Genomic DNA, 134,779 nt, shown 5'->3' with positions numbered 1-134,779 from the left:
AAACAAAAGTTCTACTATTTGACTTGACTAAACAAAATATATCACTATATAACGATCATAAGACTCTTCTATAATAAAAACTCAAGTAGTTGTAAGAAAATCCTAGGTACAAATAATGATGTGAAATTTAGGGTTTGGGTGCATTGAATGATTGTTTACACATCGGTCATCCCAAAGGTACCCCTCAAGAAATTCAAACATTGAAAAGATAATCAAAAGGGCCGGGAAGTCTGACCAATTTTGGAACAATCTGGCAGAGTTTCTTATTATGTCCACAAGATAGCAATGCTCTCATGAATTATATATTTCTTTCTTTCTTTCCATGTGAGTGTGGTCTTCCAGTATTGCTGCTTGCATGCATGAAAGAGAGGGTTGCATTCGGGGAACGCGGACACAAGTGGTGCGGGCCGTCGTCAGTGTAGAGTTAAGTTCCGCGACGAGTGCAACTCTTCGTGTTTAGACCCGGCCGTTAAGCGACTCAATTTCCTTAGTCCTTTTTCTGTGAAACAAAGCCAACCTTTTCCCACCTTCCATCCTGCGTTTCCTTGCTTGAGACTGCTTTTTATTAGCCGAGTCATGAATAACCCCGGTGGGAGCCATGGTTTACCCGGCAGAGCTTCATATATATCTCCTTGCTCTTTGTCTAATCTTAGACTAAAGGTACCAAACCGGGCTACCTTGAACTACATTCAGTCCCGGAAAACTAGAATGTTGAGCTATAGTCGGAGTACAACATCGAATAACCGTGTCATGATACAACGACTACTTTGCAGAGTTTTCTAAACATGCAAGAATGAAAGCCTTGTTCTTTGCTTTACAAAGTTCCCACTATAAGTGAGTTTCCAAACTCATCTCGTGTTACTTGTCGTGGAGTTTGTTTAATTCATGCCCCATGTGTTGTAGATAACAACGTGTTATCCGAAGGTACAAGACTAAGGACACTACAGACACGTCCACATGGCACTTCATCATGTGAGATCTTACGATGGCGCACTTAGTTGATTACTAAGGCGTCGTCCTGATGAGCCTACGAAACCCACAAGAACAATATGTGGTTTCTAATGGTATATCTGCAGATATTCACCATATCTATAAACCCCTAATGGCGCCACATGCACAAATTAACCACGACTGTGTCCAGAAGATACATAAGTGATCATCATGACCGAGAGCACCACCCCCATCCAAAGAAAGTCCTTCGGTGCCAGAACTTATTTGTTTCTAATGAATTTGTTTGAACAACAGATCCTTGTCCGTGAGTGGAAGTAAGAGAGTTGTAGTTGGATGAACTCCTTTGAGCCTTTGGTCGCACCTTGACATCTTTCATCGTTTCTAGGTAAGCTAGGTCGATCATAACTTTCTTGACTGACCTCTTTAATTGGGTTGCGCTATCAAGAAGCTTTTTCCTACAACAGTAGTTCTCCCCGTCTTCGGGCCAATAATCCCACGATCGAGGTTTCTAGATTAAGCTCTAGTTGAAAGATCACTGGAGAAGCTGGCCATGGAATAGAAGTTTGCGAGTACGTCCTTAACCCTTTTCATATCCTAAATACTGATGATAAAAAAAATTATTTGTAATATGATATGATATTTTGAGCTACTCTATTATGTTAAAGTGGATTCATATTTGGACTCAAGAGATCGGATACATTACTTTAATCAACTTACCTAATACACATATGCATTGAGACTAATAAATTTAACAGTACAATATAAGACCAAGGACCAATAGGAGGCTTTCATGAATTAAGGTTAAGGTTAGTGTCAAAAACCATTAATACCAAAGGGAGTACATACTGATTCCAAATTGAGCTAAAAGTTGACGATTGAAGAGCATTTATCTCCACATTCGAGTTCCATATTTGGATTCACCTTTCTTATTAAGGAAAACTAATAAAAATGGCTTGAAAACTTTAAGTTTTAACCAAAAATCATGTAATAACTTTATTTAATGGTTAGGACAAAGCTCAATACTAAATCAGTCTAATTAAAATAGCCCAAATATTGAGGTTACAATTTTATCCCTAAAGGCAAGCTTTTGTCCGTTAATCTCTCTTCATTATGGATCTCTCCCATATTCTCTCCCCCATTTTTTCCTAACATTCAAAACCTTCCATTTTTCTTTCTAATCTCGCATAGCATCTCCATTTCTATCACTATGTAAAAACCACAGCTTCAACCCCAAACCTAATTTTGAGCCGTCTCCATCTTTGTGAAAATCGGAAACGATCTCTTACAAGCAAAATGGTATGATTTTGTCACTCTCTCTCTCCCTCCCTCCCAAAATTTCTCACTCTCTCTCTTCTCTGTAAAGATGAGCAAGGGATTTGCACTTTCACCAACATTGGCAAAAAAGCCAAAGGTGAATTTTTGCCCTTCCCTCCTCATTCATCTGATTATTAACCTTTCAATTTGATGAAGAAGAAAAGAAGAATTCGAGGTATTGTTTTTCAATTTTTCATAGTGTATTCGAGGTACTGTTTTTCAATTTTTCTTCTTCAGTGGAGTTCATCGTTTGTTTCTCCAAAAAATAAATTTGAGATTTGTTAGCTTTTTGTTCAGTTTTTTTTTTTAGATGCAATGTATTTTTTTTTTTTTCCAGAAACAGTGTTATTTTTTTGTTTTCCAAAAACAATGTTATATTTTGGGTTTTTTCAGATACAATGTTTGTTTGTACACAAACAAAACAAATGCTGTATCAGATTATTTTTCCTAAAACAATGTTATGTTTTTGTTTTTCCAAAAACAGTTTTATGTTTTGGTTCTTTTTTTCCAGAGACAATGTTAGTTTTTTGAAAAAACAATGTTATTTTTTTGTTTTTCCAGAAACAGATTTATATTTTGGTTCTTTTTTTTTTCTAGAGACAGTGTTAGTTTTTTCCAGAAACAGTTTTATATTTTGGTTTTTTTTTTTTTTTTTTTTTTCCAGAGATAGTGTTGGTTTTTTTTTTCAAAAACAATGTTAGTTTTTCGTCGGTTTGTTGCGACGGTAGTTCTAATTTTTTTTTCCATAAACAGTTTTAGTTTTCCAGAAACAGTGTTAGTTTTTACACAAACATTGTATCTGATTTTTTTTTCCAAAAACAATGTTATTTTTTTATTTCCATAAACAGTGTTATGTTTTTTCAAAAACAGTTTTATGTTTTGGTTTTTTTTTTTTTTTTCCAGAGACAGTGTTAGTTTTTTTTTTCCAAAAACAGTGTTAGTTTTTCTTTGATTTGTTTTGACGATGGTTCTGGTGCGTTTTGCACTTCTTTTTCTCTAGTTTGTTCACATGGAGGTTCTAGTATGTTTTCCACATCTTTTTCGCTGGTTTGTTCCGACGGAGGTTCTAGTACATTTTGCACCGCTTTTTTGCCGGTTTGTTTCGACGAAGTTTCTGCCATTGAACTTGTTTCGGTGGCTTTGTTCCGATGAATGCTTCATTTTTCAACTTTGATTTGGTGGTTTTTGAAATGGGAGAATTCGATTTGATAGGAAGACAAAGAGTTATTATGGCGGTTTCTTGTTGGTTTGAGATTGGTGAAGAGTCAGGACAATATCGAATCACTTAGGGGTATTTACGGAAATGCAGATTTGTAGTGGGTTGGGCTTGTAAGTTTGGACCGTGGACAATAGTTTTGGATGGTTTTTTATTAAACTTTGAGTCATTTTGGTTAAATAACATTTGGGGATAGCTTGTAGTTAAATATTTGTTGGTCCAAGCCCTTTTCATTAAAGCTCCGTTCTTATTATAATTTTTTTTTTTTTTTTTGTAACAAATATTATGATTGTTTTAACTAATCAGCAATTCCTTAGAATTTGAGTGAGCAATTATGCGTGGAATCTTGGTCAAAAACTCACTGAAGATTCCAGAAGTGATTTTTGTTTCGTGATCATATCTACAAGACGTAGCTGAACTTAGTCCATATGCTGTTCAAAACTACGTTGCCAAACGAGGCCTAATCGCAAGCGCATATAGGTCTTACCCTCCTTTTAATATCCACTGGGATGAGCATACTAAGGCCCATCTCTCACACTCTCCCTTTCTAGTTCGTTAGGCCCACTCATTCATTATCCCTAACAAACTTCCATCCCTCATTTAACGAACTGTCGGTGAATTATTCAATATTACTTAATTTCTTCCAAAATAACCACTGTGGAGTGTCAATATCAATCCTTTCACGAAATTATTGTAATAGAAATTTTGAATTTTGATGATAGCTTGGCCGTACAAATGATTAATACCTTATAGGCAAGTATAATTAAAACATCTTTCTCGATATAAACTATGGTTAAGTAACAGCAATTTATTTAATCATTCAATGAAATGGGAAGAAAATTCAGATTTAAGTCTATAAATCTCATTGATAAAAAAAATAATAATAAAAATAAAACAAAAAAAAATAGTGTTATCCACACAATTATATTTACCTCTCACAAACCATTTTAATTTCTGACCGTTGAATTGAATGAATTGAAGAAGATCAATGGAAAAAAAAATTAACAAACATGTGTAAAAAAAAAAAAAAGTGTGCAAAAGCGGTAAAAACCATAATCTCAATGTGGTTTAGTGGCCTAGTTTGAATATGATTTAAAGAATTTCATAACCCTGGCATAATTATAGGCGGCCCACTTTGATATTTGATATCCATAGAAGCAGTCCACTGTAAAAAAGACAATGTGCAAATAGCACTATTCTAAATTTATTTTGGTTGAATAGTATTAGTAAATGAATAGAATTAGACATGATATGATAAATTTGTGAATGAGTTTAGCATAATCTCATAAGACATAAGGACACTTCGCAAATTTACTATTTGATGCAAGCAAATGCTATCGACCCAAATAAGTGGACCTAAACGCATATCTTGATATTGCGACTAATAGATATATTGTGGCTAAACACATTTCCGATAAACATATGAGCATGTGGTCCAATATCCTAATAGAGAGGGTGATGGGTTTCTATCCATGCATCTTGGGTTTGAAGCTCCTCCTCCTAGTAGTAGTAAATTTTTGTCTAAAAAAATGTCCTGTAAATGGGTGATATATGGCCCGACATGCAAGATTTACGAATTAGTTTAGATTGGTACATTTTGGGCATAATCTCACACCAAATAAAAATGATACAATACGAACAAGTTGAAACATGACAAGTTACCAGGACTAGTATTTGATGCAGTTGAATGTTAAACAACACAAATAAGTGGTCCGAAATCGCATGTATTGGTAATAGGAATTTAAGTTGAGCATGATCTCGCAGGACATAAAATAACGCTATTGAAACACATTAAAACACGACAGGCTGCCACCTCTATTATTTTCAAATATTGGACGCAAATGGAATGTAAAAACGACAAAACTAAGTGGACCTAAAACAGATGGCAGTTAGCAAGCAATTCAAATTGGCAAACCTAATGGATGCATCACTGCCCCACGTTGGCGAGAAATTTTTAGTTGTGATTGGAATACGGATGGTACATCACGATTAAGTAACAACAATTTATTTAATCATTCAATGAAATGGGAAGAAAATTCAGATTTAAGTCTATAAATCTCATTGACAAAAAAAAAGGATGATGTTATCCACACATCTATATTTACCTCTCACAAACCATTTTAATTTCCAACCATTGAATCGAATGAATTGAAGAAAATTAGTGAAAAAAGAATTAACAAACATGTGCCAAAAAAAAAAAAAAAAAAAAAAAAAGAGGTGTGAAAAGCGGTAAAAACCATAATCTCAATGTGGTTTAGTGGCCTAGTTTGAATATGATTTGAAGAATTTCATACCCCTGGCATAATTATAGGCGGCCCACTTTGAAATTTGATATCCATAGAAGCAGTCTACTGTAAAAAATACAGTGTGCGAATAGCATTATTCTAAATTTATTATAGCTTAATAGTATAAGTAAATGGATAGAATTAGACATGATACGAAAAATTTGTGAATGAGTTTAGCATAATCTTATACGACATAAGGACACTTCACAAATTTACTATTTGATACAATCAAATGCTATTGACCCGAATAAATGGACCTAAACGCATATCTTGATATTGCGACTAATAGATATATTGTGGCTAAACGCATTTCTGATAAACAGATGAGTATGTGGTCCAATATCCTAATAGATAGAGTGATAGGTTTCTATCCATGCGTCTTGAGTTTGAAGCTCCTCCTCCTCGTAGTTGTGAATTTTTGTCTAAAAAAAACGTCCTGTAAATGGGTGATATATGACCCGACATGCAAGATTTACGAATTAGTTTAGATTGGTACATTTTGGGCATAATCTCACACCAAATAAAAATGATACAATACGAACAAGTTGAAACATGACAAGTTGCCAGGACTAGTATTTGATGCAGCCGAATGTTAAACAACACAAATAATTGGTCCTAAATCGCATGTATTGGTAATAGGAATTTAAGTTGAGCATTATCTCACAGGACATAAAATAACGTTATCGAAACACATTAAACACACGACAGGCTGCCACCTCTATTATTTTCAAATATTGGACGCAAATTGAATGTAAAAACGACAAAACTAAGTGGACCTAAAACAGATGGCAGTTAGCAAGCAATTCAAATCGACAAACCTAATGGATGCATCACTGCCCCACGTTGGCAAGAAATTTTTAGTTGTGATTGGAATACGGATGATACATCATGTGTTTTTATGCAAGTTGTGAGAAATTTTATTTTTTAAGTTATTAACTTTTTAACACACATATCTCACAATTTGTATAACGATATATGGTGTACCACCTCGTATGATGGTCACACTGAAAAATCTGCCCACGAAAGTTGGGTTGGGTGGCCAAATGGTGACCGAGACCTCCATACCAACATTATCACCACACTAACACATTTTGGGATGCACATTCACCCACTGATCTTTGTGTCCACCACAATCTAATTTCATCATTACAAAGTTACAAACCCTTTCGGTTGAGGATTATATAAGATTCTTGGATCTAAAGTTAATAGAGATCTGACATATAATCAGTTATATATTTTTTGTTACAATCTTTCTCGTCACGTGTTATATATAAATTAGTGTGTCGAGAATACGGTTCGGTATACGAAGTGTAATAGTACAATTGGTGCATCAAACCATGTTTCCGACATCTTGATGTTAAAGGTAGAACAACTATTTTGTTGTACCAAAATAAGAATCAATTTGATTTGGACATTGTGGTTAGTGATGCAAGAAGTTTATTGGTTTGGCCAACAGCTTTTGATTAGAGATTGGTAATGACAATTAATGTTGAATATGATGTTTCGTGATTGAAAATAATCAAACCAATGTTGTCACTTGTGCATTTCAATGGGAAATTGGATGGGTATAGGTGAACCATTTGACAGGACTTTGGTGAATTGAGGTTGGTGGGACGATAACTTCTGGATTGAAACATACGTAGATTGGCAGAAAAATAGGACAGGTAAGTGGACATAGTACGAGAAAAAGGTATTTCTTCTTATCGTAATTTAACACTAGTCGATGACAATTTCATTTCATTTTTTATTTTTTTATTAAGGAACGTGATTAATTTATAAAAGTTTAAAAAGAGTATGAAAAAAATGATGGTGAGACAATTTCTCTTAATAAGTGCATATTTTATCTTAATATTACATAAAAATTTTAAAAAGAGTATGAAAAAATGATGGTGTGATAATTTCTCTTAATAAGTACATATTTTATCTTGATATTACATAATTACTGTTTTATCCTCCTTATGTAAATATTGTATATCAAAAGTAAGGGTAAAATAGGAAAAATAGAGATATGATTGTCATTTTGTCAAAAGGTACAAAATTACTATTTTGCCCTCCTTTTTGTCAATAGTTTGAATCCAAAGTGAGGGCAAAAGAGGAAAAAAAGGGGGAAAATTTGATAAGGAGGGTTCTCTTAATAATAGTATAGACAAGTAAATTTTTCATTTTGTAATTTTACCGAGATATTTGTCTATATGTGTCAAACTGCAATTTCTTGATAATGAGTTGAGCAATGTTTCATTTCTTGTTCCCTCTATCTTCTTATTGTTGAAATCATTGATTTAGGATGTGCTATCCACACACTATTTTTTACTTCTCACACATTCTTTTAATTTTCGGCCGTCGGATCGAATGAATTGAAGAAAATCAAATGATATAAATTAACAAATAATGTGTGAAAAATGAAAAAGAGTGTGTGGATTACGCTTGACTGGCTTCAAATGTATACTGTTATGTTCATTCAAATGTATCAGGACTTCACCAAACGCAATAAATAGAGCTTGACTGGCTGTTTGGACTGGTAAAAGCACTTATGATAAAAGCTCATATTTGTGTGACCAAGTTGGCTTAAAACAGACCCGCCGTGAAATAATTGTCGGCCATACAGGATGGACGCCCTCCTTCCCAAAAGCACTTATTACAGCACTTCCATCCCTAAGAGCCTCCTTGGGTCATAGGCAGCTCAATAGCCTCAAGTGAATAGCCTAAGTGCATTTTCATTTATAAAGTGGATAGCCCGAGTTATTGGGACTAAAATATTATCATTATTTTTTAATAAAATAATGAAAAATATTTTTATTTTTAATTTCGAATATGATTTTAAGCATGGTTAGGTATTTATAGGAAATTTTTTTTTAATGTTTTTTAAGGTTTTTGTATAAAATTATTAATAATAATTTAAATTATAGTTGACGTCAACTTTACGTCATATAGCTCAGGTCTGGGCCGTGGATTCCTGCCAAATCGGGCTCCCCCTTGGAGCCCAGTGGCCTAAGTTTTGTTTGTTATGCTAACAATTTGGGAAAGTTATGATGAGCTTAATTGGCCACTTGAATTTTTACTAAATATTAGTTTTAAAAATATTTTCACCTAAAACATTTTCAATCATTTTAAAAGCATTTCCAAACGAACCCTATATTTGTTACTATCATCTATAATAACTTATAGTTTGGTTTAAACTAAAATCCATACAACATAATATGATTCGATCATGGAATTTTCTAAAAAATTTCAACGCACATCCAGCCGTTAGAAATTTCTGGCATCATTACTACCTCTTATATTTCACATCTAATTTCATCTATCTAAGTTCACAAGCGTTAATTATACAGTAACAAAATGGCAGAGAAGGAGAATGACCTAATCTCTGAACTTCAGAAGACAAGAAGGCACAAAAGTAAGCAACAGAAGAGGAAAATAGATATTCTGTTTAGTGACTTGTCTGCCTGCATCTCCTGCCTCCTGAGCCTTGGACTACTACTTCCCGTTCGGTGATACGAATTCGGATACGCATATAAGCTCTCTGAGTTTCCGAACACCCTTGCATAAACCATTTCTCCAAATACACCAGCCGCCGGATGGTGGATACCTGCCATTGCAGTGCCTCCGGCGTCAAGGAGTGGCGAGGAAGGATGTTCCCCAAAACTGCCGTATGATTGGGGGTTATATTGTTGGTTCTGATAAGGGTTACGATATGGAAGTTGCTGGACGGTCTGAGAGGTGCTAGATATGAGAGCTTGCACATCACATGCTGATGGTCTGGGCGGTATTACCATTCCCCTGTAGAGTGTCATCTTTCCTTCAAGCTCAGGTTCAGAAGTTGTTTGGCCCCGGCCGTAAAGTGGGACCACGGTGGTGTGCGATATATCAGCCTTGCAAACAGGGCACTGAGGGCACTCATCGGAGGCAAGGGAGGCACTCTGAACGTGAAGCCATTTGTAGATGCACGGCCAGCAAAACAGATGGCCGCAGAAGGTGACCACTGGCTCGTGCGCAAATTCTAAGCAGATGTTGCAGTCATAGCCACCTTTGGAATTTTCTGAATCTGTTGTTGCCCCCGATACGGATCTGCATTCGTGTGCAAAGTATTGCTGCAAGGCCATTTTTTCGGTTTTTTTAATTTTTTTTTTTTTTTCACCAGTACTGCATAAGATAAGATAAATGAAACCAGTTCAGTACCATGAGTTTTTTGAAGGTCCCTCATCTGATGACCTTGCAAAACAATCAGACTGAAAATTAGCAAATGGAAGACAAGACAAATGCTTGCGAGAGAGGAAAAAGTTAAACTAATATAGCAGTGCACCACCACCTTGTGAGAGGCAAATGAAACCAATTTAGATACAACGGTCATAGCACCTGGGAGTTTCAATCCATTCATATAGGTTCACATAACATACATGGCTGCAGATTAAAGGAAACATGGAAAAAAGTTTCACTTAATAAATCCGAGTGATCCAAAAATCTGCATCGGATCAAGAATGCTACCCTCTTTTGTCACCGGAAACTGTTATACACGCACATCTCTCAACCAAGTTCACACTCACCATTCTACCTCACACAGACAGTTATGTTTGAGTTGACATCCAACCAAATTGATTAGCTGCAAGAATTCCTCAGCTTAATGAAGGACATAGAGGAATCTAAATTGCTGTAGAACAGTGAAGGAAAAAATGCCTACTGACGAGGAAACTGAACCGATCCCGAACCCTCCATCAAGCACAACACAAAATTAAACAACAACGTTTTCCGGATATTCTACCACCCCGGCTCTATAGCAGACACAGGTATGAAATGAGGGATTAAACCGACCTCATTTCGATATAACACTTAGCTGATCAGCCTTGTTTGGGGGTATACATCTCACCACACCCTCAAATTGTGGGGAAACCCTCCAGCTACAACAATCAGAGAAAATCATAATAGAATACGGGTAGAACCACACACTATAAACTTCGAAAACACGAAGATGCACATCTACATGCCCCTAAACAGGTAAAACCAAGTTTCATCAAGCTCAACATGCACTTAGAAACCACTTCTCACAAAACTATCATAAAATTGAACAGGATTGACTCACAGAAAACCCCATAAACCTCACATATCTCTTGGCTTACAACATAGTGTCAGATTAATGTAAACCAAGCATTCAATCTTCTGGCACCATATCCACACCCCCACAAAAAAAAAAAAAAACCACCCCTTTGTTGTGTTGGAGAAAGGCAAATGCTTGAGAATTGTTTCCCAAAGAAACAAACTTCCCAAGCATTTCCATTTTGTCTTCCCCCAAACCAGTTTCCCAGCAACCAAACAAACCCAAAAATCCAAACAGTGATGAAACCGAAAGCAGAAACAAAGCTAGATCTGCGGCTCAACAAACCAAAACACACCACCATCCCCACAAAACCCAAAACCCACAAATTTCACACGGATTTCAACGTCCCCTTCAAGTTTTTTCATCTTAACAGAAAAAAATCAAGGTGCAGTTCAGGAACAAATGCAGCTAAAAAAGGAAAATTTTCTTGACAAACGTACCGTGAATAGAAACTCAGAAGATCGGCACAGCAATCGTTTTCAATCCTTGAGAGCTTCCTTCCACCAAAGCTTCAATCTTTCTTTCTGGGTATCTTCGAGAATTTGCAATTCGAGCTTTAATGGCGATTTTTAGCAGAGAGAGCTTTGATCAGGAGGAGGGGGTAGCCAGTTCGTTCGTCCTGCTTTTATAGACAAATCCAGTAATTGCTGTGCATCTCAATTCTCAAGTTCCGTTTTCCACTGCTTGGTGCGCGCGTGAGTTTAGATTTTTGTAGGTATATACGGATTTTGTCTTCGGATAATAATTTGGTAAATGCAGTATTTTCGGGGTCAGGATTCGGTAAATGTAAACTGGTCAAAAGTTGGACTCTTTTTTTTTTTTTTTTTTTTTTTTGATAAGAAGTTGGCAAAATATAGACAGGTAGATATTCTTGTGTTGTATGTAGTGCAACCATGTGTGTGTTATAAAAATAAAACTAAATTAAAAGATTTTATATATATAGTTTTTACTAAACGGATATAGGTTTTTTTCTCAAAGACAATACCTAAGGTAACGATGAATTAGGTAGTAGAGAAATTTCGAGGTCAAGTCATTGTACAATCATAGTTGCCTACACTTCATTTGCAATTTCGCATAATCAAAATGAAAGAACCTAGTCCTAAATAGAGAACTCCTATCCATTTAAACACCAATGACACCCAAAATTTATTAGAGAAAACTAAAGTACAACAAAGGAGACATGAAGACAAACTAAATGAAAATAATACAAAATAGAAAGAAAAAAAAAACGAAGGAGAGCGAAATGAGAGCAGTTCAATCTATGAAAGGGTTGTGGGAGACTAATACAAGCAAGTACAAAATAAATTCAAGTACTAATTGCAAGACGTATCAAACGGTCCCCCCTGCCAAGGGTTGCTTGTGGCTTGGTAATTGTCTATGGTACCTCAAGTTTCTCCATTTTTGCCAACTTAATGACAATAAGTGCTTAAGAAAGCTCTATGCTAGCTTACACTAATTAATGGCGGATTTAGAAATTTGTTTTCAACAAAATAACTATACTCGCAGATAACAAAAAAAATGATTATTCTTGAGTAAGAATATATAGTTGGTTGATATGATTGAATACACTAAAGAAATTTTCAATTGTCATATAGCTACACTAAAGAGGAGGGGGAAAGATAGCCTTGCAATGGGCTATCAATAATGTGATTCAAATTTATCTTTAATAAAAATTGAATCTAAAATCTCTTACTTACAAATTAAAAAAAAATTATCACCAAATCATGATACTAAATTATTTCAATTGCCCTAATTAACACATCGAGTATCTGGGAAGTAGTGTACGAAGGCCCTTTGTCCTACTCCTTGACCATATAACCGAATCCCACACCTCTGCCCAATTTATTCAATAATAATGATGAAATTGACATAAAGTAAAAAGAAAATAGTAATGTACACATATAATAAAGGCGGCTTTAAGTAAAAACAAATATAATCAAGGGTGCCGGTCCCCATGTTTCTAACTTTTCTTTTAGAGCTTTACAAACGGAGTGAGATTTTTTACCCCCTTATTTTCATTCCTTTTCCTCCTTTTCTCTTACAAAATATTTTTTGTTTTTTTTCTGATTATTAAAAAATTAACACAAAAGGTTAACGTAACTTAACCGTAATCATTTAAATAGGAGGGGAGGAAAGGCGATGGAGACTAGGAGGGTAGAGAATTCTACTCCTTTACAAACAAGTCACATGGTAATATTTTTGCTATCCCACGCATAAAGTAATGGTAATGTTCGCCACTCTGATTTTAAATGCTATAAAATAATCGTTGTATCATAACACGGTTGTTCGATGTTGTACTCCCACTTAAGCCTTAGAAGATCTTTATAGTATCAATTCATTTCAAAATCTATGAAGTGGACATACACAAATAAGTGAGGTGGTGAGTATTACCTTCACTTGAGGACGGAGAGCAAACATTCACCCTGATTCAATAAACGTTATAGGGACCCACCCTTTGTTGCATTATGGTGCATTTTTGCTTACCATCTTCAAGTGATGGTAATGATCATCATTTTATTTTGAGTTTAAATTTCAAGATTTGTGTAATGAATATACACAAATTTAAAAGAATTTAAACTTATCTCAAGAGAATAAATATGATGGCAAGCAAAATTGAACCGTAAACATATTTGCTTTGTAATTTAGCCAATCACACGAGGACAAGTAAGTAACATGACCCGATGGATTATTAAACGAAATTACTGTCCGAAGACGGCACTAAAGTCACAAATTCACATGACTCACAACAGAGTTTACTAAAGTAATGCCGTTGAAGTGATAAATAATTGTCCCTTTTTAATTCTTTGTTCAATAAATTATTGTCTGATTAGCGAATAAAAAATTAAATAACAACAAAGATAAATAATATTTAATAATTAAACTAAGTCGAACAATTTCCTCACTGTGTTACTTTTGTCATCTGCTTTCCCCATCGTCACCGTCCCCTTCTAGAAGCCGGAAGGGAGCCGCAGCTTGTGAAAGATCCATCTCTCACGTATGAAATTGTTTTTTTTCTTTCTTTGGGTTCACATATTTATAGACAGCCTACAACTATACATAACATCATTTGCGAAGACAATGAAGCTCTGACGTTGAAGAAACATGAGTGGTTTATTTTAATAATGCATTATGAATACCATAGTAAATGCTTATGACAATCGTTCATGTGAATAACTAACACATGTAGATAGGATGACGAAACTACCAGATTAAGCTCGAGAGGCAGTGGTAGATGTATCAAAATTTTCTTTTTTGCGGGGTGGGGTCAATGAGAATAGCGTTGTGCACAAATTTTTTACTAAGCAAATTGGCATTTCATAGAGTTTTGGTAGGTTTGAAGTCATTTGTCAAGTCATATTGCATGTCTGTCGACATATGCCAATAGCCTTTGAGCAAACATGTTGACTGATGTCAATAGGTGTTGGGCGAGCATGCCGACAAATGTCAACATATGCCGAGTGAGTATATCGAAAGATGCCCATAGCAACACATAAGGCATGAGGCTAGCAGCTAGTCTGCTTAGTGTCCATAGGGGCAATTTGTCGAGCAGTTAACGGACAACTTTTAAGGACATCTCAGTTTTTCAAGGAGTAACACCCAACTCTTCCGTATAAACTTTTTTAGTTATGAGGGGTCAGTTGACCCACCTTGCCTCAAGGTAGATCCACCCCTGTCGAGAGGGACATTTGCCCCCAGTAGAAAAATCTATGTGGGAGCTAGTGTATAATGTAGTTGACTCCAACCCCTTGTTACACAAGGGGTCCAAATCTTCCTATGAGATTTTCCTTGAGCACGGATATCATATAGCAGGAAGATAAAAAATGCCTCAAAGAAGTAGGGGCAGCGTACGTAGGTGCCCAAGGGCAATTGTCTGGTTCATCTTGCTCTCGAGAGGAAATTTTCCTGAATCCGCCCCTACGTGACAAATGCAAAATGATTGGTTCATTTTATCGGGAAAAAAAAAATTTATGAATCACTGTACATGTAGCTGGCACGAAGGAGCACAATAAAGTAGTGGAGTCATGTTAGTTAGCCCATGCCCCCTTGAAAAAACCAGTGATGTGAGAAAGGGAAGTGGACATTAAATTGTATTGGTGAGATTAAAGTACGCAACGAGAACATATATATATATAAGAAACCTTTAAGTGAATGAACTTTTATTTATTTTTTTTAAATAGAGATTAGTTATAGAGTTCACACCACATCAAACTTTAACGATCAAAATTATCTATTTTTCAAGTTGCATCTTATAGATCACCTTTGCAAAGTATTAGCCAAATCGGAAATGTAAAAAATATCTAATTGAGTTCAAAGAAATTAACGAATAATTTTGTTATATAAAAAACAATGAAATTTTATCTTAATAATTAAATAGGCAAATGATTTCAGATTGAATTGAATTTTTGTAAGCATGATCCAGGAAACGGGACTTATAAAATAAAATGTTCGGTTCGTTGAAGTTCGATGTGAAGTAGGTCCCACACCTAATCCCCAATTTTCCCAAAAAAAAAAAAAAAAATTCCTTTGCATAAAGGGCATATATATATATATATATGAGACTGCAGAGAAAGCATGAATTGCATGGGATGAAAGCTCCCTACCCGGCTCTCCTTCTAGAAGACTTAGCCGATGAATTGCAATGGATGAAAGCTCCCCTGGCCCTCCTTCTAGAAGACATCCCGACTTTGTGATAAGGAGAGTAATTGTAGAGCAAAATAGTGCACATGGCGCAACCAGACATTTTTGCGTTGTCAAACTCATGCCTATAACGGCAATTATAATACTTCGGTACTCGGTAATGTTAGGAATATTAAATTTATAGATCAAATTCTGTAATTCGAATGACATAAAATTTAATGATGGTAAGTGTTAATTAACATATTTAATTTATTTTTTATTTGCGAGAATCATTTTGTTTCCAAATTTAGTTTACGAATTTAATCTACCTAACATTACTCTAGATACTCATTGGTGAGTATCTTTGACAAAAAAAAAAAAAAAAAAAAAAAAAGTATCCCCTATGGGAATATTTTTGCTCATCATCTTTAAGTGGTGGTAATACTCATTATCCAATTTATCACCGTTAGATGAATTTAAATTTTGAGATTTGTGTTCATACATTACATATATATCAAAATTTAAACTCATATATAAATAAGGTATTAAGCATTACTACCACTTGAAGGTGGTGATCTAAAATGCACCCTATCTCATATACGTACTTTTTTATTATGGCCTAATGAATTTTAACAATTGTTAATCGCTTTAAAGAATAATAGACATATTATTTAATTTTCTTAAACCTTAAAAAACGAAGAAACATGTGACATATTTTGATTTGGCTAAATTAAAAAGTAAGTGTACAAGTAGTACCTAAGTACTATTTTGCAGATAATGCATGTTGCATGCATCATCACCCGAATACATTCATAATCAAAATATTTTCTTTTTAAATAAGTAAAGAGATATTTAAATTCGAGTACAAAGAAAAAAACATATTGATCTAGCCAATTTATCTAAGTTAGTATCTACTATAATTTAAATACTTATTAAAAAAAAAAAATGGCAAACTATAGAATATTTATAAAATTCAATTAAGACCACAGAGCAGAAACAAAGTTATCTCATGCACAACAACGATTAGGCATCAATCTCCTTACAAGTAGCATGTCTTCAACATTTGAAACATCATCCGAGAATGAAGACAATTTATTTTTAAAAAAAATACTTGATTAATTTTTAGACTAGTACTTGTTGATTTTTGTTCTTTTGGTATGTGCACACATACAATTCTCATGCCCATGCCTCAACAAATGGTGGAGAATTGTCCTTCCATCAATGTGGGATTCATTCTCTACACTCTTTTGTGTGTGGTGAATTTTCAAGTCTAACACGTGGACAACACATTGGGATGATGTGAAGCGTGTGTAGTCGTTTGACTTCACACGTGGGATAACCTGCTCTGATACCATGAAGAAAGTTGAAGTTTCACCATAAAACTAATTGGTAATATGAAGAGTAGCCTATACTTATAAGTTCATTCAAAGCCGCTCATCCTATTAATATTAGATTCATTCTCAACAAATGACAAAATATTTACAAAGTTCTACAATAAATTTATCACATTCGCGATAGTCTAACGATAACGGTTAGGCATCAAGCTCTTTATAAGTAAAACGTCTCCTGATATTCACGCAAGTCGCACTTGAAACATCATTTGATAGTGAAAACAAATACAAATGTTATTAAAAAAAAAAAGACTATAATTGAAATACTTGATTAATTTTTAGACTAGTACTCGTCTTTTCCATATCTTTCGTCTCTAAAAGGTTCTCTCGCGAGCCTAACCTAATAGGAAGGTTGCTGAGTCAAGTCAAATACAGGAATGTTGATCTTTTTGTTCTTTTGGTGTATGCGCACATAGAATTCTCATGCACATGCCTCACCTGGTGGTGGAGAATTGTCCTTCCACATGAATCATAGCTTATTTTGTTCTTGGTCTCTCATCCCCTTTTTTTCCTCGTGGTGGACAGAAATCCACGAGAAAGGTGAAGTACTTGAGTCACACACGCAGAGTTCCCTAGCTAGCAAAAGTTTGAAACATTAAAAGTCAAGTGCACTTCTTCTATCTTGGACACATCTGCAAACAATGTGTGCGTTTGTCGCGAGCCTTTGTTTTTTTCTAACCTCCAAGCATGCATGCACATGCCAACTTGCAACACTTATATAAATTCAACTATGTTCTTAAGTCTCGTGTGGAAGTGTTTTCAAAATGATTGAAAACGTTTTTGATAACAACGTTTTTGGAACTAATCCTTAATAAAAATGCAAGTGAATTCTGAAAAAATACTTGAAATGCTTTTAGAACCAAAAGTGGAATTGAAAGTTAGAACATCGCAATTCAAGTAATTACTAAAAGATGGTATATAACCGGTTTTCGCACCTCGTGGTTTGGAGGACTTGTAAACACTCCCCCTGACTGCCTATCTAGCCATTAGGAGTGCATGTAAGTTTGGCAGAATAATGTATGAAAATTCAGACTCGGATCCTCTCTAGACTTTTCTGTCCAAATTCGACGGATCAACTGATTCTGGCCATTAGATGTATATCCTACGGTGATGAATTAATTTTTCTTTTTTAATGGGTTTCTCTCCTCTCTCTTTCACGAGACTGAAACTACTAAAACTCGATCAAAAAATGTATCTAGTCTGAATAAACCATTTGCAGTACCTACCTACTACATATATTATGTGTCGTAATATAAGTTGTATGAATTTTTTGGGTTTAGGATCCCTTTCCACCTAATCCACCAAGTTCAGGATCCGGACCGTTGAAATTTGATTCAACATCTACAGTTATTATAACTTTTAAAAGGGGTTCCCTGTTTGTAGCTGTTAGATCAAATTTCAAGTGTTCGGATTCCAAATTTAGTGAATTAGGTGGAAAGGAATCCGGAGAGGATCCCTTCTGAATTTTTGCTTAGAATTGATGAATTTAATAAGAGGGATTTGGTGATGAAGAATTAGTTTTATAATGAACTTCTTGATTAGAAAAGGTTAGAAAATCTAGAGCTTTAAAAGGTCAGAATGGTTAAATTGTTGGAGAAGATTAGTAACCAACAAGGTGATGGCTGACGGATTTGGATCCTCTCCTGAGCTCAAGGTGAGGATCCTCCTGATCAAGGAGTGTGGATCGTTAGATGAAAATCCAACAGCTAAATTTATTATAACTTCAAAGGGACCCCCTGTTTGTAGTCGTTGAATTTTCATCCAACGGTCCATATTTCTTGATCAGAAAGATCCTCACCTTGGGCTCACGAGAGGATCCAAATCCATGGCTGACAACCAGCCAAATGAATTGGTGCATATACACATCAAAAAGCATATCAAAGAAATATCAATCAGGGTTTCTTAGTTGGGAAAATCTAACAATTGTAGGTGAGAATTACAGTGACTGAATAATAGTATAATTTCTTAATTATTCAGTGCCTCTATAATTATTTTATTGTGTATGAAATCCCGCCGCAAGTTCCGTAGCTATACCGGCTTTTAATGGACGATGCTTGTGAAGTTTTAGAATTGATTTTTATTTTCTTTTTAAATACAACCAAAATTTATACTAAATTTAAAAAAGAGCGATCAGAGTTTCACATAGAACGCAGTGAGTTGAAATAAAAGATAATACTTTGATACTCACTATGAGTACCTAATTTTTACTGACCACTGATGTGGCCCAATGTAACACCTATAAATTAAATATTCTCTCAAACTCTCACTATTGTTGTAATCAAACACTTAATTTCTTCCATCATAAAACTAATTGGTAATACCAATTAACAATATGGGAAGTAATCCAACTTCTTACATGTGGCCGTTTGGGGTTCACACATATGCTAATCTGCTCTGATAATATGAAGAAATTTAAGGTTTCACCATAAAACTAATTGACAATATGAGAAATACCCAAACTTCTTATAAGTTCTTGCATGGTTTGGTCCCTCAATAATTGAGACTTTGTCCTCACATTCTCACATTGGAAAAACACATTTTTTTTGTTAAAATATTTGTAGCCAACTTTTGTTACTATCTAACCACCGCAGGATGACTCAATGGTTGGGAACGAATTCTCAGTCATATTTCACAAGACACGTCATGCGTTCGATTCTTGGTACTGGTGAATCACACGATGGTAGCCTGAGAAATGCTGAAATGCGTATATGACTCTTTTTGACTCCAAGAGAATAAACTGTCGTGACGAAATCACCAACTGATTCATTTGAAAAAAAAAAAAAAAAAGAGTTTCGTGACGATCTTTGTAAAAACGAGAGAAAGATAAATTATTACACAGGGGGTACAAATAAATAATTTCTCAAGTCACCACACAGCACATACGGCCAAAGAAATATTGAAAGAAAATTAGCCACCGTATGTTTATACGAAATGACTGCCCGCCCCAAGGCAAAGGTCAGCAGAGAGCTTCATAGATGTCCCACTATTTGGGCAATGCGACGGAAATTGAACAACCACAACTGTCATTTTATGGAATTATTCTAGAGATGATGTTAACGAGTCGATGAGCTTTTTATCATGAATGTCTGTCATATAATATTATTCATTTATTATTATAAAAAATGTATGAATTTACTGTTTGTGTTTTATCAATCTTATCATCCACGCCTATACGGAATACAGTAACAAATAAAGTAATAATATTTTGTTGGTATAGTCATCTGTAACGATTACGCTTAAAAATCTATCTAAAAAGTCTTTGAACAACAAGTTCTCTCTCGATTGTCTTTAATAGGAATGCATGATGAACTTTTAGGGTTTAGACTAAATTGAAAATCAGCAACGAACTAATAACTTTCGATTTAGTCCTTGAAGAAGTTTTAGAATAGGCTTTTTAGCCAAATTAGTCTTTGAAATTAACATAACTCCTCATTTGGGTCTTTGAGATTTAAAATTAATATAAGTGATCCTAATATTATTCACCGTCAATCATTTTGGTTATTTCGTAAAAAATCTCCATTAAATTGAGAGTGTTTTTGTCAAATCAACCCCTCCACTTGAACTAGTGGTTTCTTCAATTCAATGGAAAATTTTCACAGAATGACCAAAATGATTGATGGTGAACAATCGCAGAAACCACTTCTATCAGTTTTAAATCTTAATTACCAAAATAAAAAGTTATGACAATCTCATGACCATTTTGGCTAAAAAAACCTTTAGAATCTAATCAACTTGGGACCAAATAATACATTATAGATTGATGCATTATCCAACATTATGATTCTTAATTAAGTTTTCTACAATATGTTATTGATTTAAGTTACTGTTACAATGTTATTTCGAGTACCGACAATTCTCTTTAATACACAAGCAGGGGGGTGGGGGCTGGAGGGTGGGAGGAGGGATTTACGAGAGTCTATAGACTTTAGATCAAAGGTGGACCAGACTAGATACCAAATCTACAATTTAAAATCGGATTCCTTTTTGCTTTTCATATTTTTTAGCTAAATTGACTACCGATGGTTTATATATAGGGACTAGGATGCTAATTCGCTTGGACATCGGGACCCATGACTCTAAGAGTGAGTTATTGACTTGCCGATATCGACCATTCCAAGTCCTCATATTCACAACGTTTAATATTTAACATAAATAATTAATCGACACTCAAGAATTAATCAATTAGTAAGTTATTTTTTTGGTAAAAATCAATTAGTAAGTTAATACAACAATAATCATTCTTTTGGATATTTCATGTTTTAGGTACTCAACAAAGTATCATACATGCATTCAAATTAAGAAGAGTATTCACGATAATTGAATAAATCAACTTACAATTTATGACGTGCGTAAATTTTTGCAAACAAATGATTGTAGCAAGCGTCATTTCCCTCATGGGTTCGTGCTTGCTTGTCTCGCTCCTAATGTAGGCCGACTCACATCATTTTTGTAAGTAAAATATGGAATTGGAAGAACTTATTTTCAATGGCTCGATCGTCCTTGCACTATGATCTTAAATAAATCTTTCGGTTATTAACAAATGACTGAACGATTCTGATTTAAGTGAAATTCTGTAAGAATGACTCGAAAGTAAAAACGTAGAATCGATTCATATTACGAGGTTGCTTCATGTAATAGGTAGTTAGGACAATATTAACTCACTAAATGTTTAATGCTTAAATGCTACTATACAGACATTTTCAAAGGGAAAAAAAAAAGGAAAATTAATGAAAATAATTTGAAAATTTTGAGTTTTAACGATAAGGACAAAATAAAGGATAAAGTGAATAGTACCAGGATTGACTTTTTAGTGTAAAAATATGGTTTTTCGTTAAAGTAAATAGTACCGGAAATTTTTCGTTAAAATTCCCAAAAAAATTTGTTTTCTTATTATTTGGCCCACTTATTATAGCCCAAAAGTGAGTTAAGGCCTGGCCCACTTATCAGTCGGAACTCGCGAGTGTAAAGAGCACCAAATTTGAATGCGCGGGAGAATCTCACCCAGTGACTCAAACGACCTTCATCAACCTCCGAACCAAAATCCTCAAGCTCCAAACGCTGACAACCATGTTGACCGCCAAAGCGAGCAACAAGAAGAGCAGGACCGAGCCGTGGATAGCGAATTCTGATCACTTCGATCTCGACCTCGACCTCTCCAAGTACGATTTTCCGATTCATCGATTCTTCTTCTTTCAATTTTTTCACATCAATGGTTTCTTCGCAACAAGTGAACTAATCGGGTACATTTTGTTTTCTTTACTTGTCAGGCAAAGTTTCGCTAAATCCCTTTCGAAGAGCTGTGGAAAAAACGACGGGTGATCCGGCACGAAATTTTTGAATATGTAGTTGTTATGTTGGAAGGCATTGTGTAATGCCCTAATTTATTGTTCTGATTAATTTGATTTTATGCATGCAGTGTGAGAACTGCTTGAAGACTGAAGCTATCAAGTTCCAAGCAGTTTATGAAAAGTTTTGAAAGGATCAAGCAAACCATCTGTAGGCCTTGAAAGGTAGTCCTAAACCCTAATAGGTCAGTTCTTGGCATACAGTATATGATCCAATCAGCATCACTCCTTGCATCGGTTTTGTCTTCGTAGTTCGTAGTATAAAAATTCAAGTCGATATAATCTGGTCACAGTAACTGAGAGAAAGGTAGTGCGACTAGGTTAACTATCAGAAACTGACTTATGTTTCTGCATACTTTTTGGTTCGTGGATAGGAGGTTTACTTTACATGTAGTTCTGTGGTCTCTCTCCGTTTTCCTGTACAACAAAACGCCTTATCTCACTAATTGGAGCCGGCTATATGAATTCTAGAACGCCATTACGCTCGGTTTTGCGCCAAGTTTTCCGTTAGCTCCAAGTACTCAATGTTTTTTCTTAGTCTCTTTCCAAGTCCTCCTAGGTCTTTCTCTACCCCCTTTGCCTTGAGTCTCAGTCTTATAATCGCATCTTTTAACAGGAGCATTGGTAGGTCTTCAGTTCACATGTCCAAACCATCTTATCCGATTTTCTCTTATCTTATCTTCAACATCCACTCCTACTCTACCTCGGAAATTCTCATTCTTAATCTTGTCATATCTCATATGGACATACATTCAGCGAAGCATTCTCATCTCCTTTTTCCTGTAAAAGTGAAATTAAAGATCATACCCGAACCGCAGTATAGGTCTTGCAATCATATAATCATGAATCTATGTGTAGACCCTTGATGTTGTTGGGCATTATTGTTCGGTTTTGGCAAAGGAAATGCTTCTGTTGAGCTATATCCAAAACGTAGGGAGAGAGAACAATGCAAATGACTGCTGTTGGTCTTTGTTGATTACTAACCGTGGAAGTTGTTAGACAGGAATTATTTCGAAGTACGAAGAAGAGAAGGAAAGGCTCTGCGCACGATATGAACAATTGAGTAAGCAAAAGAAAACTCTCTCTCCTTACCGTGAAGTAGGAATCGGATATTGCTAATGTTCCGGCGGGTTGATGTCAGGGAAGAGAGAAAGGAGTTTGATTTCTGAGCATGAGAAAGGTTGCGCTGATAAAATTGCCAAACTGGAAGAGTCACTGAAAAAGAAGAAGCAGGTACCTCTCTCTCTCTCTCTCTCTCTCTCTCTCTCTCTCTCTCTCTGCAAACATGTCTCAAAACAAGATTTGTTCTTCTGTTTGCAATCACAGGACGACAGAACTTTCAGCGTTCTGAGAAAGACTCTTGGTTCGTTTTTGGACAATGGTTCCGACGAGGACATCCCGGCTGATGATTGAAGATCACTTCAGAGTTCAAAAGGCCAGTGCGACAAATATTCAGCCGTTAAATCTCCGTTAACCCGAAGTGTTACGTTTGTTATTACTTTCAATATGATATAGTACATGGTTCTGCGTAGTTTTCTCAGTTTCGCTATGGTAGTGAACCGAAATTGATGTTAATGTCCGTTAGTACCGTTGTACTATAATTTCCCATGACTTTCGAGAATGCTTCTCTCTTCGTCATGGGAATTGCTTGCACCCTAAGCATAGTAAAATTTTAGAGATCAGTGATCTTTGTTGGTTGTCACACAACATATCATTTCTCTCAAATAGTTTAGCTAACATAATGTCAAATCCGTCTCATTACATTTTCGTCCGAAACAGCTTATTATGGCTCAACAGTTTAACTTCATATACAGTCGCAAATTAAATTTGGAGAAGAGTTGTTCATTGTCGATCGTACCAAGAAGATCCTTTCCTGCGAAGATCAAATCAACCAGTTCTGGTGTAAGCCCTTCGTTCTTCCCCAATCCATGCAACGGCAATATAAGGCAGAGTACTGCCAAGCTTCGGATGCTGGTTACAATTTCTGGACTGCCTCACTCGCATGAGCAGTTTAGTGAGCAGGATTAGGAGGAGCTGGTGATTGCCCCTGTTGGACGGACCATGGCGGGCGCTTGTTGTGTTCCTACAAAGAAACATTTCACATCCACTCACACAAATGAAACAAAAGCAATTGCATTCTAATCTACTTGCAATAACTATACAAATGACAGACAACTTATCTCAAAAGTGCTTTTCTTCTTATTCTCCCTTGTAATGATACTATATTGACTACTACCAACGAAACAACTCCATGAAAGTACAACCGCCACTATATGCTCACTGATTAAAAATATAACTTTCCTCATCGCATCATACCTATTGTGAAGTCTACAAAACCAAAACTTATACTTAGGGAAACATGCGAGAAGTATAACGACATAACTTAGTGATTATCCCGGAATATTGTTCTGAATGCTACCTCTTACAAATGGATTACAATCACAACATACATAAATGAATGGCTCCGATATGTCTAGAACACATACGTAACTATTTTACTTTTTCAAGTAAATTGTTTACTTACTCCAACTTCTGTCACAAAATTGCAAGAGGAACACCTGACGGACGCCGCTCCATATGGGTACATCAGCAACACTGCACAACTACCACATTTAACTTGTCCAACCTGATGAGCTGATAAAAGAAGAATCCATTAGAAACTAGAACATACATTTGCAGAAGAGAAAATGACACATTACTACGCAGACAATAGGCTCGAAGGCTCTGGTAACTGAAATCTATCAATCTACAAGAGAAGCAATAGAATTATAAATTACTCGCAATTCAGTGATGAGGAGTGTACGGGGCGAAAGACAAATTTTGTTCTCATAAGCATATTGCACTTGAAGCCAACTTCAACAACTTAAGTCCATGACTCAATTTTAAGTCCATCGGAATTTTTGGCGTAGAACCCAAGTATTGCACATTGCGTATGGACTGTGGAAATCACATTGAGTGAGGCACTGGAGGGCTCAATCAACTCAAAAGATCCGATCATCCGATCATATCCGTTAAGAGTATTATTGCGAAATTTTGCTTTTTGAGGTTAGTTTAGGTCGCGCTTTAGCTTCACGTATGGCTTATTTGCAGGAATTTCAATGCCACCGCAACCTCTCTTTCCCTTTTTGCATTGCCGCCATATGTTTTAGCGCAAGATATAGAAAATCATCATAAATTATCGAAAACTAAGAACAAAAGGAGAGAACAAAACACATATAGAAGCGTAACTTATTAGCCACTTAGTAAGTGAAGGAAGAGAGAAGAACCTTCTAAAACAAAGTTGACTGTCTGACAGCACGAGCATTCGACATGTCTGGCTCCTCGTGGATACTTAAGCAGGCGGCGGCATGAGCCACAAACCATTTGAGCTATTTCTACATCACAATCACACACCATGTGAGAAAACCTTGCACTATTTATTAATCCCGCAATGAAATGAAAGGCTTTAAAGAATATTCTTCCAAATCCCCCTCCCCTCCAATCCCTTCTTATTTGAAGGGTCACAATTAAATCACGTCAACGTCCGGACGGGAGGGGATTTGGAGGGAAGGAATCCAGTTCCATTGAAATTTATGCATTGTAACCCAAATTATTCACTTTCCATTCCTACAATAGAAACTTTTGCGACAAAGCAAGTGGGTAACTTTTTTTGGTCGATACAAGCGATATTCTACCTTAAATCTAAACTATTGGGGAAGGATTCGAACTCGGTTGCATAAAGAAAGCACATAAGCTCTAGCCAACCTGGCTACACATATATGCGCCTAATTGGGTAACCTTTAAAATTAAAAGTGAACCCAACCCAGTTGCGGTTGCTAAATGCTAATCATAATCATATACAATACAACGAAGAATCCAAAAACCTTTTCCCTTTTCCAAGAAGAAGAAAAACCCAATTGATACGAATCTAAAACGGAAAGAGGCTGACTGACTCACCCGAAGGCGGTGATGGCTGTGCGGCGGTGGATTGGAGCTCCGGCTGTGGCGCTTCGTCTACCTCCACTTTGCTATCCATCCTTCTCCTATGTGCCTCTCTCTTGCTGTTGCTTGGCACAAACGGCGGGTTGCAGAAAACGACGTGTCATGATACGATGTCGTTCTGGCGGCCAACATTTAACTTAAATTCTGACCTTAAATTAAGAGGTAGATTTGTTGCCGTATTTTGATCGTACTGGATTTATACATTATTTTTCTCACTGTTATTTTTTCTCTGATAAATTATTTTACTTTCTACACGTCTATTTTGTTTCAATCTATCCCAAACTCATCCGTTATGTCTCACATTACCTCACTCCGTTAACTAGACTGAAAGGGACATTAGTTTCGCTGACGTTAAGATTTGCCGCTCAAATTCAAAGTTTTATTTCCTTTACCAATTTTAGATGAAAATTTATAGTAAAATCTCGTTTGTATCAAAACATATATATCACATTCAAGGAAACATACAAGCCTATCGTCCTTATTCACCTAAAACATCTTAATGATAGAGGAATTCCGACCATAGAGAGTAAAAATCGTTGAAAAGGACTGACAAAAGATTATCAAGAAAAATTATAGGGCTAGGTTTGGATCGAGTTCAGTTCTTTCGGGTATTTTTTCCAGTCCTAGCTTAATGATCATGTCGCACACCTTGGGAAAATACACATTTACTCGCACAAAATGTTCAAGTATTTATATATATGATTTCATGTGATGGAACTACAGAAAAATTACAATTAGGAGGTTCCAACTCTCCACTTAAAACGACACCTAAACAATACGGTTTGAACCGATTCCAAACACAAAGCCATTCGAATCCGATGAAAATACATCTACTGATTCTGATTAATGTCTTCCAATCCGCCCGAGGCAGAAACCAATGAACCTTCTGAGTCGCCTTCGACCTCTTGAAACTCCGGCGTGTATCTATTATTATGGTGGTAAAGCCTCTAATCATCAACTCCATGCTTGTTTAGACGAAGACTCGGAAAACAAAGGACGTATCTGTTTTCGCAATCAACTTCAACTATATCAGCCTCCTTTCTTCTTTTGGTTTTTGGCCGGCTTTATGTCCTTTGTGAGCATTCTTGGCGCTATGGCCATCGACATGAGCTCTTGGAATAGCAGCTTGCAGGCATAAGGAATGTAAACCTACAGGAACATAAGACAAGCAACAGATAGCATTAACCTCTTACCGTAAGAACGGGATCAGAGCAATATTATAACTGTAGGCATGAATTCATGTATCGTATGAGAGAGAGATTGATGTACCTGAACAATGTCAGTTTTGTTCTTGCAACCCCTGCACTCAAACGAATTCTTCTTGAGATTTGCAATAGCTATTAACCCACAACGCTCGCAGACATGAACCCTATATGCATCACTCTGGTCGAACAATCTTTCTTTCAGAAAGTGAGCAGCACCATGGGCAATCATGCAATCTCGTTCCATTTCTCCAAATCGTAGACCACCATCACGAGACCGTCCCTCAGCAGGCTGCCTTGTGAGGATCTGCACTGGGCCCCGTCCACGTGAATGGATCTTGTCGTCGACCATGTGCTTCAGTCTTTGGTAATATGTGGGGCCAAGGAATATCATAGCACTGAGCCGCCTGCCCGTGTGACCATTATACATGGTCTCGAATCCACGCATTTGATAACCACAACTGTGAAGAGCTTTACTGATATTGTCCACCTAACAAAGAAAATAATAAGACGTGAGAATTTCCAGGGAAAACAAAAGAAGCAACTAAAGAAACGTTTCAATTCACGAGAAAGTGCAACTCACCGTCACATCTGTAAAAGGAGTAGCATCTCCTTCCTTTCCCATGTGAGCTGCAACCTTCCCCATGATACACTCGATCAGCTGACCAATTGTCATGCGAGACGGAATAGCGTGTGGGTTCACGATTATATCGGGTGTGACCCCTTCCACAGTCCATGGCATGTCTTCCTGCGTATAAGTCATGCCCACTGTCCCTTTCTGTCCATGTCTGCTACTGAATTTGTCACCAATCTGTGGTATTCTGACAGACCTCACCCTTACTTTGACAAACCGCAACCCATCGGCATTGGTCGTCAGTAGAACCTACAAACACAAAGTAAATGCCAGTCTTGTGATAAGAAGGCAGTAGAGCTGCAAGCAGAGGGGAGAGGGAACTGAAATGAAAATTAACCTGATCAACTATGCCGGTTTCACTGTGGCGCAAGCTTATGCTGTGGTCACGCCGCGTGTAACGTGAACTCGCTTGCCCTGGAGCCTCGTCCTGAGCCATGGGTGTGGTCTTTCCTATGATGACATCCTCACCTGAAACCCTAGTTCCCTAAGGTATCAAAAAGAACTTAATTATTTCATCTTTATTTCAGGGTATAGTCTGACAAAAAATCGTAGTAATAGAAATATACATATACTTACAGGAGGAGCAAGACCATCATCATCCAATTTGTCATAAGAACCATGTCGCATACCCTGTAAACTCAAACCTTAGCATAGTGTCCAACATGAGCAGCACCATTGGAAATATAAGCTAAAAATTGAAATTCTCACCATAGTATTTGCTCTGTCAGGACGCCCAAAATCCTCTTTGACAAGGGTCCCCATCTTTTTCTCCTCGTCCCTGTGATGGGAAAAAGTTATTGATGCAACATTGTAGGAAAATAAATGATTGTATTCAAAATAGCTGTTACAGATAAACTGACCTATAAGATCGGAAGAATAGTGACCGGAAGAATCCACGGTCCACAGAGGATTGATTCATAATGACAGAATCTTCCTGGTTATAACCGGAATAACAAGAAATGGCAACAATAGCATTCTGATGTGGAATGGAAGACAAAGAAAACATTCATCATCAGACTTTAGTTAGAAAAGTGAAAAGAGAGGAATAGTAAAACAAAAGTTAAATACTTACGATGCCAGCGGGAAGCTGCCGGAAGTGGAGATGCTCCATGGCTCGTGTGGTGACAAGCGGTTTCTGAGGGTAGTATAAAACATACGCCAATGTATCCTGAGTGAAGCAACAAGAAGTTTCTCATTAATCAACTGTAACGCTCAACAATACAATAGAAGAAAAAATAATTAGTTACACGTGGGAACCAAATCATACCATCCGGAACTGATAATTGGTGACGTAAATCCCCATAGCTTGCTTCCCCATAGCAGATTGATACGTATTACGTGGAGACTGATCACAACAATAGCTAATAAATATATGAAATAATAACTTAATAACATATCAAGCTCATTAAATTCACCTGTACAACAAAATCACCTGATTATGATCAGGAAATGGTATAATAGAAGCACAAACACCCAAAATAAGTGATGGGTGGATTTCACAATGTGTATAAGTGTCCGAATATGCCTCCTCAGGATTGAGTCTTGCTTGGACAAGATCCTGCGCACAAGTTTTTCCAAATTGAATCATGAATCCCTACAGCTTCTACATGTCTCTTTATAATCCAAATAAAACCCAGATGAATTTTTCCAGAAAGAACTACTAACATTAATTGTCATGGAAATCATTGTAGTCTCCTCTTCTTCAGTGTCAATATATTCAATATATCCCTTCGCTACAAGGTCATGCCAACCAGCATCTTCAGGGCTTTCCTGAAAGAATATAAGGGTAGATTGATGTAAACATTGGAAGTCCAAAAGAAATTAAATAGAAGATTTCTGCTAGCTCACCCTCTGCTGCAATGCATGAATATCTCTCTTCTTTATGAGAAGCCTCTGTTTGTCCACAATGAATAATGGACGACTGCAACGGCCATAGTCAGTATATATCCGCAATTCTTTCAGACGGATATCCCTCACAACCCCAACTTCAGTGTTGACATCAACCTGCACAAGTACAAAGTAATCAGCATCTGTAACATTTATTGTGACAATTGAACGTGGAAAGTTACTAGTCAGAATGGTTATAAGCACGTGCTATAAGATTGGGCAGGTAAGACCAAAGCACAAGGTGAAAAGGAAAAGAGGAAGAAAAGAATGGGGAAAATTAACCAAACATAGACTCTGATTAAAAAGCCAATGTTTTGAATGTTACAGATTGAGCATTGTTCTTTTGGCACATATCTACCCAAATTTACAATTTTAAAGAAATAAATAAAAGAGATACTCACCCGTCGCCTTAGCTTTCTTAATGTTCTCACCAACATTTCAGGATCACGATGGATTCCAACCCAACAGCCGTTCACAAAAATTTTTGTAGCTTGGGGTATAACCGCAGGAGAAATTTCCTACAGCCAAGATAAAGATGCTTGTTAAACTAAAGAAATAAAGAAAGCATAGATCAGAATCCATTACAACTAATAGAACAAACCTCAAAGTTTTCTGTACCCCATTCTTCCAAAAATTCCAAGATTGGATATGCAGCTGATCCTACCGTTATGTATACCATCAATGCAAGATTCTTGACAAGCCCGCACGCCTGGTTTAACAGACAAACTAAGATTTAAGTGCCATGTACAGAAAGAAAGGGTTTCTCAAGGTAACTTGCAGACTTAGAACTTTTAAAATGTGATACTCACTTGGCCTTCGGGTGTTTCAGCTGGGCACATCATTCCCCATTGCGAATTATGCAGCTGACGTGGTTTAGCCAATTTCCCTGATAAAAGAAACCTTTAGTTCAAGGGAAGGAGGGGACCACAGACAGCAGTAGCAATAAAATGATTTGGAAAAAATAGACGCTACAGGTTTTGACCTTACACCACAGATGAGGCTTATAACTGCAATCCAAAGACCTTATAACCATAGGGACCCTGAGATGTGAGAGGACGCTACAAAGTTTAGGTCGGAGTGGTGTGAGGGATGGAGTGATGAAGGAGGAGGATGTAAGCTAATTGCATATGGGGATGGAGTGATGAAGGAGGAGGATGTAAGCTAATTGCATATGGGGCTGGAAGACGAGGATGCCCTAGCGCTGGGCTAGCAAACAGGTTGACTGGACCGGCATTAGGAAGGTTGATTCAGTCATTTGAGTGGGAGAGGATTGGTGAAGAGAGGGTTGATCCAAAGTCCTTACATTTGAAACATAACAGTGCAAAACACAGCAGAAGCCAGAAAGCAGAAAGTGGTTTTACCTTCACGCCCTATTGGAGAATTCAGTCTTCTCAAGTGTGAGAGGGTGGATGCGTATGTCAAACGATTTAACACCTGCGACACGCCAGCCCTTGTACCAGCTGCATTTGCTTGTCCCCAGTTTCCAGTGGCAAGTGAATATTTGAGGCCACTCGTGATGGTTTTAGCTTTGATGGCAAATTGCAGATTAAGATCCTTTCCATTGTCAACACACTGCAACATGCATTAAATAGGTAAGTAAAAACCCAAATAAAATAGAAATCTAATAAATTCAGGGTTCATGTAAATAACCTTCTGTGCATAAGCTCTCACATCCTTAGTCAACTTCCTGAATAGCTGCGATTACATAAACAGTTCCATGGTCAACAACATAATGGTAAAAAATTCATACAACCTCTAATTTCCACTAAAAACACATACATTTCTAAACAAGCCTCCAAGTAAGGGACCAGCAAGATCAAGCCGCTTGTTACCATAATGATCCCTGTCATCCTCTGGCCTCCGACCAAGTGCACAGAGTAGAAGCCTGTGAACGATATATCTGGAACAAGCGCAAATGCATATTTAGTTAACAATTCAAAATCCAACTGGATGCTAATGCATATCCTAAAAACCTACCCAAAATAGTAAGCTTTCTTTGTCTCACAAAATTCTCCAACACCAACGTGTGGAAGCATTTCCTTTTGTAGAATCTCTTTCGCATACTTGATTCTCTTGTCTCTACTCACACCAACATTTGCACCTCTCTTTCCAATATAATCTAGTGCAACCTGTAGCAGAAAATAGAATAATAAGTCACATGCTAAAAAGAATTTGAGAAACTTGTAGACATCAAACCATGAAATAGATGAAACACCTGTTGATTCTGAATCACAAATGCTTCTTCCAAAGAAGGTCTGAGCAACTCCATCATTTGAGTATCAGAAAAGTCATAACATATGTGCTCGAGGATGTCTTTATCGGCAACAAACCCAAGAGCCCGGAAAACGATAATAATAGGAATTTCCCCTTTAATATAAGGAAGTGTAGCTTTGATATACTGTCCCGAAGAACCCTGCAATAATACAAATGCAAACAAACAAAATGAAAACAAAAAGCAGACACTACATGGACGAAAATAAACAATACTGCCACAATCAGTTTCATTACCCCTTTAGAACTAGTCCGGGCAAGCATCCGAACAAACATGGTACTGGGCGGCCTGTTTTGAGACTCCGCCATAGACCGAACTTCAGCCACATAGGCGTACTTGTTCGGCTGCCTCTTCTTGAACACATAGACATGATTGGTACTCATCTTCTCTTGAGCAATAAGAACCTTTTCACTCCCATTTATAATAAAATATCCACCTTGATCGTATGGACACTCTCCCAGCTCAGTTAAATCTTTCTCTGAATTCTGGTACAGTGTGCAATAACTAGACCGAAGCATTATAGGAACCTGATAATATGCAACAAAACAAATTCAACCAAGTTGTTGACTAGCAGTGTTAAACTCATCCATCGTTATTGAAATAATCACATTACACACCTTCCCAATGAATACTTTGGTGAAATCCTGGGTCTCGGTGAGTTCTTCGCCATCGTGTCCTTTCTTTATCATCCTCTTTGAGACATCCACATACAAGGGTGCTGAGTACGTCAGATTTCTCAGCCTTGCAGCTTTGGGAAATAAGGTTGCAGTTTCTCCATCAGATTCGGTCATCATGGGCTTACTCAAATAAATCTGACCAAAGCTAATCTTGCATACAGTCTGTAATCCAACCCAACAGTGTTAAAGCTCCAAACAACATAACCATGACAAATGCTCCAAATTCTACTTCCATTTTGTACTAAATAATTGACTGGAATAAAGATATCCTAGCTCCCAATTGCTTATCCAATTTTAGATTTTTGCACCAACTATTACCCTTAAATTCATCGAAACTACAAAGCTCGGATTATTTAATGACGATACCATTTGCTTGAATACAACAGTATTAAAGCTCCAAAGAATGCTCCAAATTCTCCTTTCGTTTCATAACGAAGAAATCAACTGTGACTCTGTGAGAATAAAACCCTAGCTCCCAATTGCTTATAAGTTTGTGGTTTTGTGCACCAAGTATAACCCCTAAAACTACAAAAATTAGGAAGCTTGAATTCGTTAACAACAATACCATTTAATAGAAGTTCTACCATTGGCAAAACCAGCCCTAAAACCCCTGTTTGTTTCACTAGAGAAAACGCAGGCAATTTCCCACCCATAATTTCCCGGGAGGAAACCCTACCTCGGCGAAATCGGGCTGGTGCCCCGGGTTGTGCTGCGACTCAGGCCGAATCTCAATATCCGCAGACTCGTCGACAATCTCCTGCATTGTGTTCTGAATGAACTCGTCGAACGAGTCGAGCTGCTGGCGCACCAAGCCCTTCTCCTCGAAGTAGGCGGAGATGACGGCCCACGCGTCCTCCTGCGTGATTTCGTCTTCGTCGTCGTCCTCCATGTACTGCTGATCGTCGTACTCGTGCTCCTCCTCCATGATCTACGGTGGCGGATTGGGATTCGAAACCCTAGGTCTAAGTCCGGTTTGGTTCTCTGCGTCCGATTGAACGGGGTCGTTTGATAGTGCTAGCGAAACCCTAGCGGAGCTTCTTCGCCATTGGGGTTCGGAGGAGACTTTCCGGGGAGGATTGCAGAGTTGGAAATGTCGAGTGAAGTGAGCTTTTATTTGGTTTATGCGTTTTGGACAAGGAGGTAGAGTGGTGGTTCGGTTGGATAAAAAACGACATAAAGATTAAGGCGGTTTCGGTCGTAAGATGGAAAAACGACGTTGACTCTCGTAGTGGAATAAATGCTAGAAACATTTATTTTTACTTTTTATATATTTTTGTTAATTTTTTTATTGTTCTTCCTCAATTCATCTAATTCGACGATTGAAATAAAATACACTAAGAGGGAAGTATTCTGATATTTGACGTGTGATCCTAATTTCAAACTTAGTATTTAGAGATGGATGCGGCCTTGATGGTTCATCTAGTCACTGATATGACTAATACAAGTTTTCACCCTCTTGGTAACATATTGATTACTACAGACAATTTATGAGACGTATTGGAGGTTGTGAACCGATTCATGTGTATTAGGAGAAAAATATGGTTGCAAATAACTTTGCTAATTGAAGCTATATTATGAATCTTGGATATTAATATTTTGAGAATCCGCCTAAATAAATTGAGATTCGTTTATTTGATGATATGTTAAGAGTCACTAGGACTCGCCTTATCTGTAATAATATATTTTTGAGCTAACTTTCACCCCCGTTCATTACCAAACTTGAATCTTACTTCGTCTATTGATCTAAATTCTAGTTTTTGATGAATTTTATTACAATTTGGTAAAAAAAAATATATATATTATATTAGAGGGATAAGACAATGGGATCGAAACATCAGCAGTTAAAAAAAATAAGAGGTAAAAACAGTAAAATGAGAGCAAAACCGTCAAAACACTATTGAATGACTAGTATTTTTATTGCCTTTTAGCATATATAGAATTTCCTTCTCATTATACTCTCATTTTGTTCACTTGTCTTTTGATATAAGCAATGATGAGAAGGATAAGCAAAGTAAAGATAAATATTCTTACTTAACCAATTTATAGGTTCCTTTACAAATTTCCTTCACTTTTACTATTTCAATTCTTTAGGCTTTGAAGACTCGTGTAGATTAGGACAAAAGTAAAACCAACCCTAGTAAACTAGACATTGGTCAATCACGTTCAATTGTAAACATCACTCTTGGCACGCCTCAATCCCGACATCTCTTTAATACCAGGATGTCACATGTTGGCCGACATCCGAGGGTGACGAAGCCATTTAAAACATGCATGAGAATTAAAATATGTGATTAGAAAAGGATATGCTAATGCAGGGTCGTGTTCAGAGCATACAACTAATTAAGAATAATGGGAAAGGATAATTATAAAAAGGTACGAACCAAGAAATCGGTACCACATAGAGAAGACTTGAAGATCCCTACGTGGAATTGCCCTAACTCCGGGATTGTGTGCCACGATTATAACTCATGAGGGGGTGCAAAAACAGAAAAGATGAGTGGACCAAAGTTTATAATAATACTAATAATAAGAGAATCATTTTCTTTATGAACATACTAACCCCTTGTTTTGAAAACATATATATAATACTACATAATAAGTTTTCTAAAAACTCTAGCATGCCGTGAAAACATTTGTAAAACATGTATACGTAAAACAATGCTCATAGATGGTAGTAAAAACCATCCGAAAGCAAATATGTAAATCTCATCCATATTTTACACTCTAGGGGTATCATAATCGCTTGAAGGCAATACATGTCCATCACCTGAAGATGAAGCTGAATAACATGTCCATCACCCAAAGGTGAAGTTGAATAAAATAGCATACATACACACCGGCATTAGCCGTGACTAGTGAAGTTGTCCGACACTGCTTTCGGCAGTGAAGCTGAAGGTATATCATAAATATCTCAATACTCCTCCATTGTGTCCTATGACCATAGACATCATACCTGTGGTGTGTGTATGTGTCGTATAATAACCCGCTAGATAGTTGGTGTAGATTAAAATAAAAGTAAAAGCAACACTAGATGTAGCTAGACTTTGGTTAATCACGTTTAATGGTAAACGTCACTTCTGATCATGGGCCCCTTTGATACAATTTATGTAAGAAGTGCTTGTGCTCGTACATATTTTTCTTCAACCGTTTTACTAGAACCATGTACAAATTTTTATTAAAAAGCCAAATGCTATTTGACCTTGTGGCCGATTCATATCACGAAACATAATCAAAATGAGAACAATCGATCATGTGGAGTGCATGCATGCAATCACATAATATAAATGGATCATGCTATGATCCCTTAATTTACACACAAATTCTTCATCAAAACTTTGCTTGTAGAAAGAAACCACGTGCCAAACTCTGAACGGACCCAAAACGGGTTTAGTCGGGCCGGGGCCCGTGTTGCTGTGTAAAAGTTTAATTGGCTGGTGTTGCAGCAATCTTCACGCTCTTGTACAATTTGCAGGTAACCAAACCCTTGTTGGTGTGAAGAAATACAAAGAAGACAAGTGCCCTCCCTCCCACCTCCTATCTGTCCTCCTAATACACTCTCTACATCTACCCTCTTCTGCTCTAAATATACCCCTCAGCATTTCGATCTTCCCTAGCTTAGTTCTTCGTTTCGTCGTAAAACTGTGTCGTTTAGGTTAACTTCTCCATGACTCAGACCAGGAGGATCTTCACCTTTGTGCTGAGGCTGCTGGCCTTGGCTGCTACTGTTTCTGCCACCATAGTTATGGTCACCAGCCACGACTCTACCAGGGTCTTGAACTTGACCTTCAAGGCCAAATTCAGCGATTCCCCGACTTTCATGTAAGTTTACTCTTCAAGTTTCTCCAAGTTTGTAACAAATTCGCAAACGTGAATTAGGTCAGTTTGTTAAACGCAATATGCATCCGAGTTCGGTAGACCGTCGACCTCTCTCTCTAGATAGTCCATTTTCCTCGCAATTAATCATCTTCTTAATGCTTTTATATAACTTTTTCTTGTCATTTTGTATAACTTTTTCTTTGTTTTAAAACATGTAAAAAGGTACTTTGTGATTGTGGAGGCAATTGTAAGTGGATACAACCTTATAATCCTGCTTCTTTCTTCGAAGGGTTCACTGTGGCGCATTGTTATCATCCTAGATGTGGTAAAAACACCATGTTATTCCTTTATTTAATTTCATAGTTTAAGTGAATTCTTCCTTTTTTATCTGAAATAATGACTTGTTTACCAACATGAAATCGGTGTAAGAAGAAGTCAGACTGAGGATAACGACTTGCATGAAACAGAAACGCTAAAGTGATTGTGTTCCGAACCAATCATGCAATGTCATGTAAAAAAGTTAAAACACATGGCGACACGTGATAGACATGCACGGGCCGTAAACCACCACTTTAGTGTTCTTGTTTCATGTAAGTCTCTTTTCCAGCTCGAGAACCGTCATTCTAATTTCCAACTTAATGGGAACTGAGGGATTGAAACTGTTGCAGGTTGCAGCTCTTCTTCTTACTTCAAGCATGTCAGCGGCCCTGGCGATAGGTCAAGTGGGGAAGAAAGGGAACACTCACGCTGGTTGGCTGCCAATTTGTGGACAAGTGTCCAAGTTTTGCAACCATGTCAATGGGGCTCTTGTTGCTGGCATCCTTGCAGCAATATTTTACTATGTGCTTAATCTATTTACTCTTTACAATGCTCTTAATCCTCTCTTCGTGGTAAAACCTAGTTAATTACCATCAAATTCTGTTGGGTTAATTTTCCTTTCGATATTTCCCAGCATTTTTGCTTTTTCCACCGTAAAAATTTGAATGTAATATTGTACTTGAATGGCTGTTAATTTGGAATTTATGAAAAAGTCCTTTTTATATATTTTTTTTCGAAAATGTCCTTATGAAATTTTTTTCTTCTCTTTCATACTATATATATGAGTATGACGAACTTTGAGATTCTAGAATTTTTAATTGTTAGGTGACTTGTCCCAGGGTTAAGTGTGATTTTGATGTGTGAAAATTAACATTTTCCCTAATAGTTGGCAATGTCCTATTGCCTTTTAATAAGACGTATATTGATGTTAATTAACAGCATCATCGGGATATATCTCTATTTTTTTTTTTTAACAAAAGATATTATTTATACTAATGAGAATGAGTGGACTTAATCTCATAATGGGCTAGCAATAACGTGATTTGATTGCATAACTTGGTTACAAAACCATTAGCTACAATTTTTGGACAAATATTACCATTTTGGTGGTGTTTCATCGTCTTTTTTTTTTTTTTATTCGTATTGTTTTAGGGTTATTTCTCAAAGTTCTATTTCATATTAAAAAGAAAATAATTAAAAGTTAAAAATAACATTTTGAAAAAAAGGCATGTACTCAAATGTTAATATGACATAGAGTTGATATAGGTGATGTTATTGTTCGATAATTTGATTCTTCCAAATGTTTCTTCTTAACATTAACAGATGTCACAAGTTTCTCGTTAATAGCAACCTAGGTAAGGAAAACTACACTAATTCAATAGTAAACCAGCAGATTTTGTCTACTTCAAAGATCAATTCAGGCTAATATATCCAATAGATAAAGGAATCTCAAGCATATCCAAGATAACATTGTACACTATGATCCAACGATCAGGATAGCCTAAAGATGTATGTGATTGAACACAAAACTAAAATTTCTCCATATGCCACTGAAAGTCGGGATTCTGGAACCAACAAACACAACCTACATGGCCACATGGCCTTAGCTCATGGAATGATGAAAGTAGAGTTCAGGTTAGTTATTAGCTATCTTCAGTTGATTGCTTCATCTACTTATTTAGGGTAACCTCTTGACATCTGTTAATATTAGCGAGCAACACTTCATTTTGGCAATGAAAAAGTTAACAAAGAACAACATGAACATGCTTTGAGCCTTTGACTGCTGGACTTACCGAGTTGGTCCAACGTTGTAGCAAGGTTTGCTCTTTCCCAAGTGCTCTCCAAGAAACAACGAAAATATTTTTTAATGAGACGATGTTATAAATTACTCTAATTTATAAGAAAGAAACTTTGAATTCGGATGTAAGGCAGCAAACACAATGCTCTACCTGACTAATCTAATCCGCATCTACCTTTTAATTATTTTTACCTTACTTTCGAAATATAGCCACTCAAAACCTCCTCAAGCCTCGAACCAAGGCTTGAGTTTTTTGTATGGCAGCGGTATAAAGCAGCATACACAAACACCGAGGATCTCATATTTTTGTGAGACGGTCAGTTTGTCCGAACCATAGACAGACTATGTAATGTTGGTCCGACAGTCGTACACGAGCAGTCCCTGGCCTAGTCATGAAAGGCCACTGCTGTCGGAGACGGGGTGATGAGGAGGAAAAGGAAACCCCTCATGGAAGTTAAAACGCTGCGCTTTGCACTGAGAGTTTGCTCGCGCGAACTGCAAATTAATTTGTACTGCGTGTTAAAACTTAAAACGCTGCGTTTGGAACAACTCATACAATTTCCCTTCTCTTTTCATGGAAGCCAAACAGCTCCGGCACGATCTCGGAGTCGCCGGTTCAGCCCCGAAGTCTCCGGCCTACCTAGCTCTTCTCCGAGCCGGTCCGCGGATCAAACCGCTGCAACAAGTCCACGCCCACCTCGTCGTGTCCGGTTCGCACCGCAGCCGCGCCCTTCTCACCAAGCTACTCACTCTGGCCTGCGAAGCCGGTTCGATTTTCTACACGCACCGCCTCTTCCTCTCTGTTCCGAGCCCGGACGCCTTCCTCTTCAACTCCCTCATCAAAGCCTCTTCGAAGTTCAGCTTCCCGCAATACACCGTTTTCTTCTACCACAGCATGCTCGCCTTCTGCATTCCGCCGTCGAGCTACACTTTTACGTCGGTGATTAAATCGTGTGCCGATCTTTCTGATCTGAGACTCGGAAGAGGCGTTCATTCGCATGCTTTGGTATGTGGGTACGGCGCGGATTCGTTTGTTCAAGCCGCTCTCGTTAGCTTGTATTGCAAATCTGGAGATTTGGGTGCCGCCTGGAAGATGTTTGATAAAATGCCGGACAGAAGTGTTGTGGCTTGGAATTCGATGATTTCGGGTTATGAGCAAAACGGGTTATCGAAAGAAGCGATTGAGGTGTTTGATCAAATGCGGGAATTGGGTGTTGAACCTGATTCGACGACTTTCGTGAGTGTATTGGCGGCTTGTTCTCAATTGGGAGCTCTTGGCTTAGGCTGTTCGGTGCATCGTGATGTTATTAACAGTGGCCTTCATGTGAATGTGGCTCTAGGCTCTTCACTGATTAACATGTATGCTAGGTGTGGGAATGTGAGTAAAGCAAGAGAAGTTTTTGATTCGATGAAGGAACGGAATGTGATTGCTTGGACGGCTATGATTTCTGGGTATGCAACGAATGGTTATGGTACTCAAGCTGTGGAGCTCTTCCGTGAAATGAAAGCTCACGGTCCTGTTCCTAACACCGTCACTTTTGTGGCAGTCCTGGCAGCGTGTGCTCATGCAGGGCTAGTTCCAGAAGGCCGGGAGGCTTATGCAAGCATGAGGCAAGATTACGGCTTAGTGCCAAGTGTGGAGCATCATGTTTGCCTAGTTGATATACTCGGGCGTGCCGGGCTTCTCAATGAAGCATATCAGTTGATTAAAGAGCTTGGTGCTGAGGAGGCAGCCCCGGCTGTTTGGACTGCCATGCTTGGGGCTTGCAAGATGCACAAGAATTTCGATCTTGGTGTAATAGTTGCTGAGCATCTGTTGGAGGTTGAGCCTGAAAATCCTGGCCATTATGTAATGCTTTCGAATATATATGCACTGGCAGGCCGGATGGATCGGGTGGAAATGATTAGAAACATGATGATGGGAAGAAGCTTGAGAAAACGAGTTGGCTATAGCACGATTGACTTGAATCACAGAACCTACCTGTTTAGCATGGGAGACAAGTCCCACCCCGAGACTAGTGAAGTTTATCAGCATTTAGATGAACTAATGTCCCGGTGCAGGGAAGCGGGGTATACACCGGCGCCTGAGTCAGTGATGCATGAAGTGGAAGAAGAAGAGAGGGAATATGCCCTTAGATATCATAGTGAGAAGCTTGCAATCACATTTGGGCTGTTGAAAACCAAGGATGGTGTGTCCATTCGGATTGTAAAGAACCTTCGAATGTGCGAGGACTGCCATGAGGCAATTAAGTTTATTTCTATGGTTACCAAACGAGAAATTATTGTTCGGGATAAGCTTCGGTTTCACCACTTCAAAGATGGCTCGTGTTCGTGTATGGATTACTGGTGATGAATGAGATCACCTCCAATGCTCCAACTAATCGTCTAGTTAGCATTGGGGGGGATTTAAGCTGTCCTCTACAACAAAGACATGATTCGAAATAGGGTTCTATCACATTGCTTGGATTGCACGCAGAGACAACTGGCAGATCACCGGTAACCAGGATCAAATGCAATGTTATGACTTTCTGGCCAATCTATGGAAAGGCTATTACGAATTGCATCTTATGGGACAAGGGACACCAAGTATGGTGTATCGGACCAAAGCTGAAATGCTGAATCGAAGAACCAGATCAGGGATGTCGCGGAGCATTAGTCGAGCTCAAAATTTCAAGGTTCGATGAAAAATGAAGCGAAAATGATCTGTTTCTGTAGCTATGTTGTACCATTTTTTGATCTCAAAATATGTTATGAGTCAAACTATGTGCATGAAAATGCGGTGAATGTTTGAAATCAGAACTCTAATGATGAAAAAATATGCCACCTGCTCTAGTGGTCCATGAAGGTGGGCTTTGGGTCTTTCCTATATGCTTCATAGTCCGCCTGGTTGCATTCTGGTTGGACACCCAACATTTTTGCGTCACCAACTACTGTTTGTCTGGTGATATATTTCTTTTAAACGTTAGAGTGTCTCAAACTCGAATCCTCCGCTAGATATGTGCTTCTTGCATGAAGATTTAAAGTGTTTTTTCAGGATATACTTAGATTTTTACTAAATATTGATTTAAAAAACATTTTCACCAAAAGTTGTTTTCAGTCATATTGAAAACACTTCCGAACAAGCCTTCATTTATACGAAAAGAAATTAGAATTTAGTGCATAAAGATAAAAATGTCACTATAACAACTAGCACGGTGTGACTCAGTAGTTGGGGATGAATATAATTATTTTACATAACACGCTTTTGGTTTGATTCTTGTTGCTGATGAATTACACAATGATGACTAATTGTTGAAATTTCTCTGTGTATCTTCCTGGCTCGTAGAAGAGTCCCTTTAAAAGAACAGAATCATTCATAAGTATATCCCATGATAATATCTTGTGGGTTTATGAAATTCCTATGTTATTAAATTCATGGCACATGTTTAGTGGGGTTAAAGAAATGATATTCATTGGTATAGAAATAAATTCAATAAAGAATGTGATGTAGCCGTTGGAACTTGGAATGTTACAAAATCATAACTTCACGTCTTATAAAACCATTAGTTTTATTGGCTAATACGTTTAGGAATCGGGGTTTAATACTTTGGTCTTCATAAAACATTAATTTGAGTTCCAATAGTTCAGTCATGTCATACACATCTGTCACGTGTAATTTTAAACTTTAGTAATATTTAATTATGAAAGATTTTCAGATTTGATTTACTTTGAAAATGACAACAACGAGAATTATCAATCTCTATTTCACTAAGTGGGATCAAGTGTATGAATTTAAAAATATTACTGTACTCGTTTTTACATCATGTCTCTTATCATCTTCAAATACTTCATATCTTTTCGTAAAACCTCTTCCTAGGTCTTTCAAAATCTTTTTCTATTTTTTTTGCTCAAAATCTTTACCTTATAATCGCATTTTTACATAAACAACGACAATAATGTATCAAAATTAATTTTGATCCGACAAGTATATGATTTTTAGACAAATAAATAAAATTAGTTAATATTATAATAAAATGGTGTAAGAGATTCTCTGCCTTTAAAACTTTACCGACCAGGCAGAGAATAATATATGACTCATTTGTATGTGCTTTTAAAATGATTGAAAGTTTTTTTAGCACTTAAAGTGTTTTATGCAAGAAACAATAGTTATGTTCATCTTCCAGAAAACACTTTAAGTGGTTTTGCATGATTTACTTGCATTTTCACTAAAGATTTGTGCTAAAAATATTGTTACTAAAAACACTTTCAATCATTTTAAAAGCATATACAAACGAGCATATAAAAAATAAAGGGATCACAGGACGCATATCCGGTAACAACACGGCAGAACAAAAGGATAATGCAAACCCACGTTTTTGTGCTTCAGCTGTTAATGTCAGCATAAAAAGGAGAATAAGAAAACCCCACCTTTTTCTCAACGCAATATCAAATGATCGGTTTCAAGACTTGAAAAGTCATTGATTATTCTTTTTAATGAATTATTATACAATCTTCATTTAATGAGAAAAGAAGTTACAACTAAATTTCAAGTCCAACTTTTGATACACGGCAAAATTTAACTGCGAAAGAATAAAGAGTGGAGAGGTAGTTTAATTATAGTCAATTTATGGTTATGTAATATTTTTCTGTATTTATAGGTATTGAGTTGAATTTTATGCATGACAAGTTTGATATTAGTTATTCTCCCATCACTCCTTAATGTATACATCTCGTCGTTAAAAAATGACAAGTAATGAATTTATTTACAAATTACAACTAAAAAAAAAAATCATAATACTGTAATAATAGGGACTGTTTAAAGTCCAACTTTAATTAGTAAAATTTCTTAAAAGAGTAAAAGTTCAACTTGAATATTTGAGATTCTCTTATATCATAAAGTGTCTTTTAAGAACGAAAGATGGGTCTAAAGGATACAACATTTGTAGGGACAACTTGTCATCATACATAAACAACTCCTTTGACTGTATATATGAAAAAAAAACTTAAGAATTTTCATCCATCTTTTTAGGATTGTATTGTAAAAGATTAAAATAATAAATTATGTCAATTTCAACTATCTTTTGTGACAAAATCTTTCTTTTTAAAGGAATGTTATTCATACCATGTTTATATACCATATTTCTATACCACCTTAAATGACATCTGATGTCGACAACTACATTATTTGAAAAATTTACAAAAACCCAAGGAAAGGAAGGAGAAAGCTTCCTCGTATACCACAATCATCATTTAATTAACTAATTTTTTTTTTAATTATTAGTTTATTAAATAATAAACTAAATTTAAAAATCTGATTAATTCAAATAATGTGACTGTCCACATCAAATACCATCTAAGATGATATGAAAATGTGGTACGAAAACATGATATGAATAATATTACTCTTCATTTTGTTTACTTTTCTTATTTTTTTAATAGAAATTTTTTTTTTTTTTTTTGAAAGATAGAAAAGTTTTTCTTTATGTTTAATGTTAGGAAGGATATAAATGTACTTTTACATAAATCTCTTGTTCTTCAAAATATATTATTAAAGAAAAATTCAGGAGATATTAAAATGTTTTTTTAAGTTTTTTTAACCTTAGAAATGATGAATAATCATGAACAGTCATCGGTTAATTTTTTTTTTTTAAAAAAGGAAAAAGTATTATTAAAGGAAAATTCCTTTTTTATTTTATTTTCCATCGCATGTGTGACATATAACCGTTGGATTCGTCCTATATGCTCAAAAGTTGAAAACTTCAAAATCACCATACGGCATCGTTTAAAAGAACACTGAACGTGGGCTGCTGCTGGGGTTGTTGCGTGTTTCCCTCGGTTCTCGAGACGAATCGGATATCTGATAATGGAGATATTCAGTGGCGGGTCCTATCCGGGACGTTTGGCTGACTTCGGACCCACAATCCCCCCCCCACTTTCGCCGATATTTCCATCGTCCTCCACAACTCGCCTTCTGGCGCGTGTCTCCACGTCACATCAATCCCCCTTCCGATTGAATCAAATCAAAACATCCGCAGCGAATGGCGACAGCGTGCGTGTGAGTTACTTAAAACCCCTAAAAAAAACCCAGCAACCCGTCTGGTACACCCAGCAGCACCCCTCTAAAAACCCAGCAGCTTCCCAGTCTCTTCATTTCTCACTTCCACAAGCAACAAATGAAACCGAAACCGAAAATCTAAACGCCGTGAAATCTGAAAGAAGAGGTTATATGGATCTCCGGCAGCGTCCGCAGCCAGCCCGCGGCGGACGCGGACCGATACGCGCGCCGCTGCCGCCGATGCAACAGGCCTACAACATAATCCCCATCCACGACCTCCTCGCAGACCACCCCTCCCTCCGCTATCCCGAGGTACGCGCCGCCGCCGCAGTCCTACGCGCCGTTGGGGACCTTCGTAAGCCGCCTTTTATCCCCTGGAATCCGTCCTACGACCTGATGGACTGGCTGGGACTATTCTTCGGGTTCCAAATCGACAACGTTCGGAACCAGCGGGAGCATTTGGTCCTCCACCTCGCCAACTCCCAAATGCGCCTCCAGCCTCCGCCGAACATAGTTGACTCGCTCGAGCCCGCCGTCCTCAGGCGGTTCCGCCGCAAATTGCTCTACAACTACACCTCCTGGTGCTCGTACCTCGGCCGGAAGTCGAGCGTCATCTTCGCCAGGCGCCGCGGCGGCGACGACCTCCGGCGCGAGCTGCTGTACGTGGCGCTGTTCCTGCTGATTTGGGGTGAGTCCGGTAACGTTCGATTCGTACCCGAATGTGTATGTTATATTTATCATCATATGGCTATGGAACTGAACAAAGTGCTTGATGAGTATACGGACCCAGATACGGGTAGGCCATTTCTGCCCTCGGTTTCCGGGGACTGCGGGTATCTGAAGAGTGTGGTGATGCCAATTTACCAGACGATTAAAGCCGAGGCGGAGAGCAGCAGAAATGGCACCGCTCCCCACTCGGCGTGGCGAAATTATGATGATATAAACGAGTATTTTTGGTCTAGGAGGTGTTTTAAGAAGCTCAAATGGCCGATTAAGTTCGATAGTAACTTTTTCGCTACTACTCCGAAGGATCGGAGGGTTGGGAAGACGGGGTTTGTGGAGCAGAGGTCGTTTTGGAATCTGTTTAGGAGCTTTGATAAGATCTGGGTGATGTTGATTTTGTTTTTACAGGCCGCTATTATTGTTGCATGGAAGGAGACAGAGTATCCGTGGCAGGCGTTGGATCGGAGGGATGATCAGGTGCAGGTGCTGACCGTGTTTATTACTTGGGGCGGTCTTCGCCTTCTTCAGGCCGTGCTTGATGCTGGGACTCAGTATAGTTTGGTGTCCAAGGAGACAATGTTGCTTGGGGTGAGGATGGTGCTGAAGGGTCTGGCTGCTGCGACGTGGACTATTGTGTTTTCTGTGTTTTATGCGCAGATTTGGACTCAGAGGAATGAAGATGGGAGGTGGTCCGCTGAGGCCAATCGGAGGATTGTTGTTTTTCTTGAGGCTGCACTTGTTTTCATTGTCCCAGAGGTGTTGGCATTGGTTTTCTTTATAGTTCCTTGGGTGAGAAACTTCCTTGAGGGGTTGGATTTTAGTATACTATATGTGTTCACATGGTGGTTTCATACGCGGATTTTTGTGGGTCGTGGACTGAGGGAAGGGCTTGTCAGTAATATCCAGTATACATTGTTTTGGATTGCAGTATTGGGTTCGAAATTCTCTTTCAGTTATTTCCTTCAGATCAAGCCTCTTGTTTCCCCGACGAAGGCTCTCTTGGACATAAAGAATTTCGATTACAAAATACATTTGTTTTTTGGCAGCGGGAATAGAATAGCAATTGTGTTTTTGTGGATCCCTGTTGTGTTGATGTACTTTATGGATTTGCAAATATGGTTTGCCATTTACCAATCCTTAATTGGTGCAACAATTGGGCTGTTTTCGCATTTGGGCGAGATCCGAAATATAAAACAGCTAAGGCTTAGATTTCAGTTCTTTGCCAGTGCATTGCAATTTAATCTTATGCCAGAGGAGGAGTCCTTACGTCCTGAGGTCACGGCGGTGAGGAAGCTCCGTGAGGCCATCCACAGACTGAAACTGCGTTATGGACTTGGTCAAGCTTACAAGAAAACTGAATCCAGCCAAGTTGAAGCTACCAGGTTTGCCTTGATATGGAATGAAATCATGACAACTTTCAGGGAGGAAGATCTCATTAGTGATCGAGAACTTGAGCTCTTGGAACTGCCACCTAATTGTTGGAACATTAGGGTTATTCGCTGGCCATGTTTCCTCCTCTGCAATGAACTATTGCTTGCTCTGAGTCAGGCAAAAGAGATGGGAGAGGAACATGACCCGTTGCTTTGGTTGAAGATATGCAAGAATGAGTATCGGCGGTGTGCTGTCATTGAAGCTTATGACAGCATCAAGTATCTTCTGCTTCACATGGTTGTTAAAGATGGCACGGAAGAAAATTCCATTGTTAAAATTTTTTTCATGGAGATAGATCAATGTATTCTGACTGAGAAGGTCACGGTTACATACAAGATGTCTCTGCTTCCGCAAATTCATGCTAAGTTGATTTCTCTTATTGAGCTTCTAATGCAACAAAAGAAAGATGTAAGCAAGGTTGTGGATGTTCTGCAGGCCTTGTACGAACTTTCTGTTCGTGAGTTCCCGAGGGTGAAGAAGACCATGGACACCTTGAGGATGGAAGGCCTGGCACCTCGTAGGTCAGCCGCTGATGCAGACTTTCTTTTTGAAAAGGCAGTCAACTTTCCTGATGATGAGGATGCGGTCTTCTTTAGGCATCTGCGTCGACTGCATACAATTCTCACTTCTAGAGACTCAATGCACAATGTCCCAATGAATCTTGAGGCGAGGCGACGTATCGCTTTCTTTAGCAATTCTCTTTTTATGAATATGCCCCGTGCTCCCTATGTTGAAAAAATGATGGCTTTCAGCGTGCTGACTCCATACTACGATGAGGAAGTGTTGTATGGAAAAGAAGCTCTTCGAAGTGAGAATGAAGATGGCATCTCCACCCTCTTTTATCTGCAGAAGATTTATGCAGATGAGTGGACGAACTTTATGGAACGGATGCACAGACAGGGCATGGAGAATGACGACGAAATCTTTCAAACGAAGGCAAGGGATCTCCGTGTTTGGGCATCGTTCAGAGGCCAGACTTTATCTCGCACTGTTAGAGGAATGATGTACTACTATAGGGCCCTTAAGATGCTTGCATTTCTTGATACTGCATCTGAGATGGACATAAGGGATGGATCGCAGCAAGTTGGTTCTCATGTTTTGAGAAGCCAAAGTAGTGGTTTGGATGGTATGCAGTCAGGCATGTATCATTCTTCTCGGAAACTTGGACGAACAAGTAGCAGCGTCAGTTATTTATTCAAGGGGAATGAACATGGGATTGCTATGTTGAAGTTCACATACGTGGTAGCCTGCCAAGTATACGGGCAACACAAGGCGAAGGGAGACTACCGTGCTGAGGAGATCTTATATCTTATGAAAAACAATGAGGCCCTTCGAGTTGCCTATGTTGATGAGGTTCACTTGGGGAGGGGCGAGGTTGAGTATTACTCTGTCCTTGTTAAATATGATCAGGAGATGCAAAGGGAGGTTGAGATCTATCGGATTAGGTTGCCTGGTCCACTGAAGCTTGGGGAAGGCAAACCAGAAAATCAGAACCATGCCATAATCTTCACAAGGGGTGATGCAATTCAGACCATTGACATGAACCAAGACAATTATTTTGAGGAGGCACTCAAAATGCGGAATTTGTTGGAGGAATTTAAGCACTTCTATGGTATAAGGAAGCCGACTATCTTGGGTGTCCGTGAGAATATCTTCACTGGTTCTGTGTCGTCTCTTGCTTGGTTCATGTCTGCTCAGGAGATGAGTTTTGTGACCCTGAACCAGCGCGTTCTTGCAAACCCTTTGAAGGTGCGAATGCACTACGGTCACCCAGATGTGTTTGACAGATTCTGGTTCTTGCCTCGGGGTGGTATTAGCAAGGCTTCTAAAGTGATCAATATCAGCGAGGACATATTTGCTGGCTTCAATTGTACATTGCGAGGTGGCAATGTGACTCACCATGAATATATACAGGTGGGCAAGGGGAGGGATGTCGGGTTGAATCAGATCTCGATGTTTGAGGCTAAGGTTGCTAGTGGCAACGGTGAGCAGGTTTTAAGCAGAGATGTGTACCGGCTGGGTCATAGATTGGACTTCTTTCGAATGCTTTCATTCTTCTACTCAACTGTTGGGTTCTACTTTAACACGATGATGGTGATACTGACTGTTTATTCATTCTTGTGGGGCCGCCTTTTTCTTTCTCTCAGTGGCATCGAGGACAAGACAAGCAACAACAAATCACTTGGTGTGGTCTTGAACCAGCAGTTTATTATCCAGCTAGGTCTCTTCACTGCCCTCCCAATGATTGTCGAAAACTCTCTTGAACAGGGTTTCCTTCGAGCAGTTTGGGATTTCTTAACAATGCAGTTGCAGCTTGCTTCAGCTTTCTACACATTCTCAATGGGAACTCGTACCCACTTCTTTGGCCGTACTATTCTTCATGGGGGTGCAAAATACCGAGCAACTGGACGTGGTTTTGTGGTCGAACACAAGAGCTTTGCCGAGAACTATCGACTCTACTCTCGAAGCCATTTTGTGAAGGCAATTGAGCTTGGGATCATTTTAATAGTGTATGCTGCTCATAGCTCTGTTGCAGATACTTTTGTTTACATTGCCATGTCAATCTCAAGCTGGTGTCTCGTATTGTCGTGGATAATGGCACCATTCGTGTTCAACCCTTCAGGATTTGACTGGCTGAAAACTGTATATGACTTTGATGATTTTATGAACTGGTTATGGTATTCCGGGGGTGTGTTTACGAAAGCTGAACAGAGCTGGGAAACATGGTGGTATGAGGAACAAGACCATCTGAGAACAACTGGTCTTTGGGGAAAGCTGTTGGAAATTATTCTGGATCTTCGTTTCTTCTTCTTCCAGTATGGTGTTGTGTATCAACTGAACATTACTGGCGGAAATACAAGTATAGCTGTTTACTTGCTATCTTGGATATACATGGTAGTGGCTGTTGGAATCTATATAGTCCTAGCATATGCTCAGGACAAATATGCAGCAAAGGACCACATTTACTACCGGCTAGTTCAGCTTATTGTCATAATTGCCTTATTACTCGTAGCCGTGTTGCTGATTGAGTTCACTAAGTTAAAGTTTCTTGATTTCATCTCAAGTCTCTTAGCATTCATCCCTACTGGCTACGGTATAATCTTAATAGCTCAAGTACTCAGACCTTTTCTGCAGTCTACGGTGGTGTGGGATACTGTTGTTTCGTTGGCCCGACTGTATGATTTGATTTTCGGAGTGATTGTTATGGCTCCTGTGGCATTGCTGTCATGGTTACCTGGATTTCAGTCAATGCAGACTAGGATCTTGTTCAATGAAGCCTTCAGCCGGGGTCTTCAGATATCTCGTATTCTTACCGGCAAAAAGTTCCAATGAGATGCATTCAGAGGTAGTATTTCGATTCCATTTTCACTCGTGCTTGTGTGCTCCTTCTCCGGAGTCCATGACCGCCGTAAACCATACAGTATCTAACCGGATTGCATTATGTTTCAGGTCACGATTCTTCCACTGGTGAATTCAGCTGCTGATCTGCACTAATCAGCACATCTTTCCTCCTCTTCTGATGCTCCTGTGTTCAATTTGCGAGTCACCGAATCTTTTCGGGCTAGAGATTTTGTAATGAAGCAGGGTAATTCGAGTGATTAGTTGTTAAGGATCCGGTTGTGTAAATATTTGTTCATATCTAGCGTAGCTTCTGTTCTATGCTAGGTAGCTTATTTAAAGCAATCTTAGACCTGGTTTGGTACTGAGGTGATTCTGAAAAAAGCTTGTATCAAAAAAAGTTGGGAGCTGTTTTTGTGTTTGGTAAACATTCAGCTTCAGTTTTTTTTCACAGTTTTGGGTGAAAAAAACCCAAAAACAAGAAGCTGCAAAACCCAGCTTTGAAAAATCGGTTTTTTTTCACATCTGTTTTACATAAAAGTTTACCAAACACTATAATACTGTTTTTTTTCTTTTCAAAAGTACTTTTACAAAAAAGTTTACCAAACACTCTGCTGCTTTATTTCACAGCCGCTTATTCTCACAGCACAGCAGAATCAGTTTTTTTTCAAAGCACAGCAATACCAAACCAGCCCTTAATGCTATTTCCCACCTATCGCTTTTTCTATTCCTCTCTCTCAAGTCTCAAGAACAGAATTTATATGCTTTTAGTCACAGAAAAGTACCCCAAATTCAACTAAAAGTCTCATTCTTGATAAACACTTTCATGGACCGGGTTTACCGTCACATGGTGTCCCTTGTAAAATATTTTGTTGCCTTGTGCAAGATTTTATCCATGTGATGTATTATTGGATCTAGATGTCATGCGACGGTAAACTTATTTCATATACGTTGCTCTCCTTCTTTGGTCGAGAAAGTGAATGGCCTTGGAGAAAACATTAGTTATACTTAAGTTTCTTTAAATTTTAATCCGCATTCATGGACAAAGTTAGCTATTCATGGTATTTTTGAAAGTACATGGTACTATTATCAATTGATGGTCCTACATGCCCTTTAGATGTCATCACATCACCGAAAATTTGAATTATCACCATAAAAGAGATTGCATTTTTAAAAAAAAAATTCGACTATAATTCTATCATAAAAAAAATAAAAAAATAAAAAATAAAAAAATCATTTCTTAGGTAAATTTATGTCCTTCACAGTTGCTCATTGCTGATGACAGGAACTTTCTCATATACAGCAGAACTCTCTCTAAATCTTTTAGGAAGAATGCAACGCCCGCCGAATCTCTGCTGCAGGAAAACAATGGTGGCGAACAGCATACCGCCGCAGGGGATGATGATGTTCCAGGCAGTGGAGTAAAAGTCCATTCTGTGATTTGCATAAATATTCGGAAGTTCAAGGAACCATGTACCGGTCCGAGCCCTGTAAAGATCATATGCATGAGGCAGCAGACGGATTATGGTGGTTCCGAAGTAAAAGGCGGAGGCCAGAGTCTTTTCTCTTGAATTGAAGAATAAGTTGAACAATATATGAGGGAGCAGAAAACCATCCAGGACAAAGCCGGCGTAAGAGCTGAGGTCCTCCCTGAGAGAGTGGTTGTCGTAAGCAAGATGGTGGAGACTAGACACTCGGTAAGCCATCCTGTGGTGGTGCCTGGGATTGCGGACTCTTAGAAAAGGCCTGTGTGATTTCAGGTAGGTGTACACAAACCAAACTATCAGTCCACCAGCTATATACAATGGTAGAGTTGCATAAAGAACTTTCCTCTCAGAATCTCTCAAGCTCTTCTGGTTTCCATCGCCTTGTCTTGTGGACCACGTCAGTTGGAGAAGACGTAGCAGCAAAAGAAGAGCTACCATCATTAACATCCTGACTATTACTTCATTCACTTGAAGCCATCCACCAGTGCCAAGAAAAGTATCCTGCTGGATGATGCCGTGGCTTGGCACAAACATTGCTTCAAAGTTGACCAGAAGCGGAATCACATATCCCAGAGTAAGAACAATAAGCATCACAATTGAGATGAATGGGAGAACATCTGGGTGCTTCTTCACGTGCAGGAGCTGCAATCCGATAAGGACACATGCGAGGGTGTTGGAAATGAGAACCATAATGATTTCCAAGTCGATTCTTGAAATGGATGCTGCAGCTTGGTTGTAGTACATTGAGTTCGATGAAAATTGAATAGGTTCAAAAAAAAGAGGGTCTAACTTTCCCCTTGTGCTTTCAATACTTCCCTTGACATTTTCACGATTCTTTGTATCCAACGGAGAAAACTGTACATTAATTCTAATATCAAAGTCTAACATGTCCTTTTGAATCGATGTCTGATTTTTCAATGGTACGCGCCTGCATCCTATCATGCATAGGTTACCATAATCCCTATCATATATTCCTTCAGCAGATAGTTCTGCTTTAGATGGGAAAACATCATGACGAAAATCAAAATCAGCGAACCACAACCTATAGCTGACGTTCATTGGACTGCTATGGGTATGTTTTTTCTTCTGCTGCAATGGTGAGTCTGTTTGTGGCAAGTTATCCCAAAACCGGCGTCCAAAAGTTCGCTCATCGTCCACAAATAAAGGGGATGAATAACCATATGCTTGGCGTCCATCACTGTTTCTCACTGTCATGCCAAATTTCATGTCCAATGAATACTCTGCAGGGTATTTCTTTCCCTTGCCTCTCCCAGCCTTCTTTTCTGCACATGTTTTTCTGACAGACTCGTTCTCAGAATAGTCATATTTGTAATCCAACAGTTTCATCAAATATCCTGACAAACTGCGAAACCCAATTTTACCAAAGTAGCCCGAGTCATTCACTTCTTTGTTGCTCCAAATGTGCCCCACAACAGTAGACCTATTTCTTAAAGACAATCTTGCTGGGAATCTCAAAGTCAATTTAGTCGAGCAATCTCCAACAAATGCATTAGTCAAAGACTCTGTAAAATTCAATATCCGGCACGCAACAACACAAAGACGATTCTCCTTTTCATTCCATGCCCCTTCAGCAATGAAAGTTGTTTTGGGATCAAAGGGAAATTTGATATTATGACCGCTAGTGTTCGAAAAACCCAACAACATCTGCATATTCCTCTCATCTGTACACCGAGTTACATGATAAACCAAGGAAGATGCAATTCCAGCATCCCCACCAACAGGATCACAATTCACACCCCCACATTCACTACCATATTCCAATTCAAACGTTTCGCGAAAATTACCAATCAACATACACACACCCCGCTTCGGATTTCTCAGACTCAAATTCTCTCCGCCATCATCACCACCCTGCAAACAACCATTCTCACTATCTTTCCCAGCTAACTTATATTCATAGCTAGTTCTCTGATATAAAGCCAACATGTTAAGAGCTTCGAAATAATTCGGATCCTTCTTCTCATCCAAACTCTCTAAAATCCCAGTGATTAAACTATCATAAATACTCGAACTTTTTGGATAATTAAGCTTAAGAACAGCAACAAAACGATTCCCAAAAAATTGTGGCATACCTTCTCCAACCATACAAAGCTTCCTTGAAGATTCTGAGTAGTACCCACTGAGCCTAAAGCTCATCATTCCCTTCCGATACGCGTTTCTCGGATGATAAACCAACCGCAGATTACGGCGCGTAGAGTTGCCGTCGCCTACCCTGTAGAAGTCGCGAAGCCGCAGGACTGCCCGGACTTCGAAAATCCCTTCGGTTAGGGTTTTACGCACCTCGTTGGCAAAAAAGGAGAGAGTCCTCAGGTAATTGAAGCCGTTCAGGTTACCGAAAAGCTGATCGCCGCCGGAGAAGTAGCCGTTCCCGAAGCCAATGTCGGCGATGGAGAGGTTGGTGACGAACCATTTGGAGGGATCGGTGTCCGATTTGGGGACAATGGAATTGCAGTGCTTGGAGTATAGGGCATCGAATTTTGGGATTTGGGGTACAGAGGCGGAAGCTGTGGCGGCGAAATTGAGAAAGAATAGGAAGAAGAAGGAGAATGGCATAATTGGAAGAACCCTAACCCTAGATTTGGGCAATGGAGCCGAAGATTGTGGTGAGAAATTGGACTCCATCGCTGAGAGAGCTGAAGAAGAAGAAGCAGCTGAGAAGAAAGTTGCAATTTATGTACTTTTCGTTCTCACTTTATTTCTTTTTTAGGGAAATTAGATTCCATAGTTTTTCTATCTATCGGTAATTTTATAAAATTTGATTAAAGTGTTTTGATCAATAGTTATTTTTATTTTTTAAAATAAAAATAATTTTTAAATTTATTCGTTTATCTGTATAATGTATTTTTTCTTATTTAATAGAGATATTAGTAATTTAACTATATTTTCTCTTCTTTCAAATATGTTGTTTTCGATCACAATTTTTTTTTTTGGTTAGGCAAACATTTAATATTATTTCATTTTCCAAATGGTTTTTTTTTTCTTTTTCAAATAGTTGGTGATCAACATAAAAGCTCCATGTAATTTTTTTCAATTTTTTTTGTGAAATTATATTTTTTTTTATTGCTTTTTTAAATATAGTTGTTGACAAATTATTATTAGGTATAATACGTATATATTATCTTCAAGTATGTTTGAATTTACAAAAATCATTAATTGGTGCGTTTATTTGCAATCTTGATACATTTGATTTGATACATATTATTAATATTGGTACATTATTTTTATTTTGGTATGTTTTATTTTGTACACATTGTGTATTGGTACGTTTATATTATTCTTAATCTTATTTTCTCTTAACGTACTAAAAGAAAATTTTATTTCGGTACGTTTGATTTTGGGGGATTTAAAAATATTTTAAACTATTTTGGAAAGAAAATATCTTAAATCGTAGATAATTATTGCTAAATTGTAGCATTATTGTGAAAATAAATTGAATCTAACCAACTTTTTTTTTTTTACAATTATCTCTAACGGAGGAGAGTAATCAAAATGCTAGATTATAGGAAATTTGTTACAATATAATATGCATATAGCACCAAAATTACGACAAGAAAAAACAGTTTAATCAAATCATGTTTGATTGAGAAAATTTAAAACTGAGACGCCTATATCAAAAGAATTTTTTATTTTTATTTTTAAATTTCATAGTTCTTGTCTTTCTTATCGGATTATGAGTTTATTTTATTTTATATTTTTTATAATAAGAATGGTGTTATCGACACTTCTGTTTTTACTATCTAATTTTAATAATGATTTTTAAAAGCTACGGTTTAATTGTGGTCGAAAGAGTGTATTTGCTCTTTAACACTCGGGTTCACATTCACTTACCGATAATTAACTAGACATGTTTGGAAATAACTAAAAGCATTGTTAGATCATTAAGACAAATTATTTTTGACATTGTTTGATAATAAAAAAAGTTAAAAGTGTTGTTAAGTAATAAAAAATCATTTCCATGTGCTTCCATCAAACAACATTTCAAGTTTTTTTTTTTAAAGAAAGTACTCACATTTGTACTAATAATATCTTTAATCTTTAATATTAGAAAGTCAGAATGAGAGTTTAGTGTCTCAAAACTTTACAAAAAAAAAAAAAAAAAAAACTATAAAGCCCCTCAAACAAAAAAATCCACAACTAGCTGAAAATAATAGAAACAAAATAGCATGAATACTTTTGTCAAAAACGAAAAAGAAAAATATGTTAAACAAAAAGATAATTAAAAATTAGAAAAAAAGAAAAAGAAAAAGAAAAAGAAAAGAGAAGATAAAAACGCACACCCCCTTCTTCTCCCTCTTCGTCTCTCTACACACACAACTGCTCCCATGTTTTCCTCAATACAACCGCTCCACTTCAGTTTTTTATTTATTTATTTATTTTATTCAAGGACATTTTCATTAAAACCAGCCAAACGACATAGGTTTTAGCTGAAGATTTTGCTTCCTTGGAAATCTAGCGGAAAGAAATCGTCCATACATTTTGGTTTGTAAGTTCTTCTTTATCGTTTCAGTTTAAATTATTTCGTTTACTTTCTCAATTTTGCTTCCGCTGCAGTTTTCAAACTGCTTTCAGTAATTGAGTAAAAAATAAAAAAGAAACCTAATATGTTTACAGTTAAAATTGCTATTCTACAGTTGAAGGCTTGAACCGTGTAATGAGAGCAGACGTGCATGAAAATAAAAGCAAACGTGGGATATGAAGCAGTTTTGCGGGAGGAGATGTGAATAAAACACAAAATAAAAGAATCTGAAGAGAACAAATTGAATTGTTTTGCTGGAGCCTCGGGGAGAAGATGAAATTGGCAAAAAACCAACAAGAACTGGTCCTTTGACAAAGTCGGTAACACAATTTCTGTTGTGGTTAATTGAGTTTTATTCCTCCATAATTCTAATTTCTCAGTTATTAATGTTTGTGTTTTATTCATACCGCACGTTTAAAGTGAGCAACGGATCACTCCTCCCCCGCAACGCATACAAAAAAGGGACACGAACTCACTTTCTTCTCCTACACTGACCAATCTCTTCCGTGTGTTTTTTCGTAGTTTTTTCCGAATTTCTGTCAAATTGCTCCTGTCGTCCAGAATCATCTCAAACTGGTACGGATTCCTCTTTCTCCAAACCGATTTTCAGTTTACAGAGGGAGATTAGAGAGTTGTAGACAACCAAATAGAAGGGGGGGGAGAGAGAGTGTACTTGCGAATGTCAAATTTGTATCCAACTAGTTTGAATTCTCTCTTTCTTCGTCTCTGTTTCTATCTCTCTCTCTCTCTTCTGAAACCAAATCAAATGCTATTCTACCACTCTCCCCCTTTCCTCGCCCCGGTTCTTTGAACATGTTTGTTAGTCTTGATCAGACATTGAATATACTAATTATACATGCCATGCAATTTTAATTGATTGCAAGCTTATTTGCTTTCTCTGATGTACTTTAAATTTCTCTCTTGGCTTCGTTTGCAATCTTTTTTGGATTAATTCTTCATATTCTCCCAAGTTATCAGATAAAATATTATGTAAACAGTGGAAAGGATTCTCCCCGGATCCCTTCTATCAAGTTCATCAAAGTCATAAATTTAGATTTTTAAAATTTGATTTAACGGCTAAAGTTATTATAATTTTTAAAATAAGTTTTTATTTGTAGCTATTGAATCAAATTTCAAAGACCTGAAATTGTAACCTTGATGAACTTGATGGAAAGCATCGGAGATGATCCATTTCCGTAAATAGCAACCCTAGTTACCTTGGAGAAGACAACCCCTTTTTTGGAAATTCCATTCATGTCCTCATACTTCCATATTACCCTTATTCGAAATAAATCTCTCATACAAATCAAACTTTGATAGAAAAACGATTTGCAATTAAAAGAGGAATGAGGAGTTCAACTTGTGGGATTATCTTACACCACCAGAAAAAAGGTTAAATGGGGCAGAAAAGAAAGATACACAAAGCAAGCATATAGGATTCTTCTTACTTCTGTCTTTTTCTTGGCAACCAAACAAGTCCAAGTTCTAACACAACAACTCAACTCTTGCTTTTTATTTCACAAATTTTGTAAGCATGACATACTATAATACAGATACATACGAAGACACATATGATAAGTTGTTTGATACAGCTGGTTAGCTAGTCTACTTGCCGAGGGCGGCAAGGACTCTGCGAGGTGTAGCACATGGATTCCGGGAGTGAAGAACGGCCAAATTATCCAGCAGCAAAACATCACCTTTGCGCCAAGGGATGGCCACACTTTCAACTTCAAGAATTTTCTGACAGTCGTAGATGATATCTGCTGCCAATGGGCTGCCATCCCCGAATGTGACAACCTTCTCAGGGTCATTTCTTGCATCTCCTTTCCACTCTGTATATGCTATCACGATGCTGTTAAACCAAGTCTTGCGCTGCCCTGTGCTGCTGTCACATTTGATGCCCAGGATCGGTCCCTTGATTGTTTTCACTCCTCCATCCTCCAACCATTCCAACCTAAACCCCTCCTTAGAAACCCTGCCAATATGTAGTCCTATCGTTATGTAACCGTCTTTTCATAGTCATTTTTCAGTATGTAGTAGTACAAATAAATACCTTTGTTCAACCATGTTCTTATCTTCGGTCGCAAATGTGGTCTTCCAGCCACAGCCTATCGCAGAAGAAGGGTCGTCGTCTTGGCCTATAATCTTGGTATATATCAATCCATGGTCCTCCAATTTTTGAACAAATTGCGGGTGTTTCTTTTTCATCCTCTCGTACACAATGTGGCTTAGAACAATGGGAGTTTCACCCCCACTTACAGGCTCTACTTCACAAAAGAATAACAGTTTGGATGGGTACTCTGGATACTGAACGACGCGTCATAAGCATCACACAAGGAAAACAAATGAAAATGACACGTTCCGCAACTTGAAAGAACATTATACATATCTTATATGTGATTCAATATCCTAGTGAATAGGGTTTTGAGTTTCCAACTATTATTCCGGTTCGAAGCTCTCCCATCCTTAAATTATTTTAATAATTTAGGGGGGCGTTTGTTGCGCCGGATTATCTCGGACTGGATTAGCTTCAAGGACTAAGCTGGATTGGCTTAGACTAGACTAAACTGGACTAACTTAGTGAAGCGTTTGGTGCAGTATTGGACTAAGAAGCTGGATAATAACAATTTCTAATATTATTTTATTTAATATATAAATTATTAATATTTTATTATGATCTTATCTTTTTCTCCATCTTTTCCTACCATTCCCATCCTACTCTTTTCCTCTTCTCTCATCGTCCCACCTTCTTCCTCTTTTTTTCCTCTCAGACCTTTCAATTCATGTCTCTTTCTCATTCCTGGTCAAACTCCTTATTGATTCCAGTCTCTATTTCTCTGTCCTCCCTCCCTCTCTAGCTATGCGTTGTTCGAACGGAACCTCACGGCTCCAATTTTCCCGACGAGTTGCAGGTTTCCCGATGTGTTTTTTGGCCAACCCTCATTAAATTGGATGAAGTTAGCACCACCAAAAAATTCATCACCATCCTTGGACCGAGATCTTAGCTTTGCATGCTCGAATTTGTCATGGATTTGAAGAAGCCCAAACAGGCCGAGACTTCCAGGCCATTTTCCGGCCACATTCGACCACATTTTGGCCTCGATTCAAGTAAAATCGTAATCTTGTCACTCACAGCTTCAATTTGGTATATTTTATATGAAAGTTGGTTGTGAAATGGATTTGAAAGAGAGTCGGGAAGTTAATGATTGATCTAGGTGATCGGCGATGACGAGGAGTCTGTCGGGAGTGGTCGTTGAGTATGACAAGGATGAGAAATAGAGGATAGTCTTAGCTAGTCCCATGGTTATTGGGGGTCTCACTAAGACCTCTTAATGAAGGGTTTTGTCCATGCTAGTCCCCTTTAGTCTCATTAATGTTAGTTCCAGAATGGAACAAACACAGTATTGGACTAATAGCTAGTCCAGTCCAGTCCAGTCCGAGTTAGTGAGGGCAAACAAACGCCCCCTAGGACTCTTCGCTCCCTGGTTAGCAATAGAAAAGTATTGAAATGCACTATATAGTTGCCACTTATCAGAGCCATTTCGTGGTGAAACGGAATTTTGACATCGGGTGGGGCCTCGTTGGCGGTAAAAACCCGACCCACGATCTTGGTCCGAGGAGCAGTTCCAACATAAGGATTCTCTTCGTAGTCGAAGGCCTCCACGGCGTCGTTGAAGTCTGAGGCTGTATTTACAGGAAACCCCCTGAAGAGTACGGCCCCGGATTTTCGGAGCTGATCCTGTATATACTGTTTGTTCGCTTGGATGGTTTCTGTGAGACCAGGAGTAGCAGCTGCTGCTGGAGTCGGAGTCGGAGATATAACTGCCGGGAATCGATTTCCGTCGTAAAGCTTTTGCTCTGGGATCTCCACCATTGTCAATGCCATGCTGTGCGCTTCACTCTGCCGACAGATTCGATTCGAAATATAATTCACCCCTGAAAAATTTAGTGGTGTATTCAATTGAGATTTTGAGGATTTTAATTCTTTTAATGAATATTCAATCAAGATTTTAAATGATTTTTTGAAATTCAATGTATTCAATCAGGATTAAAATCCTTAGAAATTTTGGGTGTATTTAATTAGGATTTTAAAGAAGTTTACAACATTCTAGGTGTATTAAATTAGAATTTGATTTTAAAGAATTTTAAAAAGTTGAGGAATCAGAGAGAATTGGAGAGATTTTATACTGTATTTTAAGCATCTACAAATCTCATATTTCTTCATGAGATTTCGAAGAAATTGAATCAAAATTTTACATGGAATCTCTACAAATCAATTAAATTTCATAAAAATTCATTGATTTATAAATTCATTAAAATCTCTTAAATTCTCAATTGAATACACCTCTTAGATAAATAGTTACTTTTCCACCAATATAATATATTCTTAAGGAAAACTAATTAAAAAAACTTGAAAACTTTGAGTTTTAATGATAAGGGCAAAATAAAGGGTAAAGTGAATAGTATTAGGATTGACTTTTTAGTGTAAAAATATATTTTTTTTATTAAAATAAACTATACCGGAAGTTTTTTAGTTAAAAATTCCTTCTTCTTAGCCAACATTGTCAATTCTCATAAATCTTACCGAAAGTCTGTGCGAAAGTTCAAGGCTACCTTTAAGTTAAAACTCTAAAAAAAAATAGTAGCCATGCTTCTCATCCACAGCCCTTCGTCTCCCTCCGCTTCGATGTTTCTCTTGTTCTTCTTGACTATCGTGCATCGTCTTTCTAATAATGGTCAACTATCGAAATAATATTGTTTCGATGAAATTTGATTTGGATATTTTTGAAAAGAGTAATGTTAGAAAAATTAAATTTTAAAAATAAATAATATGAATTATTAGTTATACATTGTAAACCGTGTTCATTTTTTATTGGTAACACACAAAGAAAACGACGAGTAAGAAAGAGCAATTAGTGTTTTCGGTCCCAAATGTGAACTTCCAGCCACGGCCTATCGTAAAAGAAGGGTCGTAATCTTGGCCCATAACCTTGGTATACATCAACACCAAGCCATGGTCCTCCAATTTTTGGGGTGCTTGTCTTTCGTCCTCTCGTACACAATGTGGTTTAGAACAATGGGAGTTTTCCCCCACGTACAGTCTCAATTTCACAGAAGAAAAACATCTTGGATGGGTACTCTGGATACTGAAACAACCCGTCGTAAGACAACATGACAATAAAGCAATTAAAAATGACATGTTTTGCAACTTGAAAGAACATTGTATTCATATAGGATGTGTTTGGATAAAGAATTTCAAAGTAACTACGGATTTAAGCCATATTATTTAAAAGATGTTTATCTATTGTTATGACCCCTGAATTATACCCCTAATCACATTTTATTCCTAAACTTCAAAATTAGCAACTATAGTCCTTCAATGAAGTGTTGTATTACACTCTGGGTCATTTCTCTTAATTACGTCAATTTCTCCGTTAAATTCAGGGTAAACTCATAAATTCATTTCAAATCACAACTGATAAAATAAACTAATAATGGAAGAAATAAAACTAAAAATAAATTTCAGGTGCGATAGATTGAAGGCAACAACAACGCTGAATTCTATTTCATTTTTCATGGCTTATTATATTAACACCTCACACATTGCTGAATACACCCCACATACTTAATAAACCGCACATTTGCTTTTTCAATTAAAATTTTTCTTAATACACCCCACATACTTTTCCATAAATACCCTCATACTTCACACTCAACATAAACTTTACATTTTCTCCATTCACCCCACTTTTCTTCATACACCCCACACTCTTCACAATGATTTCGTTCTTTTATTTTTTTATTTTTGGTCTGTGCTATGTACTGTTTGATACAAAATCATTCATGTCATACAAGTATTTTCTTGCTGCTAAGGAGGATTCAAATAGAGGAAAGTAGAAGCTGCTTTGGGGAACCTTACGAACGTGAAAGGGCAGAAGTTTCGACACGACAAAGAGGGTTAAGAGCATAAATGGTGAAAGCAATCTGTTTGAAATTTTTTCCTTAACCCTTTTCCATCTAATCAACATTGATCTACGAAGGGGGTGTATCTCAAAAATGATAATTTAGGAAATAAGATGATGATGTGAGGAGCTTAGACTCTCTATGCCCATTTGGTAGTTAAATTCGGCAATATAAAGTATTGGCGTTGGTTGAGATGCACACTAAATGATATTTTATGCATCACATATCATATGCGAACACCATGCTGTAAATACAAAATTGTCTCTTGAAGGCACAAATGCAATTTAGTATTATCTAATCATTAGATTATTTTTAGAACATGGCTTTTGTGAAACAACATCACCATTATCTTCTTTGCGAAAGAAGGGGAAGACAATAATTTGACACCAATGAAGTTTAACCTTCATCCACCTGTGACAATACATTTTGAACAAGGTAAAGCTTCCAAAACGTCAATTTTATGTTCCGTTCGTCAAAAATAATTTTTCTCAATCAATGTGTTTGTAGTTTTATCAATTAGGCTTTTGTTCTACAATGGAAAGTGAGAGTGGTTTAGAGAGTTGAAGAAGATAAATAATCATGTGATATACATGTTAAAAGTGATTTGGGGTGTATTTAGTATTTTTAATTTTTTTTTAAACCTTATAAGGTTGAAATTGTCATTGCATAATAAGGTATATAAATCATTTAATATTAAATTTTAATGTGGGGTGTATTCAATATTATGTGGCAGAGTGCTAATAAAAAAAGCCTTTTTCATTTGTATTTTACGATAGTTTCTTAGTTTTATTTATTTTATAATGATTTGGATTGAATTCCTGAGCTATCTTTTTTATTTATATTTTGAACAAAGGATATTATCTACAATAACAGGGTGTGGGAGTGGGCTAAGCCTCACAATAAGCTAGCAATAATGTTGTTCAAATTCATCTTTGGCTAGAATCAAACCTAAGACTTCTCACTTACCAATGAAGAAGAATACTCATAAACCGTAGTACTATGTGGTCCCGAGCTCACCCTTAAATTTAACTTAAAAATAGAAAGAACCAAGAGTGAAACGATACATAACTTAATTGGAAGATCACAATTCTTATTTTAAATTTCAAGGGCCAAAAATGTATTCAAGGGTATATGATAGAGATTATAACAACAATTAAGCCTATTAAAAATATGCATTACAAGTAAATTTTTTTTTGAGGTAAAGTAAGACATTCATTAGAGGACTGATAAACTCATCCCAGTGTCCTATCTTCACACCCATTTCTCAATTAGAATTTTGATACCAATTCTATCCTCTTGAAAAATGAAATTTAAGGACCCAAAAAAAGAAAAAAAGAAAAAAAGAAGAAGTGCTGCTAAATTCACCTCATTGTCATATTTTTCCACCTTTCCCCTATCCAATGAAAAATGCATCGCATAAAAAAAAGAAGAGAGAGAAGCAGCATAGATAGATCGATTTGTAGGGTTTGATAAAGCAGCAGTGCAGCAGTTTGAGGTGCATTTTGGGATTGAGGTGATTAAAAAAAAGGCTGGGATGAAAAAAAGCTGGTAGGGGTTTTGGTGTTTGGTAAATATCCCAAAACAGCTTTATTTCAAAGTTTCACATTTTGCAGCTTCAAGAAGCCACTTATTATCCAAAACACGGAGCTACAGTACCAAGTTAATGATTTTTTTCAATTTGTCAATACTGCCCCCTCCTTTCTCCTTTTCCTGATTCCTACACTCTGCACTATCTCTTTCTCTCTCACAAAACACTTTGCACACCCCTCTTCCCTCATGCTGCTGGACCTCTTCCTCCTCATCATTTTCCTTTCTCTCCGTCGGTCTCAGCGCCACACCGCCGTTGCCTTCCAGGTACCAGGTACTCAACTTGCTTTCAATTTTTGATGTAATTAATTAATGAAACTTTCACAATCTCATAAATACCCTCTTCCATTTCTCATTCTTACTGCGTAGAGTTCTTCATGAGTCTCTGTCTTTCTCTCTCTCTTCTTTCGCTCTCTAGAACCAGAAGCTCCGAGTCTTTAAGGTTCGTTTTGGCTTCGAATCAGCTCCTGCTTTTGTATACATCAGAGTCGTTTGATCAGCGCTGGAAAGGATTCAGATTTCAACGATTAAATTCGCTTTTTGTCTGATTGGATGGTCTGATTGGGGTTGAAGATGAACCCGTTGTGCTGCATTGCGCCGATTTTGGTCGATCGGGATTGGGGCACCACGGTGGCAGTGAAAATGAAGAATTTTGATATGGGTTTTTTCACAAAAAAGAAAAAAAAAAAAAAGGTGATTTGAGCTTTTCAGAGAGAGGATTTGGATGGAGTGCTTGCAGATGTATCATTAAAGAAGAAGACCAGAGGATAATGGAATGGAATAAAAAATGGCAAAGTGGATTAAAATATAGTAAGAATAATGACTAGATAATGCTGGAATGAAATATAAAAAAATGGCAATAGTGGATTAAAAATTGTAAAGAAAATTAACCTATATTTGTTAAGTAAATTAAATTAATAGCACATCTAGTATTATACCATTTTTGGTCATTTCACACAGTCACAACTGTTTCACATAAAAGTTTACCAAACACTCTGCTGCTTTATTTCATAGCCGCTTATTTTCACAGCACAGCAGAAGCAGTTTTTTTTCAAAGCACAACAATACCAAACCAGCCCTATGTAGAGTGAGTTTCGATGGTGGTAGCAGAGCCGCTAGGAGCATAGGGCAAGCAGATCGCTGATGGTGGGTGGCAGTTTCTCAGGGGCAAAAGTGAAGATGAAAACTTCAGAGTTAGAGTTATGCAAGTTTATGAGGATCCCAGAATGCTCTTGCTCTCCCATAACACTCTTAGTACTGGTTTGGTACTGAGGTGCTTTTATAAAAAGTGGGTATAAAAAAAAGCTGAGCTCAAAAAGGTGTTTGGTAAATACTTAAAAACAGCTTATTTTCATATTTTTGGGTGAAAAAAAAACTAAAAACGTAAAGCAGCAAAAATGAGCTTATTCTCCCAGCACAGCAGAAACAGTTTTTTTTCGCAGCACATCAATACCAAACCATCCCTTAGTTTCCAAGTTTATTAGGTTCTACAACCATCAGAATCCTAGTATCAAAAGCATTGCCACATCCTCCACCAACCCATGCATCTGGCTGTGTATAAGATTGCAATAAATCCAAGAAGATCGAAGGCAAGGCCTCCAAAAACAAGTAGCAACAAGATTTTACTCTGCCTGTCTATTGCAACATCTTACAAGTATTTTTTATTCCTCAGGTTCAGGACACCTCAGTTTATCTGATACATGTACATTTGGCACATCCACTCAAGTTTTCCCTTCACTTGGAAAAACATATTAAAAAAAATACAGACTTTTCTCATTCATTACTCTCTGCATACAAATCAAACTTTGCCCTTGCACCACGACATGGGTTTGAATCATGTCATGTTAAAGAAATCAACCCTATCTCATTGAAAGACCTACACAAATCTAGAATAAACAATTCTAGAACATTCACTAAAGTTGGTTAGCTAGATTATCCAAGTTAAAGTAGTCCTTTGAAGAAAGGACTAGAAGGTTGTTTCTTAAGTTGGTGGAAGAGTTTAGAAGAATGGTGAGGTTTCCATCAACATGCAAGATTAGTGTAGATAATTCTAGCTTAGGAAGTTAGTGGAGTTATCTAGATATCTCTAGCATGATGTTTACATGCTTCTCCAAGGTTCCATCCATGCCTATAAAAGGAGAAGGCATCCACACCATTTGTATCAACCAATCAAGAAGAAAGTAGCCAAGTACGAAGCAAGTAGGCAACCAAGTGAGACTGAGAAGTAGGAGTAGTCTTGTGAAGAGTATGAGTGGTCTAGAGTGTGTCTCTAAAAGTAAGTGAGTGTCATAGCTTCTAAAGTTGTGTCCTTGTGAGTGTTGTAATATTTTGTGTGTATAATACACGTAATTTGTTTACTTATGTTGTCTCTCCAACACTTGTGTTAAGAGTTGTGTACTCTAATCTTTCCTCAACATGTCAGCTGCCTAATCTAACATTTAACCTAACAAATTTATCATTTGAAAAAAATAATAATAATCAAACTTTGATATATAAAAAAAAACGATTTGCAATTAAAAAGGGCAAAAAAGAAAGATACACAAAGCAAGCATATAGGATTCTTCTTTACTTCTGTCCTTTTCTTGGCAACCAAACAAGTCCAAGTTCTAACACTCTTGTTTTTTCTTTTTTACTCCAAAAACAGTCTTGCTTTTTATTTTATAAATTTTGTAAGCACGACATACTATAATACAGATACATATGATAAGTTGTTTGATACAGCTAATTTAACTAGTCTACTTGCAGAGGGCGGCTAGGACTCTGCGAGGTTGGCACATGGATTCCGGGAGTGAAGAACGGCCAAATTATCCAGCAGTAAAACATCACCTTTGCGCCAAGGGATGGCCACACTTTCGTCGTCAATAATTTTCTGGCAGTCATAGATGATATCCGCTGCCAACGGGCTGCCATCCCCGAATGTGACAACATTCTCAGGGTCATTTCTTGCATCTTCTTTCCACCCTGTATGTGCCATCACGATGCTGTTAAACCAAGTCTTGCGCTTCCCTGTGCTGCTGTCACATTTGATGCCCAGGATTGGTCCCTTGATTGATTTAACACCTCCACCCTCCAACTATTCCAACCTAAACCCCTCCTTAGCAACCCTGCCAATGTATAGTCCTATGTAACCGTCTTAGCATAGTCATCTTTTCAGCATTTAGTTTTGTTTGTAGTAGTACAAATAAATACCTTTGTTTAGCTATGTTCTTATCTTCGGTGCAAATGTGGCCTTCCAGCCACGACCTATTGGAGTCTTCGTCTATAATCTTAGTTTATATCAATCCATGGTCCTCCAATTTTTGAACAAATTGTGGGTGATTGTTTTTCGTCCTCTCGTACACAATGTGGCTCAGAACAATGGGAGTTCCTCCCCGGCTTACAGGGCTATAATGTAGAGAATAACATTTTGGATGGGTAGTTTGGATACTGAAACGACACGTTGTAAGCATCACACTAGAAAAACAAATAAAAACAAGGGGAGTTTTATTTTAACTTTTATAAGTGATGTGTCTTATCATGAAAGAATACGACTATTTAGAAAAGTCTCATAACACGCTGAAAAAAGTACGAGGAAGTCTATAAAAGGAGGATTCATTCCTCTAGACAAATCATTCAATGTGAAACACATTCTCTTCTTCTCTTTGGTGTGCTATTTCTCCCTTGCTACTTCCACATAGTAATCAATAATCTAACAACATTAGAGTTTGATCTTGTGAGAATCATGTGAAATCCATCATGAGCGTAGAACAAATTTTCTTTTTGATCGTGGGTGGCTTGAATTTTAGCATATGGAATACTTCAAAAGCACCAATAATATGAGAGATTAATCAACTAAACTACAAGTTTTTTGCGGATATAATGATAGCATACTAAGAAAAGAGTAAATGGTATTTAATTAATTTTCTTTTCATAAAATTTAATTAAATGCATATAGTCGAACTATGGTTCTGGAGAAGGGTTAATACCATAATAGAGTTGGAGGGTGAAGAACGAACTCAATTATTATGTCTATATAGCTGGAAAAAAATCAGATATAGTTCATTGTCAACAAATATATATGTTTAGTTGAGATTCGAACACTATTTCAAGGGCGATGCAACAATATGCACACAGGGAAATTACAATAATTTTTGAAAATTTTTATTTGAACCTATATAACATTTTTTTTTTTGTCGGAAATATGCACACAGGGAAACTACAATAATTTTTGAAAATTTTTATTTGAATCTATATAACATTTTTTTTTGTCCGAAAAAAAAAATATAACATCTTTCTACACTCATTTTACTCTCTACATCCATATTATTTTTAATTAAAAAATCAGTATCTATTCAAACTCAAATTTACTACTTAAACTACCCTCACAAACCCAATTCAATATATAAATCTATCTTTACACTCATTTAGAAAATAAAATTTCAAAAATCAAAGATTTGATGTGCAAATCAATCAAGTTCGAAGATTAAATTGTGCTTCCTCAGGTGAACCAGATATTGAGCCTTATATGCTTGGAAAGGTTTGGCTCCTTGGTTCTGGAAAAATTTTACGGTTCGTGATTCCAATTTTTCTAGAAAACGTTATTGATATTATAGTGCAGATAGCGTATAATGATATTTCCTTGCAGGTTTACGAATATAGTTGAGATTTTGGAGATTTAGTAGCGCCTAAGGTTCTAAAAGATGATAGACGCTAGTCGTGCAGCAAGCTGAGGCCTAGCACCTAAACGCCTAGACGGGTGCCTAGGCGGACTAGCTAGGCGGATTTATATAATTTTATTATATATCATATAAAATAATTAAATTCATTATATGGTATAAAATAAACAATAAATAATTGTTAGTTTTGTATCATTTTCTAAGTCCATAAGTTTTGTTGGGCATTTTATTCTCATTAATAAAATGCAAGGTTGGACTTGTATTCCTTGTTTTAATTAACAAAATTGTCACCGAGTATCCTAGGACAATCCAATCCATTTATAAATAGAGAATTTCATCCTGTTCGTGTCCACAGTTAACCAGACTGTAGTATCCCACATCGCCCGTGAGGGCGTGGTCTTTGGGCCTTATATATCCATTGCCAACCTTAAGTTTCAACTAGGCCTTTTGTGGACTCCCTGAGGGGAGAGCAGGCGCTGGCTACGGCTGAGTACCGGTCCACAGAAACAAAACCGTGCGGTAGCTCTGTCTTCGGGCAGGGAATGCCAAAGCGGACAATATAGTTGGAGCTGAGGGTTGGGATGTGACAATTTGGTATCAGAGCCAGACTCACGGTCGTGGTGTGCCGACGAGGACGTCGGGCTCCCTAAGGGGGGTGGATTGTAGTATCCCACATCGCCCGTGAGGGCGTGGTCTTTGGGCCTTATATATCCATTGCCAACCTTAAGTTTCAACTAGGCCTTTTGTGGACTCTCTGAGGGGAGAGCAGGCGCTGGCTACGGCTGAGTACCGGTCCACAGAAACAAAACCGTGCGGTAGCTCTGTCTTCGGGCAGGGAATGCCAAAGCGGACAATATAGTTGGAGCTGAGGGTTGGGATGTGACAATTTGGTATATTGTAGTATCCCACATCGCCTGTGAGGGCGTGGTCTTTGGGCCTTATATATCCATTGCCAACCTTAAGTTTCAACTAGGCCTTTTGTGGACTCCCTGAGGGGAGAGCAGGCGCTGGCTACGGCTGAGTACCGATCCACAGAAACAAAACCGTGCGGTAGCTCTGTCTTCGGACAGGGAATGCCAAAGCGGACAATATAGTTGGAGCTGAGGGTTGGGATGTGACACAGACTCACTAGCTCGGAGCATTGAACCCGGAACCTCTCACATTTTTTGTTTATTGGGGAGCCGTAGTCGCTTTCTATAGTAATAAAATAGTTGCATCTTTTTATAGGTACTAGCATATGTCCCACACTTTGTGTGTGAAAATAATTTTTATTTTTATTTTAAAATGGGAAGGAGAAAGAGAGAAAAAAGGAATGTGGATTAGAGAGAGAAGTTTTCTTTTTTATATTTTATTTTTCAAAATTAGAGGATGTTAGGATCACCCTTGAGTGAGGTTTTGAAAAAAAAACTGTAAAATTTAATTTGTGTAAATTTACCTTACTATCCATGATTTTGTTTTATGGTAGAAGATAAAATTAATTTTTTATCCTTTTTTATTGACAAAAAAAGTTTTATTAATGTAGTTTAGATAACAATTGCATCTTTTAAAAGGTAACACAACAGGCTGCTGGTCTACTGTCCCTATAATAGTGTCTCCTAAATGTCTCCTTCATTTTTTTGACATGTGTCACACCATTTAATTATAATTGAAAAAATAAATAATAAAAATAAAAAAAAAATAAAATTAAAAAAAAAACAAAAACCAGCAGAAGAAAATTCCTCATTTCCCATCCCCCCACCCCCACGCCCCACTACTCAGCCCTAAAAGCCAGCAACCCCTGCTTTACTTGTCGCCGGCCCACAGCCGAAGCCTCATCTCTCACTTGGCTTAAGATTCAGATCTATAAATGATCGTTGCTTGTTTGAATCAAATTGGCACAACGGCTCCAACCCTACTAGTTCAATGATAAAAACATTGCTTTACGTTGTTGTACTCTAATTGACAATGAATAATGATACGTAAGGCTTTGAATTTGACTATTTAGACCATCTCCAACCAAAGAGGGTCAGAGGGCTGAAAATAGTCCGAAAACCGTCTCTAACGGAAGGCTAGGCCAAATGGCTTGTGGGTCTATTTGGACCAAAAATTACATCATCGGCCTGTGCAATCAAGGCCGTTGAGTAAGCATAGCTCCCAACCGTCGGATTGAAGAGTAAAGATAGTTTTGTTATTATTGAAGGATAATATTATGATTTTTATCATAATTATCTTTTAATGATAATTAAGATGGGATATGTATTTCCAAGCTGGAAACATGGTAGCACAATTCAAGTTGATTTTGGATGTTTGGCGTGTGAATGTGTGAGTGTGGTCAGTTTGGTTGACTAACAGATTCAAGTGGTATGCTGCAAATTGATTATTATCCATTTGCAGTATGGTGATATTAATAAACAAATGAATTTGGAGTTCACTTAGACGGTTGAAGGTTATTATGCATGCATGGATAAAATTATAAAGTGATGGTGCAATAAAGAGCACCTCCGTATATCCTTTGCAGGATGCCAAGAATCTAGTCGGATAAAGATTGGAACTCATGGGCTTTGAAAGGATGGGATCAAGTTTGAACTTTTTGATAGTGCATGATTGCACCTGGTCAAATTTGGTGGAAAGATGAATGGATTGCCGTGATGCTTCAGTTTGAAATGCATGGCTAAGAGATAAACTTGCATGCTAATTATTTGCATGCCTTAGTTCCAGCACGTGGAGATCATCAAATACTTGGATAATGATGGACAAAATAAGGAGAAAAGGAGATAATGATGGAGATTTTAGATTGTTTGGATAATTGCATGATAACTCCATGCATTTGGTTGAGTCTAATCCACGCCAAAAATCTCGTGCAATATTCAAGGACTAAGTTGGCGTGTCCCTATAAATACAAAGGCAGTGGCAACGAGAAGACTCCCTCAAATTCAACACACAAAACTGCCCTGCACAAACTCTCGCTTTACGCAAAACCTCTCAACAACCTTGAGATTTTTTCTGCCAACACATCTTCAGTTTGGATAAACAGCACTGTGGAGGCAACCGATGACATCTTCAATTTGGATAAATAACATTGTTGCCGTAGAATCAGCCATCCACGGAGCACCTTCAGTTTAGATAAACAACACAGCGTCGAGCCCGACTGATTATCTATCCAAGTTTCGTTCGAGAGGGATTTTCGAATTCTTATTGGCAGAGGTCATCTCATTAGCCTTCTCGACGAAGTGAGGTGTTACAGGTTACCGCATTTGGCACATTGAAAGCCGAATTTAATATTAAACTTCGTAGAACTAGCAGCCTTGTCTTCAAGCTCTAGAACCCGAAGGCCGAGATGTGTTCCTTCCTCGACCGCAGTCGCAAGATCAAGAAGTCAGCAGCGCGCTTAACGCGACGTTAACACATTTTACTCCTCGGCGGACAAGTTGGCACGCCCTGCACACAATCGAAAGATGTAGTTAGCTTATTAATTACTCGGCCTGCACGCCACATAGGCTTGATAGTTTTTAGGGTCAATAGGGCCACATTGGACAAAAAAGGGCCAAAGGGCCAACCGGCTGGCCCAACTCAGCCATCCGGCTGGCCAAAATTTTCATTATTCCTGTCAATTATATCCAACAGGAATGGTGGACCTTTTTTTTATTTTTTTTTATTTTTTTATTTACAAAATTTTTAATTTTTTTAAAATTCTATTTTTTCCCTATAACTTCCTAAGCCATTACACAACATTAAATTAAAGTAAGTAACATGAAACAACATTAAACAATATGAAACAACATTAAATTTAAATAATAAATTATGTTTGATCTTTGGTTGAAAATAATTTTTTATGATAGGACTAAAACGAGTCATATGATCATTTAGCTATAGGTTAGAGATGAACCCTGCTGCTTCAAGATTCCTTTTACTTTTCTTGTGTGACTACATGGTCCAAGAACTCCAAGGGACGTACGTGAGAGTCATGATTTTATTTCTCTGCCTGCCGACAGTTCTCAATAATTTGATCTGATGATTGTTTTAATCTGCCCTACGAGCCGGCAGATTTCAATAATGTACTGAGAGGTTGGGTTTGCAGGGACTGCAAGGGACAGCCAAATTAAAGTGAAAAACCATACACAATTACTACTGACCAATGGTTGGGAAAAAGATCATTTCTGTATCCATTGTATAGGGATTCTTAGGAATCCTATATTCTAACCGTTCTTCGTATATCGTACGATCAGTTTTTATCAGATACTATTTGTATTTAATTTTAAATAAAAAAAATCAAATGATTTCTGACCGTATGATACACAATGAATGATTAAGATGAATGATACACGATACATGATCAATGGTTAAAATGAATCTGAATGGGATCCAATTCCCAATAATTGTAGTCAGCCATCCTTGTTTGATTGGAATGATTTTTCAGTGTGATCGGTACACGGGATGATACACCACGTGTCTCTAAACAAATAGTGTGATATGTGTGTTAAAAAGTAAACACGTGATGTACCACTTTTGTTCCCGTCACAACTAAAAATTCCTCGTTTAATTGATCATGGTGGTATACTTTTTGCCTTATCTATAGAAACAGTTAATTGAATTATGAACGAATTAGCTCCCACATATCTAATATTTATTTAAATGAATCAAGTGTCACTTTCCATTTAGATTTAAAAAAAAAAAGTAGTTTCCCTTGGAATTTCACATTTATATAGCATATTAATAATAATAATTACAGTAGGCAATATAAAAGCCCAACCCCTGCGTGTTACTATATATAGGAGGCCAGCTGGTCTTTGTTATGATCAAACTCGATCAAAGTCTGGAGCTTGGAGCAAATTAGAAGATGGGGGGTTCAGAGATGATCAATGTTGAAGTAATTCACAAAGAAATAATTAAACCATCCTCTCCAACTCCTCACCACCTTAGATATTTGTCCCTCTCCGTTTTTGACCAGTTTAAATATGAAATTTATTTGCCACATGTTGTCTTCTATCCCAGCAGCAGTGAGGAGCATTCTCTGGTTGCTGAAAAATCCGAGCTTCTAAAGAAATCATTATCTGAGGCCCTCACTCAATTCTACCCGTTTGCAGGGGAATTCAAATATAATGATTCCATCAATTGCGATGATCGTGGAGCTGTATTTCTTGAAGCCCAAGTCAACTGTCCCATGTCCAAGATCTTGGACGACAAACACGGTTTAGAGAACATGGGAAAATTGATTCCAACTCCTGTTCGTTCCAAACACGCACAAGGGGGGCATCTTCTACTAGTCCAGGCCAACGTATTTGAATGTGGTGGATTGGCAATTGCTGCCAGCTTTTTTCATAAGGTCGTCGATGCCTTATCCATCAGCAAATTCATGGAAAGCTGGGCTGAAATTGCCCGCTGCTCTGCCAGCACTACTGATCACCATGTAGTACTTCCTACAGAATTCGGTGTTGCAGCTACTTTGTTCCCACCTCAAGAATATTTTAACTCACCGAAGAAACTCATGCTACCTTTGACCGAAAATTATATGGTAAGGAGGAGGAGATTTGTGTTTGATGCCTCAAAGATTGCTGCTCTCAAGGTCAAAGCTGCCAGTGCCACAGTGCCAAGTCCTACGCGAGTTGAAGCAGTATCCGCGCTCATTTGGAAATGCGCAATGGAAGCATCAAGATCGAACTTGGGTTTTGTAAGGTCATCCACGTGGCGTCATGCTGTGAACATGAGGAAAATATTGGCTCGGCCCTTCGCAGAAAACTTACTGGGAAATTTTTCGTTCTATGCTATATCAAGGGTTGAAGAAAACGAAGCAAATGATCTTCAAATCTTGGTTGCAAAATTGAGGAAGAGCGTTGAGTTACTTAAGGTAAAGCATACTAATGAAATTAGAGCGGAGGATGTAGTTCAATTCTTCAAAGAGTATGGCGAGCTCATTGAAAAGGATGATATGGACAACTATACTTGCTCCAGTCTTTGTAGGTTTCCTTTCTGCTCAGCCAATTTTGGATGGGGAAAGCCATCATGCACACGTTTCCCTCTCACTGAAGGTTTCAAAAATATGTTCTTATTGAGCGATGCAACCGATGGCAATGGCATCGAAGCATACTTGTCAATGAAAGAAGAAGATTTGGTCATGTTTGAAACCAACCAGGATATGCTTACATATGCTTCTCTGCATTAGACGACCATAGAGGTAACGCAACCACGCTTCGCGCCTGCGGCGTTTTCGCCAGACGGTCTTTGCCAGTAGTGCCATCATATCAAAAAGCTCCCGGTCCAGCGCCTTTTGATAATCATCACGACGCCTTATCCTTCTCTAGGTTTATTTAAAAAATAAAAATAAATAAACATCTTCCGAATGTTAAGAAGAAAAATGCAACTAGACTAAGAGCTAGTTTTTGTTATTTGTTGAGTATTCAGAATTCATTGAGATGAGATGTTGTAACCTTTTGGTGGTTTCTTTCGTTGCTTTTGATTCCATAATTTCGATCTCTATGTGAACCGTGAACAATAATTTGTGTAATTATCGAATTTTAATATATATTTTTTATTTAATTAAAACATGAACACATTTGCAAAAGATGCCTCAAAATATGGTCCAAAGACTGGTAGGACGAATGAGGATCCTCTTTGGATTCTCTTTGTGAGGATCCTGAGAATCTTCTAATCGTGTCCGTTCATCGTATATCGTGTTCGTTCATCGTATATCGTGTTCGTTCTTAAGGATCCACAAAATACTCACAAAGAGGATCCTCATTCCGGTAGGACGACCCTAGAAAACTATGGAACGACACAGCCTAGCACAGAGCTAGGCAAGAAATGCTTTCCAAAGAAGCATACAAGGAAGAGGTGGGGCCCACACCTATGTCAGACCTCCATCAACTTACAAACACACTTGCAAATTGTAACTCAGTTGGTTAAGAGCATTCATCTCTGCACCCGAGGTTCATGTTCAAATCTCCTCCCCATTGTTTAAATTAGATTATCCTATCGTTTATTTAAATGAAAAAAGTGAAAAGTATGTATGTATGTACATATGTATGTATATAATACTTACCATCGAGGATTTCTTTAAAAAAATGTATGTATATAATAAATGTATGGTATGTTGGAGTTTATACTATGTTTTCAGCATAGAATCCTAACAAGCAAATGTTAAATTATTTGAAACCACCATTTTGTATTTTTTGTAACCTCTATAATGAAAAGCGTAATGTGAAACAATGTTAGTGAGGTTACATTTTAATATCGTGTGATGTGGCAAGAACAATCACAGTCAAGGCTTGCACTCCTAATCCATGCTATGACAATAAAGAGTAGTGCTCCAATGGATGCAAGACCATTAAAATAAGTGATTATGAAATGAAGTTCTTCAACGGAAAGGTGCACCGTACTGTTGATGTGTTCTTCATTGGCCATAAATTTCTCGCTTGCATAAGTAAAACTTATGAGGGGATTGAAAAATTAACTTTGCCGTTGGTTTCCAGGAAACTAGGCTCTCCGACTCCCATGTCAATTGACACAACGAAAGTTATAGATGAAAAAAGTCATAAACGGTCATCATTGGATAGAATTTTAGAACATCTTCAATTAAATAGTATGATATATAAAGTTGAAAACTACAATTACATAGGCTCTCCGGCTCCTCTTTCACTTGTTGGCAGTAAAATCATTAAGTACCCTTGTATCTATCCATGCAAAGTATCATTCACTGGTAGGACAGGCGAATGGGGAGGGATGGATCAGGTCCTCAGGATCCGCTATGGATCTCCGGTAGCTTTTTGGAGCAGGTCCACCATCTTTAGGGTAAAATATATGGTTGACGGTTTTACTTTTACATCAGAAAATAACTACTGTCTATAGTCTCTGCATTATTTTTTGTTAATTTACTGAATATTTGCCAGGTATAATTATGATATGATCACATTATTCTTTAAAATGGGCAAAGTGCAAGCTGTGTAACACACACAGAGAGCTGGCTTTGGTTCTGAATACACCATGGCATTCTCCTCACTAATTCAATTTCCGTAAGGTAAAACTTTTTACATGCAATAATAATTAGGTGGAAGAGTACAGTGAACTTTCTATACATCTACATAAGGCTATAGTTGGAGAGCCAACGTCTTCTCGCATGCTAGTGGAGTTCACCAGGTTAATTTTAATTTGTAGTAAAAGATATAATAGTTATATACAATGAATTATTTCATAAATATACGTATATATAAAGAGAAATTTCGTGTGTGTTTGTGTGTGTTTTTAGGATGGAGTTCTTAAAAATAAGAGTACCTACGAGATTATTTCGGCAAAAGATATTGGCTTTGTCCATTCTAATGAAACCGGCATCGTTCAATACTTGCGTTCATAAGATTTTAACGAGAACACGGTCTGGTACACCAAATTGAATAAAACAATTGATTGGAAACTTAAAAAATAATTTTTTTTTCTCTCTCCTTTTTGTTACAGTGATCGTCATGCTTTGGTCTCGCCTCTTGCAGGTTTTTATTTTTATTTTTGTTGTCTAAAATTATTGGTAAATCTTTTTCTCATTAGTAATACTAATTAATTGGTTTTTTGGTATTATTATTCAGCTTGGTCATGATCTGGACGAAAACAAATTTGGCGAGGTGCTTAGACATTTCAAGGCATTGGCTGAGACAAAGAAGGTAACAACCAATTAGTTAGACCTTAATTCCATCATCAACTCCTAATGGTTGATTGGTTTTGCACATTACAGTGTCTTACGAACGAGGACATAGAATCATTGGTTTGTCTGGAGGCCATCTAAGTGCCTGGCTACTAGAGAAAAAAAATCCTTTGTCCCCTACCTTATCTTCGACAATCCTTCATCGACTGGTTGTGGTTCTTTCACTCTCTCGAAGAGATCCTATTTGGTGTAGTGATCGCTATCTTGCTCTGTAGACGACGAGAGCAACATTTGTTGGCATCTGTCAATGTTTGTTAGGTGGCTCATAGCAAGACTTCTTTGTTGAGGATGGTAAGATCACCAGAAGGTGATTGGTGCTTTCCTTGTGGTAACTTTACGATAGTTCTTTGGCTTGCAGGGTTTAGTCTTTATGAGTGTTATTTTTATCTTTCGTATTGGTTCAATGTGAGTTCTCTGTGACTAATGAATTGTATATTATTTATGATAAGTCTATAATTGTAGAATTGTAGTGTTTCTTTTAGCATGTGTGGCCTTTTCTTCCTAGTGCAAGAATTTCCCATGTGGTTTTTTTCATCACAAGTACCCTTTTCCAGGACAAACTGTTGGGGCCAAAATTCATGATCATCTACAACGTTTACTAAACTAATGCATGTGAATCTAATCCCACAGAGCCATGAGATTTTAATTTTCTTATATTGCAACTTAAAAGTTTTGAAATTATAACGATTTATGCATTTTTGTTTAATCAATTATTTTAATATTCATTAAATTGATGACATGATGAGTATAAAACTTGCAATTGAGTTGACTTGTAAGCCACATTTGCAATACATTGACTCAATAGCTTATCAATTTAATGGAGGATTGGTGTTCAAATAAACAAAATGTGTAAATTGATACAATCTCAAACATCTTGGTACAACTTGAGAAAATTGAAACCTCATGGTCCATTTAAAAAAAAAAGGGTAGTGCTATTCACATACCCCTTTTTACTTCTCACATACACCTATTAATTTTTACCCATTAATCTTTCATTCGATCCGTTGCCGGATTAAAAGGAATATGTGAGAAGTAAAAATGGATGTCTGGTTAACACCACCCTTTAAAAATCACCTCAAACCTGTAAAATGCAGAGAGAAAAATGGTACTTCTTTTTCTTGGCAACTAACTTCCAACACAACACAACTCTTGCTTTTTATTTCACAAATTCTGTAAGCACGGCATACTATATTACTGATTCATCAGAAACCCATTTTTTATACACATGCAAACCACCATGGATTCTCTCTCTCTCTCTCCCCACCCCAATTTTCTTTTTGGGTAAACAACCAGACTAATTTACATGAGCAATCTTACAGCAAACACACATTGAAAGCATATGGACTTATTTATACACATGACAGGAATATCTTCGCTGGGTACCTTTATATTACAATTTTGCACCATGTGCATTTCTCCGGCCCCATGAACCGGTTGCAGTCAATTCCCTTGCTGGAAAGTGCCTCAACCAATTTTGGAACTAGCTTAGAAAGCATGATTTTGAACCCGGTAGAGCTTCCCTTACTGTGTTTATCTTCAGTTTTCTGGAAATCAATAGCACACCCTACTGGAGCCCCGTCCATATACTCCTTACACGCCGTTAGAATATTTTGGGAGCGCCGAGTGAAGTGTTCGATAACAAGCTCCTCAAAATGCTGCATCAACATTACTAAGTTACCATGTATACCAAACAAACATATTGCACTACTAATTATAACAGAAAGGAAAACCTAATGAGAATCCAGAATCAAGCACTGTACCTTAGGTGGCTTTTGGAGTGTATACAGCATGGACTTGCATGTCATCAGGAATGCATTTTCGTTGTAGCTTACGGAGTTTTTCTCTCCTTGGGTTCTTCCTATCTGTTGATCATACCCAGCTTCATTGAAATATGGCTTGTCGTTAAGCACAAGGGCTTGAAGGGAGAGAAGAACTTGAAGAATGGTGGAGCTCCCTGGATTCCAAACTTCAGTGCCTGTGCCCATCCATGTATTAAGGAGACTGAGACAGACTTTTCCGGACTCGTACAAGTTAGGGTTGACACGTAGCCCACCAGAACTATAGTGTACCATCTACATAAAATTTCAAGATTGACATGCATTAGCACTCACGATGATAAACATCAAAATAAAATTTTCGAACTGCACAAACACATGCGAGTACTTACAGGCGGTTCATGAGGATACTCGGGTGGAAGATAAATATCAAAGAAGAAAAGCCCATCATGATATGGAGTTCCAGGTGCACCAACAATGGCTGCTCGCAGTAGATCCATCCTTTCCTCGAAGGCACGGACATAGATTTGTTCTGTTGATGGGTGAAGTTAAGTTAGTGTTGTTCTTCTAAAGATGTTCAAAAGCACTTTGCATAAGAATATCTCTTGTGTTACCAATGAAAACCATTACAAATTAAACTTTAAAAACAGATGAAGTGCTAACCAGGCAGATCTTTCTCGAAGATGCTCCACTCTTGTTGAACCTTTTTCATCCAGCCTCTTTTCACCTATTACGGAACCGAACAGATAAAAATCACGACTAACTCTGCTATACGAATATATGAAATGGTATGTTTATGGGAAATATTATCATGTTTCTAACCTGAGATAATGCCAACTCCTTGTTAGCACCATGAAAATGGTGGTCGGTGCAATCAGCAACTATGTCAAACTGCCTAAACTGATCTGCACTCTCATTAGCTTTTGAATGTGGAATGCTCTTCTCCTCAAACCTCTCCAGCTCAGTCATTGACTGTTGCTCAGTAAAGAGGTCACAAGTTTCCGCTATTCCTTTCTCATGGGAAATCTCAGATTCATTTCCAACTTTAGAAATACAGGCTGATGACGAAGGACCTGAAAGTGGTGCAGACTCATGGGATCCAAAAAGACTCGCAGCTATGCTTTTGAAAACTCCAATGGCAGCTTGAGGAAGGAAAGAGGAACTAGACTCCCTTGTGTAATCTTTGCCACCATCATCCAAATTCAATGAATCCTGAACATACAAATGTCGTTTAGCTTGTTGCAAGGAAAATGCAGAAAATACAGGCTTCCTCCATGGAATTTCAGAGTTTATGGGAAGCAATAATGTCTAGTTTATTGAAAACCCAAAAAATCAAGCATTCAATAAACTTCATATACACCTAATGTTTCAAAAACACTTGGCATCCAATGAATTGAAAACCGAAAAAAGAAAAAAGAGAGAGAGAGCTCTACCTTTCCCTTCTGGTTAGAAGGTTGCTTTGCATTTTGAATCATCTCTCGGTACAAGTCTTCGATGTCATCTTCTGCAGGAATTGCAGCTGAACCTTCATGTTTGTCAAACCGGAAAATTTCATTAGGGGCCACCTGTAACAATGACCAACAGAAAACTTAAACATGACATGACTATCAAAATTTAAGGGGAAACCAGAGTCAGCAGGAAATCATCTTACACACAGAATGATGAATAAACAAAAAACCAGTAAGGACGGCTTAATGTATACCTTGCCTGTAATACCAGTAGCCCATCTCACTTCCACAGCTCCATCCTTGAAGCCCATAACATTTCCAATGTGAGATAGGTAACATTTATCAGTGTAATCCTCTTGATCCCCACCGCAGTCCTTTTTTTCAGAAGCAGCTTCCTCGCTCATGTCAATCTTTGTGAGCAGATAGTTTTTATCCGCTTGTTCATCAAACTGGTTCTGGACCAACCTGAACACATAATCTCCAAAACAGTAGGAGTAATCTGGGTGCTCAACTAGTTCATAAGCGCTCACAATTTCCTCCATCTGTTTTCCCTCAGAGTAATTTTCTTTAGGTGCAGGGATAGTTTTCCATTGCACCTTTACTGTATGCTCGTTTGCATCCACACCCTTCACGACACCCCATTTTTGGCTGCTAGACATGTGTGGATCATCGCAAGTGCCGTTTTCCAGGACAAACTGTTCAGGCCAAAATTCATGATCATTTACAACGCTGACTGGAACTAGTGTCTGTGAATCTAATCCCAAAGAGTGGCTACCATCTTGCCACGCCACATCAACCTTGGTCCTTGTCTTTATGATGACAAAGATTTCATCGAATTTTGAATCTGCGTTTCTTCTCCTGAATCCTCTTCCTGATATCTTGGGCTTGTTATTCATCTCACAAGTAGATGCATTATGAAAATCCTGCTCCATGACAGCCTTATCGTCAGCAACTTGAAGCATACACCAGTCACCAAGCTGCCAGTTTACATGAGAGAAACATGACAACACATTCAACTTTTTCGGATCCAGCACACGTGGAGGAGCAGGCAATTTCGAATCACAACCCATGAGAACAGAGGCAAGCCAATCAACATACACCAAACCTCCTTCCACAGAACAAACAGTTCCCTCGACTTGATTTTCCCTCCAGTTACTGCATAACCATCTAGTTGATTTGGCAGCGGTTGAGAGTCTGACCTGCACTTTCTGTCCTGGATAATATGGGTACTGTGGATCTTCAAGTAGGTTAGGAGAAATGGGCAAGAGCTTCTCTTGATCCACAGCAGTGACCTCATACTCTGTTCCATCATCAAATACAACCATAACGTGGTCAACCACTCTATGCACCCTTCCAAGCCATGGACCACAAACAACATAATCCCCCACCGAAATGGAGCGGATCTTTGATAGGTTATTGGAGTTGACATCTTTTATTATGTGTCCCTTAACACTCTCCAAATCAACGAACATATTAATCCCAACTACTCTGCCCATCTGCCCAGATGGATCTCTTACGGAGCATACCATGTCTCCATATATGAATCCCCTCTCAAACGAGAGAAAATCATCAATTTTCCCAATGGAAGCCTCCAGGCTGGACAAGATGCTGCTCGCATGCCCGCCATAGAAAGATTCATTTTCATATTGATCCATACTACTACCACTCTCACTAAAACTCTCCCAATCCGAGTCACTGAGGATTGCATTCATCATTCGGATGCCTATGGGAAGATAACCATACATCTCAGTTCGATGTCAAAAATATGAATAGAGGCATGTTTGCAAATCTATTTACGTTGATGCATGTGTCCATGTACATATAAAACATGATTACAAGATAACACAAAATAAATCCAAAATCAAATGAATGAAAATAGTAAAGAGTCCGCGGTGCAGGATTTCTCACCTCAACTGCAAAATGGGAGCAGATAAAATTACAAGCCGTCTGAGAAACTTGGTTAATCTTCACTGAACTGCAAAACAAAGGATCTTTTTGAAATCAATTGCCATAGAAAGCACACAAATCAGAACTAAGTACATTTTATTTCTGCAGCTTAGGATTTATTTGAAGTCTAACACAAATTAGAAATATGTTGGAAACAAACAATAAATGTAAATAGATAGTATAGTAGTAATGTCGACTACATACCTTCTGGGGCAGAATGAATCTTAACACCGTGACAATCCGAGCTTATCTTGAACTCCGACAGGGATGTGTGTAGTCTCCAAAGGATGAAATGATGATTATTGCCACAACATCCTCTGTGATAAACAGATTTGCCGTACACTTTTCCAGTTGATATTTGATAGGGATATCTCCAGTAGGGTACTTTGACCACTAAAACTGGAGATCTAATGCCAAAGGAGATTTGCCCTAAAGAGGGAGGGATAACAGGACGCTACGAGGACTCCAAATGCCAAAGGAGATTTGCCCTACAAGGGTAACATGAGTCAACAAAGGACTCCGAGTACCAAAGAAGATTTGCCCGATCGGAGGGGTGAACTTTTGACTACAACCAATTACCCAGAAGAACTTCAAAAGGGAGATTTTCCCAACTGCAGAATTATCAATGGATTGCAACTGGCAGATGAGATCTTTCTCAGAGGTTGAGGTGAAGCTTGCCGAAATAGCGAGGAGAATGCCAAAGGAGATCGGCCCTAAAGAAACACTGGAGTTTGAGATAAATTGATGACAAGTCAACAAAAGAAGCACTCTTCTAGGAAGTCAACCAACGAAGGGGAACTTCAGTAACTTTTGCCAAAGGAGATCTGCTCAAGAGAGCTGAACTAGTTGATATAATATATATAGAGACATGCACACAGGAGATGTGCCCCAAAAGGAAGCCGAAGTTTCTGTCAGGAATTATCTACTGCCAAAGGAGGTTAGCCGAGCTGAACTAACCAACAGAATGCAGAAATGAGACCAACAAAGTTCAATCCACCTAACAGAAGTATGTCTTTACGCTTGGTTTACTGCAGTTCAGCCAAAGACTGCATCATCTCTCAGACAGGTAGAACAACCTTCACCGAGAAAGATCTTGAGAGCTTCTATAAACAGTATAAGATCTTGAGAGCTTCTATAAACAGTATGATACTTCAGCAACAACACTACCTTAATATCTGCAAAAACTCTAAGAAATATACAAAATAGCCACTTTTCAAGGCCAACAGTGATAAGAGCTTCTGTGAACCTGCAAGAGTCACCTTTCTTTTTTAGCGTGAAAGTTAGAGGGGAAAAGGTTCGAGAATACGAGTAGATGCAGAAAGCAGAATATGTTACTTTTTACTAATCGCTTTAGTTCCCCGTGCGTGAAAGGATGCCTCGAATTGTTAAAGATTTAGCATCTTTGTGAAACAACCAAACCAAAGCACTTTAATATCTTATGGAAATTTTGCATCTTTAGCATGTGCTCTTTTTCTGGATGCGTATTGTTACTATTTTGTTTTTTGCTATCTTCTATAACCATTAACAAAAGGGTTCTCTAGATAAAGACCATTGCAACTTTTATTTCCTAGACAAAAACCCACCTAGTTATAAACATCCAAACAAAACCCAAATTTAAGTATAGAAGTAATTGACTTATTATTACAAAATATTTACAATTTGTACTACATGACATTCAAAATAAAATCAATAAATGTTATTACTCCCCTTAATTACAATAAAAAAATATAATTATTGCACATATTATTACCCCTAACACACACATATCTACTTCAAATGTATATATTACTACCATAAGCTCAAATAACATATACCTATATTTAAATTTATGGTGAGCAAATAACATATATTATGTAGGTAAATTAATATTGAATCAAATAACATTCTTTTATTTTGTAGGTAATTTATTTTCCATGTATTATTACATATATTTGGCACATTTTATTATTATAAGATATATGTACAAATAATAGGTAAATTAATCTTGAATAAAATACAATTGCTTTATTTTGCAAGTACATTAATTTTGAATCAAATAACATATTTTCATTGTGTAGGTATTTTATTTTGTATGTATCATCATATATATTGGGCACATTTTATTATTACATGTACAAATAATAGGTAAACTAGTATTGAATAAAATAATTGTGATAGCCCGTTCCGAAATAATTTACCGATAGCGTGGGAATGACGTTTTTGCCCTTACTCGTTAGTGATTGCGTGTGTGTGTGATTGGGCTACGTTTTGGATCAATTGGGTTTCTTCCCACATATTTGGACCCAATGAGAGTTTGGCTTTGGCTTTGGTGATTGGTTAAAACATACACACACACATCCACACATGCACACGTGTACCCTTTTCTTCCTTTCCTGGTTATGTCTCTCTTATCCTTCTCGACACTTCTTCCATTTTCATCATATTTGTACGAACAACATCACACCTCACAATTTTGGCATGGATTGAGGTTCCAAATAACTTCTTCGTGTTCCTTGTGACCTAACCAACACGCTCATACCCTTGGTTTGGCTTGGAACCCTCGAAAACCCTATGAATCCGTGGACTTCGTCGATGGTACTATTCACATGCTCGTGATCGTGGAGGTTTTATCGAGTTTTAAGATCACAGGGAGTCTTAAAACTTTCTCACGAAGCTCGAAGAGCAAGTTTGAAGGATTTCGGACGTCGGGATAGCAAGTTCTAAAGTTCGGCGAGATTCCGGCATTTTTGGTGCTTCAAAGTGGTGAGGACTAGCGCATCCATGCGAGGTTCGAGGGCTATGACCCTTCTACGTATCAGTGAGTGGGTTTTTGTTTTCAATATATATATTATGACTGGTATTTTTTCAGAAATTACGTTTTAATGGTTTTATAATTGAAATGCCATGTTGAATATCGTTGATATTATTATTGTGATTGTGTTGGTTATGCTTTGGTACCGCGGACGCTCAGGTAAGTCAGGTGAGTATGTTTGTTAGTGATAGTTGTGATGATGATGAGATTGAGTTATAGCTCATATTCCTGCACCTCGGTGTTTGTGCTCCGCCAGAGTAGGCCTAGCCTTCACGTGATCGTTCACCTCCTGCACCGTACGCTCACCTTGGATAGACCACTATAGGTGGTTCTGACTCGTAAGTGACTTGTGATACATCGCACAGTCTTCACGTGATCGTAGCACTAAGCGTATTAATATACACCAGCCTGTCATACATACCACTATAGGTGATTCCGACTCGTGTGCCGGATAGTGGTTGATGAGCTATAGATTCAACCGTACAGGTCACTTTAGGTGACTCCGGCTGACGTATTGATATTACCGGCATATTATGATTTGTTTTATCTCACCTGCTTGATGCTTATACTGTTTGATTGGATATTTTGACATGGCATATTCTGGCATGGCATATTTGAGCTTTATCGTTTTTTTTTTGCATGATTTGATATACAAGTACGTATAGTATTTTTTGGGAAAGTATACGGGTTTTACAAAGAGGGGTTATTACTTGATATTGAAATGGTTTGAAAAACAAAAACTTTGTTTTTGCCCACTCACGTTTTCTGTTTTGCGCCCCTCCAGGTTTTAGGTTGTGGTGACGTTGGTGGTGAACGAGGCATCGGGGCAGTTCTGACAGAGCACCCTCCATGTAGGATTTTCTGGTTATCGCTTATGTAGTACTTGTTTATTCTGGACTGCACTTAGGATACTTGAACTTCTACTTTGCGTTTTTTTTTTCCTTCCGTTTTCATCACTATCATTCACTGATCTTTTTATTGTAAATTATCTTGTTTGGCTTTATTTCCTCGTATTTTCACTCTAGTGCGGAAGTACTTCCGCACTGCGCACTTGGCTACGTCACCTTCACGTGACGGCCAGCATGCCCCAATATTTGGATTGGGGGGTGTCAATAATAACATTTTTTTATGTAGGTATATTAATTTGCATATATTTTTGCATGAATTTTTATGTATATCATGCATGTTTTTTTTGTTGTTATGCGTGTGTGTGTGTGTGTGAAATAATTTACCTACATTTATATGTAAAATATAATTTTATTGACTTAACTAAGCATGTATTACTACATTTATTAGGCATGTTTTATTGTTATTATATATTATGCAATGAATGTATTATTTTTTTTATTTTGGTAAAATCATTAATTCTCCCTTATAATTTGTATGGAATTAATTGTGTAAATCAAACATTCAAATAGGGGTGTTTTGGGCATCGAAATTTTTTAAATGTGTAAATTCAAATATAATTAATGAATTTGCTGATGTGGAATCTAGTCAATGAGTTTTATTCCAGTAAAAAACTTATGTCGGGTTTTATGTGGAAAAAAATAAGTTTCAGAGACTAAAGTCATATTTTCAGTTAACAAAAACCAGCAAACTTTAGAAACAATAATTGAGAGAGTAGCTGCTTGAGATTTGCATACCAATTGAGGATTTGAAAAAAAGACTTGGATTTTCAGTATCCAAAATACATTTGAGGAGAATTTTGGAAACACAAGCAGGTTAAGGCTGAAAAAAGTGAGTGTGATACCAATATATTGTACTCATATAGGAATCACACTCCTACAGTGCACGGGAAAATTTAGAGTGTGATACTGCAATCAATATTTTGAACTCACATTAGTGTAACAGTAGTGTTATAGGTATCAAACTCAAGTTGTTTGATTCCTACATATAGGTATCACATTCAAATTAATGTGGAAGGCCTAAGGGAGAGTAAAAATTAAAACCAGAAAGAAGCTCTGACTCCAACTAAATCATTTGTGACAAGAATCAAACATCTTCCAACGTTTCATCGATAAACATCTTCCAACTAATAATTTCAAATTCTAGTACGAAATAAAAAGAGGATGCAAGCCATTTATAAATTATAGTAACTACCAAAAAAAAAACCATACTTTCTATAAGTGGGACTTCAAATTGACATCCATACTATTTCTTCCAAACCTCACGTATCCACAATTCCACATGCAACCCAAAAAGTATTAAATTTCCAGAGGAACCCATTAATTTCTGTATACAACTGTTCACATATTAAATTCCTTCTATCCCATTAACCATTTCTTCCAAAAAAAATCACCAAAAGAAATCATGAAAAAAACTAAATTGGTACACTAATCACTTCAAGAACTTCCAACCCAGAAATTTTCAATACCCAATGAACTTAAAAGTCTAAAACTTTCTAAATATCCACCAAAAAAACAATCATATAATCAACAAAAACAAGTGTGTGCGGTGCACGTACCATTAGGAGCCTCTGAAAAGCAGGGGAAACCATGGCAAGAAAAAGTTACGAATACAGCCAGTAATACTGAGAAAACATCAGAAAGCCATCAAAAGCTGACAAGAGAAAGTCGACCCAGGACACAATCCCTCGGAAGAATATCAGCCGTCTCATTTTCCGTCACTTTCTAGCACTATCTTTCCCACGTTTTAGCTAGGAAGAGATGGGATTCCAGATACGGAGATGCTGCTGCTGCCCGGTTCGGACACATCCCTCGCGGCGTCGCCGAACCTCGAAACCATTGATGGGCACGGTGGATGGGCGCGCATGCAGAGACAGAGAGCTTTTTTTTCTTCTGAAATTTGGATTTTGGTGATGGCTCACTAATTTGGAGGGGTTGGAGTGCGGGTGGCAGCCAATTGGATTATAAGACATACGGCGAAAGAATATACCAACAGTATCGGACACAAATACTGTTGAAAGTACAACTAACTCATGGAACCTTTTTCTATCAAATTACCATTTTACCCTCTCTTTTTTTGCTAAGAATGATTAATGGAACAAAGCTTGGCTGTAGAAAGCCAATGTGGCTTCTCCTTTCTTTGACACATGTCTAATTCTTTTTTTTTTTTTTTTTTTTTGGTACAGAATTATCCAGCTTGAAAAGCTAATTGGACAGGTGTTTGGGCCAAAAATATTGGTGTGGACCGAGTTAGGAGTTGTTCTCGACTCAGCAGTATGTTTCTGGAACCATTGCGAATTCTAGTTATTATGGGTCGCTTGGGCTGAGTCCTAGCATGAGGCGGATTGATGGGGTAAGTCGAATCCTAGTATAACAAGGAGTCTCAATGGAATGAGGATGCTGAGATTCGAGAAGTGAATGTGGCCGGATAAAGAGGTTGGTTCGAAGTCCTAATGGAGGTAGGATTGACCGAGACTTAGTTAGATTAGGTTAAAGAATCCTAATCCGAGTGTAGTTTTGGTTCGGCCATGATGAGATTGGCTGCTATAAATAAGAAGGGGGTGCATCATTCTAAACTCATCCAATTCAACACACAAACTGGCCCGCGCAAACTCTTGCTCTACGCGAAACCTCTCAACAACCTTGAGATTTTTATTTTCTTTTTCTGCCAAGACATCTTCAGTTTAGATAAACAACACTGTGAAGGCAACCGGTGACATCTTCAGTTTGGATAAATAGCATTGTTGCCGTAGAATCAGCCTACCCCGAAGCACCTTTAGTTTGGATAAACAGCACTGCGTCGAGGTCGACTGGTTATCTACCCAAGTCTCGGCCAAGAAGGACCTTCAAGTTCTTGTTGGCAGAGGTCGTCTCATTAGCCTTCTTGGCGAAGTGAGGTGTTACAGATTACTAGACTCGGCACATTGAATGCCGAGTTGTTTTATGATTAGATACTCACAAGTAAGTTTTAGAGTTCGGCATTCTAAGGGCTGAACCACGTTTACCATCAAGATATACATCTCTTTTGAGTACTTGTGTCCATATAGTTTGGTACCGGTTCGGTGTGCTTATACTCTTACGAATATAATCACCGTAACCGAACCCGGCACCGACAATCCGTGAACTTCACAAGACTAGCAGCCTTGTCTTCAGGCTCTAAAACTCGAAGGTCGAGACGTGTTCCTTCCTCGGCCACAATCGCAAGATCAAGAAGTCAGTAACGCTCAACGCAACATCAACACATTTTACTCCTCGGCCGACGAGTTGGCACGCCTTGCATCAACCGAAGGACGTAATTAGCTTATTAATTACTCAGCCTGCACGCCACGTAAGGTTGGTAATTTTTAAGGTCAACAACAGGTGTCAAGTTAAGGAGCGACATTGGCTTTAAGCAGGAACTGATGGTAATTGTTCAGCAACCAAGCTTTGTTCTTATGTAAGCCCTACATTCATCGCAGACGAGGGTGCAGCCAGATTGGCTAGGCTCCCCCCATATTTTAGATTATAAATAAATGGTGCGGTTCACATAATAGATTATAAATAAATGGTGCGGTTCACATAATAGATTATAAATAAATGGTGCGGTTCACATAATAGTTACAAACATTAGTTAAAACACTTAGAGAATTAAATTATAGAGAAAAATCCTTCTCTAAAATAAATTTTATTGTTGATTTTATAAAGGGAGATACACAAATGTAATAAACATCAGAAGTACTTTTAGATGATGCAAAGCACTTGTTTTTGGTTTATTTTTTAAGAGAAGATAATATACTGTGGCAGCAGCCCATATTTTTGGAATATTTTGTAGAGAAAAAAGAAGATGATATTCGATATATTAGGGCTAATAAGGGCTTGAAGAATGAAAAAAGGGGGTGAGAATCGAACTTTTGTCGCATGATTAATATCAAGTGTGATGTTTTATTGTTTGCTGAGAAATGTGTAGTATCAGAATACCTCACGTGCATGCATCATGCATGGTACGTGTATAACTGATTCATGATTGTTAATATTATACTCTAACATAATCGTTCACTCATAGCATATCACGTGAATTCATCAATTCACATAATAACCAAAGATGAAGCATTTAAGAAAGATGAGAGTACAAAACAAAAAGGCTACGAACATGGTTCGGTCCTCTTTTAGGCAAAGTCTCGAAAAGATGAGTAAACTTTTAATGCCTTGCCCTAACAGCACTAGAAATTAGACATTCAGAATGCTAAAAGAATATAGGCAATGGAAAATGACTAATTCCTAACTACCAGACCTTTACGTCCACATATAATTTTTTATATATTTGCTTTCTCTGCTGCTACTTTCTCTAATCTTTTTGGGTGAATTATTTCAAACTGTCAAATCCTTCTTGTGCTTTTTGTTTTTTTGTTTTTTATGGAGAAATTATAGTTGCATACTTGCATGGAATTTGTCTTTTGGTTGTTACGTATCTGCCCTAGATATTACTTCCGATTCATCCTGGTGTCCTCGGCGGCTCGTAAGGGACCATCCATGTTCTTTCGAGGTATAAAGATTTGCATTCATTGGTCCCTTCATCGTTGGTAATCATTTAAATTATACATACACATACATACACACATACATGAACGCTCAAGCAATAATGGGTTAGTAAGTTAATATGACGTTAATAGCTTGTTGGATTAGCAAGTTAATATATATATACACACACACACACACATACATACATACATGAATGCTCAAGCAATAATGGGTTAGTAAGTTAATATAACGTTAATAGCTCGTCGGGCCCACTTCATAACAAAATTTTATAATCCCAACTGTTTATTTTAAAGTGCAAAAAGTTAGTCAAATCAAACAAATTGACGACTTGAGTAATCTTTTGCAGTAATTGTTTTCAAATAATGGTCTTTAAAATCTCATATCATGATATTTTGTTGGAAAGTAGACCCAAACGAGCAATTATAAGCCCCATATTAACTTACTGACTAGTATATATATGAAAATAATTTTTGTACGCTCTTAATTCTATCATTTAATTTTTATTTATTTTATTCAATCCAAAAATTCAAAATTTACAAGAGTTCATATTTTTTAGCAAAATGATGTGAAAAAATCCAGTTAGTACGTAATCATCTTATAATATAGACATATATGGTGGATCATCTGGAAATGCATTGATGGTTTTAATTTGTATGTTGCGCATCTCAAAGCTTTGATAGTTTAAAAACCCTAGTAGTATATGCGCAGGAAGTGTAGTAGTACCCCACGAGATCAACAACTCTAAAGAGCTAACTTGTATAATAAGTTACACCGTTTCAGTAGCGTCTCAAGCAAATAATACAAAATCATATCATTACAAGTTTTTATATTGCTCGCACAGATCGTCACCATAATGATATACTTATGTCATACAAGTTCTTCTTATAGTACTTAAAAAAAAGGAGACGACGGACTATGATTTAGCTCAAATAATTCATTCTTAATATAAAATATATTGTTATAGCAAAACAATACAAGTTTAGACGAGGAGAAGACGGATCTAGGAGACGATTTTAGTTTTCAAACCTTGATTATTCGAGGGTGATGGTTTTGGAATAAAGTTGGTCCAGCAGTAGTGTATCTATACCGTTGAAGGTGCATACAACATAATTTCCATCTTTTAAATATTTTAAGCCTTCAGAGACAAAAGCGGTGGTGCAAGGATCACGTTCTTCCATTCACTGAATGTGCGTTTCATTAAAAAAAAAAAAAAAAAAAAAAAAAAAAAAAAAAAAACACAAATAATAACCGAACTACATAAAATGAGCTGAAGTTTTATCATAAAATTAATTAATTATATAGGAGTAATTCAACTTCTTATAAGCCGTTATAAGATTGTTTCTTTCACCGATTTGAGATTATTTTACTTTCACATTCTCATATGCTTTACACGTGTGTCGAATTTTCAAACCACACACGTAGACAACACGAATTGAGTGACGTAAAACACATGTAGTCGTTTAACTTCACATGTGAGCAACCTTTCTCTGACGTTATAAAGAAGGTTAAAATTCATTGTAAAACTAATTGACCATATAGAGAGCAATTACGTATACTCATATTATGACACCATGCATGATTTCTTCATTTTGGTTATAGATGTGCAAACACATACCCCCTCTATATATTATACCGTCCCCTAGCGCTACAATTGATATTATCCAAATCGAAACTCACAGCTCCACATGAACAAAGCAGCAGGACTTGCATAAAGCAACCTCTTGGGGGTCAACATGCAATTAGCAAGTATTTATCTAGTCTATAATCTGATGATATTCATCGTGAATTTTATATCTAATGGTGTTTAATCTTGAACATTTTGATTCGACTAACATGGATGAGAAGCGATCGAGGAGATAAATTAACTTAGTTTATCATGAACAGAAACTTGATATTATAATTAGTGCTCATTATTAGTCCAAGACAATCATTAAGAAATTAAAGTTTAGGAAATATATTAAACTAATCATCGTCGGCCGGATCATATTCTGTTATAGTACAAAGACAGAGAGAATTAATTAACTAATGACATGCGTACGTTAATTTAAGATGGTATTAGTGGAGATTTATTTGGAGAATCTCTTATGAATGAGATGAAGTGGGGAAACTATTAAAGTGACAAAGATTTCCATTAACATAATCATATTAAATTAAAAAGTGGGTTACAAAAGTGCTTTAGGGAAAATGGCCAACTCTGTATACAAATATAGTACGTAGTTGAAAGAGGATTTATAGGTGGCAAACAGAAAGTGATTAATCCACTTAAAAAAGCACTTTTATTCATGGAAGGGGGATATTCTCATATTACTGTATACCTCTTTAGCTGGTTCTTCTACCATCCGGACCAACAGCAATACAAAAGATTAGACTTCACAGAAAAATAAATCATAGAAGTAGATTTAGTTGGGACTCTCAGGATCTCGCAGTCTGAGACTGAATAACTGCGTACCTTGGATCGTTCAAAAGTGAAATCTAGACCTTTGATTTTTGTAAGGTGGGCTAGTTAGATTGATTAATGAAGCTCGTGATATTTAAAATAAGTGGTCGAATTTACTTGGTTCATCAGTTTCGGACTCGAGATCAAAAAAGAATCTCAATGCGGGGTTAGTTACCCAAATGACCTATTACAAACAATCTCCAGCTGTCCCCCTTAGGCGTTATTGCTTCTTCCACTCCCTCTTACTGAACACGTTTACAATTGCTAAGTGCTTACTTAAAATTAGATCTCAATTATCAATTCGAATCATGGGTTATAAATTGAGATGTTCTCTTGTATAGTTGAGATCTAAATTTAAGTAAACGTGCAAAATAATATGAGAAATTTCGTAGATGACAAATCATGAGTTACAATCTCATAAATTACGACAAATTATGAGATCATATTTCATTCATAACGACAGATCACAAGTTTACATCTCATAAACAGAAGGGAAAACCAAATTCTTACAGGCTAAAACCAAATTCTTACAGGCTACAAACTAATATGGTGGTGGGGATTAACGTAACTGGCATGCACAGGAATGCATTTCTTGAAATGAAAAGAATCGTGGGACCCTAGACAAAGAAGTGGAATAATGACCAAAAGTGATAGGTTTCATCCTGATCAAGTTTTGGGTCAACGAAACAGATATGTATATGTATGTGTATGTGTGTGTGTAAATGTGTGTGTTTTTGTGAGACTTGTCCTGTAATGTATTTTAACGATTTAGCATGTGTGTGTATATGTGTGGGTGTGTAAATGTGTGTGTGTTTTTGTGAGACTTGCCCTGTAATATATTTTTAACGATCTGAACTGTCTGTTTTTTAGAACATGATTCATATATCATCATTGGAAAAAATTAGAGAAATCTAAAACCATTAAGACATTCATTTGTAGTAAAGAAAATAGACGAATATGGTTCTATAAAGAAACCCTAAACACTTAACCCAATAGTCATATGGTTTTAGATTTTGAGATTTTTGGTAGATATGATTTTTGAGGAAAAGCCTAAAAGATAAACGGTTTGAATCGTTGAAATAAACCCTACAAAAATATATGTAAAAAATTAGGTAAAGAAAGTAGTAGACAACATGTGCTGCAGTTTGCTTAGTCCATTTACACCATTATTCGCAACGAAATTTTACACCATTATTTGAGTAATGAGAAGGATTGGAGTCTCGGCCTTCTCTCTCCATCCATGGATTATATAAGCTGATGTAAAATGAATTTAAAGCCAATCCTTCCTCTTCAGATGTTGGTTTAACTACATTGGCTACAACAGATGTACTCGCCCTATATACCTGAATTCAAATTCATTTCCCGCTGTCTAGATTAATTTAAAACAAAAATCAAAAGACAATCCTTTCCCAATTTGGTTGCCATATATTTAGCTTCAACATAGAAATATACAACAATTAGACTGAAGAATCTGATTACATCATAAGGTCACAACTGAAGAGATCGACAAAGTTTGAATTGACGTAACATAAAACCTATTAGGGGTGTGATATTCACATACCTCTTTTTACTTTTCACACACCACTTATTAATTTTTGTCATTCAATCTTTTTCATTTCATTTAATCTAATGATCGGAAATTAAAAATGTGTGAAAAGTTAAAAATGATGTACATATCTATTAGTCCGAAAAGGTCCGAAAGTGCCACGTAGCTCGGAAATTAATGGTCTAAGTTAGTGTAACCTTAGTGATTTTTTTATTTTTTTTATTTTAATGTTGGTGAATCATGGATGTACTAGTCCAAATTAGAAACCACTATCAAGGTTCCGCAAGTTGACCAAAAACAAATCACACATTAACAAAAAGTGAACGCTGCAAAAAGGTATTAGCTTAGTGTTTCACATACTCTTCATTCAACTGAAAAAAGGATACAACTTGAATCTTAATTTCCACCAATAAAACTTACAACTTCGATTCAATCCAAGTTTCGACCAACATCCATATATGACACGAGAACAAAACAGCGACATTCCGTACAAGGAATTGTGCAAGAAACGCTCTCGTGGTTCATGCACGAGTTGCATCATCGTTCACGTGTGACAAGAGTCAAGACCGAGCACGAAGGAAAGATTACTTAAGACCGTGAGGAACAAAACGGATTCAATCAGCTCAGGGTTTTTCATACTTTGCACTTCTAAATACAGAATGGCAAAGATTTGTGACACAAATCCTGCAATAACTACCCCCGGGTTCGGTTCTAAATTTTCTATTTTGAATGACATCCAAAAATGTGCATGGAGCAACAGAGGAATCTGATCGTGCTCACCATAAAACCACAGCATTATGAACGGAGTGCCATTATTGCTAATGTTCAGCGATGGTGAACGTCTATCCTAAGCAGCGACTGCAACCTTTTCCGTTTTCTTTCCAGGTGCCTTTGAAGGCTTTTCAGTGACTACAGGCTCTGGTTTCTCAATCCCTTGAACATCAACTATCCTCAACTTAGTCAATTCCTGAAAAGAGACGCCAAGAAAAATGATAATCATTGTACTAAGACAAGAAATTGTGACTGCTCGGACAAAGGATTTCTGAAAATAACTACCTGGCGATGTCCTTTGGTTCGACGGTAATTCTTCCTCCTCTTTTTCTTAAATATAATTACCTTTGCATCTAATGCCTGAGATGAGAAAAAGGAACAATACAAATATAAACTCCAAATTTGAAGAGAAACAAAGTATATACATTGTAAAGTGCGAGTCAAATTCTTATCCCACTATTTTCGGCCATAAAGAATTTGGTGAAATTAACAATATGTGATACACTACATTAGCGCACGGTATACAAGTTATGAAGCTTGATTACAACAATGACCTTTTTCTTCTTCCGCATTGCAAGTTTAAGAAGCAGAGTTTCTAAAAAAAAATTGAAAAGTTAGAGTTTTCTTTCTAAACCCCTAAACCCTTTTTCTTTCAAAATTTAGTTTCTTTCGACAACATAGGTTTTTCCCCACCCTCAGCCTATGGGGAAAAACCTCTCAAGCAAAAAGAAATCTTACATTGAAACCCAGGTCATACGCACTGACACTCACATACACAGAGTAAGAAAAGAGAAACTATGCTGTGGTGTCACACTTACATGCTCCTCAACAACGGCATGAACTGCTGCGTCTGGTAATATGGGCCTACCGATTATTGTCTGACTGCTTGAACCCAGCATGAGAACCTTGTTCAATACTAACTGCAATAGACAACCATTCAAAAGAACAAACAATTGAGTTCATATATGAAATTAAAAGACTGTATCTACCAAAAATTTATGAAATAATACAAGACTTTGATCTTCAAAAAGGCCCTCATTTCGTATACTTTGCTAAGTTCTGAAATAGACATCTCGAGACCTATTACAAAACAACCCGGAAAGGATAGAATCAAAAGACAACAAAAACCAAATGTAAGTTTGCTAGTTTGACTTGCCCTCTTGAGGGCATGGATATAAATCGAACACCAATGGAAAAGAAATAACATCAAAATTTTAGTACTTCGAACTAAGGTAGCCCTCAATGCTGATCACAAAACCATCTTCCTAGTCTAGTATATTTACCAAAACCGGTGCAAAGTTTTCATCTTCCTAGTCTAAGATCTCACCAAAGTATTCATTTCCACTTGTAAGCCCATAACGTACCAGATCAATTCATAAAGCTCACAAATGTCTACAACAAACAATGTCATCATGACACCGAAATACACACCCACAACAATTAATCTGTACCGACCTTATCATTCACTTCGCAGAATTTCAATTTTTCGGTAAAAATGCAGTCCCCATTGCTAACCTTGAACTGATGCGAACCAACCTACAACACACAAAATCACGTTGATCAAAACCCAATTCTACAAATCCAACAGTCTCATCAACGCCGAAAGATAATAATCCACTACACACGAACCTGAACCACGGCAAAAACTGGCTCATAGGGCTTGAAAACCCGATCAGACCTCTGAAGCGGCCCAATCACTTGGTACCCAATGGCGGCAGCCTCCACCTCTTTCTCCTCTGGAGTATACTCTCTTTTCGAACCGCTGCAGCGGTACGCACTCTCGTCCTCACTGTCCCCAACTCCTTCACTTTCATCGTCATCTTCATCTTCATCTTCATCATCGTCACTGTGCTCATTATCTTCATCTACGTCGCCGATTCGGGGTTTCGAAGAGAAATGGCGGGTAAGCGAGCAAGTGGGATCGGGGTTGGAGAAAATGAGAGAGAAATTGGAGGTGAGGGTTTTGAGGGGTTGGTAGATGGGGAGAGGAGGTGGGGTTGGGAGGGAGTGGAATGAAGGATTTTTGGAGAAGAGGGCGGAGGCGTGGCGGGTCAGAGCTTGGAGGGGCCGTCGGGTCGCCATGAGCGTCGTTATGCAGGCCTTGGTTTTTGAATTTTGGGCGTTTTTGAGCTTGGCTTCGGCCTCTCGGGGCTAGGGTTTAAGCTTTCGCTTCAGTTTGGGGTTTTTGAGGTGGCCGATGTTCCGGTTGGTCATTGGGGGTTTTGTTTGGAATTTGCAAATTGCTTCGAGGGATTTGGTAAGAGAATCTCTCAACAGTGGGAGAGATTTTTTTAGTCTGATCGTCACATGTTACTAAATAAATAGTAGAGTATGTGTACTAAAAAGTTAATAACTTAAAAAATAAAATTTCCTTCCATTGTTATTAAAACACGTGGTGTACCACTTGTATTCCCGTCACAATTGAAAATTTCTCCAAGAGCGGAAGATCTCCCATCACCTCATATTTTTTTACATAATTTTTATTCTATCGTTATAACATATTGTGCTAAAAATATAAAGTAACGAAAAATTCAAGAAGAGTATCATTTTGAGAGAGTTTCCTTAACATTTTTCATTTCTTTTATAAGGAGCAGTTTTATTAGAAGAGTTATTAAAAACGCGTTAAAATTTGATTAAAAATTTTAATATCTTTAACATTATTTTAGAAATCAACTATTTAGACTGAATTTTATAAGTTATGCTTTACCTAGCATTCCTCATTTAAAAGCACATAATTGGTTCAAATGTGTCATCAGTCCTCTGTTACTCATTTTTAAATTCAGATCATTTCAGAATTTTGCAATCTAAAATCGACGTACTGACAATTCGAGAGAGAGAGAGAGATATGATTACTTGTATTTTGTAAGGTGGGTCAAAGATAAACTAATAGGGATCGTAAGATTTAAAATGAGTAATCCGATATCTAAATTATTCAATCTGTCGGATTCGGATTGCGAAATGTGGAGAGGATCTCAAATTATATTTTTAATGGCACACAATTGGTCCCTAATATTTGGGATTCGGCTACAGGCTTATTAAACGGACCGACAAAGTTCGATCAAATCCAGCTGTCGTTTTGGGCTTTTATTTGGGCCACCAGAAACACAAAAGTCCACAAATTCAAAGTTCATCGTCTCCTTCCAATCTAAGCAAAAAAAAAAATTCAAAGAAACTTCATCCTCTCCATTTCTTACCACCAAAGGAACCAGAAACCTCCACCAAGATCTCTCTCCGTCTCCGATCAAAAAATGGCCGGCCGGTTCGGCTTCTCCTCCTCTCCTCCAGGGGTGATGATGACCGTCACCAACACCCCCGCTGCAGAACTCGCTCTCACCAATCTCGCCTACTGCTCCCCCGCCGATCTCCAGAACTTCGCCATCCCCGGCACCAAGCTCAACCTAGCCTCCGTCGGCGAATCCTTCGTCCTCACCGTCTCATATCCTTTTGATCTTCACGATTTCTGATTATCTTTACAGTTTTCATACAATTTTTCCCTGCAATCCGTCACTACTCGATCACACCGTTTTTGTTCGATTTTTCTTTAATTTGATTATAATTAATTGTGAAATTGTTACAATTTTGTTCGAATTTTTGAAAATTCAATTGCTTGGAGTTGGTGTGAATTTTATATTGTGTTTTTGGTGGCCTTAATTGAAAGAAACTGGTCATCCAAGCATACAGAGCGGCCACATTGCGCTAAACGCAATCCAACGGCGGCATGCTAGGGTTTCTACTGGCGATTCAGTCTCCGTTAGCAGGTTAGTCAGGCCCTCAATCAATTAAAGGATCACTGGCTCGGAGCTGAGGTTTCGATCTTTTTTCAGGTTTCTAATTGTGTTTTTGAAATCCCTAATTTAGGTTTGTCCCGCCGGAGGATTTCAATCTGGCGCTGCTCACGCTGGATTTGGAGTTTGTGAAAAAGGGCACTAAGAGTGAACAGGTATTTGCATATTGATTTGAATTTTACTTTATTGTTTAGAAATACAAATGCCATTCAAAGCATTGGGAATTCTGAAGAGCTTCCGCATTGTGTTGTAGGTTGATGCTGTTCGTCTGTCGGACCAACTTAAAAAAAGATTTATCAACCAGGTAACTTGTTCTTCATGCTTGTTATGGCTTTATTGTGGATCGTATGCATATGCTTGCATATCATATGCTTATATGCACACCCGCTGACCAAATAATGAAATCAATGTTGTTCTAATTTCTAACATGATCTTCTGAAGGCAGGTTACCGAATTGATTACGTATATCATTAAATGAAGATTGCTTATCGGTCGAATGCGTGTATGAATTTTACTATTAAATTAAGGAAAGAATAAAACCAACTCATGCTAAATTGTTTTGGTTAGGCCGTAGTGGTCAAGTACTAATTCAATTAAAATAGATGCAAACTTCAGCTATATTTTGCTTGAAAAATCAGCTGTGTTCTTATTTCCTGATTTGTTTGTTTGATCCTCTCTCATTCAGTTCCTCTCCCCCCCTCTCCCCCTTTCCTATCAGTATATATTACTTATACTGAGGGTCATGAGTTTTTGAAAGATTGGGCCTTATTATGTGCAGGTCATGACGGCTGGACAAAGAGTATCATTTGAGTTTCATGGGATTAACTACATTTTTACTGTCAATCGAGCAGCAGTAGAGGGACAAGAAAAGTCCAACAATGGTATTGAAAGAGGGATGATTGTCAATGATACATATTTCATCTTCGAGACATCAAATGCAAGTGGAATAAAGGTGAGATTTTGATATAAATCTTTACTTATTCCTATAAATTGTCAAATTATGTCAGACCAATTAGTTTTAACTGTTGGAAAGGACTGTATGACATATTTTAGTATCACTGTCTAGGCAGGCTAAATAGATCCTTATTTTATGTTCAGAAAAAGTAACTTCATGTATTTGGTAATAGTTATCAACTTATCATTATAGGTTTTTCATGACCATGTGTTTACAATAGGAAAAAACAAAATCATATATTAAATTGGTTGACTCACTTCATACTTGGTCGAGAAGGTCTTGCAATGACCAATGAGTTTTGTGCTTGTACCTTTGATCACTTTTTTTAGCCGCATATATCAGAGTCACGATATGATGGCCATTTTCAGGAGAACATTTTAAATAGTAAATATTGAAATTTGATATTCTAAATTGTATTCTCCAGATCGTAAATCAGCGTGAAGCTGCAAGTAGCAACATTTTCAGGCACAAGGAGTTTAATCTTGAAACACTTGGAATTGGTGGCTTAAGTGCTGAGTTTGCAGATATATTTCGAAGAGCTTTTGCATCCCGTGTATTCCCTCCTCACGTGACAAATAAGTAAGATAACTAATTCTTCAAACTGCACTGATATCTTTTTGGTATATCTACCGCGCTCCTTAATGGAAGGACTTTGATGTTCCAGATTAGGGATCAAGCATGTAAAGGGTATGCTGCTTTATGGGCCACCTGGCACTGGAAAAACTCTCATGGCTCGTCAAATTGGAAAGATGTTGAACGGGAAAGAACCAAAGGTTTGGAGCTTGATACACCTTTTTTTCAATAATCAAATTTCTGAGAGTTGTCAATTGACTCAATTCTCTTAGGACTAAGAATTTGTTCTGTTCATTGGTCTGGACAGTTGAGAATTTATGAATGTTTGAATGATTACTTTTCTAAGTTTCAGCTGTAATTTCAAATAAAACTTACCAAATGATGACATGTGAAAGTTGAAACTGAGACGAAATTAAGAACTAGGTACTTATTGTAACAATCGTGTATTCTCATTTTTCATAACAGGCTTAGGTAATGAATCGATTAAGTTCTGCCAGCTGTAAACATTTAACCATGCCGAATCATGATTTAACACATTATTTTGATGCTAGCACATTATTTTAAAGTTCCAAAGCTGTTTGAGCATGTCTGAATGATTTTGGATATGCAACTTATCCTTATATAGGTTAGTTATTAATATTACTGCAGGGTAATTGATGATATTTATATTTTTGTGAACTGTGCTAGATTGTTAATGGCCCTGAAGTTTTGAGCAAGTTCGTTGGTGAAACTGAGAAAAATGTTAGGGATCTATTTGCTGATGCCGAGAATGATCAAAGGGCTCGCGGTAAGGGATGTGCGTGTGTGTGTGTGTCAAGTGCACTTAGGTTGGTTTTTCAATAATTTCTAATGTCATTATGTCCTTAATTCCCCAGGAGACCAGAGTGATTTGCATGTGATAATCTTTGATGAAATTGATGCTATTTGTAAGGTATAATGATTTCTTACTATATGCTATTTACTAAGATTCCTTGTTCACCTACTTTTGTTTCTTCTGTATTGTATAACCTCCAAATCCTTCATTATCACAGTTGCATAGCTTCAGTTGGATCAAAAGGTTTCATACTTTGTGCTATTTACAATAACGCATGCTCTATTCTGCAATACAGTCAAGAGGATCAACTAGAGATGGTACCGGGGTTCATGACAGTATTGTGAACCAGTTACTCACGAAGGTTAGTGAAATTTACAATTGTGATTATTAAGTCGTGCAAAAACTAACAAACCTTTCTAGGCCAGTATTGTATTTGTGTTCCTAAGCGATCTCATCAATATGTCTGAAACTGCTTGTTTTTCAGATTGATGGCGTGGAGTCTCTCAATAATGTTTTGCTTATTGGGATGACTAACAGAAAGGATTTGCTTGATGAAGCCCTTTTGAGGTGCTCCTCTCTCTAAAACCTTTTCACAACATGTTTAGTAAACATCTAATTTTTGTCTTTTTCTTGTTTGTAGGCCAGGACGTCTGGAAGTTCAAATTGAGATAAGCCTTCCTGATGAAAATGGTCGTGTACAGATTCTTCATATTCATACAAACAAGATGAAGGAGAGCTCTTTTCTTTCCCCGGATGTAAACCTCCAAGAGCTTGGTATGTGCATAACTGACATGGTTGCCAGATCCTTATTAATCTGTTACTTGGATGTAGTCTTGGCATATGCATAAGATTACATCACTACATATAAAAAGTTTCCTACTCTTTCACCTTTTATTCAATTCCTCTGTTTCTTAAAAGTTGTAACATCAGTAAGACTTTTTTACTTAGGCTGAGTAGGGGTATAATGTTTTGAAAAATCAATGACCTTGAGATTGGAATATTCTTTGATAGTTTAATGTTCCAAATTGTTAATGCATGAAACTTTAAGAATCCTGACAATAATTTGAACCATACCTACGTATCCTTGAAGGAGATGAAGGGCTTTTCTTATATCTTTCATGTTTGCAGCTGCTCGTACGAAAAACTACAGTGGTGCAGAACTTGAAGGTGTTGTTAAAAGTGCAGTATCATTTGCTCTGAATAGACAACTAAGTTTGGATGATCTTACCAAACCAGTGGATGAAGAGAGTATTAAGGTTACTATGGATGATTTTCTACATGCACTTCAAGAAATTGTACCTGCATTTGGAGCCTCCACTGATGACCTTCAAAGATGCAGGTATGGCTTCAGATTATACTTCAGAACTATGGAGTAATAGGAAATGTGGTGGCTATTTATCTAGTTTCGTCATTGTATTAAATTACACCAAGCTAGCAAGCACTGGCCCTGGTAAAAGTACAGAAATCTTGACTCTGGTTTTAAAATGAAGTCATGCGTTTTTTGGAAGTCTGCAGCCAATCTGGAACCTATTAAAATTTTTATTTATATTTTATTTTCTCATGGTTTTGTCACTTGATTTCTAGACTTAATGGCATGGTGGATTGTGGTGATCGACATAAGCACATTTATCAAAGAGCTATATTACTAGTGGAGCAAGTTAAATTGAGCAAAGGAAGCCCACTTGTTACATGCCTTCTGGAAGGCCCGAGTGGCAGGTATACATGGTTGTGTGCGTTTTTATCCTATTTTCATTTGCTTTTTGTTTACTTTGAGCATTCTGAACTTTACCCATCTTGGACAGTGGTAAATCTGCACTAGCGGCTACTGTTGGCATCGACAGTGATTTTCCCTACGTCAAGATTGTAAGCTCTCTTATTATTTGTTTCACTTTACATATTTATGTGCTTTTCAAGAATTTGCAGTCTTCAAATAATCAATATTCTTTTTATTCCTGTTACAATTTTTTTTAATTTTTAATTGGATAGGTCTCGGCTGAGACAATGATTGGTCTTCATGAGAGCACCAAATGCGCACAAATTGTAAAGGTTTGTATTGTCTTCTTGATCGCTTATAGAGATGTCACTTTCATGTCTCAAATATTCAACTTCCCAACTATTGTAAATTATTCAGTATTCTAGGATGATCTGTTTGTTTACTGAAAATCCTCGTGTATACACACGCCTATGGATGAATGTAGCCTTATCGATATAGTTATCTCTTCTTTTTTTTCTTTTTTTTAAATTTCTGTTATTTCCTGAATAGGTTTTCGAGGATGCATACAAGTCACCATTGAGCATCATTATCCTAGATGATATTGAAAGGTAATTACTGCTGCTTTAAGTTTAATTGACTTTTGTGACTCATTGTGGCTTGTCTCCGAAAATCTTTAACAACCATTTATCTTCAATAAATTGTTATTTTTAATTTGCGTTGCAGGTTACTGGAGTATGTTCCTATTGGTCCAAGGTTTTCCAATTTAATATCTCAAACACTCTTGGTCCTACTTAAGCGCCTCCCTCCAAAGGTTCATCATTTATCCTCGACTTATTGAATATTAAAGACCTGTTAGGATATCTGTTAGCTGAGTCTATACAATGCCATACTTTTTGGAACGTGATTACATTTTTTTTGCATCTCTGAAGATTATGGAGTTTGGATGCCCATAATATTTGTTTTTAACCTCTCCTCTTCAGGGGAAAAAACTTCTGGTATTTGGAACAACAAGTGAATTGGGTTTCTTAGATTCAATCGGCTTTTGTGATACCTTTTCAGTCACTTACAATGTACCCACACTAAAGACGGAGGATGCAAAGAAGGTAACGATACTTTTTGTTTCCATTTTGGTTATTTTTTCAGCTTTACATTTTCAATTTTTTTTGTTTTAACGTTGTTGGTAAGTGAATGTCCTCGCCTTCCAAATATGATTCAGTGAATGTCTATCATGATGTTAGAGCAAATATGTTGTAAACTGTTAAACTTTGAACTTCGTACGTATATCCTAATTTCCTGGCATTTTTCTAATTGTAGGTGCTAGCCCAGTTGAATGTTTTTGCTGATGAAGACATCGATGCGGCTGCAGAGGCCCTGAATGATGTAAACTTTGACATCCTTAATTTTCTTCATCCCTTAATTTTTTTTTCTTCTTTTTTTTTTTTTTTTAGTTTTCCGCTGTTAATATCCGACTTTCATCTATGTCACTCTCTAGATGCCCATCAAGAAGCTCTACATGTTAATTGAGATGGCAGCTCAGGGTGACCAAGGAGGCTCTGCCGAGGCTATCTACTCCGGAAAAGAGAAGATAAACGTCACTCACTTTTTCGATTGCCTTCAGGACATTGTTCGGTATTAGTTTATATTGTATTGTTCTATGATATGAAAACCACAGAATTCTAATACTTCGATAGTTCGATTAATCATTTTCATTCTTATGTTTTAGATAATCCCTCCGACATTTCAATTTTTGTTTTTGTTTCGGGTTTTTGTTCTTGAGGAATGAAGAGCTTTCTTTTTTCACAAGGTTAGTGCCTTCCCCTGTTGGGATCAGTTCTTGGTTGCATTGAGTTGTATACTGAAAAAAGGTCTTCAGGCCTTATAATTATGAGTGTAGTCGTATTTTATAGTTTGAAGAGAACATGGAGGATTATACAACGCCATGATTATTATTTGGTCGTGCTTGATTTTTGTTATTCGTTCTATGACAACTTACATGGAGAATAATACACTGCCGTGCATAAATTTATCTCCACAGATACAGCGTTATTAGATTGGGATGTCAAGATGACGGTGAACCTATTTCATGTAAGTTATTCTTTGTTTCTTTGCTGAAAACAGAGGGAGACAAGTTAGTATACTAAGAGCATGCATAATATACAGTAAGATTTAAATCGAGTACTGTTCTCTACGGCCAGTGTTGAGAATATGCTAAACGTGTTACATGGTTATCTTGTCTTATAATTCTAGACCATACTACTATTTTATTTCTCGACACAAGCGATACTGATAGAAGGAAGAATCTAACCAATGCCCCTTGCCCATCCTATTCTATATATAGGCTCATAGTTTTAACATAAATCTAGTTATAATCTTTACATCTAATTATGCTCATGTCATTTAGTATTACGGTCTAATTGTATTTCTCTTTACTTGTAAGTGAGAGATCTTATGTTCGATTTTTGCCAAAGGCAAATTTGAACCACATTATTGCTAACCCATTGTGAGAATAAACTCACCTCCATCCCTTTAATGTAAATAATGTAAATAATATCGTTTGTTCAAAAAAAAAAAAAATTATGCTCATTACCATTTGAGTGTAGTGTACCCAATCTACAAGCTTCTCAAACCTCACATGCGATACACCTTGAAGGTAAATGCATTGGCGTCAGGAGCTCATTAACGCTGGAGCCACACTCGAGTCTAATTTCACTTCCTGGCAAATATATTGCATGGAGTTTGTGATGCTTATCGAGATTGTTGCGCTTTGACCTTGAAGGCCTTTCGGTAGATCTCATTAGAAGGTTCGGAAACTATGTCTTTTTATTGCCAAACATGTACGTCTTTTACGTTATCAGACCGAACTCTAACTACATGAACAAATTTCATCAAATTAATTATTCGGTCTAACAATCTGATAACTTAATATGTCATATTCTCTTGCATGGTACAACGAGTTGATCAAATTAGGCCATGCAGATCTTTTCCATGCATGGTACAACGAGTCGATCAAGTTAGGGCATGCAGATCTTTCCCATGCAAGCTGGTGGACAAAACTCTCAACCCCAAATGACCTAATCTGAATTCTCACTACCATAATTTGGATCACATCCGCCCAACATGCTGCCCTAAACTTTGGCCGTATACGGTGGTTACGTCCCAACTCGCCCACCACACATGAGAAGACTAGTGCCTAGACCAATCGTACATAAATGTTAGGTATTTTTCATCTTATTTTGTTTCCCGCATCTCTAATCTCTCTTATCATTTTTTTTGCTTAAACAAAGAGAAAATTGATCCAACTTAAACATCTCCATTCTCAATGTATAGTGCTATGTAATTTGGCAAATTAAGGAGAACACAACAAGCTTTTGTTCTTCGCCATTGTTTTCTTTTCTTCAACAAAAAACAAATTCCAACAAGTAAACGAAGAAAAATGGAGGTCGACAAGGTAATATCCACACATATACATAAATTGAGATTAGGTCATGCCCGATATGCGATCATATTCTCCAACATAACTTCCAAGCTAGCTAGCTAGGTCTATATATAGTTGTTGGATGTGGTAGGCTGATCAAAATTTATAGTAACTGAAAATATTTGAATCCTAAAAATCAAAACCCAATATATACCAGGCCAACTTTATATACATAGTTATGTCAATTACCATGGGCATGTTTAATCCCAATGTTCACAATATTTCAAGTCCACTGGATTATACTTATTCTGCCATTAATCTCTTTCCTTCAACAAAGAGAATGAGATTCCAAGAAAGGAAGACAATCAAAACGGAGGATGCTGTCGCAGCCCGACTTGCTGTTGATAAGGCGGCTGGTCGTCGTGGTGTTGCTCGGCAATGGGACAATAAAATGGTAACAATGTCAATGTCCTCCTCATCTGTTGTTGCTGATGAAGCAGAAAAGCCCGTGATGGCTTTGGACCTCTCTGCGCTGGTGACTGTAAGGAGACCTCTGAAGTCAAATATCCAACACATGATACGTCACTGGTTTGGCGGCAACCATGACCATGCCAACGGGGGTGTTGTTTTACAGCTTGTCAGTACTGAAACTGAACCAGGTAAAGAAGCTTATTACTTGATCTTGTGTGTGAGCCTCACTAGTTTTATACGTCTTTTGAAATAAAGCTTCACACCTGAATGAATACAAGTGGTTAAATTACATAACAAACGTACGCATTACTATTTAAGATGATATATGAGATCAAACACAGATTAACAAATTAATAATTACTATTGCATCTGTTGGGGATGCGGATTTTGGATTTTGGATTTTCTTTTCTTTCTCTTATGTGTTTGTTTTTGTTGAAACATCATTTTGGCTTTTTCCCGTACTTGTTTCAAACAGAGAATCAACGAAGCCAAAACTGAGCTACGAAGCTGTACTAGATTGGTCGAAGGATCTAAAACTGAGAAGTGCTGATCAGAAAAGCACTTATCAAGTTAAATTTATGGTGGATTCAAAATTTGGGATGCCAGGAGCCATCACAGTGAGTAACAGATATGAGGAGGAGTTTTATTTGGATAGCTTCAACATTGAAGGTGTTGTGCGTATTGCCTGCAACTCTTGGGTTCAACAAGCTGATGGGTCCTCAAAAAGATTCTTCTTCTCTACTAAGGTACATACATACATACATATACAGAGACACATATTACAATACCAAGATATATATTATATTTATATATAGATCATATACTCATTAGTCCTACTTACACCTGTTTTTTATGTCAATATATGTCATTGGTATTGTGTCAATATCATTGTAGCCAACATGCTATCTAGTATTGATACATTATGTGTCTATTTAAAGAGCAGATGTTCTGCACAAAAAATTTATGTATAACTCAAGGCCATGTGACTTTGCATGATATATGTAAATGTAATTTTGCAAGCTTACCTACCAAGTGAGACACCAGCAGGGCTAAAAGAGCCGAGAGAGATGGAGCTAGAACAGCTGAGGGGTGATGGGAAAGGACTTAGACCTGGTTGGTACTGAGGTGATTCTGAAAAAAACTGGTATAAAAAAAAGCTGGGAGCTATTTTTGTATTTGGTAAACATTCAGCTTCAGCTTTTTTTCACAGTTTTGGGTGAAAAAAGCCAAAAACAAGAAGCTGCAAAACCCAGTTTTGAAAAATCGGCTTTTTTTCACATCTGTTTTACATAAAAGTTTACCAAACACTATAATACTATTTTTTTTTTCAAAAGCACTTTTACAAAAAAGTTTACCAAACACTCTGCTGCTTTATTTCACAGCCGCTTATTCTCACAGCACAACAGAATCAACTTTTTTTCAAAGCACAACAATACCAAACCAGCCCTTAGAATGCCATTTGATAGAATATACGACTATGACACCTACAATGACATTGGAAATCCAGATGAGGGAGTTGAATTCTCCCGACAAATTCTTGGAGGCTACAAGAATCCGTATCCTAGACGTTGTCGAACTGGACACCCTCCAACCAGTACAGGTACAGAGAGTGATTGACTGGTACCGAATACCAATGCGCGTATATAGTACATTGTCAATATTTTATCATGATTACCAAATATCGACCTACATGATAGAGCATCAAAACGAAATATCGACAATGTCACAAATACCATAGACTTATTTCCCTATTGAAACAATAAAAGGGTAATTCAATTGTTTTGGGCCGAAAAAGGGTATTCAACATTATACGATTAGTTTTGATATACATGTCTATGCAACAGATGAGAAAATAGAGTCGTCGTTAAACGAATCGACGGCATTTTACGTGCCGAGAGACGAAGAGTTTGAAGAGTCCAAAACGCAAGCTCTCGAGCTGGGGAAGTTGAAGGGAATTCTCCGGCATATAATTCCTACCCTTACAACCATTTCCGGCGACAACAAAGTTTTCGAGTGGTCCTCAGACAAAATTGGTTTGTTTAAAGACACGTCTTCACCAGAGCCTTTGAACAAAGTTCAAGAATTCCTCAGATTTGAACGTCCAAAATTGTTATGTCGTAAGCATCATTTTATTTGAGTGAACGTGATCATGAAGCCATGAATGTTTCTAAAATCTCCCTCCAATTTCAGGAGCAACATCTTCTTGGTTGGAAGACGACGAATTTGGACGTCAAGCAATTGCCGGCATAAACCCTCTGAGCATCGAAAGGCTCACGGTTTTCCCACTTGTAAACAAATTGAACCCCTCCATTTATGGTTCACAAGAATCGGCACTCAAGGAGGAACATATAACAGGCCATCTCAACAGCATGTCCGTACAACAGGTATGACGATGAAGGAAAAAATAGTTGAAAGACATGGATTACTTCATATAAAACACAGGAAAGGTTCCCTGAAGTGCATACATGGTTGTGTGTCGCAGGCATTAGAAGAAAATAAACTGTTCATACTAGATTATCATGACATTTTCCTTCCATTTCTAGACCAAATAAACGCTTTCGATGATCGAAAAGCTTATGGAACGCGTACAATTTTGTTCTTGACGTCAATGGGAACGTTAAAGCCTATTGCTATAGAACTCAGCTCTTCTGCAACCAATTCAGTTTCACCATCTAAGCAGGTTCTCACTCCTCCAGTTGATGCTACAACAAATTGGCTTTGGCAACTCGGTAAAGTCCATGTATGCTCCAACGATGCCTGCGTTCATCAACTGGTTCACCACTGGTACGCACACCGATTACCTTAATTTTTGATAATATGCAAACATGCCACAACCTGAAACTTGATGACTGAACCAGGTTACGCACTCACGCCTGCATGGAGCCATTCATAATAGCAGCCCACCGGCAGCTGAGTGTGATGCATCCAATTTACAAGCTTCTCAGTCCTCACATGCGGTACACCTTGAAGATAAATGCAATGGCCCGTCAGTTTCTCATCAATGCCGGAGGGATAATCGAGTCTGATTTCAGTGCCGGTAGATACAGCATGGAGATTAGTTGTGCTGCTTATCGAGATTGGTGGCGCTTCGACCTTCAGGGCCTTCCTGCAGATCTCATCAGAAGGTTTGATTGAAGTTCTCTCAATTTATATATCTATCATCACTGAACTGTAAATTCTTCATCTCCAGCAGTGGACAGCTTACTAACTTTATCATCATTTCTGCATAGAGGAATGGCAATACCGGACTCTACCCAAGTCCACGGGATACTTCTACTGGTCGAAGATTACCCCTATGCAACAGATGGACTCCTCATATAGTCGGCAATGGAGACATTGGTTCGGACCTATGTCGATTACTACTATCCTGATGCAAGTGTGGTTCATTGTGATACAGAACTCCAGGCGTGGTACAACGAGTCAATCAATGTAGGCCATGGTGATCTTCACCATGCTAGCTGGTGGCCGAAACTCTCAACTCCAGATGATCTTATCTCCATCCTCACCACCATGATTTGGGTCTCATCAGCACAGCACGCAGCACTGAACTATGGGCAATATCCATATGGTGGGTATGTCCCGAACCGCCCACCACACATGCGGAGACTATTGCCGCAGGAGCATGATCCAGAGTATGCTGCTTTCATTAGGGATCCACAGAAATACTTTCTATCATCCCTGCCAGGTTTATTTGAAGCAACGAAGTACATGGCTATAATAGATATCCTTTCAACGCACTCACCGGATGAGGAATATATCGGGGGGAGAAAAGACTTGTCAACCTGGTCAGCTGACACGGTGATCACCGAGGCATTCTACAGATTTTCAATGGAGATGAAGCGGATTGAGAAAGAGATTGAACAAAGAAATGCCGACTTAAACCTTCGGAACAGATGCGGGGCTGGAGTATCACCATACCAGCTGCTCATGCCAAGCTCGGAACCAGGGGTTACGTGCAGAGGAGTGCCGAATAGTATATCAATCTGAGGTTAATCAAACAAACAGTAATTCCTCAACTAGATTTCTAGCAGTTCAGTACTCCAGTTCATGAGAAGAAGCAGATTTGCAATCCCAAATAGCACAATTCCAACAAAAACCATAATGCATCAGGATTATGCAGATACAATCACGGCTAGAGCTACCGGCCAGAGACGAAAAACTCCAGCACTTAAAACCCCTTTAACTTCCTGTAAATCCAAATTCCCATTTCCACACATTTTAACTGCCTTCAAGATTCAAGATACACACGCTTACGATCATCAGCTGATAAGTTCGAGCCTTCAAGGCAATGTTTTATCAGTCACCAAGTCATGTGCTTTAATATAAACAAAAACGACACACCTGGGCATAGCCAAGTTAGCTAGAGTAATGTACTCGCCCCACTACACAAGAGTCCGGATTTTCCTTGATTTTCCTCCCGCAGTTTCAGCTTCGTTTAGATTAGAATATCGCTCGAATAAACAAAAATTGCATGGCATATGAACAAAAATGACCACCAAAGGATGATGTGTTTCAACTTTGATTATCCACAAAAGTAAAAATGTACAACAAAGATGACCAATATTCCACTAACATGTAACAGAACCAAAAAGCAAATTAACAACATATAACAAAACAAGAAGCCGTAAATAACGAGGAAGAAGAGGGGCTTAGTCGTACTTTTCTCTCCAGGAGAAAACAAGGAAGAAAACCCAAGACGCAGCCAGCAAGACGTCGCCGACCGTCTGCCTCAGCCAGTCCCAGGCGAGGTCCTCCACCCGCCGCTCGAAGTAGCACCGCCACAGCGCCATGGAAACGTGGAGCACCGTGCACCCCTTGGCGAAGAAGCTCTGGAACTCGCGATCCTTCACGAAGGAGACCATGAGCAGCAGGAAGCCGATCGCGAAGAGGAGGAGGCCGGAGAAGGAGTCGCAGGTCCGAATCAGGAGCTGGTCGTGGGGGGTGGACCCCATCAGCTTCTGGGCGGTCTCGGTCCCGTGCCCGAAGGTGTAGACCTCCGTCATGTAGAACATCATGAGGGCTCCGCAGGATATGGCGATTAGGGAGTGGAGGAGGCAGATGACGAAGAAGGCCGACGACGGCGCCGGCGATGACATCGATCAATCGGACGGCTGGGATCGAGTTATCGAGGTGTCAGGGCCGGCGATGACATTGATCAACCCTTGGTTTCTGAGAAATTGGGAAGAAGGTGAAGGAGAAAATTAATTAATTGATAACGTTTTTCAAATTTTATTTTCTTTTTTGGGTTTAATTTTTAATTCAGGAGAGAAAAGAAATGTGTTCTTGCTTTTGTTGTTGGATAAGGGTCCGGTGGGACCCGGATGGGGTCCATTTTGTCTTGGGATGGAAACGTGGCGAGATCCTAGCGGTGCCGACAGATTCCAACTGGGACGGTGGGACCTACTGATTCAATTCGGTTGAGCTAAAGATTATAAGAGCATCTTGTCTCCTTACTGACCATATAACAAATAAGAACACTTTACGGTTTGAAGATTGGGTGGTATATCCTTACATTCATTTTTATCGCTAACTTTTTGTTTTTGATTTTTTTCAATTCTTTTGTTTCGATAAAATTGAGAGGAAAGTGTGAAAGGTAAAAACGGGTTGGAAGATATTTTTGAAGAATCATCCTCTTGCTTCTCTTTTGCGTAATTTTCATGAGATTTTGAACCAATTTGAATATTCTCAGCTCAAGCATAGTTACAGAGAGAATAATTCTGTTACAGACTGTCAGCCAATTGGAGCTGCAACATTGATAATTTGATACGGGCTTTTGTTTTCTTGAAGAACCTCTGTTTTTTAACTGTTCGAAACCAAACCCCCACCTTTGATAGAAATAAAATTGTAAAAGGAGCTCAAGAACATGATGTGCGTCGTCTTAACTTACTAACTGATGTCCACATGTTTGATTGACAGTAGAAAAACACAAATGTTGATTATCTTGACCTTTTCAGATTAAGAATTAAAGGCAAAAAAATAAAGAAAGAGAGGAGGAAAGTAGATTAATTCAGTAACTTTCTTAACTTTATTGATTTTTCAAATTAAGAGACATCGACGAGTATATAATTTTGGGTGGGGGTACAATGGTAATTAAAGGACAAAATGGGCCACTACATATGAGGGAGATTTTAGTAGCAACCCATATTTTTCATAATTTATTTGGAAAAATTATACTTTTATATATACAACAAAAAATTGAGTAAAAAAACTGAGACAATATTCCAAAAGGTAGAAAGAATGAGGAGAAAGCCGCTCCATGCTGAAGCAGAGCTAGGACACTCTCATCTTGCACAGATCCTCCGTAACCGCCGCCCCGCCGCTGGAAGGGGGAGGTCTAAAGAATGATGTAACTTTCTTGAACAAAATTTTTAACTTGAATCAATGTCTCTAGCACCGGCAACGATTTTGCGGTGACGTCTAGAGCCCGACCTTCTATCTCTCCCACGCCTTGGAGGCCTCTTACCTGGGGCTTTTACAATGCTCTCGGGTGAAGTTTCGGTTGATGGTTTAACTGGCGGTTCGTTACTTAAAGTTGGGGGTGACGGTGGTGGTGGTAATAGCGGTGGTGGAGGAACAGCCTTAGGAAGAGGAGGAGCCATGTGTTCCAATACATCTCTATGATATTTCTGTAGACAGTGAAAACACACACACGAAATGCATCGAGGAACATGAGAAAGAGAGAATCGAAATGCAATAGCACCCAGAAACCCCCATGCATCCCTCCCAAGGGAAAAAAAACCCGTACTTCCAAAACATATACATGCGTACCTGAACAACAAAATTGCGCCTTTCACAGTCGTAGAACATATTGATAGTCCAGTTTGTCTTTTCCCGAATGTGGTCTCTCACTGTGGAAAAACTAATCTGATCCCTGGAAGTAAAACGATCAACTTCATGGAACCAAAGACAAGCGGCAAGGTTGCTGATAGGGACATGCTCCCTTATTATAACACATCCTTCAGGAACGTCTGCAGCAAGACCAAAACAAGAAAACCTAGTAAAGCGAAACATACACGAAATGTTTTAACAGAGTGAAGGTCCACCTACCACTTGTAATGGGAAGCTTTTCCTCAGAATATGGGGTCAAACCTTCCTTTTTGTAAAATTCAACCTGAAAGTCAATAGAGGCATTGTCGTATTTTCCAGCAGCTTTATTTGCCTCAGCTTCAGTAAACACGTCAAAGCGTTTATAATGTCTAGAAATTGCAAAAGTTGCATTCTTTCTCCACAAGAACCTGAAATATAGGTTAAATTTAAAGGATGTATCAGCATGAATGCTTGTAAAAGCAGGCTGAATAAGGCTTGCGTAAAAGAGCAAAGCCCCTTCCGTGTACTGGGTACACAATTGCTTTTCAATCTGATGTTTCGTATCCAAATGATAGGAGTACATAAATGGACAGGATCTAACATAAGTTTAGTAAGACTCAAATATCTTGTAGTATTTCAGCGGGTTTCATCCATACCGGAGAATCATTTTGATTTTACTCGCACAAATGTGAATGGTGGGGCAAACGTAAAGGACAGTCAAATAGGGGAAAGCAGCTTTCAGGACTCAAAGCACTAACTGGAAAGCGATTTTGTAAGTTAAAGCAAAGCATACGATAATATATCAATGTGCCACAGTTAGACGTGGTTGTAAGCTGCAAAATTGCATCTGAAAGAGGTAACCAGGAAATTGAACAAAAGATATCATATTACAAATGAACTTGTTTGACAACATTACTATGATGGTGGTATTTTGCATCTGGGCATTTGGATGTTTCTTCAAAGCAGACTTGCCAAAATGTTACACTGATGATATTCCATAATCAAGGGTAATTTTCGAAAAACAAAAATTACGAAGACCTATTTATCATGATAGAAAGTGAAAGACTAAGCTGTAATTTTTTTTTTTTTTGGGTGAAAAAAATAACCTATAAATAAATTAAGAAGGCTAGATATTTGTGAAACTTTCAATCAGATATACCTTTCAAGAATTCGATATGGATCCACGACAAGTTCAAGTTTCCCATCGATCCATAAGGAAAAGCGGGCATTAGGAAACATCCTATGCACTAAAAGCTTAGGAATCTGCAAAAGATGTAATCTGCGTCAAAGTTATGTCAAGGTACTACAAATGTACATAAAACAGAGCATTCTGCAAAGAAAGCCCCATTATCTTAGTGACACATTTAAATGCACAGAAACACAACCATTCACACTGTACTCATTTGTTCCTTTTAGAGAAGCTTAATGATATCTTACATGTTCCCAAATAATTTTAATGTCCACTTAAGATCAAAATCTGGCACAACATGATAAACACCTGTCTACAGATAATTCATAACCAAGGAGCCAATTCAGGTAACTATTCCGAAGATAACTCTGCTCTAGAGTTGATAAAATTTGGTCGCAAAAAATTAGAAATCTTACCTTCCCAGTGCGCCTTCCATCCGTGTAAGGAGGGTTATGCACAACCACAGTTCTCCATATACCAACTTTCCTATCGCTGCCCATTTTCCCAGATGTTCTCAAGTAAGCTTCTGTCACATCATCTATAAACATGTAGAAGCAAACGGTCTCCTTGGAATAATCACTAATCTTCCTTGGCTGGTTTATCTCATCAAAATTTCCTGATAAAAACAAATTCAATTGATAAGGAATCCACCATATATATGTAACAGAAAGTTGAATTCACATATACTGCATATTACCAAATATAGCTGATGCAACAACCACTCCATTACACTGCTCCATATCATTTAGGTCAATCTCATCCAGATCATATCCAGTATTGCGGCCAGGTTTACTTCCTCTAACAAATCTGATTGATGCTCAAATCCGTCAAGCAAAATGCACAATAAACTTAAATGAGTGAAGGGCCAATGGAAGCTCATTAATATAAGACTAACTAATTCAAAAAACAAAAATCAGGTATGAAAAATAAAAACAGAAAACTTGACCAAGGTAAAGCAAAAAGGGAGAAACACATACCCACAGTGCACAGTCATTGACTCTCTTATATCATACGAATCACTCCTTTGCTTCAATGTAGGATATCCACCAAACTCTGAGCCTCCAAATTCTGTTTTTCTAGATAAATTTTCTTCATAAATGTATGTTAAATTCTTCAGAACTGGAGAATATGAAGGGACCTTGGGCATCAAGGCTATAGCTTCTTCCACAGGAAGGTAACATACTGGACAAGCTGAAAAGTAAAGAAGGAATAAAACTCAGCAACATCACGAGTTGTTAACCTATCTCAGTGCCAAATATTCCTGCCATCTTTAAGTTTAAGTAATGCAAAATAGTTTATTCCAGAGAAGAGGAAAATCTAGTATAACCAAAAACGAAGAAAATGTAGAAACTTACGTCGTGGTCCAGTTCTTTTTTTATCTGCTGGTGGGGGAGGCAAAGTGAATGTATTACATGGATGTCCAGGAGGAAGAGTGTAACCCAGAAAAACAGCAGGAGGAGGAGGAGACAACGCCCGCAAAAAAGTCATGTTGTTACTTTGAGGTCCATGTTTTCGCGAGGATTCAGAAAAACTTGTGATGCTGTTGTTAACACTAATGTTTCCGACATTGACAACATCTTGTCCGTCTTCACCTATGTATGAGCAGATAAGCGTATATTACTTACCCAAGGAAACATCTTTTAGTCTAAGAAATGAACTTAGTATGAGGAATTTCAATTAAAAGAAGATTTTTTTACTACCAGATAAGGAAGCCAATACTAATGCAGATGAAAATTCATTCCACACTGTCATACTAGCTTAATCAATTTGCTAAGACTAATCTTTTGCTCTCAATTGATAACTAGCATTCGACCCAATTCACTTCCCCCAGCTTCAAATTCGAACTCAATCAACTAACACAGAAGAATAATTATATCCAAATCAACTTGGATCAACTCAAACAACCCAATACCCTCATCAACAGATACAACTCAAACAGAACCAAATTAACTTATAAAAAGAATCAAGCATGCACAGGAAAACGAATGCCGAACCTTTTCCAACGTACAAAACCCAGACAAAAACCGCGGCGGAGATGAGGCAGAGCAGCAGCATTCCAACCTTCTTCCGGCCGGCAAACTTGCAGATCCAGTGGAACAACCTCTCCTTCTCCTTGAGCATTTTCGAAGGCTTACGCGCAGATTGGATTGGCAACACTCCGTTGATGCTGTTGATGTTGTTGTGTAGCTGTTTATCCAAAGAACCATAACTCCCTGATCGAATCCCCAATGACCCTCCAGTCATTGTTGATCCAAACCTTCACGTGCCCCTCTCATCTCCCTCGTCCTCCCAATCCCAACCCAATCTTTCAAAAATCTCCCAAAAACCCAGATTTTTTTCTCGATCGGAAACCCAAAACTTCAACAACCCAACTCACCAAATCGGCCCCAGAATCAAGGGCCACTCCCAAATTTCACTGAATCGCAAGCTCCCCTGCTGCCCAATTGCACTCAAACAACACTCAGAACTCAGCGTTTCCAAAACTCCGTTTTTTTTTTTTTCTCGAATCCAAAAACCAAAATTCCAAGTTGGCAAGTGACAAGCAAGAACAAATATGCTTCTGGGAATCGAGTATTGCAGGAAACGAACAAAATTTTGCTCCAATCACTGAAATCAATGAAATTTGAACTCTGTGAAGGGGTGGAAAATCAGGGATTGGTGCATTCGGTTTGTAGGGTTTATACTTTATAGCATAAATCTAGGTTTTTATGAAATCTAGTTTTCTTGTGTAAAGGAATCTGGGATCACAATTTACAAACAAATCAAAGTTCTTTTCCCCTTTCCTTTTTATTATGCTAATTTTGAGGGGATGATTTTCTGAAAAAAAATTCTTGGGATTTATTTGTATATTGTCCAAATTTGTGGAAATATTTTAAATGAAAGCATCGGAATTTATGATTGCCTAACCTGCGCCATGTGCCCGCTGTTAACATCCAGACGCGGTCTCCTTGCCTCACTCATGCCGTATTTATCTTTCGGGCTGGCCTAAAGCTCAAATCGAGACGTTTTGCAATTTGGGATGGGGTACGATAATTATATGTATTTAATACCGTTATTATCGATGATCAACCACAATTATATGTATATATGTATTTGATACAACTACAACACCTTAACCACCATTGGGCTAGGAAGAAGATAATAAGCCAACATGCCAACTTCTACAACACCTTAACCACCACTGGGTTAGAACGATGATTTTAGACTCGTATTTCACATAACACGTTCTGTGTTCGATTCTTAGCGCTGGTGAATTACTCGATGATAGTCAAAATGAAGTTTCAATGCCTATGTGAGTCTTCTGAGCTACCGCAAAAAAAGTAAAATGTTGTAGCGAAACCACTAGCTGGTCCGAAAACTTCTACAACGCCTAACGATCATGCGTCCTTAAATATATTGCAAAGTTTACGTAATTATGTATCACAATGACATGTCAGTAACAGTACAATTATTTACTTGCGCGCAGTTTAATGGTTGAGTACCAAGTACAAACTTTTCCACCGGAAAAACAGAAAATACTTGTCGAAATCGGAACGTCAGAACTGTCCTTCTTGGTGGCGTGGGGTTGTGCTAACAAGGTTGTTTCTTCCTACTTGGTTTGGCTGGAGTACACTATGACGTTTCTGGGAAAGTTGGAAAATCCTTCCTCAATTATGTAATAGGTGATGAAATCTTGACCGTAAGATAAAAAGTTTTCAACATACAAAATCAGATGCGTCTTTTTCTGTTTTTGTGTGTATGAACGTTCATATCTGTAATGTTTTCAATTAATACGTTATCTCATACAACCATGTATCGATAATAGAAGTATATGTGCTAGGCAATACGTTTCTCAATCCGTTACTCTTTTGAAAAGTGGACAAAGTGCAAGATTCTTCTAGTTAGCATAGAGTGTTTACCTTTACATTCAAAGTACTGTGTTTGGTTCGTCCTTTCTCCGATATTGTTAGTTTAAAAAAAAAAAATGAATAAGATCGCCATGCATGAATTTGAAACCTCTCTAGACCTTAGTGTCTGGAGCCTAAAGACAAAGAAATCTAGGACCTTAGTTTCTGCAAAGAAAAATTAGAACCCTGGATTTATTTAAAATGGGCTAGCATGATGAGTTAATAAGGACAGTCGGATTTGATTTTTGTGCAGCTTTTCAAGCCACTTGTCATGCTAGTACTCAAAGGAGCATAACTTTCATTTGATGCAATCTCTCCTCTTATTTATTTTCGTTAGATTTGGAAAGTTTTCAATGCTCATAAATAAGTTTTTCAAAAAAAAAAAAAAAAATCAATTCAAATTAAAAAGTCTGCAAATTGATTAATTTGATGCAACATGGATAAGCACGGTAGTCAAGGTTTAAAACATTCGTCAAATTCATTGCTTCCAATCAAAGAAAGTTAATAGTGACATGAATTAATTAGAAAAAGGCCACCACTAATCACTAATTATCTATATTAATATGCAATAAATAATGGTTGGTTTTAAAATTAAAACACATCTAAATCGTTCCAATCTCTTTACGACACGTGTAAGTGCTTTGTATTGTTTTTTTATACACATTCGATATTATCTACCCTAACGGGTGAGAGAGTGAGCTAAATCTCATAATCAGTAACTATATTAATTTGGTTTAAGTTCATCTTTGGTGACGTTCAAATTTAAGACCTTTTACGTACAAGCAGTGCTTAATATATAACTATCTGTGAAAATATCGATGTACAATTGTGTGAACATATCGATAGCTATGTCGATATCGGTTGCCTTCAATGAAAATTTGCGAAAAAATGTGAACATTTAAAATTAAAGTTTAGGGAATGTCATATGTCAATTTATCAATATTTAATCGATATGTCGAAAATATTGATGAAATTTGTCAATTTTAGTCAAAATTTAAGAATTTTTCCAATATCTTGTGAAGACTTCGCTCCCCTTTCTAATATTTCTTTGATTTTTCCGATTCTTCCACAGAAATATCAACGAAGAAATTTCAAACGTGGCTTGTATTGTTAAATAATTGAAAATCATGTGCCAAAACTTTCCAATGTGCTTCCCAATAGGCAATTATGGACCAGGCTAGACACCACGACTTCGCCACCTTTAATCAATGCTACTCCTCCCCGTGCGGCTGAACCACCACGCCAACGGTGGCAGTGGAGTGGACCACTTGCTTGGTGGTGCTAGAGATTGTCATACGCATGGCTATGACCCATGAAACCCTATGGAGTCTCGTTTTATCTGGTTCGATTTATAAGTTCTTAACTTAGGAGCTCATTTTTTTAATTTTTGGTTTGAACTAACGATATTATCTACATTAAGGGAAAATGGGTGGGTTTAACGTTACAATGTGCTAACAATAATATGGTTCAAACTCGCTTTTGGCAATAATCGAATTTAAGATCTCTCACTTACAAGTAAAAAATGATTTTTATATCTTTTTTGTTCTATCGAGCTCCCTTATCTATTTATATTTATTTTTATTTGTCAGTGATTTATTCAGTCCTATGATTATAAAAAAAAATAATATATATATATACACACACAATAATAAATATAGAGTACCGAAATTATATAGCAGAATGCAAGTGACTATTTATCATAGTGTGAGAAAGGTGTTGAGCCTTGCATGACGACGTGGGTATGAATTCCATTGGTGATTACTCTAACAAATCTATCGTTTGATAAAAATTAAAAAAAAATTATATAACAGATTGGATCGATCAACGTTGGCCCCATACATGGATTGGCTTGTGCAATTTGAGTCTCCAAAAATTGAGAAACTCTTCTCAACATTAAGCCCCGATTATTTTGTAAATGGGCCTATGGCCCAACAGTAGCGCCGCCGTGGGGGGAGGGGGGGGGGGGTGGTGGAGTGGTGGGGTGTATGTTTTTATCTGTGTTTTTTTTTTTGGGGGTGGGTGGGTGGGGTGACAGACAAAATGGATTTTTAATTTTTTCCCTTCATTGAAAAAATAGAATGGAGTTGCAACTTCCAAGTACACTCTTACAACATGCTATATAAAATACAACAACTTAGTATCGACCTTGCTATTATTATGTAACGTGGTCGCATGCTTGTGAGTTAAATTTGAGACATTCTTCAAATAAAGTAGAAATTAAGTATCATTAGACTAATTGTTTATGTGTTTATAAATTTAAATTAATATTTACGATTAGGTACGTCGTGACCAAAAATCTATTAAACGAGCAAAATTGCTCATTTTTTCAATTTGTCGATATACGAAATAAATGTGCCCAAGTATTTATCATATTTAATTATGCAGGTAATGAAACTAAATTATCATGATTTATGTTGACGGTCAATGACGACACATTTCTCTGTAACTTTTTCCTGAATTTCTTGTATAACTTGGTGGTTGCATCTTCCATATCTACCGGGAGAAATCATCTTCCCCCATTGGACTACTTTTCAAAAGCTCATTAAACCAATTTACTACTAATCTGGTAAACAGATTGTATTTGTTATGTTCGTGTCATATTCTTTATTTTAATGGATCATCTCACATCAAATTCATTATCTTAACTAGTTTTTAACAGGTGCCTAGATAACGATTTGATTAATTAACGAATCATGTTGGGTTAACAGATCATGTAATAAATTGTCATACCTAACGTCTAAATCTGACAAACGTTATCGTATCAGTTTTTAAAAAGTGACCCAATAATGACTTGATAATGACCCGACTTGTTAATGCGTTTTTAACGAATAACCCGATAACAGCTCGACTCGTTAATAAATTGACTCGAAAACTGTTATTTTCATATCGTTTTGTGTCGATCAATGTGTGGTACAAAAAAAAGTTATCAGACGTGCATGCTGGTAACATTACCTCCTCCGTCTTCTTAACAGGGATTCCACTACACTGTTTATGGTACAAATCGATAGTGCCTTCGCATTTTTATGTGTAGTTGCCATGCATTTCCTACATACCACTCTTATACCGTATGTTGCATGAACACCTGGAACGCTTACTTGCTGACTAATCAGCACGTATGATTGACTATTGACCTTTTACTCTTTCACTTCAAGGCCATTCCATGGTCGAATCTGTTTACTTTTATCCATGCTACATATTGCTAGGTGCATGAATGGTTGACTTGCCGCCAGATAAAGGCAAGGAAAATTCAAGTATTTAAAGTAAGGTGTAATTGAATTAATTCAGTAATATAAGTGATAGTTACATATGGACAGAACAACCTTAGGGCCAGGAGCGAATGCCCCCACTCAATTGTTTGGTGAAACAAAAAAAAAATTTCAGTTGTTCGTTACATTAATATTAACTCTTTTATGTGTTACTACTATTGTTGAAAGAACATTTTTTATCATGAAATTTTTTAAGATCGATGGATGAGAGATCAATGGATATAAATGATAACATGATTATTTTTATAGAGATATATATATATATATATATATATATATATATATATTTGATTGTATTGTTAATGAAGTTGTCATGTAATGCTTTCAAAGCATAAAAACGTGTCGAGATATTGTAATATGTTTATGAAAAACTTTAAGGATTAACATATCTCTGACTTTGTAAGAGCCACCATTGTAGCCAGTACATTATGCATCGTCTTCCACATGAAGCACCTAATTTTTTTAAAGGGGTTTTAAGCTTCCATACCGCTTTCCAAATCAAACCCATGATGGACATTGATGATGAAAATCTAGGGTTTACCCTTGGAATTACCTGAGAATGAGCCCAATGATATCCCGTTTTAACTGAGTAGAGCCCTCTTTTATCTAGTGGCCACACCAACCTATCCCGGAGCATGGGGTCACCAATATGAGTTTCCAGGATTGCGTTATATTCTACCGTCGAAATGAACGGTTTTAAAAAATCAGTATCATAATCCCTACTTGCTTGGTTAATTAAGGACTCTACCGTGGTGTTGCGACTAACCTGCACAGTCCCGATTGGGAGGGGGCGTCTTACCGGAAGGGAGGGTATCCATCTATTACTCCACACTTGAATCTCTTTTCCATTCATGACCTGCCAGTGGGTCCCTTTAAGTAGTAGGTCCCTTCCGGCAAGCAAACTTTACCACGCCCAGGATGCTCGGCCTCCACACTTGGCATTAAGAACGGAATAATGTGGGAAGTATCGTGCAGAACCATCGCCCACAGTGAGTCAGGTTCTTGGATTAAACGTCAACATTGTTTCGCCAGAAATACATCATTAAGTCCATAAAGCTTTTGAACCCAAGCCCCCCATAGCTTTTGGGAGCCCGAGAGTATCCTTGGAGACCCAATGTATGTGTCGTTCATCCCCATTATGCCCCCACCATAAGGTAGAAATAAGAGAGCCCATTTCTTTGCAAATGGTGGCTAAGAATTTGAATAGGTTCATTGGATAGGCTAGAATAGCCCAAACCACAGCCTTGATCAAAACCCCTATTCCCACCTGCGACAAGGTTAATTGTTTCCACCCCTGAATTTTTCCCAAGATCCTCTCCTTAACATATGCAAGCCCCTTTCTTTTGGACCTCCTCTACATAGATGACACCCCAAGGTAAGTCCCAAGGTCGTCAACTATTGGCATCCCAAGAATACCACCAAGCTCCTCTGATAGGGCTGTAAAGACATTAGCACCGAAGAACACACTAGACTTCTAGAGGTTTACCTGTTGCCCAGAGGCCGCACAATACTCATTGACTAAATTTACTAGGTTGATGCAGTTCTCCTTTTCAGCTTTCATGAAAAATAGGGTATCATTTGCGAAGAAGATGTGGGAAATAACAGGCTCCTGAGGATTAATTCGAACCCTTGTAGTCATCCTTTTTTCACTAGCCCGCATGATGAGTAGGGAAATGAGTAGGGAAATGACCTTACTTACAAAAAGAAATAGATATGGGGATAATGGGTCACCTTGACGGAGGCCACGTGAGGGGGCAAACTTCGGTCCAGGTTGTCCGTTTAGAATGATAGCGAAGTTTACGGAAGATATGCATCTGAAGACTAGATTACACCATTTCTGATCAAACCCCATCTTCTCCATGACTGCTATTAGAAAATCCCATTCCACCCTATCATAAGCCTTACGCATATCTAATTTGACACCAAGTTCAAATTTTCGCCTTGTTCTTCGTGTTTTGAGGAAATGGAAAAGCTTATGTGCAATGCCAATATTATCCTGGATCTATCTTCCTGCTATGAAGGCGTTTTGCAAAGGGAAATCAGCTCCGGCAATAATGGCCTTATACGATTCGCCATGACCTTAGATAGTATCTTGTAAGAATAGTTACAAAGGCTAATAGGTCGGAATTGAGAGAAAATCCGAGTTTGGAACTTTTGAAATGAGAACATGTGTGGAATTAATTCGGTTGGGATTGTCATTGCCCTTCAACCAAACCCATTGACCTCGTCGGCAACATTTCCCCAAAATGACGCCTTCTGCTCATGATTGTCAAATTGTAATCATGTGCCATGTGAACTTATGATAAATATCAATTAACAAAGATTAGTCTTAAATCATGGCCATTTAATTATTTAATCGGTCACCGATTAATGATTATGATAGGCCTAGGCCACCCACCGTGTTAAAGTCACCGTCTCTCTTCTTTTTAAGGTGGCTTAAGACTCTACTTACATAATTTTACAATTTCTCTTATATTTAATATTTTTCTTATGTATTTATATTCACACCTTATAACGCTTAATGGCTTATATCACTAATTATATACTTATTCATAATCTACCTGGAAAAAAATAGGTAATTATTTGGCATAAGTAATTTATAGAACGAAGCTTAGTCGTTATGATAATAGTGGTTAGCAACTAAGTTGCGTTACCATATTATCTTAACGGTACATAATTTTTAATGTTCCTCAACTTAACATGCCATTCAAACATAGCCCACGTTAACCAGCAATTTTTTGGTGCACTCGAGACGCTACTATGTAATGTTATTATTTCACCCAAAACATTATACGTGTGTTTCTATTAAGGAAATTATTATTAACACTCCAAAAATCTCATTTGGTATTTCAAACTTTCTATAAATAGAAAGAAAAATACACTTGTGAGGAGTGTAAAATGAAATTTTTAGAATACTAATAACAATTTCTTTTATTAATATATTGTATATCTTATAAATGCGACATCAATCCTATCGTTCACTAATATTTGAAATGAGACACCATATAATGTGTGATAATTTGACATAATTTATGTGATTACATATATTTAATATAATTATTATTTTGATCATCTAAATAGTCAATATTAAATACATATAAATATCATAAACATATAAAAAAATTTAGACCAGTAATACAATTTTTTTTTTTTCACAAAAGACAGAATGCTCCACATTTGAAAGTTTGAATCCGTGTTTGCTTGAGAAGTAATAATTTATAATAACAGTCAAATATCTGACCAACTAAAATTATTTGTCCCAAAGTCAAAACATCTCGTACCTATTCTCACTGTACGGTAGCAGATGGATTTTTCTAGAGTGGTTATATTGCAGTCATCTTCTACATATAAATTATGTCAACATTTAAATTTTTTTATTTAATTGTTACTGAGTACTATAATTTAATGATATTTCTCTTCGTTTAGTCTTAAATTTAATTTTCGTCAATAAAAAATTTAAACTATATTATTACTAATTTATTGTAAAATTATACTCACTTTCTATCTGTTAATGTAAACAATACCGCTCGGTCAAATAAAAATTAAAAATTTTTGCAGTCATTTCCTGATGGGGAGATTCCAACGGCAGCTGCCATTTGAATATGTTGACGTTGTGTACGTTATACTTTATTTATTTTTAATTTTTTTGGTGGTGGTTCGTACGAAAGATGCACCCATCCCATCTGACTCTTCAACCTCAGTTTTGGATATTAACCTGGTTTCTATTGGAATCGGCCAACGTTTCAATCAAAATAACCAACATGCCATATTGTTCACACTGGTTGACCAAATATATAAAATATAATTAACATTTTAATCAATTTCCCATAAGTGGAAAGGCTCATGTGAATTGGGTCTTTGACACCACGAAAAAATAAAAAAACTTAATGCATAATATGGAATCATACTGACATCTGATAAGTGGTGACGTCCCTGATGATTAGGGTTTATTCTTCAATTCCAAGTACAAATGCTCAATAGTCCACTTGCTGAGCAAAATTTTGCTTTTTGATCGTTGATTTAGCTGTAATTCTTTGTATTTAATTAAGAAATGTTGATTTATTTATTGAAAACCATTTTAAAGCCGAAAATTCTCATCTTTCGCCCATAACTTTGTTTAATATTAACTATACTAAATTTTAAATTAAATAGTGATAGTAAAAAGGAAAAACAACCAATTTAAATTGAGCTTTGGCAACCTTATGATGAAGAAAGAAAAAAAAAACACTTAAACAAATCAAGAGGCGAAAGGAATGCAAGAATATTAAGCAACACTAGTACGTCGTTAGAATTCGAATAAACAAAAAGACCAAATCCCAACTACTAGTTTCTCAGATTCTCAGAACAAATAAGACCATCAAAATTGACTTAATAAAACTAAAATTTGGCCATAAAATATAAAGATTAGAGGACTTTTAAATTTCAACTTTCGAGAAAGAATGCTGCATTTTGCTTGTTCGTGGTCCCATCCACGTGTAGTCTGCCTTCAGCCAGACAGCAAATTCCACCACGAAACCCTACCATTTTTGTAATTAAACCCATCTCCAAGGGCAGAAATGACACATCACCAGACCCTGAGTCATTATCAGCCTAAGTGAAGAAAGACAGACCGTTATCTGCATCACCAACAATTCTCCTGTTTCATTCATTTCCCGATATCCATCAGTGGCCCTTTACCTCCTCCACCATCTTCAGCTTCCTCCGTTTTACCTTTTGATATTCTAAACTACTTTAATCTTCACAGTCGACATTCATTATCAGTTGTAGTCGAACGACGCATTTCTTAACCAACTAACTTAACTCATGTTCGTTACTTTCTGATTTTTTCTGCAATGAACAAGACAAACCCAAATCACAAACCCCTCATCCTCCTGATTCTACTTCCTTGGATCCTATCCTTCCAACCAGCTTTCGCCGTCGACTTTGTCTTCAATGGCTTCAACTCCTCCGACATGTTGCTCCTCTACAGCAACGCCACCGTCGAATCTCGAACCCTAACGCTAACAAACAACACCAACTTCTCCATCGGCCGAGCGCTCTACAAGTCCAAGATCCCCACCAAAGAACCAAACTCATCGTACGTATACCCTTTCTCAACTTCTTTCATTTTCTCCATTGCCCCTTACAAGAACACGCTTCCCGGCCACGGCTTGGTCTTCATTTTTGTGCCGGAAACCGGCATCAAGGGGACGAGCTCCAGCCAGCATCTAGGACTCTTCAATCTCACCAACGACGGTAAGTCCGACAACCATGTTTTCGGTGTCGAATTTGATGTGTTTAAGAATGAGGAATTTGGAGATATTAATGACAACCATGTCGGCGTTGATGTGAATTCACTTAAATCTGTCGAGGCACACGAGGCAGGTTTTTGGCCGGAAAATAGTGATGGAAGTGATGAAAAAAGTTTCAAGAAATTGAAGCTTAATAGTGGGGAAAATTACCAGGTTTGGATTGATTACAAGGATCTGCTTATCAACGTTACAATGGTTCGGGCCGGCGAGAAAAGGCCGAAAACCCCGTTGTTGAGTTTTGGCTACAATTTGTCTGGTGTTTTTAGGGATGAAATGTTTGTTGGGTTCACAAGTTCAACAGGGCAGTTAGTTGAGAGCCACAAGATTTTGGCATGGAGTTTTAGCAATTCCAACTTTTCGTTGAGTGAGAGCCTGATCACTTCTGGTTTGCCTTCTTTTGTGCTTCCAAAGAGGTCGATTTTCGTGTCGAAAGGTTTCATTGCAGGGATCACGGTGGGTGGATTTTTTGTGATTGGTCTGATTGCTCTGTTTGCTCTGTTTTTGGTCAAGAGGCATAGGAGACTGGCAAGGGAGAGAGAGGAAATGGAAGATTGGGAATTGGAGTACTGGCCACATAGAATTACCTATCAGGAAATTGAGGCCGCGACGAAGGGTTTCGATGAAGAGAATGTGATTGGAGTTGGAGGCAATGGGAAGGTTTACAAGGGTGTATTAGCAGGAGGGGGGGAGGTCGCGGTGAAGCGCATTTCGCACGAAAATGATGGGATGAGGGAGTTCTTGGCTGAGATTTCAAGCATTGGGAGGTTGAAGCACAGAAATTTGGTAGGGTTGAGAGGTTGGTGCAAGAGAGAGAAAGGTAGCTTCATGTTGGTGTATGATTACATGGAAAATGGGAGTTTGGACAAAAGGGTTTTTGATTGTGATGAGAGTAAGATGTTGAATTTTGAAGACAGAATTAGGGTTTTGAAAGATGTGGCTTCGGGGCTGTTGTACTTACATGAGGGTTGGGAGTCCAAAGTCCTACATAGGGACATTAAGGCAAGTAATGTGTTACTTGATAAGGAAATGAATGGAAGGCTTGGGGATTTTGGGTTGGCAAGGATGCATGGACACGGTGAAGTGCCTGGCACAACTAAGGTTGTCGGGACCGTAGGTTACTTGGCCCCGGAAGTGATTCGGATGGGGCGAGCATCAGAGAAAACTGATGTGTTTGGATTCGGGATCTTGATTTTGGAAGTGATGTGTGGGAGGAGGCCTCTAGAGGGTGGGATGCCACCTTTGGTGGAATGGGTGTGGAAACTTATGGTGCAGGGAAACTTGTTACAAGCCTTTGATGAGAGGCTAAGAGCTAGGGGAGAGTTTGATGAGGAGGAAGTGGAAAAGCTTTTGCATTTGGGATTGTTGTGTGCATATCCTGACCCAAATGCTAGACTGTCGATGAGACAAGTGGTTGAAGTGTTGGAGGGGAAGAACAACGATCAGCAGGATGAGTCAGAAACTGAGGACATGGATGCATATTTGCTCCGAAAGTTGCAATCCAAGGATATGTGGTCGGATTTTTCACAAACTTTTGGGTATGGATCACATTCACACCCAACTTTTGAAGATATAAAGCAAACCATATCCACTTCAATGTCTCTTTCTTGGTCCAATACTAGCATAGTGGAAGGTAGATGAATCTCCATCGTGCACCAAATGGGAAGGGAGTTTGAGCTTTGAGGTTTTGCTTTTGCTTCTTTTTTCTTACATATCCATTCATTTTCTTTGGATTGATTACACATGTAGTATAGCTCACTTTACCACATAATATGTATGTATGAGTTGTAGCATAAAGATCCACATAATATGTATGTATGAGTTGTAGCATAAAGATCCATTGCAATCTATTTACAATCTTCGACCTAAGGCCTCCTTTCGTGTGCTTAAATTTATCAATGACGAGACTGAACTCATTAAATTAGACGAGTTTTTGACCTATTATAAAAGGTGAATGCTTGCAACGTTTTCATTTGAACCTTATCGGTCTACATTTTCTTGAGGTATTGTACGAGAAGTGGACAGTTATACGAGAAGTACTCAAGAACTTCTCCAGCCACACGAACAGATTTGAAATTAAGAAACTTATGGGACTTAAAGCCAATGTAAAAGTTATGGGCCTTAAAGCCAATGTTTACACAAGAGTGTAAACTTGGAAAACCAGAACATCTTTTGATAACTAAAAGGACATTGCTCGAGGGGATGAGCTTCGATGTTGTTCCACCATCGAGGTACCTACGAATTTCCAAATCTAGTTCTTCTTTAATCTCGAAGCCATACAAACTGCATATAGTTTTCCCTGTAACTGCATCGAAGTTGGGAGTCATGTTAGACGCCCACACACACTTCCATCGCCTAGAAAGGATACTAGTGGCTGCTGCTTGCTTTAACCCCTTCAGAGATCTTGGCGATGTAAGTACGCTTACTTACCATCTCAGAGTGTGATCACCAAAATTTGTCGACTGCTTTAAACCTGCAACATGGAGGCAGACCCAAAACAAACTACCTGTGAAGTGACATAAAATTATACCAACACTGAAATGGAACAATTTACAACCATTCCGAAAAACTTATAAGTCGCATTTGATTAAAAAGAAGGCCTCTCGCACACGAAATGTTAGTTTTATGATAAATTGACAACAATTTCAGTTGGGAAGTGTTATTGGCACTCCAAAAATCTCATTTTATACTCCTCACAAGTGTATTTTTCTTTCCTAATATAGAAAGTTTGGAGTGTCGAATGAGATTTTTGGAGTGCTAATAACAATTCCCTTTCAGTTTCATTTCTTTATTTGTTATTATATTAACAACTAGATATGAGAAGTTTGCGGTTGAGGAGCCGGACAGAGCATAATTTTCTTGTCAATACTCAATAGCTCCCTTGCTAAACTTTCTCCATCATAGTAAAAACACGACTTGAAGAAAAAATGTCTTCTTTTCTTAAAGAACAAACTACACAAACAAATGTAGAAAATTGGAGGATTGAATTATAGTATTATGAGTATTGGTCACTGTACTTGTTACAATGTGAAACAATAATGTTTTTGATAACTTTGTAATTAAGTTACAATTTTTGTCTCATATTTTTTGCTAAAAAATCTATATTTTGGACAGAAGTTCTAACGGTCTTATTCCAATAAAGACCAAAGCTACAGTGGGCCAAAACAAGGGACCGATCTTCCAATTTCCTCAACAAAAAATGCAAGCTTTCCCTACCTTTTCACCTAAAGTGCAAGTAAAAATTCCTAGTTGAAAGGCCAGTTCATACTACAGATTTTCCATTGCAGGTTAATCACACATTTATTCTACATTTCAAAAAGCTGCATTACGATGGAATATATCGTTATTTCTACCTTGAGCTTCAGTTTGTTTTCATATTTGCAGTACTATACATGATTGTTGGAGGAGACAAACCCGCATTGCAGAGATAGAGAGTCCAGAATATGAATCTGTAGGCTTCTTTTTCTTGTCAGATATGTTTTCCCTGAAATCAAGTTATCCGGCAAGACTCGTGGTAGAAGGATTTATGTAGTTATTGCTTTCACTGCTATCTTTAACAGGAATTGAGCAGGTTCTTTGAACTTATGTTTGAGGTAATTTTAATGTAGGTATCTATAATTTATACGAATTTGTAAAGCATGTGGATCTCTGAAGCAGGGCGCAGTGGATAGAAACGGAACAAAATGATAGAAATGATGGATAGGTAAGATCCATTATCTTTTAGTGCGAGGAGAGGCATGAAAATCCTATAAAGTTTGGTTCTAGTACCAGCCTATAATGTAGACAACTAGAAGAATAAAGATGCAAACTCTTAAATAAGAGAAAGACACATAAAAACGAGTTTGCAACTCAAATATCAATATGATAATTCAAACAACTTATCTTCCTCTTCTTTATAAATACAAGTATTTATAAGCTTACAACTTAATGTGAAAAATATGAAAAGACATAAAAAATAAAGGCTTACAATATAATTCCTAAAAAACTAAATGATTTCATAAAATGTCATTAACATAGGAATTCCATAAGCCACAAATTTAAAGCTAGGTACATGCATTTTAACTCCAAAAATGCATATATTATTATAAAACTTACTCCTCAACTGCCAGTAATTTTATATAGGGTAAAGTTTCGTGATTTTCAACATTTAGTTATGAAGTTTTTTTTTGTCCCAGAGTCATACCTAAAATGTTAATTTTGGGAGAGTTTCATACATCACTGGTAAGTCTTCCGTTAACTGATGATGTGGTGCTTATGTGGATAATGACTGGATGTTACGTGTCATTAAGGGGTCCATGTGGAAATTCAAAATTAAAAAAAAAAAAAAATTCCCACCCAAATTTAAAATATTAAAATAAATAAATAATTAATTAATTTAAATAAATATTATAAAAAAAAAAAAAAAAAAAAACACACACACACACACAACAACCCAGATCCTCCTTTAGTCCGCTCTTCCTCTCATTGCTCATTCTACCCAACCTTACTGCCAATTCAAAACCTTACAAAAACCCCAACCCCAAGTATGTCCACTGTGTTCACACCATGTCTTCTGCGGCCCCAATTGCCTCTCCACCGCTCTCTCCTCCTCCCACTCCCCTTGGGTCTGCTATGCCCTCAGCCTTCTTCGTGACCCCTCTTCGCCTCTCTCCGGCCAGCCGCTCGAGCGCCAGGTCCAGGCTAGTTTCCTGATCGCCGCCTACAACCTCGCAGTTGTTTCCCCTTCTGATTTCCAGATTCTATTGTCTCTCCAGGGCCGGCCACACGACCTCGCCGACGCCAACACCATGGCTGCTACCCAGTTTCTTCACTCTCTCATCTCGACACTTTGTGCTCCTCACCTAATTTTCCTAGAGCAGACATTGAAGGTGTAGATAGAGAGGGAAAAGAAACCTCGGCTTGGGTTCAAGCATGGGTTTTATCTGGGTTTTCATAATTTGAGGTGGCCGAGGTTGTTCGCCGTGAAAAATGGCGGAAGGGGATGGTGGTGCTCACAGTGTAGTGAAGCAGAAAGGGAGAGAGTAAGAGGTGAGAAAGAGAAGAGAGAAAAGAGGGAACTGAGGGGAAGAGAGCTCGAGAGTGTCGGGAGAAAGGAGACGTGGCCAGAGAGGAGAGGAGAGCTTGGGTGAGGTGGAGGGGTGGAGCCATGGAGGGGATGGAGGGATGGAGGGTGAGGAAGACGAAAGGTCTGGGTTTTTTTTGTTTTTTTTAAATTAATTATTTTAATATTTTAAATTTGGGCGGGAAAACTTTTTTTGAATTATTAATTTCCACGTAGACCCCTTAATGACACGTGGCGTCCAATTAACACTTTAGGTATGACTTTGGGACGAAAAAACTTCATGTACTAAATGTTGAAAACCATGAAATTTAAGGGTAGTAAACTAATATTTACCCTTTTATGTAATAAATGCCTTTAGTCCTTGGCCTGCATCATTCTCGCCGGGTTGGAGAGAATTCATCATCGAATTTGGATCATCATCTGATTTGGAGCGATAAAATTGAACTATGTTGGTCCAAACAAATAGATATTGGGAGCATTTCATATTTGATTGTTGAAGCATGAAAAGCACCCTTAATAGCATACCTTGCAATTGTTCAAGCATGAAAAGCACCCTTAATAGCATACCTTGCAACCTTGACATTCTCTTTCTTCATTCGATTTATAATATCAGCCAAAACTTTGGAAATTCTGAAGTAGAAGACATCAACCCCAATTAAATCAATATATCCAGAAGTTTACAATGAACTCATTAAATCATGAAACTTCAAATGTAAAAATTCTTTGTAATCAACATTTTTAATAATTAGACAAGATTCCATATCAACGTTTTGTTGAACCACACAAAAACTTTAATAGCAGACGTGATAAGTACCATATGAATAACAATTAAACTCCGGAGGAAGATCAAGATTTGAGAGACAATACCTGAAGAATTTTCACAACATATCGTAGGCTGCATCAATCTCCATATTGTTCGACTTGCTGTGAGTGCAAGTCCAGGTTCCACACATACCAAATTTCATAGTCACCTAAATCAAAGGCAGAGATATCCGAGAACGAGTCAAGGATCATTGATGTGCCTACAACATTGGGTTGGGTGGCAGTATGGCATATGCTATGGACATTAGCATGATCATATGCTATATTTAATCTTAATTTACATGCATGTGTGCATTTTATCTCAGTTACACTTATAAATTTAGAATGGACAGTACATGTGCGACAGCAGACAAACTCTGAATCTTCCTTTTTTCCTGAGGGATGGGGGGATTTTGGAGTTAAAGATAGTATATGATTGGTTACAAACTTACAATATTGATATTGGATTGGCACTCATTACGTCCACGAGTAGTGTTGTCGTTGCCCAAGGTTCCTGATTCTGCATTTTCACAAGCATTTCTACTATCTCTAGCTAGCTGTTTCAGTTTCACTGATATGCATTTAATATATTATCTCAATATTTATCTTGATGTTCACTAACTAACAAGCGACTTTGAGTCTCACTCCTCTAGAATCCCGCTCTCGTAAGGCAGACAATTGATACGTTTGACTGTTCTCCAATGCAAGTCGAGTTTCACTGTCTCAGCACTGGCCACGACATAAGGATAATTTAATTGAAAAACAGACAAAGGAAGAGACCTGTGAGAGTGAGTGTGACAATGCTATCGATCTGCAAATTATTACAAGCAGACAATGAAGTATTGCCTTTATATTAGGTTTTGGTCGGGAAATTTAACTATTTATCAACGTGGAGTATGAGACATATGACATGCAGCTCAGCTGGTCGTATCATCTTCTCATAATTTCTGGATAGCTTATACGTGCACCACAAAATTGCTTTGATTTGTCGCATGGTTGCCAGATATGAATACTGTTCGAGTTTGTGATTCGGTTCAGGTAAGAAATTTGGTGGTAACTTAAAGTATCATTCGTTAAAGAGTACACATAAACAGTACGATATTCAGTTCAATTCGTTAAAAATATAAATTAAAAATATTTATAATATACATTGTACAATAATATTTATAGTTATTGTAAACAATTGTTTTTGTTTAAATTGATTATTTTGTAAGCAACTATTTATTTACAAATAAAAAACAATTAATTCTCTTAATTGTCTAATCAGAATAATATAAATGTTAAATTAATACGGAACTTGGGATATGGTATCGGCCTCCTACTCTTTACTTCTCAGACAAGGATTGTCTGCCCTCTCATTTTTGGTGTCTCGTACAAGGATTGTCTGCCCTCCCACTTTCGG

At 37.5% G+C, this 134,779-nt stretch overlaps 16 protein-coding genes, 1 non-coding gene and 2 pseudogenes across 24 annotated transcripts; 9 read left to right on the top strand and 10 right to left on the bottom strand.

The window, feature by feature from the left end:
- Window positions 1–9,012: 9,012 nt before the first annotated feature.
- On the bottom strand, window positions 9,013–11,474 carry LOC137729075 (E3 ubiquitin-protein ligase RMA1H1). Of its 3 annotated transcripts, none has more exons than XM_088678725.1 (3): window positions 11,296–11,474; window positions 9,943–9,975; window positions 9,013–9,854 (listed from the first exon to the last, which is right to left on the bottom strand). In XM_088678725.1, exons 2-3 carry the CDS (start codon window positions 9,943–9,945, stop codon window positions 9,138–9,140), a joined length of 720 nt encoding a protein of 239 aa, XP_088534851.1. In that variant the 5' UTR covers window positions 9,946–9,975; window positions 11,296–11,474; the 3' UTR covers window positions 9,013–9,137. The 3 variants fall into 3 exon arrangements, with proteins under 3 accessions (XP_088534851.1, XP_088534852.1, XP_068323998.2); XM_088678726.1 differs by having other exon boundaries at window positions 9,943–9,967; XM_068467897.2 differs by lacking the exon at window positions 9,943–9,975 and having other exon boundaries at window positions 9,013–9,906; window positions 11,296–11,473.
- Window positions 11,475–21,880: 10,406 nt separating this feature from the next.
- Window positions 21,881–23,681, top strand: LOC137728554 (uncharacterized). Its single transcript, XM_088677204.1, is given in 5 exon segments — window positions 21,881–22,161; window positions 22,271–22,373; window positions 23,212–23,271; window positions 23,350–23,441; window positions 23,535–23,681. Coding segments are annotated over 5 exon segments (573 nt in total). The 5' UTR covers window positions 21,881–21,930; the 3' UTR covers window positions 23,622–23,681.
- A 215-nt stretch (window positions 23,682–23,896) lies between these two features.
- LOC137727877 (protein LOL2-like) lies at window positions 23,897–26,305 on the bottom strand. 2 transcript variants are annotated; one of them, XM_088677205.1, is made up of 4 exons: window positions 26,145–26,305; window positions 25,475–25,582; window positions 24,733–24,842; window positions 23,897–24,291 (listed from the first exon to the last, which is right to left on the bottom strand). In XM_088677205.1, exons 1-4 carry the CDS (start codon window positions 26,221–26,223, stop codon window positions 24,220–24,222), a joined length of 369 nt encoding a protein of 122 aa, XP_088533331.1. In that variant the 5' UTR covers window positions 26,224–26,305; the 3' UTR covers window positions 23,897–24,219. The 2 variants fall into 2 exon arrangements, with proteins under 2 accessions (XP_088533331.1, XP_088533332.1); XM_088677206.1 differs by having other exon boundaries at window positions 25,475–25,576.
- A 533-nt stretch (window positions 26,306–26,838) lies between these two features.
- Window positions 26,839–34,011, bottom strand: LOC137727876 (DNA-directed RNA polymerase II subunit RPB2). Its single transcript, XM_068466712.2, has 23 exons — window positions 33,538–34,011; window positions 32,802–33,023; window positions 32,421–32,711; window positions 32,128–32,325; window positions 31,890–32,041; window positions 31,692–31,812; window positions 31,563–31,607; window positions 31,274–31,484; window positions 30,722–30,798; window positions 30,514–30,621; window positions 30,314–30,430; window positions 29,874–30,029; window positions 29,691–29,795; window positions 29,458–29,583; window positions 29,293–29,370; window positions 29,098–29,193; window positions 28,886–29,001; window positions 28,734–28,803; window positions 28,602–28,655; window positions 28,363–28,509; window positions 27,975–28,274; window positions 27,459–27,881; window positions 26,839–27,338 (listed from the first exon to the last, which is right to left on the bottom strand). The coding sequence occupies exons 1-23, from the start codon at window positions 33,784–33,786 to the stop codon at window positions 27,219–27,221; spliced, it is 3,582 nt and encodes a 1,193-aa protein (XP_068322813.2). The 5' UTR covers window positions 33,787–34,011; the 3' UTR covers window positions 26,839–27,218.
- Window positions 34,012–36,194: 2,183 nt separating this feature from the next.
- Window positions 36,195–37,719, top strand: LOC137727515 (CASP-like protein 1C2). Its single transcript, XM_068466364.2, has 3 exons — window positions 36,195–36,680; window positions 36,900–37,002; window positions 37,346–37,719. The coding sequence occupies exons 1-3, from the start codon at window positions 36,526–36,528 to the stop codon at window positions 37,580–37,582; spliced, it is 495 nt and encodes a 164-aa protein (XP_068322465.2). The 5' UTR covers window positions 36,195–36,525; the 3' UTR covers window positions 37,583–37,719.
- A 1,238-nt stretch (window positions 37,720–38,957) lies between these two features.
- Window positions 38,958–41,652, top strand: LOC137730121 (Pentatricopeptide repeat (PPR) superfamily protein). Its single transcript, XM_068469185.2, has one exon. The coding sequence runs from the start codon at window positions 39,368–39,370 to the stop codon at window positions 41,141–41,143; it is 1,776 nt and encodes a 591-aa protein (XP_068325286.2). The 5' UTR covers window positions 38,958–39,367; the 3' UTR covers window positions 41,144–41,652.
- A 3,237-nt stretch (window positions 41,653–44,889) lies between these two features.
- LOC137730112 (callose synthase 11) lies at window positions 44,890–50,748 on the top strand. The gene is made up of 2 exons (XM_068469176.2): window positions 44,890–50,327; window positions 50,432–50,748. Exon 1 carries the CDS (start codon window positions 44,999–45,001, stop codon window positions 50,312–50,314), a length of 5,316 nt encoding a protein of 1,771 aa, XP_068325277.2. The 5' UTR covers window positions 44,890–44,998; the 3' UTR covers window positions 50,315–50,327; window positions 50,432–50,748.
- Window positions 47,970–48,050, top strand: LOC137730386 (small nucleolar RNA J33). The gene has a single exon (XR_011068146.1). It is a non-coding gene; the product is annotated as a small nucleolar RNA J33 (small nucleolar RNA).
- A 692-nt stretch (window positions 50,749–51,440) lies between the features above and the next one.
- LOC137729583 (DUF2921 family protein, putative (DUF2921)) lies at window positions 51,441–54,519 on the bottom strand. The gene has a single exon (XM_068468558.2). It carries the CDS (start codon window positions 54,448–54,450, stop codon window positions 51,580–51,582), a length of 2,871 nt encoding a protein of 956 aa, XP_068324659.2. The 5' UTR covers window positions 54,451–54,519; the 3' UTR covers window positions 51,441–51,579.
- A 3,308-nt stretch (window positions 54,520–57,827) lies between these two features.
- LOC137730077 (clavaminate synthase-like protein At3g21360) lies at window positions 57,828–60,285 on the bottom strand. The gene is made up of 3 exons (XM_088677310.1): window positions 59,859–60,285; window positions 58,398–58,651; window positions 57,828–58,319 (listed from the first exon to the last, which is right to left on the bottom strand). The coding sequence occupies exons 1-3, from the start codon at window positions 60,228–60,230 to the stop codon at window positions 57,950–57,952; spliced, it is 996 nt and encodes a 331-aa protein (XP_088533436.1). The 5' UTR covers window positions 60,231–60,285; the 3' UTR covers window positions 57,828–57,949.
- Window positions 60,286–66,630: 6,345 nt separating this feature from the next.
- LOC137728553 (clavaminate synthase-like protein At3g21360 pseudogene) lies at window positions 66,631–68,930 on the bottom strand (annotated as a pseudogene).
- A 3,574-nt stretch (window positions 68,931–72,504) lies between these two features.
- Window positions 72,505–97,578, bottom strand: LOC137729805 (large ribosomal subunit protein bL21m-like). Of its 2 annotated transcripts, none has more exons than XM_088677130.1 (5): window positions 96,980–97,568; window positions 96,806–96,886; window positions 96,169–96,270; window positions 95,636–95,710; window positions 72,505–72,610 (listed from the first exon to the last, which is right to left on the bottom strand). In XM_088677130.1, the coding sequence occupies exons 1-5, from the start codon at window positions 97,430–97,432 to the stop codon at window positions 72,560–72,562; spliced, it is 762 nt and encodes a 253-aa protein (XP_088533256.1). In that variant the 5' UTR covers window positions 97,433–97,568; the 3' UTR covers window positions 72,505–72,559. The 2 variants fall into 2 exon arrangements, with proteins under 2 accessions (XP_088533256.1, XP_068324940.2); XM_068468839.2 differs by lacking the exon at window positions 72,505–72,610 and adding an exon at window positions 94,919–95,546 and having other exon boundaries at window positions 96,980–97,578.
- On the top strand, window positions 73,263–74,972 carry LOC137729672 (akuammiline synthase 1-like). The gene has a single exon (XM_068468675.2). The coding sequence runs from the start codon at window positions 73,367–73,369 to the stop codon at window positions 74,687–74,689; it is 1,323 nt and encodes a 440-aa protein (XP_068324776.2). The 5' UTR covers window positions 73,263–73,366; the 3' UTR covers window positions 74,690–74,972.
- LOC137729741 (putative ubiquitin-conjugating enzyme E2 24) lies at window positions 78,343–83,624 on the bottom strand. Its single transcript, XM_068468760.2, has 9 exons — window positions 82,587–83,624; window positions 82,344–82,410; window positions 80,690–82,158; window positions 80,421–80,552; window positions 79,810–80,199; window positions 79,651–79,714; window positions 79,380–79,519; window positions 78,973–79,284; window positions 78,343–78,867 (listed from the first exon to the last, which is right to left on the bottom strand). Exons 3-9 carry the CDS (start codon window positions 82,148–82,150, stop codon window positions 78,598–78,600), a joined length of 2,769 nt encoding a protein of 922 aa, XP_068324861.2. The 5' UTR covers window positions 82,151–82,158; window positions 82,344–82,410; window positions 82,587–83,624; the 3' UTR covers window positions 78,343–78,597.
- Window positions 97,579–98,464: 886 nt separating the features above from the next.
- On the top strand, window positions 98,465–105,140 carry LOC137727430 (vesicle-fusing ATPase). 2 transcript variants are annotated; one of them, XM_068466293.2, is made up of 22 exons: window positions 98,465–98,786; window positions 99,013–99,108; window positions 99,209–99,290; window positions 99,389–99,439; window positions 99,914–100,087; window positions 100,515–100,669; window positions 100,755–100,863; window positions 101,351–101,450; window positions 101,539–101,594; window positions 101,773–101,838; window positions 101,962–102,044; window positions 102,118–102,251; window positions 102,606–102,816; window positions 103,062–103,193; window positions 103,280–103,340; window positions 103,464–103,523; window positions 103,741–103,799; window positions 103,915–104,002; window positions 104,172–104,294; window positions 104,506–104,571; window positions 104,684–104,820; window positions 104,915–105,140. In XM_068466293.2, exons 1-22 carry the CDS (start codon window positions 98,599–98,601, stop codon window positions 104,916–104,918), a joined length of 2,235 nt encoding a protein of 744 aa, XP_068322394.2. In that variant the 5' UTR covers window positions 98,465–98,598; the 3' UTR covers window positions 104,919–105,140. The 2 variants fall into 2 exon arrangements, with proteins under 2 accessions (XP_068322394.2, XP_068322393.2); XM_068466292.2 differs by having other exon boundaries at window positions 104,684–104,994.
- A 1,126-nt stretch (window positions 105,141–106,266) lies between these two features.
- Window positions 106,267–111,339, top strand: LOC137727429 (linoleate 13S-lipoxygenase 3-1, chloroplastic-like; annotated as a pseudogene). The gene is made up of 10 exons (XR_015952330.1): window positions 106,267–106,407; window positions 106,944–107,265; window positions 107,555–107,824; window positions 108,098–108,186; window positions 108,530–108,677; window positions 108,922–109,194; window positions 109,268–109,461; window positions 109,560–109,861; window positions 109,936–110,202; window positions 110,308–111,339. The product of XR_015952330.1 is annotated as a linoleate 13S-lipoxygenase 3-1, chloroplastic-like (transcript).
- Window positions 111,340–111,566: 227 nt separating this feature from the next.
- LOC137727431 (uncharacterized) lies at window positions 111,567–112,562 on the bottom strand. Its single transcript, XM_068466294.2, has one exon. It carries the CDS (start codon window positions 112,171–112,173, stop codon window positions 111,727–111,729), a length of 447 nt encoding a protein of 148 aa, XP_068322395.1. The 5' UTR covers window positions 112,174–112,562; the 3' UTR covers window positions 111,567–111,726.
- A 517-nt stretch (window positions 112,563–113,079) lies between these two features.
- Window positions 113,080–118,187, bottom strand: LOC137728681 (putative hexosyltransferase MUCI70). 2 transcript variants are annotated; one of them, XM_068467415.2, is made up of 10 exons: window positions 117,981–118,187; window positions 117,068–117,680; window positions 116,429–116,665; window positions 116,051–116,264; window positions 115,771–115,880; window positions 115,490–115,689; window positions 115,044–115,147; window positions 114,125–114,312; window positions 113,846–114,045; window positions 113,080–113,703 (listed from the first exon to the last, which is right to left on the bottom strand). In XM_068467415.2, the coding sequence occupies exons 2-10, from the start codon at window positions 117,315–117,317 to the stop codon at window positions 113,446–113,448; spliced, it is 1,761 nt and encodes a 586-aa protein (XP_068323516.2). In that variant the 5' UTR covers window positions 117,318–117,680; window positions 117,981–118,187; the 3' UTR covers window positions 113,080–113,445. The 2 variants fall into 2 exon arrangements, with proteins under 2 accessions (XP_068323516.2, XP_068323515.2); XM_068467414.2 differs by lacking the exon at window positions 117,981–118,187 and having other exon boundaries at window positions 117,068–117,921.
- An 8,655-nt stretch (window positions 118,188–126,842) lies between these two features.
- LOC137729540 (L-type lectin-domain containing receptor kinase VII.1) lies at window positions 126,843–129,383 on the top strand. Its single transcript, XM_068468517.2, has one exon. It carries the CDS (start codon window positions 127,059–127,061, stop codon window positions 129,153–129,155), a length of 2,097 nt encoding a protein of 698 aa, XP_068324618.2. The 5' UTR covers window positions 126,843–127,058; the 3' UTR covers window positions 129,156–129,383.
- Window positions 129,384–134,779: the final 5,396 nt, after the last annotated feature.

The sequence above is a fragment of the Pyrus communis genome, chromosome 10, assembly GCF_041283825.1.
Source record: "Pyrus communis isolate YQ-2024b chromosome 10, ASM4128382v1, whole genome shotgun sequence".
Taxonomy (NCBI): domain Eukaryota; kingdom Viridiplantae; phylum Streptophyta; class Magnoliopsida; order Rosales; family Rosaceae; genus Pyrus; species Pyrus communis.
The sequence above is the reverse complement of the archived record's forward strand: the minus strand, read 5'-3'. Positions and strand labels throughout refer to the sequence as shown.

What these genes read in the sequence shown, in the direction of transcription:
- LOC137729075 (XM_068467897.2), bottom strand. Translation starts at nt 9,866, where the DNA reads ATGGCCTTGCAGCAATACTTTGCACACGAATGCAGATCCGTATCGGGG.
- LOC137727877 (XM_088677205.1), bottom strand. Translation starts at nt 26,223, where the DNA reads ATGGATAGCAAAGTGGAGGTAGACGAAGCGCCACAGCCGGAGCTCCAA. An exon ending in AGTCAACTTTGTTTTAGAAG is followed by an intron (nt 24,843 to 25,474) that starts GTTCTTCTCTCT and finishes TTCTTTTATCAG; the next exon opens with CTCATCAGGTTGGACAAGTT. An exon ending in ATTTTGTGACAGAAGTTGGA is followed by an intron (nt 24,292 to 24,732) that starts GTAAGTAAACAA and finishes GTTTCTTTGTAG; the next exon opens with GAACACAACAAGCGCCCGCC.
- LOC137727876 (XM_068466712.2), bottom strand. Translation starts at nt 33,786, where the DNA reads ATGGAGGAGGAGCACGAGTACGACGATCAGCAGTACATGGAGGACGAC. An exon ending in ATGATGGTCTTGCTCCTCCT is followed by an intron (nt 28,510 to 28,601) that starts GTAAGTATATGT and finishes TTGATACCTTAG; the next exon opens with GGAACTAGGGTTTCAGGTGA. An exon ending in AAACCGGCATAGTTGATCAG is followed by an intron (nt 28,275 to 28,362) that starts GTTAATTTTCAT and finishes TTGTGTTTGTAG; the next exon opens with GTTCTACTGACGACCAATGC.
- LOC137727515 (XM_068466364.2), top strand. Translation starts at nt 36,526, where the DNA reads ATGACTCAGACCAGGAGGATCTTCACCTTTGTGCTGAGGCTGCTGGCC. An exon ending in AGCGATTCCCCGACTTTCAT is followed by an intron (nt 36,681 to 36,899) that starts GTAAGTTTACTC and finishes ACATGTAAAAAG; the next exon opens with GTACTTTGTGATTGTGGAGG. An exon ending in TTGTTATCATCCTAGATGTG is followed by an intron (nt 37,003 to 37,345) that starts GTAAAAACACCA and finishes AAACTGTTGCAG; the next exon opens with GTTGCAGCTCTTCTTCTTAC.
- LOC137730121 (XM_068469185.2), top strand. Translation starts at nt 39,368, where the DNA reads ATGGAAGCCAAACAGCTCCGGCACGATCTCGGAGTCGCCGGTTCAGCC.
- LOC137730112 (XM_068469176.2), top strand. Translation starts at nt 44,999, where the DNA reads ATGGATCTCCGGCAGCGTCCGCAGCCAGCCCGCGGCGGACGCGGACCG.
- LOC137729583 (XM_068468558.2), bottom strand. Translation starts at nt 54,450, where the DNA reads ATGGAGTCCAATTTCTCACCACAATCTTCGGCTCCATTGCCCAAATCT.
- LOC137730077 (XM_088677310.1), bottom strand. Translation starts at nt 60,230, where the DNA reads ATGGCATTGACAATGGTGGAGATCCCAGAGCAAAAGCTTTACGACGGA. An exon ending in TGATAAGTGGCAACTATATA is followed by an intron (nt 58,652 to 59,858) that starts GTGCATTTCAAT and finishes CGCGTCGTTCAG; the next exon opens with TATCCAGAGTACCCATCCAA. An exon ending in AAGAACATGGTTGAACAAAG is followed by an intron (nt 58,320 to 58,397) that starts GTATTTATTTGT and finishes ACATATTGGCAG; the next exon opens with GGTTTCTAAGGAGGGGTTTA.
- LOC137729672 (XM_068468675.2), top strand. Translation starts at nt 73,367, where the DNA reads ATGGGGGGTTCAGAGATGATCAATGTTGAAGTAATTCACAAAGAAATA.
- LOC137729741 (XM_068468760.2), bottom strand. Translation starts at nt 82,150, where the DNA reads ATGATGAATGCAATCCTCAGTGACTCGGATTGGGAGAGTTTTAGTGAG. An exon ending in CTACTGGTATTACAGGCAAG is followed by an intron (nt 80,553 to 80,689) that starts GTATACATTAAG and finishes TCATTGTTACAG; the next exon opens with GTGGCCCCTAATGAAATTTT. An exon ending in CACTCCAAAAGCCACCTAAG is followed by an intron (nt 78,868 to 78,972) that starts GTACAGTGCTTG and finishes ATGTTGATGCAG; the next exon opens with CATTTTGAGGAGCTTGTTAT.
- LOC137729805 (XM_068468839.2), bottom strand. Translation starts at nt 97,432, where the DNA reads ATGGCGACCCGACGGCCCCTCCAAGCTCTGACCCGCCACGCCTCCGCC. An exon ending in CAGTTTTTGCCGTGGTTCAG is followed by an intron (nt 96,887 to 96,979) that starts GTTCGTGTGTAG and finishes TGTGTGTTGTAG; the next exon opens with GTTGGTTCGCATCAGTTCAA. An exon ending in TCTGCGAAGTGAATGATAAG is followed by an intron (nt 96,271 to 96,805) that starts GTCGGTACAGAT and finishes TGTCTATTGCAG; the next exon opens with TTAGTATTGAACAAGGTTCT.
- LOC137727430 (XM_068466292.2), top strand. Translation starts at nt 98,599, where the DNA reads ATGGCCGGCCGGTTCGGCTTCTCCTCCTCTCCTCCAGGGGTGATGATG. An exon ending in GAATGATCAAAGGGCTCGCG is followed by an intron (nt 101,451 to 101,538) that starts GTAAGGGATGTG and finishes TTAATTCCCCAG; the next exon opens with GAGACCAGAGTGATTTGCAT. An exon ending in CTGCAGAGGCCCTGAATGAT is followed by an intron (nt 104,572 to 104,683) that starts GTAAACTTTGAC and finishes GTCACTCTCTAG; the next exon opens with ATGCCCATCAAGAAGCTCTA.
- LOC137727431 (XM_068466294.2), bottom strand. Translation starts at nt 112,173, where the DNA reads ATGTCATCGCCGGCGCCGTCGTCGGCCTTCTTCGTCATCTGCCTCCTC.
- LOC137728681 (XM_068467415.2), bottom strand. Translation starts at nt 117,317, where the DNA reads ATGACTGGAGGGTCATTGGGGATTCGATCAGGGAGTTATGGTTCTTTG. An exon ending in AAAGCTTCCCATTACAAGTG is followed by an intron (nt 114,046 to 114,124) that starts GTAGGTGGACCT and finishes GTCTTGCTGCAG; the next exon opens with ACGTTCCTGAAGGATGTGTT. An exon ending in GGCGCAATTTTGTTGTTCAG is followed by an intron (nt 113,704 to 113,845) that starts GTACGCATGTAT and finishes CACTGTCTACAG; the next exon opens with AAATATCATAGAGATGTATT.
- LOC137729540 (XM_068468517.2), top strand. Translation starts at nt 127,059, where the DNA reads ATGAACAAGACAAACCCAAATCACAAACCCCTCATCCTCCTGATTCTA.